The sequence below is a fragment of the Myxocyprinus asiaticus genome, chromosome 35, assembly GCF_019703515.2.
Source record: "Myxocyprinus asiaticus isolate MX2 ecotype Aquarium Trade chromosome 35, UBuf_Myxa_2, whole genome shotgun sequence".
In the NCBI taxonomy this organism is placed as follows: domain Eukaryota; kingdom Metazoa; phylum Chordata; class Actinopteri; order Cypriniformes; family Catostomidae; genus Myxocyprinus; species Myxocyprinus asiaticus.
The window spans coordinates 21,384,573-21,528,751 of NC_059378.1; the positions used below are offsets into that span (position 1 = coordinate 21,384,573).

General features: G+C 41.2%; 1 protein-coding gene across 2 annotated transcripts; it reads right to left on the reverse strand.

Moving 5' to 3' along the window:
• Positions 1–6,325: 6,325 nt before the first annotated feature.
• LOC127426330 (protein FAM107B-like) lies at positions 6,326–96,180 on the reverse strand. 2 transcript variants are annotated; one of them, XM_051673078.1, is made up of 5 exons: positions 96,044–96,180; positions 69,058–69,115; positions 46,102–46,333; positions 17,667–17,823; positions 6,326–12,289 (listed from the first exon to the last, which is right to left on the reverse strand). In XM_051673078.1, the coding sequence occupies exons 1-5, from the start codon at positions 96,065–96,067 to the stop codon at positions 12,173–12,175; spliced, it is 588 nt and encodes a 195-aa protein (XP_051529038.1). In that variant the 5' UTR covers positions 96,068–96,180; the 3' UTR covers positions 6,326–12,172. The 2 variants fall into 2 exon arrangements, with proteins under 2 accessions (XP_051529038.1, XP_051529039.1); XM_051673079.1 differs by lacking the exons at positions 69,058–69,115; positions 96,044–96,180 and adding an exon at positions 65,984–66,128.
• Positions 96,181–144,179: the final 47,999 nt, after the last annotated feature.

Below are 144,179 nucleotides of genomic sequence, written 5' to 3' on the forward strand. Positions count from 1 at the left end.
ACCATGTTCACCCCAGCTTGAGATCCACCATTAAAGAACATCTTTGAGTTCTCTTGCTCCTGATGAGTGACAAAGACATTACATCATGTTTAATCTGCTGATCAGTTCCATAATATGTCTTATATATATATATATGACAATAAAACAACACAATTTACCTCTTCAATTTTTCTGCATGTCTTACTGCATCAAGTCACTAAACTTCTTAGATTATGTTACTAAAAGACATGGAAACTGAGCTGATATTCAATGTAAACCGATCAACTCACATATTCTGAACTGGCCTCCATTTGCTCTTCTGCCTCACTGTCTTCAGAGCTGCAGCCTCCGTGTTGACATCTCACCATACGCCTCTCTCGTCTAAACCTCAGAAAGTCCACTGCGGAAGACTTCCGGAGCAGTGCTGTAATAAAAAACACTCAATGAAATCACATTTTAGGAATCTTTTACAATCTAGAAGCGACAAACTATACATAGGCTATACCCAATATTTTGAGTTTATATACAAGATATGATAATTCTTATCTTTCATTTTCAACATTTCAAAGTGTATGTCCTTATTCCCCAGTATTAATAAATGTAAATACATCAGCAAATAATACAATTAATACCGTATAAATGTTTGGACATGTCTACTCATTTGATATTATTACTACATTCTATACTTTATATATATATATAAACACAGTACTAATATATATATATATATATATATATATATATATATATATATATATATATATATATATAAGTATATATCAGTGATAAAGCAGCAAACTACCAACTCTAAATTATCAACTCATTATTAGAAAAGAGTGAGTGCCTTAAGCCTCCCATACCTGCTTCACAAATGTAGGTCACAAACACGAGGATGAGTAGCATTAGTATGACCCGTCTGTACGGCCCCATTTCTCATCTAAGCTCTGAGCACAGAGTGTGACTCCTGCTGCTTTGTACCTGACCTGAGAGTCAGGCCCCTCCCATAGCAGCATCAACAACTACAGCACCCTTTCACAGGGCCTTTAGCATCTACATCAAACACATGGAACTGGACCAAGACAGGAATTTACCGGAACATAAACCTGAGCACAGTTTACCCAACACTGGGAAAACTACTGCACTGCTTAAGGTGATATCATAAACCGTGAGAAGTAAACACTGGTCACAGGGCAGATTATATCAAGACACAAGAAGCAGAGTGTATTATTAACAATCACATTATTAAATGAAGTCTTATAGTACATGTTTACAGTACAGTTTGAACATTTATTTGAGATATTATGCACATTATGCCAACATAAAAAATGGCAACAGTGTGCCACATTGTGGCAATACACAATACCCTGGGTTTGCTCATATGAATCTAACACACATGATAAGAGAGTGTTTTACAACATGAAATGTTTAGTGCTAAAAACAAGGCAAGTTCACTGTGAATGAGCTTCTCTCATAGTACGCATTAACTTGCATGCATAGACGTCAAGATTTTCGCTGAAAAATGATTATTTATTTTTTTATCTTTAAAGTGAGTCACTTTACACTGCCATTATATAAAAAAAGAAAAAAAAAAAAAAGACGGAGGGGCTCTTTTTTAAAACATCCTTTGAGTTCTACATAAAAAAGGATATCATACGGGTTGTCAATGACATGAGGATGAGTAAATTATGACCGAAAATCAAAATGTGAGCTTGTTTTGATAACATTTTAAAAACTGGTTCACCTCTCTGCTATGCACTTAAAAAAGTGTCATACAAACATTACATCTTAGTTAGTAATTGCTAAATATTTGCGCTAATCATCTTCACATGAATTTCACTGCCGGGTTCAAGACAAAGCGTATCTTTTAATGAAAAGAATTAAATAATTGAAAATTAAAATGAATTAAATCAATGATTCATGTCAAATACATTGTGCTGTGGTCTGGTCTGCATTTGTACCTGTAGCATCCCCCTGAAACAATCCTTGTTTTTCACTGTGTTCATGTTCAGGCCATTGTGTTGCCTGTAGTTAAGGTGTGCCATCACTCAGTTCAAGTTCATAGCCGCCTCACGTCAAACAATTTAGCCCTTGTTTACTAGAGCATAACAAATCGGATCCTGAAGATTCTTTGGGATTAAACAGATTAGAGGTGGATAGCATGTTTTGTGGACAAAGGGTCTTGTGATTCAGGATATAGCATTACCCGTCCCTCTAATTAAGAAGCCATCGAGAAGCTGGATGGAGGGCACACATGGAGACTTTCCATCAGTAGAAAAACTCCACCGAGGACCCATTAAAGTGAAACTGAGCATGATAACCCTGAAGCAGGCTCCATGACCTTCTGCAGCATCACGCCACTTCGCTTTAGGGTATCTACTTAAAATTCACGACACATTATTCTGTACTGTTTCAATTTAGAGGTTTGTGAACCTGGCCCTGCAGACATGGAGCTGGCTCTAAATACAACCAAACTGAACTTGATAGCTTATTGGTAACTTGTTGGTGCATGTAGATAGATCAAATGTTTTTCTTTGCAGGTGTATTGCAAATGTAGAATTTATTGTTTTGGCTGGAATAAATGCATTTCAATTAATCCACTATGCTTAGTACATGGAATTTTTTGTTGTTGTCATGTAACCATGTGCTTCATGTGGCAACATCTAAATTAGCTGTTTTTTTCCAAGTCAAAAATCATATATAATATGATTTTATTAATCTGACCACATTAGGTTAGACCGATGCAGGTAATTTTATGTGTAAGCCCAGGTAGAATTGCTGCTTTAGGTTAAAACCCACACATTTTCTATTTTTATAGTGTAAACAGAGGCAATCAAGTCAACGTAACATTAGTTCCCTATCTGTCACTCACTCAACGTTGTGTCAATGTAGTGACACTAGGGGATGCTCTTGGGAGCCCCAAACACCTTTGATCTTTGAGAAAAGGCCAATGGGAATTGGCGAGTGGAATTTGCATGCCACTCACCCGGACACACGGATATAAAAGAAGCTGGCTCACAACCACTCATTCAGATTTTTTCTTTGGAGCCGAGCGGTTGATTCATTGAATTCCACTGCCGTTCCATTCACCTCTGTATGCTGTTGGATTTACGGCGCATTTCAGTGGTTTCTCCCCCTCGTGCACGGATTGAGTGCAGAGAACGCCCCTGGGTGCTTCGACAGCTGAAAAAGAGAGAAAATATATTCTAAAAGAGTAATTTTCCTCTAAAAGAGAGGCACTAATGGAGAGTGTCTTTTTAAAGATGCCTTTCCGTCTGTGTATAGTTCCTGGTTGCGGTCGCTACCTCTCCGCCTCTGATGCCCACGATCGCTGTCTCACTTGCATGGGCCGCACCCACACTGAGAAAGCATTCGTGGATGGCTCATGCTCTCATTGCAAGAACATGACCATGGCAACGTTGCGGTCGCGTCTTTCCTTCATCAGAGGAAAGTGGAGATTTGGGGACCCCAATGGGTGTGGTTTCGCCGGGTAATCCCCCACGGACCTCCCATTCCCCAGTACGCTCATTTTTCCCGGTCGAGTTCTGGGATGAGACAGGGCGAGTTTAATGTCTCATTTGGGGCTCGGGAACAGGATGAGCTCTCGATTGCAACATCGGAGAGCGGGCTGATCCAGTCGGATGCGGAGGACTCAGGGGACAGACCGAAGGGGAGGACCTTGTACTGATACACCCGGCCCTCGAAGGCGAACCGCAGATAGGGTCTGTGCTGAGGTCAAACAAAGAAAATATTTGTTTAAATGAAAAATTGTTGTTTAAGGAGTTTGGTATTGAATGATTACCATATTCTTGTACCATGTTATTTACACAGTAGTCCATGGCAGTACCATGGTACCATGTCCAAAACCTATGGTAGTACTGTTACACATTCTGGTTATTTTTAGTTAGTGAAGGAACATTTTGTGAGGTTCATCCTTTATATACAGTATGTATGAAGACTAAATATGGTCCTCTAAAATGAATAATGTCAGTTTAGCACCATGACTATAGTGTCATAACAGGTAAAGACTTTCAGCAGCAGCAGCATAATAAAACACCAAGCGAGCGTGCGCAGTCAATGCTGAACTGCCTGAAGTCATTCAGAACGGTGGTCCCACTGAAACAATTTCAGAGTCTTGTTGAGCCCTTGGACGGACCTTGCATTTCTGTGGGCAGGAGTCCACTAGTGCAAGTGTCCAGGCACTTTGTTGTTACGACAAATGCCTCCAAGTTAGGCTGGGGTGCTGTGTGCAATGGGCACGCAGCCGTGGGCTCCTGGACAGGGCCACGACTGCGTTGGCATATCAACTGCCTCGAGTTGCTGGCGGTATTGCTTGCCCTGCGGAGGCTTCGGCCGTTGATCCAGGGCAAGCACGTGTTGGTCCAGACAGACCAACACAGCGACAGTAGCGTATATATACCGTCAATGTGGTTTATGCTCGTAAACTCACTCGCCTGCTTTCTCCTCCTCTGGAGTGCTTCTATAAAAATGTTGTGAGGCAAAATTACATAACAGAAAATACTTTGTAAAACAAACTCCAGCCAATAGAAGGCATAAGCACAAAGAACAAGCAGATTCATCCACAGCTGTCTCGAAGGTATGTTCCTCCACAAAACAAACTCCAGCCGCTAGGTGGAATCAGCACAAAAAGAAACAAAACAGGTGTCCCGGTTCCTCAGATGGTCCAGTGTATATTTAACGAGTCGAGTTGATTCAGAGGCTACATAAGAGACACACCATGATTTCCTCAGTCCATCAACTCTATAAAAGACATCGCATGTTGTAGGCATGTAGATATTTTGCGGTCATCCTTAACACTAGCCGGGATCTTCAATGTAAAAGCGATCTTCCGTCAATGCAAGAGTTTCTTGAAGGAGAAGTGTTATTCCACAAAACAAACTCCAGCTGCTAGGTGGAACCAACACAAAAAGAAGCAAAAATGGTGCCCAGCTTCCTCAGACAGCCAGAGTAAGTACAGCGAGTCAATCCACTCAAATAAGAAACACCAAATGGCTTACTCACTCCAATGTTTTTATGAAGGACAGTACTTGCTTGGGGCATAAAAATACTTTACGGCCATCCTTAGTATTTATACTCAGTTTGGGCGGGAACATCAGTGCAAAAGCGATCTTCCGTTGATGTAAAAGTTTCTTGCATTCCTTAAATCGATCACGTTTCTCTCGTCAAATTCGCAAAGTCTGGGAACAAGAACATTTTGTGATTCTTCCAAGAAAGCTTTCCTTTGCTCCTCGCCTCGCATAACACAAAATCTTTATTGGATGATCTCAGGAATTTGGCCAGGATTGATCGGGGCCTGTCACTCTCAGCCGATCTATGAGCCGGAACCCTGTGAGCTCACTCAATCTCCAGCTTATGGCCTGTTATGTCAAACAGACTGGGGAAGAGCTCGTCTAGGAATTTCACCATATCTCTGCCGTCCTCATGCTCAGGAATTCCAACAATTCGGATGTTATTCCTGCAGCTCCTATTCTCAAGATCTTCAAGTTTTTCAAGAAAATGTTCCAAATCAACTTTGGTCACCAGCAGATTATCAGATAATTCCCTCTCCGATGACTCCAGATAATCAACATCCGCTTCTCAACATCTGCCACTCTTGTAACTAACTCAGAGAATTTTGTTTCCATCGCCGTAATCAATCGACGTATTACAGCGAGATCTTCTAAATCAGCAACAACTTTCATCAGCATCACAAACATGTTGGACAGTTGACGCTGAATTTCCCCGGCTGCACCGTTCAAATCGAGTCCCCGGTCTGCAGGCCGTCAGAGGTATCAGCTTGAGCAGGTAAGTGTCTTTTAATATCTACAGAGCCCAAGGATTTTAATTTTTTGACGTGTTGACTTCAAAAAGCAAATATGGAGCAGGGTGTATCAAATCTCACCGGATTATAAAACAAAAATAACTAAAAACTAGCAAAGTGCGCAGAGCTCATCGCCTACACGTCCGCTCCTCATATGGCGTCACGTGACTCCAATCAGGCAGGTGGTTATAATATTGTGGCTGATTGGTTTATATGGTATTGATGACAAAGTGTAATTAGCTAGTGAAGTGGATTAACAGGTTATAGATTTGTCAAAAGCTATCATGAGGATTTTAAAGTGTTCAGGGGATGTCATAACAACTGGAAGCAAAACGGGGAGATTTTAAAACAAGATTACTTCAATCATAAATACACATGATCCTACTTTCACGCTACTGCGGTAAAGTCATTTTGTTTGGACGTTAGACATTTGGCAGGCAAATTTTTGGAGTGTCTCTAAAGTGTGAAATGGACAAATACAGGTGAAAAACAGATTACTCTGTGGCTATAAAAACACGTTTAGCTTTATCCAGATGCAATTTAATATGGTCAAACAAGTTAATCAGAAATATATGGTACAAAAAACAAACATTTAAAGCCATAAATGGCTTATTCCCTAGGATATGTAATGATGTTATAACAATGTAATGTAACTGAAATTGCATTTAACTTATAGCTAACAGAAATAGGTGCATGTCAGACCTCCTATAGCACATGTATACACAACATCTTTCCACGTTACATGACATTTATTTTGGAATCGTAACTTTATACTTTTTTTTATAATTTTTAATTTGTGAAATTTTAAAGTCTATATAACTTCCTGGTCATGTGACCTAGTAATGTCAGACCACCTGTAATGCATTCACACACACCTGACACACATCTTACATGACTTGGATTTTGGAAATATGATTTTGTGTATTGTTTATACATTTTTTAAATTTTCAAATAAATATAACTATGTGACCTGATGATGTCACACCACATCTAACACTTTTGCAAACACATCCTACCCATAATAATAATAATACAATCCCATCTTTGCTTTTTTAAATATCCTCCTGAACATTTGGACTTGGTGCATAACATTTTTTACTTTTTCTTGGCTACGTCACGCTTATTAGGCCCTTATATTAATTTAAGTAGCTGCACTTACAACACTCACAATACAGTAACAACATGTTTTTACTTTGTATAACTCATTACTTACTTGCCTATGTACTTAAACGCTATTATAAAGTCCTCACAGTTGAACTGTTACAGCTGTAATTGCAGTGCACTCAAACGCCATAGAAAAGAGGTAAAGGAAATGCATGTAATTATGCACGTCTCGGTTATGCATGTAACCTTGGTTCCCTGAGATGAAGGGAACGAAACATTGCATCGCTGACGCTATGGGAAATTCCTTTCTCAACAACATAGTTGTAGCCCTTTGTACAATAACGGCAGTTCTAAAAATGGCAATGGTGTTTCAGCCCAACCCCTTTGCGAAGTTGGCCTATTTAAGCGGGTGCGAAACCATAATTTCCTTAAAAAATTTTGACTGAGGGACAAGGAGCACAACGCTCACACCTCAAAGCTCTGGGTCAGCAGTGCGGCCAGTATAAGTACTTGACAACCAGGGTTGGGGAGGAAGAGTTTAATATGAAGCGCTCTTAATTTTGACAGTGGCCTACATACCGGCAGCTGTGTCAAAATTATAGCTGATAACCCGCTCGTATAAATGAGCCTGGGCTCATCTGCTGAGTGTTGGTACAATTAGCTCTCTTAGACAGTGTGGCCTGTGAAGAGAGGCCACATCTAGGTTATATAACCTGGCAAATGTGCTTTGTGAAGAACAACCTGCTGCTAAACATATGTCCTGCAAGGACACACCGTTTACCCATACCCATGAAGTGGACATGCCTCTAGTCGAATGCGCTTTCACACCGATGAGGCATCACACACCCTGTGACTCATGAAAGTCTTTGTTTGGAGACAGACATGCCTTTTGTGCATCCTCCAAAGCAAACAAAGAGCTGATATGACAGTCTGAACTGACAGGTACGAGCCACAAAAATATGTAATGCCCACACTTGGCATTACAAGTGCAGAATCTGCTCCTCATCCGAATTAAATTGCGAGGAGGAAGAAAGCTTAAAGGCGGACAACCTGGGCCCTGATGGCCGTGGATAAAATCTTAGTCATGTAGACTTTTCTGGGTTGGAGAATGGCCTTCGAAAGACCTGGCCTGAACTCCAGACATGAGCTGCCTACCGACAGAGCTTCCATATCACCACATGTTTAACTGAGGCTACAGCCAGCAGGAGTGCGGTCTTTATAGAGAGCACACGTAACTCAGATTCCAAGGGGCTCGTGAGTGCCTTCAGCACCAGGTTCAGGTCTAAGTTTGGAACTGTAGCAGGGTGAGGGGGGTTTAGGTGCCTCGCTCCTTTGAGGAACTTTATAAATATAGATCATGTCTGCCTATAGAGGATCCAGCCTCTGGGGCGTGGTATGCAGAGATAGTCGCTACATAGACCTTAAGCTTCGATGAGGTGAGACCTGCATCCATCCACTTCTAGAGGAACGTGAGGATCTCAGCTATGGAACAATTCACTAGGTCTTTGTCATGTGAAGAGAACCAATTTACAAACACACGCCATTTTAGCGCGTAGAGGCGTCTTGTGGATGGCAGTCTAGCCTGCTGGATGGTGTTCATAACCAATCGACCTAATCCTGGCACGTTTGAGGGGCTCCGTTCAGGGGCCAAATATGCAGGTTCCAGAGCTCCAGCTGGGGAGGTCAGATTGTGCCCTGTGCTTGAGAGAGGAGATCCCTCCTCACCGGTATTTCCCAAGGGGGGCCAACCAGTAGCTCCACCATCTCCGGAAACAGTGACCGATTGGGCCATTTTGGTGCAACCAGTAGAACCGCTTCCCTGCCCTCACGAATTTTGCAGATGACATAATGGAGGAGGCATACAGAAGGAAACGCATAGTTGCATTTTGTGGGCCATTTGTGAGCCATGGCATCCACCCCTGGAGGGGCTTGGGACATGGAGTACCGGAGGGGACAGTGGGTTGCAAACAGGTCCACTTCCGGTTTGCAGAATATGTCCTAAATCCTCAGGTCTGTCTGAGAATGAAGTCTCCATTCCCGGGCATAGCTCCCTGATGGGACATTAGATCCACGCCGCAGTTTAAGTGGCCTGGGATGTTTGTCGCACATAAGGAAAGGAGGTGGTACTTGCTCGAAAGGAGGAGGCGCCGTGTCAGGCTCAACATTGGGAGCGTTCGGATTCCACCCTGGTGATTTATGTAAGTTACTACTGTTATGTTGTCCAACCGAACAACATGAAAGAAGCAGCCCCTCCGACCTGAGTGCGGTGATCAGGAAGTTATATGGATTTGAAAAATCAAACAATTCATACAAAATACACAAAAATGTACTTCCAAAATCCAAGTCATGTAAGATGTGTTATAGGTGTTTGTAAATATATAACAGGTGGTGTGACATCATCAGGCCACATGACTAGGAAGTTATATGGATTTCAAAATTCCAAAAATTAATAACCAATACACAAAATCATTTATTACAGGTGGTGTGACATCATCAGGTCAAATGAACATGAAGTTAAATGGATTTAATATTTGAAAAATTCCCAAAAAATACACAAAAAACATATTTTCACAAACAAAGCTGTGCAAGATATGAAGCAGGTGTGTATAAATAGTACATTGCAGGTGATGTGAGATCTTTAGGTAAAAAAGCCAGGAAGTTAAATAGATTTAGTTAAATAGTTATAAGAGGGAAATAAATCATAAGAAAATCTAAAATTATTTAAATTTAACTTAATTTGTTTACGAACATAAACATTACACATGTGAAAAGAACCACTTCTTAATGTAGCCATGGAATAATATATCTATTAACTGATATTTGCGCATTTTTCACTTTTGATCCTTAAAACAATTACATTTATCGAATAACATCATAATTACTTTTGCTATTATGATTTACAGTGTTATCTGAACGAGACACAGCATGAACCGCCACTATTTTGTGATTACATAACAATTAATGTTAAAGGAAGGATCGAATGTCCAATATAAAAACAACTTTACCACAGTCTTCAAGCTGTGGACGTACTGATAGCCTCCGTGCTTAATGAAAGTCCAAGAGACAACACAAATTAAAAATATCTCTGTAAGAGGCATCTGGCCATCTTCTCGTGTCATTCACCCATCGTGTTATAGTTAAAGTTAGTAGATTTTTTGAGTGTTAAACCCGGGAGGTAAGAAGGGGTGCAACTATATTCACACACACACACACACACACACACACACACACACACACACACACACACACACACACACACACACACACACACACACACGTGAAAGTACGTTCTGTTTACAACAATTTTAATCACATTTAAGCCTCTTAATAATGTAGGGTGACAAATTAATTAAAAAAAATACAATTGTAATTTTCTTTAATGTTATGAACTTGCATGTGAAATAATGCGAGGTCTCACTGTTGGAAATGTCATGTCAACTACACATTTTAACACAAATTATTAACAAGTTGAAACCTAAAAATTAAACAGAATTACACGTATAACAATTAAACACTTGTATCGTTAAAAAGTGCAGTGTGTTTCATAGCTGTCTGAATGTGATCTGCCAGGTCCAATTTATCTCTGTGGGTGTCAGAAAAAACAAACATTTAGAGTGACAGCAGAACACCTCATGAGCATTTTCACGTAGTAAAGGGGTGGTGTTGTAGTCACACCATCAACTCTTGGGGAAAAACACTTTCTGTGCTCCCACACGTAATAATCGACTCTTCTCAGTAGCTTAAATGCAAACAGGAAGTTAGATGACAAAATGTGGAAGAGCGGAGCATGGAAAATGGGCAGGGCTGAATAAGGTGAATAACAATCCAAATGTCATGGCTAAAGCTACTGAAAATATGAGTAGCCTGTACTTTGCCATATTTGGTCAGTTATCAACAGTAACAACATCAAAATTAAATTAACATTAAATTAAACCAAAGCAGAAAATATCATAACAGGTATGTGTACAGAACCATGTAATACATTGAAATTTGTATTATCCATTGGCTTTGGGAGCCAAAAAAGGCAAGAATTACATAATGGTTTGTGCTTTAAAAACCCAAACACTGTAAAAGAGATAGAAAAGAGTGGATAAAACATGATGTATGTTAGAAAAAAGGAAAATAAATCATTGTCCGAGAGTGAATGTTCTGAGCCAAGCACTTATCCTTGCTCTCAGTTCATTTCATAATGCCCTGTTTTGTTTTTCTTAATAAGTGGTCAAGCAGTCATAAATTAAAGCAGTCCTTCGATCTTTTGAAAGGAAACCCCATTCTTTTTCTTTCAGACACAAACATATGCACAGCCATATGCTTTAATTAGGGTACATTTCATAAAGATGAAATTACAAACAAAAACTACGCAACATTGATTGAACCGGTAACAGTCAACAATTCTATTATTTTAACAAAGGCACTGGAATAAGCACAAACATTTCCAAACCAGACATCTTCCCTCTTTTTTACACAGGTCTAACTATCTTTTGAGTCAAATTAGATTGTTAACTTTGTGTCAAGGTGTATTTGTGAACATTCACAAAGTCATCATTTTATGTTTCTTATTTACTGGTTATGCCATTTCTGAGCTGTAGAATAATGATTTCTCGCTCAGTTGCGTGGTCTCAGAGTTATGCTTCAAATAAAAACAGCTGAAAAGCAGAAAATAATCTTACTCATTAGATACTCTTTTAAAAGTGACAAGTGCTGATTGTTAAGTATTAAAGATAAAGTTCAAATTTAGGCAATGAACATTTGGCGGTTTGATAAGCAATCATTTGTTTTGTAATACTGACATATTCCTTATAAATGTTCTGCTTCTGTTTAGAGGGCAATACATGTTAGAATTGATTTACTCTGAAAGAATCCCTTACACCTTGTTTTGACTTTTTCACCTAGTTTGAATGAACCAGAACATAGCCATCCATCTATTTAAACACACAAACTCATAATAAGCACCTTAGACAGTTCATCTTTAACTCTTCAGATCCAATCTGGAGCAGATAAAATGAACAAATCTAAACCAAACACTTGACTTCTCCTTGCGGTCTCTCAAAACCCCTTGAGCCTCAACTTCCTTGTTATGTGGAGATGTAAGAAAGTCTCTTGGACTCTGCTCTCTCCAACCTGCTACACAGAGGTGAGGGTGTTGTTGATGTGAGACAAGAAATAGAGAAGCACTGCCGTGTGGGTGGTGTATAGGAGCTGCAGCAGGTCTCTGTGTTACTGGCTGTGCACAAACACATACACATATGGATCCAGTCTGTGTCTACACCCTTAAACCTCCTTCTCTCCAGAACTTGTAAATGATGTTCGTCTCAGCTTCTCCTTCACTTTGATGAACTCTGGAGCGTTGCAATTACTGTCCTCAAGTCTTGCTTGCTCTTTCTCCAACTAAAACACAAAGAAAGTCAGAATACTTTCCAATGGAGGTGAAATGTTCAGTAAATATTAGAATAAACTTCTGCAGATATTTGGTTGCTCTTTTGCTAGTTTGTTTATTACAGGGGTCTTTACACGTTTTAACACACAAAAATGAAACTTCTCTCATCATTTACTCACCCTCATGCCAGCCCAGAAGTGTATGACTTTCTTTCTTCTGCCGAACGCAAACGAAGATTTTTAGAAGAATTTCTAAGCTCTGTTGGTCCTTACAATGCAAGTGAATGGTGACCAGACCTTTGAAGCTCCAAAAATCACATTGAGAAGTCTTTCAGTACATGTGGTTCAACGCCATGTTATTGGGACTAGATGCCGTGCCCTGTGTGATATAGGCTACTTGCGCTGCTGTGTGATAACAACATGTCTGGATTTTACTCCATGTAACTCATTTTGGATATTACTGTTCCTACCATGCGGATTTCCTTGCTATCCATTGTCATTGTCATTTTAACTTTGACTGGGCTTCGCGGAGAGCGGGTCCTTCAACATTTGGATTTCATCATGATAAGGTACTCTTTTTTTTTTTTGAACTTCTATCATTGGGACATCATCTACCCCCTGACATTTGTGTTCAAAGAACCTTACGGTTGTTTCAGCTTTTATGTAGGCCAAAATATTTACACAGAGGATCGTGGCACAACTTTCAAACTACTGGGATTGGCATAAAAGTTTTATGTTCTCGCTCTATGGACTCAGAAACACACAATCGTTCTTTACGTGGTGTTTGCCTTTTGAACTTACATTATCCACAAGTGACTTCTAAGATAGTTCGACTCGAATCTGCAAGATTTGCACATCTAAATGTTCGCTCACTGAACAATAAGACTGCTTTACTCTATGATATTATATTGAACAATACACTCAATTTTTTCTGTATCTGTGAAACATTGGCATTAGCCGAATGACTTCATAAATCTAAATATGAGTATTCCACCGGGTTATACATACATTGATAGGCACGTTTAAGTGGTAAATGTGGCGGTCTTGCCATTATCTACAGAGCTGATATATCGATCACTGAAATTTCCATTCCCTGTGTATCATCATTTGAGTGTGTAGCTTTCAAAATGAATGGTACCTCCCCTGTTCTTGTTTTATTCATCTATCGTCCTCCAAATCCTAATCCTCTGTTTTTTGCTGAAATCACAGAACTACTTACATTTGTTAGTTCTGTTTGTCCATCAATGATTCTCACTGGAGATATTAATATTCATGTAGATAATTCTAATAGTAACCAAACAGTTGATCTTATGGAAACATTAGATTGTTTTAATTTGATCCAACATGTACATTTTCCAACTCATAACAAAGGCCATACACTTGACTTGGTGTGTTCTGTTGGGGTGGATATTGACCAGCTTGACAGCAGTGACTAATGTATTAGTGATCATAAGCTTCTCACTTTTAAGCTACTTGTTCCTTCTCCAAGATATGCTCAAAAAAGGGTCATTAGTTTTAGAAATGTCAAGAATATTAATTTTTATAGTTTTTCATGCTGGATCTCAGAGCACCCAACAGTTGGAACTGTTGATCACTATAATTCTGTTTTATCATCTGCTTTGGACGTGTTCGCCCCTAGGAGAGAATGTATTGTTTCATTTATGAAATCATGCCCTTGGTACACTACTGAGCTCAGAGCACTTAAGGTTAAAAGTAGGCAGCTTGAATGCCAGTACAAGAAATCAGGCTTGACTGTCCATAAGCTCATCTATGATGAACATTTGAGTCAATACACTGAAGCACTTAAAGCGGCGAGAATAAAGCACTATACAGCCGTTATTAGTGGTGGTGCTGCAAACCCCAACATGATTTTTAAAACAATTGTTTTAAAACAATTAACAAAATTCTTACACCTATTAAGCCACCGATTTGTTCCTCTGTACAAAGTTTCTCAATTTCTTCATGGAAAAAATTTAGAACATTCATAAGTCTATTAGTTTGACACCCTGTTCTGCAATTCCTGTGACTTATCCACCTAGTTCCTCTGAAATTACATTCTTTAATTTTGAAACAGTTACTATTGATTGCATTCTGAAGTGATAGTAATGAATACAACTACATGTACTCTTGACCCTATCCCAACAGTTGTTCTTAAGGAATGTCTGCCATCAGTAAGTCCCCTCATTCTGAACATTGTGAACACCTCGCTTACTACTGGTATTGTTCCAGAAGCTTTTAAGGTTGCAGCTATTACCAGTTCTTAAAAATCCTGGATGTGATGTGTCTGATCTATCAAATTACAGGCCTATCTCAAATCTTCCCTTTCTTGCTAAGGTTTTGGAACGTGTCGTTGCGACACAACTATACTTACACTTGTCACTCAACAAGTTTTTGAGCCTTTCCAATATGGATTTAGAAAGGGACACAGTACAGAGACTGCCTTGGTTCGAGTCATGAATGACCTGCTTGTATCAGCTGACTCTGGAGCCTCTACCATCTTGGTGTTGTTAGATCTAAGTGCAGCATTTGACATGGTCTGCCACTCCATTCTGCTTAATAGACTTGAGAGTTGGCTTGGTATCTCTGGTACTGTGCTTAAATGGTTTAAATCTTACCTTACTGATCGTTCCCAGTTTGTTGTTTTGGGAAACAACAAATCTGATATTGGACAGGTCTGTCATGGTGTTCCTCAGGGATCTGTCTTGGGTCCTATATTGCTTAGCATTTATATATTTCCTCTGGGGCAAATTATTAGGAATTATGGCTTAGGGTACCACTTTTATGCTGATGATACTCAGATCTATATCAGCTCTAAGTCTGATATTAATGTTACCTCTAAGAAATTTTCTGAGTGTGTGCAGGAAATAAAAATGTGGATGCACCATAATTGTTTTAAATTGAATTGTTCAAAGACAGAGGTTCTTCTCATTGGCACATCAGCAGCTATTCACAAAGGTAGCAATTTCAATTTGATTATGGATGATAGTATCGTAGTTCCATCTACTCATGCTCATAAACTTGGTGTAATTTTTTATGCTCATTTGACATTAGATTCACACATTAAGAGTATCACAAAATCTGCATTCCATCACCTTAGAAACATTGCTAGAATTAGGCCTTTCCTTACATTGCCTTGCCTGATGCTGAAAGGCTTATTCACGCATTTGTTACTTCCAGGATTGATTATTGTAACGCACTATTTGTTGGTCTACCTGCTAAATCTATCAAACGGTTACAGTATATTCAGAATTCAGCAGCACATGTTCTCACTTCTACTCCACGTCGGCACATCACAGGCGTGCTTTATAGTTTGCATTGGCTTCCTGTTCAGTTGCGTATTGATTTTAAAACTCTCACTCTAACTTACAATGCTGTGCATGGAACGGCCCCTTCTTATATCTGTGACTTAGTTACCCTTTACATGCCCTCTCATTCTCTTCGTTCTGCTGATTCTTTTACTCTTCAGCAGCCTCTTTGTAGACTAAAATCTATGGGTGAGAGAGCTTTTTCAGTTGCTGCACCTAGATTATGGAATGCACTTACTCTTGCTGTTAGAGATGCTCCCACATTAGACAGTTTTAAGAAGTTGTTAAAAACCCATCTTTTCAAAATTGCTTATATAGACTGAGATCACCAGTAATTTATTGTATTGATTAGTTCTATTGTATTGTTTAGAATGATTTATTGTTTTGTACTGTATTACAGAACTTTTGAATTTTATTTGTCTTATTTGCATCTGTTTGTAGTGCTTTGGGTACTAGAAAAGCACATTATAATTAAAATGTATTATTATTATTATTATTATTTATGGTAAAAAAACGTTTTGATCTTTTTGATCTGTTTCTCACCCACACCAATCATATTGCTTCTGAAGAAGACAGTCTTTCACATATTGAAAGTGAAAGTGGAGATTTATGGTAAAAACAGACTTAAATATTGATATGTCTCTCACCCACACCTATCACATCACTTCTGGATATATAGGTTAAACCACCGTCATATGGATTACTTTTATGTAGCCTTCATGTGATTTTTGGAGCTTCAAAATGTTGATCACCATTTAATTGCATTGTAAGGACCAACAGAGCTTAGATATTTTTCTAAATATCTTTTTTTGCATTCTGCAGAAGAAAGAAAGTCATACACATCTGGGATGGCATGAGGGTGAGTTAATGATGAGAGAATTTTCATTTTTGGGTGAACTGTCATTTAAGGCAAAGGACCCATCGGTGGATAGAGTAATTACATATTGTATAAAATGAGAGTTGCATTTTAATTCTGGCCTATAATATCATGTGCACAGTAGCCTACCATTTTAATTTATTCACAAACTTTGTTGTGACTCTTACATTGAAAAGCCATTAAAATAATCATTATTGATTTACAGATTCATATACTTGTATATTAAAGGAATATTTCAGGTTCAATACACGTTAAGCTGAATCGACAGCATTTGTGGAATAATGTTGATTACCACACAAATTAATTTAGACCTTTTTTCTTTATACAAAGTACAAATGTGAGGCTCTAACAATGGAAGTGAATGGGGCCAATCCGTAAACGTTAAAATAATCACTGTTTTAAAAGTATAGCCACAAGACAAACAATATTTGTGTTGATGTGATTTTTTGTGTAAAGCTATATCCAATTTTGCAACTTTGTTGCCATGATGACATAACACCATAAACCCTAAAACGACTGTAAAAACAACAAAACAACTTTACAGCTCAAATAATACACGATTTTCAACAGAAGAATTATTGTGTTTTTATAAAATTACAAGCTTTACATTTCTGCCTTTAAACCCTCCAAAACCTGGCCCCATTCACTTCCATTATAAGTGCCTCGTTGTAACCTAGATTTACTTTATTTATTTATTTTTTTAAGAAAAAGGAGGGACAAGTTTAATGTTTATTTTTTTTGGTAATCAACATTATGCCTTAAATGCTATCGACTGAGCTTAACTTGTATTGAACCTGGAATATTCCTTTAAATTGTCATTTTACTTATTAACTTTTAACTAGAGAGGGACAATGAAACATTTAGCTGAACTTTAGCTTAACGTTTAGCATTGGTTAAACTTAACTAGTATTGTATTTTTGGTTAACGCATATTTACATTTTTCATAAAAATTAGTTTGAGATTAAACAATAATTGGCAGACCCCCTGCAGTACTGCAGTGGGCCCCCTGTTAAAGACCCCTATTTAATTTGAACATGGTTGGTACATATTGCACTAACAATAATACAAAGATACACAGGTGGCATATGTAAACCCCAGACACAGTTTAGTATTGTAAGATCCCTGAGATATTGGATAAACTGAAATGTAACATAGACCCTCATTAGCTCAGGTCAATATTGCACAAGTGTGGATGAATGGTTCCAACCTCCTCCAGTTTCTGGTGTCTCTTGAGGAGCTCCTGTTCCAGTGGAGAGATTTTCCTCCTGGCCTCCTCCTCCTGCTTTTTCTGTCTTATCATCTGCTCTCTATTCCTTTGCTCCAAGACTCGCTGCAGTTCTGGCTTGTTCTCCACACCAACACCTCTGAGAAAGAGAGGGAAAGCAGAACATGACATAGCAGAACAGAAACTAAACTAGACAAGAGACAAGAGAACAGAACCGAACGAACGCCATTGTCCAGTGTAGTCCATTAGCCATCCAGCAGGTGGCAGTATTGTCATGTTTTATAAGATTTACTTTCTTACAGTAAGATGAAAATGTGTGCATACATGAAAAATGTATGAATCATGTCAGGAAATCTGAGTCTGGTAATCTGTTTGTGTCTGTAAATCTCTAATTTAGCCTGTGAAAATGTGTAAAGGACAAACAGCACACCTGGGGTTTGGATTCCCATTATCTCTGAGGCAGAGCATCCATTAATTTTCCGCTGTTCAAAAACCCTCTGTTTTGAGTCTCACCAGTCAGATCCTGGCTAATTTAATTAGGTTGGCTTGAAAAAGCCAACCTACTGTTCTACCATTTAAACTTATTAGTGGTGCTTTCATAGCAAGGCATCACTCTTATTATCATCTCACATACATATTATTATTCTTCCAGGCAAAATTTGGCACCTAACTTGTCCTGCACTGTTTGTCGTACACCCTTCAATGAGGTGTCAAATCAACCGGCTTATTGAGGAGAGGTGTGCTATGACTTTTCTAAGCGATCAGGGGTATGATGTACCCCTGGGGGGCAAAAAACTGCCCCAAGAAATCCCATTGACTTAACACTGGCAAGAAATGTGTCGGATCATATCTCTGGATCAAAAAATCGTAGAGACTTCAGGGATGGCTTGTTTTACTTGGGTTAGGAAGCAGTCTTTGAATATCAGAAACTACTTAGCCACACCCGAGCAACCATTTAGAGCACCCTAGCAACAAACCCCTTTGACTTCCATTCAAAATAGCTTAGAGGGATATCTTTTGATCAGAATGTCATCGAGACATGAGAGTTGGCTTATTTTACATGGGTTAGCAAGCAGTCTTCGAGTATCCCCTTGAAAACTACTTAGCCATAACCTAGCAACCATTTATAGCACCCTAGCAACCAACACCATTGACTTCCATTCAAAATTATTTAGAGGGATATCTTTGGATCTGTATGTCATAGAGGCTTCATTGTTGGCTCATCTGACTCAGACCAGCAAGCAGCCTTGTTAGTATCACCCTGGCAACTGCCTAGAAACCAAATGAACTCACCCTAACAACCAAGTAGCAAAAGACATATATCTGCACCAGAACATCGTAGACACTTCCTGGTTGGCTCATTTGACTCAGGCTAGCAAGTAGACTTTTGAGTGTCACCCTAATAACTGGTCAGCAACCAAATGAGCTCACCCTAGCAACCAAGTAGCAAAATGTATCTCTTCACCAGAACATCGTATAGACTTCCAGATTGGCTCATTTGACTCAGGCTAGCAAGGAGCCATTTGATTATCACCCTGGCAACTGCCTAGCAACCAAATGGGGTCACCCAAGCAACTGAATAACAAAACACATATCTCTGCACCAGAACATCGTAGAGACTTCAGGGTTGGCTCACTCGGGATAGAAAGCAGCCTTTTTATTATTACCCTAGCAACCAGATGGAACACCCTAGAAACCTTGGAACAACACCAATATCTCTGCACCAGAACATCCTACAGTTGTGGAGATGGCCTCTTTCAACTTGGGGCAGCTGGTGGGATATTGTGCTCATGAACTTTGCCACGGCAAGCACCACTCACATTTTCTTAATGAAATGTACCTATCTAGATCTTATTATTATTCTTCTGAGACCCAAAATTTTAGACACTAACTCATCCTAGAGCTTTCCAGATACAGACTCCAAACTTGGAACATACCTTTAGGCTGGTCTGACTCGGGTTGCTCTATCTCTTCTAACTGATCGGAATTACGGAATTCCCATAGCGGACTTCCGAACAGGCCCAAATTCTCACTGACTTCCATTCAAGTGTGAAAACTATTTCCTGTAATACCTCTTTAAGAGGATTCAAGATACATCCACCAATTTCATCACATACCTTCAGGCTGTTCTGACTTATGCTGTACAGCAACGTGCTAGCAACGTGCTAGCAACATGCTAAAACATGATAGCAACATGCTAGCTTAATGCTAACACATGCTAGCAATATCTAGCTAAGTGCTAAATGATGCTAGCAGTGCCTAGCTAAGTGCTAAAACATGCTAGCAACATCTAGTTATGTGTTAAAACACACTAGCAACACCTAGCTACATGCTAGCAACATCTGGCAACTAAAACATAATTTACTAGATTTACTAGATCTGAACTTTTAAACTCGATTAAACTTTCAGTTTGTTCACAAACTTTATTTGTGTAGTTATATTATTATTCTTAGACTAAATTTGTGACTCTAACTCCTCCTAAAGCATTTAAGCTACATGCACCAAACTTTGACCAGACCTTCAAACTGATCTTGAATAGTGTGCTATATCTTTTCTAATTGATCGGACTTACGGTTTTCCCACAGCTGACGATAAAATGTCTGAAAAATCCCATTGACTTTCATTGACGGAATGTTCAGATGAACCAAGACTATTCAAACTCCAACTGTCAAAATTCAAATGAGCCACAAGACCTTTAATTTGCCTTTAGCTGCTCTATCGAATCTCTATTTCTTTCAATTCACTTTTTCAGCTCAATTTAGTGTAGGGCTTTACTGGTTGTTTAGATCAGTGTTACTATCAGAAATAATTGGTAATTATTTCTTTAGTTATTAAATAATATTTAAATTAATTAATTGAATCTAACTCATTAAAACCTCATATGGGGCTCCAGTAAATGTAGTGCACTACATTTAGGAGCGGGTTTGGTTATTAGCAATAATTAATAATTATCAAAGATAATTATTAATTATTAAAATCAATAGAACATTGATGAGAATCAATGTTAGCTTTTTTTAATCCTTTAAATCAACAATTTAATTAAAAAAAAGATAATCGTTAATTGTTAACATCGATGAAACATTAATTAAAATTAACACTAGCTTATTGATCATTCAAATTCAACAATCATCAAAGATAATTATCAATTATCAAAAATCAATAGAATATTAATAAGGATTAACATTGATGGGGCACCACCCTGGAATCAGGGACTAATAAGCAGATAGTATAACAGTCTCAATATTAGATTGTTTTCTTAGGAAAATCGACATCCGAAGAATATCGATTTTCGGGAAAAAAACAATGAATGAAGGCTTGAATCCGAGCACTGACATCCCGTCAGCATGACACAGGTGTATGCAAAACAAACCAAAACACTTCTCTTTGTAATATAAACAAAGTTTATTTATGGAGTAATATCAATTAATAATTAATACAATGCAGTCAATAAACTTCCGACTTACAACTACAAACTAAACAGTGATATGATTAGATATGGAAATCAAAATAATCCTAAAACACATGAGGGTGTGTGTGTGTGTGTGTAAGGAGGGACGAGCACAAAATGGCGGACGTGACTCTCGTGGAGAGTATGTCACGCGAGACTTCTGGCCAGGGAATATGGCCGCAAATATGGGCAGAGAGAAACCAGTCAATGGCGTCTACCAGTTAACGCGTGTATCCTCTTGTATGATAGCTTAGGGACAAAGCTGAGCTTTATCACGAAGCTATCTACGAGCCAAAAATGTGTGCCAGAATGTTTGTGAGGGGTCGCATGTGTGTGTGTGTGGTTAGTATGAGAGAGAGAGAGAGAGAGAGAGAGAAAATTAAGTGGCGGCCCCAAAGCCGATTTCGCGATCATGGGAGAGAAAGCAGCTATTAGTTTATCACTCAGAGACGCGGTGGACGGCTCATAAACAGTCCCGCGTTCTTTGATTCTTTAATGGATAAACTCAGTTTGCCGGTCTCACCCGCAATGGCGAAAATGCACAACAGTCTAATTCGGTTGGACCACAATACAGCAAATCAAATTCGTGATAATTAATTATTTTTTTTTTTTTCTTTTTCTCCCAATTTGGAATGCCCAATTCCCAATGCGCTCTAAGTCCTCGTGGTCGCATAGTGATTCGCCTCAGTCCGGGTGGCGGAGGACGAATCCCAGTTGCCTCCGTGTCTGAGACAGTCAACCCACGCATCTTATCATGTGGCTTGTTGAGCGCGTTGCCACGGAGACATAGCGCGTGTGGAGGCTTCACGCCATCCACCGCGGCAACCACGCTCAATTCACCATGCACCCCACCGAGAACAAACCACATTATAGTGACCACGAGGAGGTTACCCCATGTGACTCTACCCTCCCTAGCAACCGGGCCAATTTGGTTGTTTAGGAGACCTGGCTGGAGTCACTCAGCATGCCCTGGGATTCGAACTAGCGAACTCCAGGGGTGGTAGCCAGCGTATTTTACCACTGAGCTATCCAGGCCCCCAAATTCGTAATAATTAATTCGTGATAAAAAAACCTTGAAACACAAGAATAATCCACTATAATATTCTATCTCTGCCCAGACGTAAACCTCTTACTTGAATCGCATGAGGATGCAGAATGTGTGTTCATCTGTCCTTTAACTCAGACTCGGTTCCTTGAGGCTCGGGTGATGACGGGAGGCCGTTTCCTCGCTCTGTCGGCAGTCGGTACGGCTGCTGATTCTCAGCGGGCTGGTGGAGAAATCAGAAACGTTGGCTTAATTGAAGATGGAAGAGAAATATTTAATCTCTTCACTTCTGCAGGCAAACGGATGAAGATGCGGATTGCTCGGCGGTCTCCTTCGGATCCGTTAGAGTGTTCGGTTGAACACAGAGTAATCTCAACTCGTCCAGCGAGATGGAGATTGTATGGCCACAGTTTCAAGTTGGACGTTACTTCCTTGTGCCACGAGACAGCACCTGAGAGCAGCGATGAGCTGTGTCTACGCATAGTGAGCAAAGTTGCTGGAAGCAAATCCCGGAAGCATTTCAGAGGTATTTCTACTCCTGATGATGTCATGGTTGAGGTGCTTTCTGTTGTGTGCCTCATCCAATAGGAGTTGAGAGTTCGATCCTTTAGTGAGCAAGTCTTCATGGGATTTGTAGTCTATTTTGGACTCCCTTTGTTTGATTTTGGCGCGATTTTTATCAGTATAATTTATGACCTGGTATGTGGGGGCCTGAGTTAGGTTTTACGACTGTGTTAGGCCTGCCTTTGTCTTCTATCTGAATACATGAGGCCCAACATTAGCTTTATTGGCATGACAGTTTTATAACAGTATTGCCAAAGCATTACAAAGTTGTTTCTATATAGATTTTAAATAAATAAATATAAAAATATACTAAAATATATTTGGTTTGTATCACACTGTCTACATATCCTCTGCTCTCTCGGTAACCAGGACCTGTGATGTCTTCCTCGCTCTAACTCTAGATCATGGTCACTTAGTCTACATTTAGACAGAATCTTTTATTTTTTACATTGTGATAATTAATTTGCGAATTTGGTAGTTCTGTTTAGGGCCGAATAGCACTGAAGTTTATTGTGGAGTTCAAGTTTTTAATGTTTCATCGCGATCATGTTTTATGTGTTTGTCAATTTCTTTAACAATATGTTTAGATTTGCAATTGGAGTGGATATCAAATTTGCTTTCATTAACAAGTTTCAGAGCGAGAATATTCAGAGGGTGTGATACAGCAGGGGTTTCATTGCGAGGAGGGCTTTATATTCGATAAATTCTAGATCAGACTATTTGAGGTGATGCCAAAATTGTATGACTCTTTTCTGAATTTCAATGCTTAAGGGGTATAGACCTAAAGTTTTATCCCAATGGTGAAAATCTGTCATGGGTTCCCATATTTCACATCCATATAGTAGTATTTGTTTTATTATAGAATTAAATAATTTTGTCCTAATTGTAATTGATAATTTTATTTGGCCGAATTGTGATTTGATGGCATAAAATGCCCTCCAAGCCTTTTCACCCAATGTTTTTACAGCCAGGTTAAATCCTCCAGATGCACTTATTTCAACGCCCAGATAACTGTAGGTGGAGCTGTATTGTAATACCTCTCCTCTGTAAGTGAACTGGAATCTGTTTCCCTGAGATCTGGCCTTCTTCTGGAGCAACATGACTCTGGTTTTATCCAGGTTGACTGAGAGTGCCCAGTCATGACAATATTATTGCAGCAGAGTGAGGCTCTGCTGAAGCCCCTCTGCTGTAGGTGACAGCAGCAGAAGATCATCTGCATACAGCAGACACTTCAATTCAGTGTCATGTAGAATAGAGTTGAATAATAAAGGATGCCACAGTGCTGTTTAGAATGGTGAGGGGGGTCAATGTTGGGGTGTTCCTAAAGTCCATAATCATCTCCACCGTTTTGAACGTGTTCAGCTCCAGGTTGTTTTGACTACACCAGTGAGCCAGCCGTTCAACCTTCCTTCTGTATACAGACTCATCGTCATCTTGGATGAGGCCGATGACAGTAGTATCGTCTGCAAACTTCAGGAGCTTGACAGAGGGGTCCTTGGTGGTGCAGTCATTTGTATACAGGGAGAAGAGTAGTGAGGAGAGCACACATCCCTGGGGGGCACCAGTGCTGATTGTACATGTGCTGGAAGTGAATTTCTCACTAGCTGCTGCATGTCTGTCAGAAAGCTGGTCTGTCATAAATCATTATGATTTAAAAAGGAGCCAAACAACTATGTGATAATAAATGGCTTCATATGATCACTATCCTTAAAAGAGTTTTTTTTTTTTTTTTTTTTTTTTTTTTTGCATGATCAGTCATATTTTCAAAATCAATGCCAAAATTTCACAATTTCTGCCAGGGTATGCAAACTTTTGAGCACAACTTTATGTACATCTATCTATAATGTACAGATTTTGCTGTTTTAGAAGGAAATTGATACTTTAATTCACCAAAGTGGCATTCAGCTGATCAGAAGGTATAGTCAGGACATTACTGATGTAAAAAAACAACACCATTACTATTTAAAAAATAAATTTTTGATCAAATCTAGACAGGCCCCATTTCCAGCAGCCATCACTCTAACACCTTATCCTTGAGTAATCATGCTAAATTGCTAATTTGGTACAAGAAAATCACTTGCCATTATATCAAACACAGTTGAAAGCTATTTGGTTCGTTAAATGAAGCTTAACATTGTTTTTGTGTTTGTTTTTGAGTTGCCATAGTATGCAATATATTGGCATGTCAATATTAGGTAAAACAATGGCAAAAAACAAACCGCTTTCTATAGAACCTCGTCAGTTAATCATTGCTTTGTGGAATGAAGGCTATACAATGCTCTAGCAATGCCCTAGCAATAGGGGTGTGACGATACACTTAGCTCACGAGACGATACATGATACTGGGTTCACGAGAATGAGACGATATTTTAACACTATATACACTACCGGTCAAAAGTTTTGAAACCCTTACTCATCCTTTATTATAATTTTTTTTTCTTCACATTTTAGAATAATAGTAAGTCATCAAAACTATGGAATAACATAAATGGAACTATGAGAATTATGTTGTGACTAAACAAAATCCAAAATAAATAAAAACTGTTATATTTTAGCATCTTCAAAGTAGTCACCCTTTGCCTAGAATTTGCAGACATGTACTCTTGACATTTTCTCAACGAAGTATCACCCTGGGATGCTTTTTAAACAGTATTGAAGGAGTTCCCATCTATGTTGGGCACTTATTGGCTGCTTTTCTTTATTATTTGGTCCAGGTCATCAATTTCAAAAATTAATACATTTTAGCTTTGTAATGAAATAAATTAATATGGTGGCACAATTATATTTTTGTCTACAAAACTAATTTCAAACTGTAACACAATGTAAAGGAGGAGGCGAGAACCGGCTTGATAATATAAATAATAGTTTAATAATGAACTGAACCAAAAAGACAAAGACACACAGGTGTCGGACAGCTGTCTGTAACTCTCTCTCTCTGTCACACTGCCGTCTCCAGTCGGCCTTTATCCCTCTCGGGCTAATCAGCCTGATTAGGAGCCGGGTGTGTAGAATCACGAACTGGCCCTGCCCTCCGCCCAGCCACATTCCTCCCCCATTCTCTCAGGCTGGGGAGCCCCCGGCATGACGTACATCCCTTTCCCTGGCGGGGCGTGCCTTCCGCCCCGTCTGCCGGCAGGTCATCCCCGTCTACCCGGATCAGGGGTGGGGACAAGGGGAGGGAAACAAAAAAAAAAATGTGGCACCTACACGTCGTAACGGCGATCGTGCCAAATGAACAAAAACATTTAAAAAGAGAGGGAAAAAGGCCAACACAGAGCGGCAGCGGGAGAGAGAGAGAGAGAGAAAGAGAGAGAGAGAGAAAAAAGTTCATTTGCTGGTTCTCTGATACGCCATAGCCTGGTCCTCGGCCACTCCTCCACCCTGTGGTGGATGACAGCCGTGCCTCCCCTGGCGGATCGGAGGCAGTCCTCCAGCCCCTGGCGGACGGAACACCCCGCCGCGTTTTCGGTGGACGGAAGGGTCTCCCCCACCCCTGGCAGCGGTTCTCCCGCTCGGCCAGGAGCCCCTCCCCGCTCACGGTCGGCGGTCTCAGACCTCGCCACATTTCAGAGGCTGGTAGGGGTCTCCTCCGCCCCTGGCAGTGGCACTGATCGCTCCAGGCGGTCGGTTAGGAGCCCCTCCTACCCTCGCAGTCGGTGGCCGTTCCTCTGCTTCCAGGCGGCTGGGCTCCTCCGTCCCCCGGCGGATGGCCGCGGCTGCTCCGTTGGGGTGGATGGTAGTGGCGAGGACTCTACTACGGTGCATCTCTCCTCCTTCCAGGGTCTTGGCACCAGTGTAACACATCAATGGAAAGGAGGAGGCAAGAACCGGCTTGATAATATAAATAATAGTTTAATTATTAACTGAACCAAAAAGACAAACACACACAGGTGTTGGACAGCTGTCCGTAACTCTCTCTCTGTCGCACTGCTGTCTCCAGTTGGCCTTTATCCCTCTCAGGCTAATCAGCCTGATTAGGAGCCGGGTGTGTAGAATCACGACCCGCCCCGCCCACCGCCCACCGCCCTGCCACACAAACATTTAAGCATACGCCTTCAGATCAAAAGATTAAGATCATGAGAAACATTTCAGGCAAGTGTTTCAAAACTTTTGACCAGTAGTGTATTTGACTGGAAAAATAGTCTTTTATTCGACAGAAAGTCACAAAATGCAAAACAATGCAGGTGCATTTTGAAATGATTGAACTAATCATCTTGTAATGAATGTCACTTCAGTTCTACTTTCTGAGTATGAATTATCATATGCAGTATAATACCAATATGCAAGCACTGCAAAAGGTTTTGCCACAAACTCAACTGACTGGCTTCTCTCATGAGTCTCTTCAGACCTGGTTGACTTTAGTTGAGAGCTGCGGTGGTTCTGTCTTTGCATAGTGCTTGTGTTAGCCACGGTGTACGGCACTATTTTCTTACAGTGCTTACATATTGGCTGTGTCTCTTTTGGAAGGCTGCATCCTCCGCTGGTCGCATTTGTCAGGCATTCGTTATCGAGGCTGTCTCGTTTAATTTATTTATTTATTTATTTATTTATTTTATTTTTTATTGGTAATGCAAAAAAGGTTAACAATTATATAAATGTAAGTGCATATACATAAAAGGCATTGACAATAGATAAAAAAGAAAAAAAAAGAAAAAGAGAGGCAAAAAAATAAAATAAAAAATTAAACGAGACCGCCTCGATGACCTATGTGGCCGATAAATGCGACTTCCGGAGGACGCAGCCTTCCGAATGAGACACAGCCTTTGTTCGTGTCTTGTCTGTCACCGTTTATTGTTTCCATCGAGTACCTAAAATGTTGCCACACAAATGATTTAAAAGTGGCGGAGGCATATTTTCTATGCTAATTTCACCCTCACACTCCATCATGCTGATATCGTGAGACAGCTTTTCACCTCAACGAGAAATAAAGTCACGTTTTAATATCGCGAGATCTCGTGGCACGAGATCTCGTCACACCCCAACCTAGCGACCACCCAGAACACCTTAGCAACTGCCAAGCAATGACTTAGCAATGCCCTAGCAACCACCCAGAACACCCTAGCAACACACTTGCGATCACGCAAAACAACCTAGCAACCACATATCTGTCTGTCTGTCTATCTATCCATCTTAAACTTTCAGACCAGGCTTTTTCAAGCCAACCTAAAGTTTGTAATCTAGTTGATAATGGAATTGTTTTGACAGCTTTGACGTCTGAATTGTGTACTTGATTCTTTGACTGCAGTATGGCGGTATAAATATAGAGTAGTCTATACATTTATATCTTTGCATACATTCTGACTAATGCTGCATAAACACTCATGACTGATTCTCAAGGTGCCAAGCTACTGTTAACATGAGATAATTATTAACTTTAGTGCCAAGATAGACATACTGTATGTGTGCACACAGACTGCTAATTAAATTAGGTGTGAGCTTGTTCTCTCCACAGGGAGGTGGCGTCAAGGGTACTGAGAGGAGGGAAAGGAAGTGTGTGTATGCAAGTTGAGCACATGTGGGTGTTCCAATTAGCATCCCTGGTAATTTAGATGGTGTCCTTCAAACTGAGGAGACAGCCAGACAGCAACAAACAAGTACAAGGGGCAATTCATGAAGATAACAAGAGAGACATCCGGGCTCTGGAGTGTCCTCATAATAATAACAGGCTGGTTTGTACTCTTGTTTCAGCTTTCTGCTATAAATAGCAATTTACTGAACCTTGCCTGGATCATTGACATCGACCTGTTCCTGAAATGATCCATAGATGGTGTCTATTTTCCTGTCATGGCCGAGAACATGGATAACAGTGACATCTGAGCCGTATTTGTCTCTCTTTCCTCAGTGTCTTCTTGTAGCATCTATTCTTTTGACTGAAGTCCGAGTTTAGCACTAATTCTTGAGACATAAGACAAAACATGTCCCACAACTTAATCTGCCCTTAGTTTTAAAAATAGCAACATTTTTAATCCAGAATTAAAAATTACAACATTATATCTCACTTCCCTTAAAACCGTCCACACAATTAACTCAATACTTACAATACAGATTAAAATACATATTACACACAAAAATATTTTGATGGAGATACAGTATGTGTTTTTTTTTTGTTTTTTGTTTTTCATAAAATGCAAGTCAATAGGGTCCAACACTTTATGTTCCATAAAGGAAAGGCATAAAGGTAATCTATACAACTAGAGTGGTTTAATCCATATCTTCTGAAGCGACATGTTCGGTTTTTGGTGAAAAACAGACCAAAATGTAACTCCTTTTTCACTGTAAATCTTGAAATCTGCAATCTCCATGGCACGATCATGATTTAAAGCTTGATTACACTTCCTTCGCATGCATCAAGCGCAAGGAAGTGTCTGCAGGCTTTATTTCTTTTTGGGAGCTTGAAAGTGTTGGACCTAATTGACTGGCATTTAATGGAGAAAACACCTTATATCTACATCAGAATATCTTTGTGTTCTGCAAAAGAAAGAAAGTCATACGAGTCTGAGACAACAAAGGTGAGTAAATAGAGAATTGTCATTTTTGGGTGAACTATTCCTTTAAAGTACTGTGTGTGTGTGTGTGTGTGTGTGTGTGTGTGTGTGTGTGTGTGTGTGTGTGTGTGTGTGTGTGTTCAAATGTTTGCATACCCTGGCACAAATTGTGAAATTTTGGCATTGATTTTGAACATATGACTGATCATGAAAAGAAAAAAACATAAAAAATAAAAAAAAACTGTATTTTATTTAAGGGTAGTGATCATATGAAGCCATTTATTACCTTGACACGCCTCACAGCTTCTGGCACACTGTAATTTGGAGGGACGAGACCAAAATAGAGCTTTATGGTCCCAACCATAAGCGCTATGTTTAGAGAGGGGTCAACAAGGCCTATAGTGAAAAGAATACCATCCCCACTGTGAAGCATGGTGGTGGCTCACTGATGTTTTGGGGGTGTGTGAGCTCTAAAGGCACGGGGAATCTTGTGAAAATTGATGGCAAGATGAATGCAGCATGTTAACAGAAAATACTGGCAGACAATTTGCATTCTTCTGCACGAAAGCTGCGCATGGGACGCTTATGGACTTTCCAGCATGACAATGACCCTAAGCACAAGGCCAAGTTGAACCTCCAGTGGTTACAGCAGAAAAAAGTGAAGGTTCTGGAGTGGCCATCACAGTCTCCTGACCTTAATATCATCGAGCCACTCTGGGGAGATCTCAAATGTGCGGTTCATGCAAGATGACCAAAGACTTTGCATGACCTGGAGGAATTTTGCCAAGACAAATGGGCAGCTATACCACCTGCAAGAACTTGGGGCCTCATAGACAACTATTACAAAAGACTGTACGCTGTCATTGATGCTAAAGGGGGTAATACACAGTATTAAGAACTAAGGATATGCAGACTTTTGAACAGGGGTCATTTCATTTTTTTCTTTGTTGCCATGATTTGTTTTATGATTATACCATTCTGTTATAACCTACAGTTGAATATGAATCCCATAAGAAATAAAATAAATGTGTTTTGCCTGCTCACTCATGTTTTCTTTAAAAATGGTACATGTATTACCAATTCTCCAAGGGTATGCAAACTTTTGAGCACATGTGTATATATATTAGGGATGGGCACGAATACTCGAACGTGACAGCGACAATCAATCATAAAAACAATGATCGTTTGAGTTTAAAAAAAGACATATTTTTCTTTTTTTCTGATTGGTTATAGCAGAATTTTGAGCAGAACCTTGAGCTCTGATTGGTTAGCATTGCCAGAGCATGCGGTCCAAAGTCCAGACTGAAGAACAGAGAGAAACATGGCTTCAAAGTTTCGTAGTGATGTCTGGCTTCACTTCGACAAAAGATGAAAATACAGTTCAATGCAGGATGTTCAGCGCCAAGCTGTCACACAAATCTACCACAAGTCCAATGCGTTATCATCTAGTATTTGTAAATAAAATGTCTTGCGATACCAGAGAGGCAACTCAGATGAGCATCGCATCTTTTACAGTCAGACAGAAATGCAACGCAGCCAGAGCTGAAAAGATTACACAACTAATCACCGAAATGGTAGTGAAAGATTTGCTGCCCATTAATTTCGAAGGAGAAGGGTTTAAAGTTCCCTATCTGTCACTCACTCGACATTGTGTCGATGTAGTGACACTAGGGGTCACTCTTGGGAGCCAGAAACACCTCTGGTCTTTGATAAAAGGCCAATGAAAATCGGCGAGTGGTATTTGCATGCCACTCCCCCGGACATACGGGTATAAAACGAGGTGGTATGCAACCACTCTTTCAGATTTTCTCTTCGGAGCCGAACGGTCATGCTCACTGAGCAGAATTCCCACGACTGTTCATTCACCTCTGCTGGATCTGACGATGCATTTCAGCGGCTTCTCCCTCCTCTGCACTGGTGCACTGCAGAGAATGTCCCTGGGCGCTTCGGCAGAAATAAGAGTATATTTCTCTAAAAGAGCGGCACACACGGAACGTCTTTTTAAAGACGCGTCTTTTTAAAGATGCCTTTCCTTTGTGTGTTATTCCTGGTTGCGCTCGTTATCTCTCGCCTTCTGACAGTCATGATCACTGTCTTTCGTGTCTGGGCACTACTCACACGGAGACAGTGTTCGTGGGTGGTCATGTACTCATTTCGAGGATGCGGTCGCGGCTTGCCTTCGTAAGAAAGCAAGCCACCCCAGAGGCTCCCCGCCTCGGTCCTTTTACCCACGGGTATGAGGCTAGCGCGGCTAGCACTGGGGGCGATTTGGGGACCCCAATGGGACCGCCTCCACTGGGTATCCCCCCCGTGGACCTCCCAGTCCCCAGCACCCTTGATGGTGGGGCGGCCAAGGGCTTTTCGGCAATCCCCCGGTGGATAAAGGTGCTCGCGGTGCACCTATGCCCGCAGAGCGCCATCACCTGGCGCGGGTGCCCAAAGCTCCCGGCCAAGGCCTGCAAGTCCGCCAAGGCGCTAAAGAAACTGCACGAGGGTAGTTCTGTCCCGGGATTGATGCAGGAACTGCACTCAGCAACAGTCACGGCGTGGTCTCTTGGGCGGACAATGTCCACATTAGTGGTCCAGGAGCACCACCTTTGGCTCAGCCTGGTCGAGATGGGTGAGGCCGACAGGACACGGTTCCTTGCTGCCCCCATCTCCCATGCTGGCCTATTCGGCGACACCGTCAAGGACTTTGCCCAGCAGTTCTTGACGGTGGAGCAGCAGACGGAGGCTATCCGGCATATCCTGCCCCGGTTCGGCTCAAGATCCCGCACCCTGTCTGCTCGTCGCCAAGGGCGTCCCCCTGCAGTGACTGCACCGGCTTCGCCGCAGCCCGCCCCTTCGGCCCGGCCCCGGCATGGAGCCCACCGCAGGAAACAGACGCCACTCATCTTGCGGCCTCCAAGAACCCGTGAAAGGCTTCAAAGCACCCTTGGGACGGGCGACCCAGGGACAACGAAACCCGCTGCTCTGGAGCTGGTAAGCAGACTTCTCCATCCCCCGGTCGAAGGCCGGGAGGAGAATCTTTTTGTTACCTTTGCATTTCATTGCGCTGCATGCCCAAGTGGCTGCAGTACCCAAGAGTTCAGCAAGAGCGGTTTCCTTGTTCCCTGGGTCATGTATCCGGTGTGCACGGCCATCATCACGACCACCGTCCACCACTCTATTTAGCAGGTTTGGTGCTCCAGTGGCGGTCTTCCGCCCCTGAGCGCCCAGCTGTGGCACAAATCCACCCCCCGATGTGACAGTTTCCACAGGTCACGATGACAGGCCTCTTCCTCCCCTGTCCCAGGCTGTTCCGGGGGTGGTCACAAGGAGCCAGGTAAGTGCTCGATGTCCCTAGACTCAGCACGGCCACGACATGGTGTGGCACCTTGAGCTCCGCCCTGCTGCGAGGCCCCACCTGCCGGTACGTCCGACGACGTTGTCCCTTTGATCCCCCTTGTTCAGAACTTGGACGCATGGCTTGCGCTTTCCAATCTGTAGCGATGGCTGGTCCGGACCGTCCGACTCAGCTACGCGATTCAGTTCGCCAGGCGTCTGCCCAGGTTCAGCGGTATCCACTTCACCTTGGTGAAGGGCGAAAATGCTGCTACCTTGCACGTGGAAATAGAACCTGTCCCTCTGGCCGAGATGAAGAAGGGGTTTTACAGCCCCTACTTCATCGTACCGAAAAAAGGCGGTGGGTTGCGGCCAATCTTGGACCTGCAAGTATTGAACCGGGCTTTACACAGACTCCCGTTCAAGATGCTGACGCAAAAACGCATTCTGGTGAGTGTCCGGCATCAAAATTGGTTTGCGGAATAAGACCTGAAGGACGCGTACTTCCACGTCTCGATTCTACCTCAACACAGACCCTTCCTGCGGTTTGCATTCGAGGGTCAGGCTTATCAGTACAAGGTCTTCCCTTTCGGCCTGTCCTTGTCTCCTCGCATCCTCATGAAAGTCGCAGAGGCAGCCCTTGCCCCGTTAAGGGAAGTGGTCATTTGCATTCTCAACTGTCTGAACGATTGGCTAATCCTAGCTCACTCTCGGGACATGTTGTGTGGACACAGGGCCTTGGTGCTCTCACACCTCAGCCGACTAGGGCTTTGGGTCAACTGGGAAAAGAGCAAGCTCCTTCCAGTTCAGAGCATCTCTTTCCTTGGTTTGGAGTTGGACTCTGTCTCTTTGACAGGGTGCCTCATGAATGAGTGCGCACAGTCAGTGCTGGCCTGTTTGAAGGTATTCAAACAGAAAACAGCGGTTCCACTGAAACTCTTTCAGAGGCTCCTGGGGCATAAGGCATCCTCAGCGGTAGCCACCCCGCTCGGGTTGATACATATGAGACTGCTTCAGCACTGGCTTCAGACTCATGTCCCGAGATTGGCATGGCACCGTGGGACACATCGTGTGGTCATCACGCCGGTCTGTCACCATCTTTTCAGCCCTTGGACCGACCTCTCGTTTCTATGGGCAGGTGTTCCCCTAGAACTGGTCTCCAGGCACGTCGTGCTCACGACAGATGCCTCCAAAATGGGCTGGGGTGCTGTTTGCAATGGGCACGCAGCCGCCGGCTTGTGGACGGGCCCGCGACTGCATTGGCACATCAACTGCCTCGAGTTGTTGGCAATTCTGCTCGCCCTGCAGAGGTTTCAGCCATTGATCCAGGGCAAGCACGTGTTAGTTCGGACAGACAACATGGCAACGGTAGCACGTCAACCGCCAAGGCGGTCTTCGCTCTCGTTGTATGTCACAACTTGCCCGCCGTCTCCTCCTCTGGAGTCAGCAGCACTTCATGTCGCTGGGAGCCACTCACATCCCGGACAACCTCAACACTACAGTGGACACGCTGTCATGGCATGTTAACCTCAGGGGAGAGTGGAGACTCCACCCTGTTCACCTCCCAAGAATCCTCCCAATGCCCACTCTGGTATGCCCTGACCAAGGCCCCCCACGGCATAGATGTGCTGGCACACAGCTGGCCCCCTGGCCTGCGCAAATATGCATTTCCCCCATTGAGCCTACTTGCACAGATCCTGTGCAAGGTCAGGGAGGACGAGGAGCAGGTCGTCCTGGTAACACCCTACTGGCCCACCCAGATGTGGTTCTCTGACCTCACGCTCCTCGCGACGGCCCCCCCCCCCGGCGAATTCCCCTGAGTAAGGACCTTCTTTCTCAGGAATGGGGCGCCATCTGGCACCCGCACCCAGACCTCTGGAATCTCCATGTCTGGCCCCTGGACCTGTGGTGGCAGACATGATCACTCAGGCTAGGGCCCCCTCTATGAGGTGCCTGTACGCCTTTAAGTGGCATCTGTTTGCTAAGTGGTGTTCTTCTCTACTCTCTACTCTTCTTCTACTCTCTTTGGAGATTGCCCTCCTGACTGCGCTCACTTCCATCAAGAGGGTAGGAGACCTGCAAGCGTTCTCTGTCAGCAAAACATGCCTGGAGTTTGGTCCGGGCTACTCTCATGTGATCCTGAGACCCTGACTGGGCTATGTGCCCAAGGTTCCCACGACCCCTTTTAGGGATCAGGTGGTGAACCTGCGAGCACTGCCCCAGGAGGAGGCAGACCCAGCCCTGTCGTTGCTGTGTCCGGTGCACGCTTTACGCATCTATTTGGATCGCACGCAGAGCTTTAGAATCTCTGAGCAGCTCTTTGTCTGCTTTGGTGCACAGCGGAAAGGAAGCGCTGTCTCCAAGCAGAGGATCGCCCACTGGCTCATTGATGCCATAGCTATGGCATATCACGCCCAGGACGTGCCGCCCTCGGTAGGGCTACGAGCCAATTCTACCAGGGGTATAGCGGCCTCCTGAGCCCTGGCCAGGGGTGCCTCTCTAACAGACATTTGCAGAGCAGCAGGCTGGGCAACACCCAACACCTTCTACAACCTCTGGGTGGAACCGGTTTCGTCCCAGGTAGTGGCATGCAATGCAAGCGGATAAGCCCGGGATAGCCGGCCAGGTGTATCGCTTGCACATTGCGCCTTCCACTTCTTTTGAGCTGAAGACGTGCGCCATTAATTGCCAGAAGTGTCCACAAACTACATTCCCTGGTTGACTTTCTCCGAGCCCTGTGGCAGTCGAGTTTTCGGAGAGACTCGCACGTGCTAACTAAGAACCCGGTTCTGGGGTAGGTACTCCGCATGTGGCGGTTCCCTGTAAGGTAAACCCCATGCGATGTATATCTTCTGCTAATTCGTTTCCTTGTTGGCAAACTGCATCTTCCTTGGGCAGAGCCCCTCTGCCATATTCTCCATGTTTGTAGTAACTCCTCCCCCATTGGGTAGGATCTACCTTGAGACTCTCCACATGGTCGGCAAGATCTTTTTTTAGGGAGTGGAAAAAAAGAAGGGGAAAAGAGGCCACGACTGGGTTAGCCTGTCTCTATCTTTTGGGTAGTCGACTTGTCCCCAAATACATGTTGACCTGGTGTGCTGGCTACGAGGCACACAGTGGTCTGCCCATCACACACCACCAGTTCACATAACACAGTTCAGCCAGTTGTGGCGTTTCGTATAGGGACCCCTAGTGTCACTACATCGACACAACGTCAAGCGAGTGACAGATAGGGAACGTCATGGTTACTTGTGTAACCTCTGTTCCCTGATGGAGGGAATGAGACGTTGTGTCCCTCCTGCCACAACGCTGAACTATCTGCTGAAATGGCCGGACCTTGTCTCGGCTCCTCAGCATAAAACCTGAATGAGTGGTTGCATACTAGCTCCTTTTATACCCGTATGTCCGGGGTAGTGGCATGCAAATACCACTCGCCAATTTTTATTGGCCTTTTATCAAAGACCAGAGGTGTTTTGGGCTCCCAAGAGTGACCCCTAATGTTACTATATCGACACAACATCTCGTTCCCTCCATCATGGAACGGAGGTTACACAAGTAACCATGACGATTTGATGCATTACGTTGAGCCCCATATAACGTCCCATCGCACAAAACAGTCACGGGAAGAATAGATGCTCTATATGAAAAATCTGCTTCTTCACTTTAAGACAGACTGTCAAAGACAGCGAAGATAGCTATCACTACGGACTCATGGACCTCGCTGACCACTGAATCCTATATAACACTAATTTGCCATTACATTTCTGAATGGAAAATACATAGTTCAGTGTTAGAGACGCGCAGTTTTGACGAATGACACAACACTGTGAACGTAGCCAACTACCTAAAAGATGCAACAGAACAGTGGCTGTCAAGCTCGGAGAAAGTAACTGCGTGTGTTCATGATAACGCTAATAACATGGTTTTGGTGAATCGAGGTCTTTGGGAATCAGTGCCCTGCTTCGCACACACCCTGCAGCTAGACAACAACGAAGGCTTCAGCGTTGCTTCTGTAAAAAGCATGATAGTTGCCAGCAGCCAGTTGGTGGCACATTTTCACCACAGCACAGTGGCTATAGCGGCACTTCGCCAGAAACAACAACAGCAGAAAGTACCCGAACACAAACTTATCCAGCACTGTCGCATGCGGTGGAATTCTGTGTGCGATATGTTCAAACGTCTTTTGGAACAGAGATGGACTGTGTGTGCTGTTCTGTCAGATCGCAATATTACAAAACTTGCAGATGCGAAGACACTTGATTTGAAAGATGAGCACTGGCAGATTGTAGAAAAACTGATACCCGTTCTCCAGTCTCTGAAGTGCGCCACAACAACAATGTGCAGTGAGACGCATGTTTTCATTTGGATGGTCTATCAGATCACACATAGCCTCATCACTAAACACCTAAACACACAGACCAGTGAGTCTCCAAGAGTGTCGGAGTTCAAGACAGCCGTGGCAGAATCTCTGAAACGGCGCATAGTCACTGTTGCTGAGGATCCTGAGAAAGTGGCTCTACCTCTGATTGCAGCAACATTGGATCCAAGACACAAACATCTGAAGTTTCTTGAGACAGAGCTTCGAAAGCAAGTAAAGGAGAATCTGAAACAGCTTTACGACACCGTTACAAATTCTGTCACACCCATACAAAGTGACTCTCCTCCAGATCGAGCAGCAATTACAGCGCTCAACATTCTTGTTGGTGAGGATTACGGTGCGAGTGATTTTTGTTAGCGTGACACCGAAATCGAAAGTTACTTCAGTGAGCCATGCATCTCCGTAAACCAGGATCCTTTACTGTGGTGGAAGGTAAATGAGAATCAGTTTACAAAGCTAAGCATCCTTGCCCAGTGGTACTTAGCTGTTCCTGCAACAGCTGTTCCAGCGGAGTGTGTTTTTTCCACCACCGGCCTAATTGTGAATCGACTCCGCACATGCCTCTCACCTGTGCATGTAGACCGACTCCTCTTTTTGAAAAAAAATATGTAGGCTGTGGCCTATATTTAAGTTTCATCAGTCATGGTAAATATACAGCATGTTTTTGTAAATGAGTTTTATAAATCATTCCATCTCTGTTTTATTTACCATTAGCAGTCGTTTGGTTAAACTTGTTAAACTTTTTTCTTTAGCTTTGAAAATAAAAACTAAGCTGTTCGTTTTTGTTGTTGTTTCAATATTTCACAGTTGAAATATGCTGCTAAAGTAATACTGAAGACAACGTTTTATTTAAAAATTACAGTTGAATAAAGTAGCCTAAAAGCAAAGTATCCTGTATGTTCATTTTTAAATCACATTTGATAATAAAAACACAGAGACAAGTAATATTAAATAAATTAGAAGCCTATATAAAATAATATATAATAAAACATGCATCGGCTCTACTTTTACTTACCTTAATTCTGCATTCGTTATTGTAAGTATTTCAGAAATAGCCTATATTCGGAGAGACGATGAAAATCAACACTTTTTTTTTTTTTGTCATAGTTTTTATCTTGTGATGAAAATATCCTTTAAATTTTATTCATAATTCATCAATAATCATAATGTGTAGTTCAGTAATTTAAGTAGGTTTTACTCTGACTAAAATGTCGTAATTTTAGCCAATATATAGGCGATGTCAGCAATCACTTGATAAAGTAGATGAAAATACTGTAATGTAATCTGCCATATACATAACATTATGAGAACACTATAGAATGTTGTGAATTCTTTTTGCTTTACTTGCCCGTGTTTCAGCGCGCTGTTAGAAGAGCGCATCCACAACGGGAGTTACACTCTCTGGCTATTGCACGTAATTGCATTTGCATCCTTTTGTGCAGATACAAGTTGTAATGTTATGTTAATGTTGTGTATCTAGGATATCTGATTAATCTCATAGGATGTGTCATAGAAGGGGCTTCAGTTTACTGGAGTTCATTTACTCTTCAGCTTCAGCTCATGCAGCTATTCTATTTCAGATGTTTCTTTTTCGATAACATTGATGCAGCATAAGCAGTGTTATTTTTTTCTAGTCATACGTTCATGTTTTCATAGACATGTTTTCATGTCATTTTTATTTGTCAACATTAATTTTCGTAACAATCTTAAACTATTTTCATTATCTCCATGACGGACACGCCCCCGCACACGCCCCGCCCCCGAGCACTCAAGTACTCATTTTTTGAGACCTATCAATGATCGAAATAAGAAATTGACAAAAATGCCCATCCCTTATATATATATATATATATATATATATATATATATATATATATATATATATATATATATATATATATATATATATATATATATAATATATTTATTATTATTATACATACAGTAGACAAATGCAGGTACTGTATCTTTAAATAAAGAATTAATAGTATGTCCTGTTAAACAATATAAATCTTTGAAGCTTAACAGCTCTGTTCCTACTTTTTGTCAACATTGTCAGAATTCACGAAAAAAAAAAAAAGTATAAAATAGGACCATATTAAAGTTAGCCTTTCTCCTGAAGGTCCTCTTTCACCTGCTATGAGGTTAACAAGGTCACACAGGCACGGGTGAGTTTATAGTGTAAATATACAGTTAATTCAGAAAGTATTCAGACCCCTTTGTTATGTTGCAGCCTTATGCTAAAATGCTTTAAATTATTATTTTTTTTTTTTTTTCACATCAATCTACACTCCATACCCCATAATGACAAAGCAAAACCAGATTTTTGATTTGAGTCCACCTGTGGCAAATTAAATTGATTGGACGTGATTTGGAAAGGCACACTCCTGTCTATATAAGGTCTTACAGCTGAAAATGCATATCAGAGCAAAAAAACAAGCCATGAGGAAAAAGGAACCACCTGCAGAGGATTGTGTCAAGGCACAGATCTGGGGAAGAATACAAAAACATTTTGGCTGCTTAGAAGGTTCCCAAGAGCACAGTGGCCACCATAATTCTAAAGAAGTTTGGAACAACCAGGACTCTTCCTAGAGCTCGCCACCTGGCCAAACTGAGCAATCGGGGGAAAAGGGCCTTGGTAAGAGATGACCAAGAACCCGATGGTCACTCTGGTTGAGCTCCAGAGATCATGTGTGGAGATGGGAGAAACTTGCAGAAGGACAACCATTCACCAAACGTAATGTGAATACCCCTGAATATTTTTAAGGACCCCTTGAAATCAAAATCAAAGTTTTGTAGCTCTAGTTCATGTCTTTTAGCTTTGAAGCCAACTACCGTGTATACTAATTTACCAAAACACTGACAAAAATCACTTTTAGCAGATACATGTATTTAAAATTTACAGTCTCCCTCTATCTGGAATACAGACCTAAAATATTGATGACTCACATCGTACTTAGTTATTGTGTCCAGTCAGATGCTCTCTAGAACAAGAATGTCCCTCCCCCTAATACCACCTGCCTCTGAATAGTGATAGCAAGTAGCAAATCATGTTCATGACTGTGATGTAAAGTAAAGACTATTGACTATTTAAAGCTAGAGTATGCAATTTATACCAGAAGCATTTTTTGTTATACTGGTCTCTTTGCATCCTGACAGCAATCAAAAAAATCAAGTGCTCTGATACACACACACACACAAAAAAATTATCTGTGGCAGTCACAGGTTTGTAAAATGCCTGTCCAATCATTTAGTTCAGCCCGAATGCAATGGTTGAATTCAGGGGCAGACTTTCTGGCCCAGAGCAGCCCACCAAATCCGGCCAGCAACATACCACTAAATATTTAAGTGTTGCAGCATTAAACTTAGGTAGGACGTAACCCTACGTATGAACTAAATATTTACGGAAGACTCTGACCAGGAGTAACTGTTGGAATAAATAAGCACACTGATATTTTATGTCATCAGTGAGCTAATGTTTTGCGTGACAGGCATCAATCATTTCGACATACAGTATGATGTTGACATTTACACTTTTGCATTCACGAGAGAGAGAAAAAAACATGCTTTTAAGTGGCTTTTCAGCATGAATCCATTCAAACGGTGCCGTTTTTAGGGTGCGTTGCCCGGTGTCAAGTTTCAACACATTCAAAATACATATAGGATATTAAAATGAATAAATATCTACTTTTCCAGCCTGTTCTATTTTTATCACCCCTTATTTATTTTAGATACAGTTCCTATATATTGTTATTTACACAGGGCAAATATACTATTTATCAAATCTATTTTTATTACGTATTGTATTTTAATGGGGATATAATTTATTACATCTGACAGTTACGTGAGCAAACAAGGTTTGAACATCAACCGTAACATGATCAAATTGAAGTTCACGGCATTTTAACACTTCTGTGTGCAAATTTGAAGGCTGTTTATTGGATCAATGCAGGTAAACGTCATATTATGCGACTATGCATTACTTTACGGAAAGCTTACGACCTACTAGTCAAGTCTTGCCTTAAGAACAGGTGGTGCAACCAAATTAAGCTCTGGCTTAGTTACAAACTAACTAGTAGTTACTAAGCCCTTAGTGTGAACTTTATGTCCTAACTTATGTGAGACCTTACGCACAGCTGGTGCAACCCTAACCAGGGCGGCTGCCTATATCACCTGTAAGGCGGGCCGGTACTTGCGCAGCAGCGGGAAGGCCCAAATTACCCAGCGGCCCACCGGGAACAGCCCGGTGCTCCCTATGGGCAGTCTGCCCCTGATTAGATGGCCTACCTGCCTGTCTACCTCCGCACACTCTGACCGTGCACTCAATGGTGTGAGTTGGGGGCAGAACTATTTGACTGTCTGAACAACTGTAGGCAAGGGGCGTATTCAGAGCTGTTTTTAAAACAACGTTTATTTTTGCAATTCCATTGGGTGGCACTAGTGTTGCAGAAATTACATACTCAAGCTTTAATGTAAACAAGGGATCAGCCCTTTGATATGTCCTGCCCCAACTCCCTGTTAAACACAGGAAAAACAACTCCACTCGTCAAGCCAGTTCATGCAGATTTAACAGATTAGTCTAAAATAATTCCTTGATAGATTAACTTTAATTATATCAGTTCTGTTGCCTGTTTCGTCTCAGCAAAGTGCTTTTCAAGGCAAGTCAGTCCACTCGGCCGCCATCTTTGGAACGCTTCTGGGCAGTTTATTTTTTATGGATACAGACAGGATATAAGTACACCTATCTACTTGAATGGGGAAGGATTTCAATTAAATAACATATTTCAAATCAGCAGTAAAATCTGACAATATTTGTATCATAAATTGTGCTTCTTTAGCTCAGATCACACTAAAAAAACACTATTTTTCAGGCTGGTCGAGCATGCGCATTAACAAGTTGACTAAGAGATTTACACTGGCAGCCAAAAGTTTGGAATAATGTACAGATTTTGCTCTTATGGAAAGAAATTGGTACTTTTATTCCCCAAAGTGGCATTCAACTGATCAATTTCAAGCACTGTATAGCCTTCATTCCTCAAAACAAGGATTGACTGAGTTTCTAGAGAAAGCTGTTTCTTTTTTTTGCCATTTTTGACCTAATATTGACCTTAAGACATGCCAGTCTATTGCATAATATGGCAACTCAAAAACAAACACAAAAACAATGTTAAGCTTCATTTAATGAACCAAACAGCTTCCAGCAGTGTTTGATATAATGGCAAGTGATTTTCTAGTACCAAATTAGCAATTTAGCATGATTAAAATAGTGATGGTGCTGTTTTTTACATCAGCAATGTCCTGACTATACTTTGTGATCAGTTGAATGCCACTTTGGTGAAATAAAGTACCAATTTCCTTCTGAAACAGCAAAATTATTAATTATTCCAAACGTTTGGCCGCCAGAGTATGTATATAAAAGGCTCTTTTACCAGTAAGGCAGGACTTGTTTTTCTACATCTGCCATATTGGGAGTTCCCATTTCTCCCATTCATTTTAATACAAGTAATCCATCTTGGACTAAATAGAGTACCTTAGAATCACAGTTAGTATCTAGTCGTAGAAAGCTCTTCAAGATCAGTGTTGCAAAATGGCACATAAAACATCTTATCTTAAGAAGGCTTGAGAAAAGAGAAAGTTCAGAGAGTGACTTATGACCTCTGCCACCCTTACACCCACTGTGCCACCTTGATACCCACTGTTATCGGTCCTCAAGTGAGAGGGCTCTATCCCTTTCTCTCTCTTTAATGTCCTGCACAGATTGACTGTCTTTTGCTGGGTCTCCCATCACCAAAGATGCACAAGTGCCAACAATGACAGTGAATGGTCAACATGGCACTGTACCAGCAAGCTCATAGTCTCTTGTAGCAGTACACACACAAACATTGCCTTCCTCTCTGTATTGAAAACCTCTAATAAACACACCCAATACTGCACTTATTAGTCTCAGTACAGGATATATCTGCATTAACTGGCATTCTTTTGAAATTGTTACTTCATGTTGGTCTCAGTAGCTATGTTTATATATGCAGCCGGATAATCCAATAATAAATAGTCCACGGGTCCGGTTTGGGTCCGGGTAGTACATTTCTGGATCTCTTTGGGTTCGGGCACAAATTTTTGGACCTGTGAAAACCCCTAATACAAACACCAGATTTTTTTTCAGCACACACACAGAACAGATAGCTAGGGGACCGTGAAGAGATATTTGTGGAATTTGACAAAAAGTGTATTGGATTAAAATGACTTACTCCAACTTTAAACCCCCTAAAGTTTCTCAAAAAGCGAGGAAAAAAGGGAGGGAGAGGGATAAAGGGTCTTCTGTTGCCCACTCTGTTGCTTTAGACCCCTATTCTCAGACAGAGAGAGAGTGTTCACCCTGTTAAGATCACCCTGTCCCCTCATTTACTGGTATCTTAGAGGTGGTGGGCATTGTAGTGTGCTGTTACCAAGCAACTGTGCAATGCTAATCGGTACACTAACACAGAGAATATCTGATGAGAATCTGAATAACCTCTGATTTCAGCTTGATCTAATAAAATAGTGACTGTGGTAACAATAACATCACGTGATTACACAAATCACGGCAGTTCTGAGGCTAAATGTCCACAGTGTGGTGCTAAAAGTGAGTTAAATGTGTATTGTACTTTACTGTTACTGTAGACTGCGTAAACTGCGTATAGACAGCGGTGGAACTGCAACTCTGTACATATCGTAAATGGGTCATTCTTATTATTCAGTGACATTCCGGTCTATGATTGATATCTAGGAAACATATTTGTAAACTAATATTTATGATTTTATTTCTGTTAGCATAAATACTGTATATTGAAATGTTTAATTATATTAATTTCCCATATATCTTCCCATAACAGGGTGGACATGTTATGCTTGAGCATATGACTAACACCACAAAATAAAAGGAAACATAAAACAATTGAGTTATAAACTTCAAATAATTCATTTCAAATAATTTTTCAGAATGGGTGATGTACACCTCCAGTGTGTGTGATGTAATTTCCTAACATACAGTATATCTTCAGTGAAAGGTCATAGTATCATGACATATCAGGGTGCGCAATAAATCAAGGGACACACAAAAAAACTTCCACTATCGGTGTTAAAATTACACATTTACCACAAATGAATACATGTTAGTGAGAGAATGTAACACTAAACTCTTAACTGTATGAGCATTTATATTTGTCAAAGATAATTGGTGTGCAGTTTTGGGACATTATATAATGACACAGTGCAATAGAAAAGGGTTTCAATTATTTAAAATGTAACTTCTAAGCTCACAGAAGTATGTAACATTATAATTTTTTTTTAATTCTTTTTAACAAGGCTATCAAAATTTTAATCGGGTGAAATTAAACAATATAAATACCACACACACTTGTAATGGGGACTTAAATGACACAGAATTGTAAGAATGACTCGTTTACAGCCGTTCCTGTGCGAGACGCTGCTTTACATTTGAAAAACAGCTCAGACAGACGCAAAAACGCGTTCAGTGTGAACATCCCCTACTAAACTTAAAATACAACGCTTTAATACAACGACCAGGAAGAAGAGAGAAAGGGAGAGAAAAAGGCTTAACATGAAAATAGTGTATTTCTCCTTGGATTAGTGTTGTTGTTTTGGCAGTAAATGGTGTTTATCATAAGGAAAATGTAAGAAAATCATGTTGTTTTAACTACACCTGTACTGCTGTACTTTTTTTTTTTTTTTAATTAATGCAGTAATCCAGTTTTTCTTACCCCTCTCTCTCTCTCTCTCTCTAGCAGAACGAGCTCTGACATATGCAATAAAATGTAATGGCATGTCATGAATAGGTGCGTTTACTGGTGTTTTAAAATCCCAATGGTGGAAAACAATTAACATGCACTCGAATGCTATATGATTTTGACAAAATCTTCTTGCTTCTGACAGAAAACACGCGCTGATTGTCACTGATCGTCCGTGATCGCCGATATCTCACACATCTCACATGAAAGGTGTCTGTGTTTCAGGTCAGTTTCGCTCGATTTGTGAAACATTCTCAGTAGTTTGGGTGTGTGACGCTAAAATACGGGACAAACGGCATCGTGTATAGATTTCATACAGAACGCAATCACGGGATAATTTCTTATTTTACAGGACATTTGGCATATTTTGTTAATTCATTTTTCCTGATACTGCTTCAGCGTGAGGATGACTCTCTCTCTTTCTCTCTCTCTCTCTCTCCACTCACTGTCATAAATTCCCTCCGTCGTTGATGGCGACGACAATTGTTGTCAGAGGCGGAGAATGGCAGAATTCAAGTGATAATGCACCAATTACAACAAAGAATCTCCAGTTTCACAAAACAGCATCCAATACAGTTAAAGGGAAACTAACGACAGTAGATTATGGACTCCTGAAGCAGCAAAATAAGTGGTTATACCGAGGGTATAAGCAAATATTGATCCTTAGAAGTCATTATACTCAAACAGCCCTGGGAAAAAAGTAAGCATACGGCGTATACGTGCGTATGGCCCCGACTACACCACTGGCTTACAGCACCTTTAAAGTATGTGTCATATAGTTCTGACAGGAATGACAACGAGGCTGTGAGGGATAGAAGTACAGTCTCTTCAATGGATTAAACAATTGTACAAAGTGTTTTTGGATGGTTCTGCTGACGAAACATTGAAAAATATTTTTCCAAGAAATTTCAGTAGACAAAAACTCCAGACAAGTTCAGTTGTGAAAAATGTAATGGGATCTAGGAGCTTTATACAGCTTTAAATAGTGCATGTCATTAAAGAGATGGTAAGTATATCCCTTACAGCCTCATTTTCATTTAAAAAAATCAGAGATGGCACTAATGTGAATATTGCCTATTAAAGCCTACATTAGAAAGAAACGTGATTAGGTTAAACGTAAAGAAAGTTTTAAGTTAAATGCATCCATGCAATAACCAAATCCTACAAAACTTCTCTATATGTTTGAACAGTGACTCCCTGCAGATAATCTAATCAGCTCTACAGTGCACACAGGAAAACTCCAATCAAGAAAGTATGTTTTTGGCTCATTGTCAGAGTGCTGAGTATGATCACAGAATCTTTCATGAAGCACTGGACAGTCTACACTAAGTGTATCATCCTTGCATCAGTGTGTTTGTGTGTGCATGTGTACGTGTGTACACATACCGTTTATGGTTCATGAGCAACTCCCGGTGAAGTTCCTGGTGGCTTTTAGAGGTTTTCACTGGATTAACCAGCTTTTTGGGCTTGATGAGTTCATTGTCCCCTGTCATGTAATCAGGCTGAGGAGCATAACTGGCTACCGGAGGGATCTCACGATGAGGATAACTAAATGGATCCCTGTCTGGAATTCTCGGCTGGTGAGGCTGTTCCCATTGGATATCAGCATAGGCTGAGGCTGAGAGAGAGAAAATAATGTGAGAGGAAAGAGTGAGAATAATGCAAAAGAGAACATAACAACAGGAAGTAACATGGTGTTCTATAAACAAACCAAGTTAGTTCCACATTTTTTGCCACCCAATGTGTTCAATTCCAGACAAGCATCAATATGCTGCAAATGTTCATATTTGCAAAGCAGCGAGAAAAAAAAAAAAAAAGCTTTTGTTTTTGTATTAGAATTGAAATGTTTTGGTTTCAGTACTGTTATGTTTAGGGTTTGGGCTATTAATGTACTACTCAAATGTTTCTGAAAACCAGACTTTCAAGTCACAACAATTTAAATAATATGTTTGTTTGTTTTTGGGGTTTTTTCTTGCACAGTGCACAGTTCCAGATTCAGCCACTGGGAAGAGCAGTCAGGACATTCAGAAAGCATACACCGATCTTTGCAAACAAAACATTCAACCTCCTGTTGCTGATTTTTCATGAGATCAGTCTACCACAGAGACCTTTTACTATTCACCATGTAACGAATGCCATTTACTTTACTCTATGGATTGAAGCTCTGACCCCATAATGCAGCCCATCCCCAGTGCATCATTGGTAGAGCCACTCCTTTCTGGACAGAACAGATTAAAAGTGTAGTGATCCATGCTAAATTGACAGCAGATCAGGTGTCATATGCATTGATGCTTGCTCTGAACAATGCTTTGCTTGGAGGAGGAACCAGAGACATTCTCCGCCATTCAATATTAAAAAAGCTGAGCTCAGTTCTTAGCACTTCTCAATCAGAGTCTATGAGAAGAGGAGATGATAATGATGATGACAGTAAGATGATATAAAGAGAATCCATGCATGTAAAAGTGTTTTGGCCCCAGTATTTGGTATCAGAGATGAACAAGTGCTTTTCTGAGTTTTCAATGACTGCAATACATTCTTGAGAGTACGGTAATATGAATTTTAAGGATGTGCTTAATTGGCATAAAAATAATGCAGGAAAAAAAATATATCTATCTATCTATCTATATATATATATATCCTAAAAATAGGTCTTAATAGAAAATATAATTTCTTTTTTTTCTTTTGATTTTGGGGTGGAATGTGACCCAGACACGTTTTCATGAGATAATTTTTTTTTTTTACCTATACGCTACATATTTTAACTCCAAAACCAAAAGCTCTTTTTGCGCACAATACATTTCAAAATATTGTTTATAAAATACCTGTAACAAGTTCAAAGGAATGAGAAAGCCGGAGATGGTGATTCCAACTTAGGAATGTCACTTTTATTGACAAAATAATGCATTTGCTTCAATACGTAACAATATAGCTTCATAAACTTAAATTTTCACAATGGCATCGGCCAGCACACACAAACAGCTTGTCAGCTGGGCTCTTTCTCTCTCACACTCTGTAACATCTGAGCGGTCTCCTGCCCACCAGAGGGAGCCCTCACCTGAATTCTGAACTGTCACTTCCTGTTTCCTGCTACATCAGTTCCTGTATTGTCATTTCCTGTTTGCATCATATAAATAGCCATGCTTGTCCATAGTTACTTTGCGAAGTATTGCCTTATTGCCTAGTGTTTTGACTACTTTTTTGGATCTTCCCTTTTGTCTGTTTGCCTGGTTGGACTGCTTTACTGTGTTTTGACCTCACTGCCTGTTTTCCTGACACTGTGTTTGGATTTCGATGGACTGTTTGAATAAACAACCGCATATGGATTCTTCCTCGGCTTCCGCCTCTCCATCATTACAGATTACTCGCCAACTATGAATCCAGCGGAAGTTTCTCAGCTCCAAGTGGCGTTCGCTTATCAGAGCGAGATGCTGAAGAACTACCAAGAGCAGCTCAACAAGTTGCAGTCGGCAAACGATCATTTGACCCACTATATTCGATCACTTCCTTCAGCTACACCACCAACGGTAAGACTGGCATTGCCAGACAAGTTTGTTGGCTCTGCAGGACATTGTCGTGGTTTTATCAGACAAGCACGCATTTATGTAGAAAGCCAGAGAGATCAGTTTCATGATGAAGCAAGTAAATGCACTTTTCTGATGTCATTGTTATCTGGTAAAGCGATTGATTGGGCTGCAGCGGTTTGGGAGACAGATTCACAGTTTCGTTCCTCCTCTGCATACTTCTTACAACTACTCAGAGATGTGTTTGAATATCCTGAGGGGGGACAGGATATTTCCACTCGATTGTTACACATGTCTCAAGGCAACTGTACCGCTGCAGACTTCGCTATTGAATTTAGAACCCTTGCCGCTCAATGTGGATGGAATGATGTGTCTCTAAGGGCTGTGTTCAAACAAAGTTTAAACCTTGAGCTTCAGACGGAACTGGCTTGCAAGGGTGAGGGTTTTACGTTCTCTGAGTTTGTTGCTATGGCTATCAAGATAGATAACCTGTTGAGAAACACTCCTAAGAGGAAATCTGCTCATCTGCCTCACACACATTTCCTCACTACACCAACCGTCAACCAAGAACCCATGCAACTAGGCTATGCACATCTATCTGATGAAGAGAGAACTCGACGCCGTCAACATGATCTGTGTTTTTACTGCGGTGAAGCAGGCCACCGTAGCTTAGAGTGCCCACACAAAGTCGGGAGAGCCACCACTACTACCAGACAGGTGAGTGTTAATCAATGCTCTCTTCAGATTTCAAATTCGTTGTTGATTCCTGTTCAGCTGACTACTAAAGATGGTCCCATTACCTTGACTGCGTTGATTGACTCTGGTGTTGCTCTGAATTTGATTAACAAAGATATTGTCAAGAAATACAGTCTACCTATGTTACCCTGTGTTCCCACAATCTGCATCACTAATGTCAACAATAAACCCATTGAGGGAGGTATCACCCATCAAACTGCACCTGCACAGCTACAGATTGGTCTGTTCCATAGTGAAAACATATCACTCTACATCATTGACTCACCCAGGTATGAAATCATCCTTGGACATCCATGGTTAGCTGTTCACGATCCTGTATTATCATGGTATCATGGAGAACTGTCTCACTGGTCCAAATTCTGCCTAACCCATTGCATGAACATCAATATGCCAAGACCATGTCTCTCCACGAGTGTTGAGAGTCCGCTCACTGCCCCTAGTCCCAAAATTCCTGCTTGCTATCACGACTACTTAGAGGTGTTCAGCAAAGTCAAAGCTACACAGCTACCACCACACCGCCCCTGGGATTGCACCATCGACCTTCTGCCCAATGCCATGCCACCTAAGAGTAAAGTCTACTCACTATCGTGTCAAGAATCTCAAGCCATGGAAGATTACATCGAAGAGGCTATTAACTCTGGATTCATTCGACCTTCAACCTCACCAGCAGCAGCAGGTTTCTTCTTCATTGAGAAGAAGGACGGAGGTCTACGACCATGCATTGATTATCGTGGACTTAACAACGTGATGGTGAAATTCCGCTATCCGCTCCCTCTTGTTCCTGCTGCCCTAGAACAACTTCGTGAAGCAAAGATATACACCAAGTTAGATTTAAGAAGCGCTTATAATCTCATCCGGATTAAGGAAGGTGATGAGTGGAAGACTGCATTTCTCACCACCAGAGGTCACTATGAGTACTTGGTGATGCTGTTTTGGCTAGCCAATGTGCCAGCTGTGTTTCAGTCATTTATTAACGATATCTTCAGAGACATCTTGAACCAGTATGTGATTGCCTACATTGACGATATCCTGATTTACTCCAAGTCGGAAGCTGAATACATTGAACATGTCCGAAACATCCTCTCTCGTCTTCTTAAGCATCAACTCTATGTAAAAGTTGAGAAATGTGAGTTCCATGTTCAGAAAACAACATTCTTGGGATATCACATAAGTCATCAGGGAGTGGAGATGGACAGTCACTGAATGGCCCCAACCCTCCACAATCAAGGAACTTCAAAGATTTCTAGGTTTTGCCAACTTCTACCGCCGTTTCATCAGGAATTACAGCATGATCGCCTCTCCTTTGACGTCTCTTATGAGAGGGAAACCATCCAAGTTAAAGTGGACAAACGAAGCCACCATCGCCTTCACAAAACTCAAGTCAAGTTTTACTTTGGCACCTATCCTGAAACACCCTGACACTAACCTCCCATTTGTAGTGGAGGTGGATGCATCTGACTGCGGAATTGGAGCAGTACTGTCACAGCGTCAGGGTCAACCAGTTGTACCCATGTGCATTTTTTTGTAGCAAACTCACTTCTGCTGAAAGAAACTATGATGTTGGTAATAAGGAGCTACTGTCCATGAAAGCTGCGATAGAGGAGTGGAGACACTCTGGGTCTGGGTCTCCAAAGTCAGGGAGGATGGGCAGCAAGTCCTATTCATTGTGCTGTACTGGCCCAACCGGACTTGGTTCTCAGATCTGTTGCTCCTGGCAGTAACCCCTCTCTGGCACATTCCCCTGAGGCAGGACCTTCTCACTCAGGGGCAGGGCATGCTCAGGCAACGGTGGCCAGACCTCTGGAACCTCCACGTCTGGCTCCTGGATGGGACGCAGAAGACCTAGTGGATCTTCTACCAGTGGTGGTAAATTCAATCACTCAGGCCAGAGCCCCCTCCACGAGGCGGCCGTATGCCTTGAACTGGCGTTTCTTCATGAACTGGTGTTCTTCCCGTGGGGAAGACCCACAGAGGTGTGCGGTCTGGTCTGTGCTGTCTTTCCTACAGGAAGGGCTGGAGAGAAGGCGGTCTCCCTCTACCCTGAAGGTGTACATGGCTTCTATAGCAGCGTATCACGATACACTGGATGGGAGATCCTCACGACAGCACGACCTGATCACCAGGTTCCTCAAAGGTACGAGGAGGTTGAATCATCCTGATTCCCTCTTGGGATCTCTCTGTGGTGCTACCTGCCCTACAGAGAGCCCCCTTTGAGCCCCTGGAGCAGGCCGAGCTCAGCACCTTGTCACTGAAGACAGCCCTCCTGGTGGCTCTCACTTCCATCAAGAGGGTGGTGGACCTCCAGGCGCTCTCTGTCACCAGAAAATGCCTGGAGTGCGGACCGGCACACTCTCACGTGATCCTGAGACCCCAGCCGGGTTATGTGCCCTAAGTTCCCACCACTCCCTTTCAGGACCAGGTGGTGAACCTGCAAGCACTCCCTTCAGAGGAGGAAGACCCAGCCTTGTTGTTGTTATGTCCAGTTTGCACCCTGCACATTTATCTGGACCGCACGCAGAGCTTCAGATGCTCGGAGCAGCTCTTTGTCTTTGTCTGGAAGGCAGCAGAAGGGGAAAGCTGTCTCCTAACAGAGTCTGGCCCATTGCACTGTGGATGCCATTTCCTTGGCTTACCAATCACAAGATCTTCCGTGCCCCTTGGGAGTCCAGGCACACTCCACTAAAGGTGTTGCGTCCTCCTGGGCTCCTGGGCACTGGTCCTCTCTAGCAGACATATGCAGAGCTGCGGGTTGGGCTACACCCAATACCTTTGCGAAGTTTTACAACCAATGCATAGAACCGGTTTCGTCCCGAGTGTTACGGGGTAACAGCAGGTAGGCCGGGCAGCCGGTTGGGTGTACCGCTTGCATTTATGCCTTTCCCCTTTTTCAAGGTGATAATGTGCGCTATTTTGTCCACAACAGTTCCCCGTAACTGGTGAACCCTGGACGCCTCTTAAGTCTTAAGCACTGTTTGGTGACGAACTCGGCAGATGAGTGAAGCCGCCAGGCCCAGTACTCGTGGTATGCCCCTTTTCAGGTGAGCCCGTGTACTCTGGCTCAGTGCTCCATACATGGTGATTTCCCCCCCCGGTAATCCCATATGACGCATTTCCACTGTTCGGTTTCCCCTCAGGTGAATCCTGTGTTTCCCCTCATCAGAGCTTAGCTCTGCTTCGGCCACTGTTGCTGTGTACCCTCTCCGTAGATAGGGACCTCCCAGTGGTATCATTCCATATGCGAACTTCCCCATTGGTAAGTCCATGTGAGGTATTCTCCACATGTTAACCTCCCTCCGGTAGGATGTGGTCTCCGTAGTGCCCTCCCTCCTGGAGAAGGAAGAGCACATCCCAGCGCTATTCTAGAAGGTGCTTGGCGGGAAATTGCTTATTGCTTTTGGTCTAATATTTAATAACTTAAAAAATATTTAATAAAAATGTGGCACATTTTTGTAGCTTATGAGAATCCCTGAAATTATTACATATAGTTTTAGACAAAATACTTTATTTGTCATTTTCAGTTTTGGTCAAGGTGATTTAAACCAAAAGTTTTTCAATAACTGTTTAATACAGTAAGTGAAAGGATGATATTTGGGGTAAAAAGCCCCCTTGGCTAAAGGCCCTATAAAACACATTGCTTTTTTAAGTGGGGGGGAAATATGTTTTATGTATAATGTTTAAAATGGACTAACATGACTGATCCAATCACAATAGAGATTCATTTGTTTGTAGAATAAACTGGAAAAAAAATTAGTTGGTCTAACATAATTCAATTGTAGACATTGGTTCCACACAATGAAAATGAGTTTCTTTGATATGACAAATACTCAGATACTTTGTGTAATGAGAACCTAAATGAATTGAGTCAACCTAACTTAAATTTGATCTCTTCAAATTACTCTATTGAACTTTGAAGCTTGATGTTAGCTAGTACCAATAAACACATTTGAATTTTGTATATATATATATATATATATATGTATTGTATAACAAGTATGGTGCTGCCATACTTGTTATCTGTCATTATACTGATGATCCCTCAGTATTTGCTTTATGATAAAAGCAATACACACCAATTTGTCAGTAGTAATGTACCCAACCTCGACCTAACCATTATCTCCACTCTTCTCCGCAATGGTAACATCCCAAAAAAAACAAACAAATTCAACATGATAGAAACCCCCCTAAATAAAACATAACAGAACACTAACAAGTCTCCTACTTGTTTCATTTAGAAATACACTCCCAATCCAGTCCCATGCAAAGCATGCTGGGAACTGGAAATTGCAACAAATATTATTCACATAGTCCTAACACAATTGGCTTAAGTGAACATAGATGGATTGGACACAATGAAATTAAGTTGAGACCAAATGCTAAAGAATTGTTGCATTAGCTTATTTTAAATAAGTTAATTGAGCAAGCAGTAAAAATCATGTTGAGTGAACACCATATATTAGAAGTCTGAATCCATTTGAAACCTTTATTGCAATGTGATCATAAAACTTTTTGATGTATTGAATAACACTTGGACATTACGCAATATAATTATGTTCTCATCTCAAACATAAATATAGTATGTTGATTTCAGGTCTACTGGTTTATTATTTTCAGTAAAGCTGCTTTCCCTTTTGCAGTGTACTTGAGATCTTATGAAATTCCAAATGTGATTGAAATTAACAGGAAATGGCACCCTTCTCTGAAGTGGTTATTTTGAATCAGCATTATCTAAATTTGTTACTCAAAAAGCATCTTGATGTCTCTAAATTATTTGCATTAGCTGACTTATACCCCATGTGTGGGGTAAAAGGCCCCCTCGCCCCTTAAAAAAAATAAAAAATAAATAAATATTTAATCAAAAAAGGTTAACAGTGTACAGATGTAATTAAATGCAGGCACTATAAATGTAAACAACACATTTGTACATAATACGTACATTGTATCAAACGCTTAAGTACACTAGTTAAAGACACCTACTATAAAGTGGGTCAAAACAACCTTCCGTTATTTATTTTCACACAAATCATGTTGCTCCATCAATATTCAGTAAAAAGAATGTGTTTTTTCAATCTTCATACACGTTGAAAGCAGAAAAAGGCACATTTTACTTAAGGGGTGGTTTTAGCCCCATTCCCTACATTTAAGGAGGGACAAAGTCATATCTAGGAACTAATATCATTGAGACTTGGGGTGGGCTCTTTGGGCAAAGAACCAACCACCTAGCAACCATGTTCTTTCTGCACTTAAAAGCTGAAATTTTACAGATAAAACAGATTTTTTTTTCCCCATAAAGTCACATGCCATGCAAATATCATATTCATTAGGAACATAAAGCTCAAAGTAAAGCTGTCATAGACCATATGACTAACATTACTGATATGAATCTCATTCTGTTTGTATTACTACTTTCACAATGAACACCACTAATCTATTAAAAGAGAGAGCTGTTTCATTTTGATAAGGATTATGAAGCCAGGATCCGTGATTTGAACAGTGACTGTGTTGATTAGAGATTTTCATATGTGTGATGCCAAGTCAGCCAAGCATATTTAAAGTGATGTTTGAGTGGACTCCACGGTAAATGTTAGTAATGTCACTGGTTTTGCTACAGCACCCAGATATTACATTGGACCCAACACAGTGGCAAATTTGTTTATCATAGAAAAGTAAACAGAAATGTCTTTAAAATTGAACATGGAGAATTTATTAATAATACCATGAACTCCATAGGCCCCAAAATATGCAAAATATTAACATAACATGACAACATGCCGAATATGAAAACTGACAAATTTGTTTTCTAAACGTCTCTTGAATTTTAATATTTTTATGCTGACAACCAATAATTGCTCAGCAACTTTAATTCATCAACAAAACACATTGTGGTGGGTACCATTATTGTATATCCTTGCTGCAAGTGAACATGTATTTAATGTAGTCAGGGAATTTTTATTTATTTTTTTAACCTAACAGATTTTTGTTACAGTTTCTGAAGATGAGTGCATGTTATGAAATCTGTCCATGTTGGTACTGTATCTGCCAAATTTGGTTAGCTTCTACCAAGTTTCAGAAGAATGTGCACCAATATACTTAACCCGTTCTCATTACAGAGGTGTCAAATACTACCACTTGCGCAAAAGCCTCGTATGCCATCATGTTGACGCCTAAAGCACCCTCTAGCATTTGTTTCCAATGTGTAGGGCTTTACTGGTTGTTTAGATCAGTGTTACTATCAGAAATAATTAATAATTATTTCTGTAGTTATTAATTAATATTTAAATTAATCAATTGAATCTAACTCATTAAAACCTCATATGAGGCTCCAGTAAATGTAGTGTGCTACATTTAGGAGCAAGTTTGGTTATTAGCAATAATTAATAATTATCAAAGATAATTATTCATTATTAAAATCAATAGAACATTGAGAATCAATGTTAGCTTTTTAAAATCCTTTAAATCAACAATTATCAAAGATAACTGTTAATTGTTAACATCGATGAAACATTAATTAAAATTAACACTAGCTTATTGATCATTCAAATTCAATCATCAAAGATAATTATCAATTATCAAAAATCAATAGAATATTAATAAGGATTAACATTGACGGGGCACCACCCTGGAATTAGGGACTAATAACCAAATAGTAAAACGGTCTCAATATTAGATTGTTTTCTTAGGAAAATCGACATCCGAAGAATATAGATTTTCTGGAAAAAAAACAATGAATGAAGGTTTGAATCCGAGCACTGACATCCCGTCAGCATGACACAGGCGTATGCAAAACAAACCAAAACACTTCTCTTTGTAATATAAACAAAGTTTATTTATGCAGTAATATCAATTAATAATTAATACAATGCAGTCAATAAACTTCCGACTTACAACTACAAACTAAACAGTGATATGATTAGATATGGAAATAAAATAATCCTATAACACACAAGGTGTGTGTGTGTGTGTGTGGGGGTGTGTGGTTAGTACGAGAGAGAGAGAGATGAGTAAGTGACAGCCCTAAAGCCAATTTCGCGATAGTGGGAGAGAAAACAGCTGTCAGTTTATCACTCAGAGACGTGGTGGATGGCTCGTAAAAGTCCCGCGTTATTTGACTCTTTAATGGATGAACTCAGTTGCTGTCTCACCCGCGATGGCGAAATTGCACAACAATCCAATTTGATTGGACCACAATACAGCAAAACAAATTTGTGATAATTAATACCCTGAGTATTAATAATGAGCGGACATGGCGGTCCGTAAACTGTACAAGGAAAAACCTTGAAACACAAGAATAACACACTGTAATATTCTGTCTCTGCCCAGACGTAAACCTCTTACTTGAATCGCATGAGGACACAGGTAGAATGTGTTTTCCTCCGTCCTTTAACTCTGACCCGGTTCCTTGAGGCTCGGGTGATGACGGGAGGCCGTTTCCTCGCTCTGTCGGCGGGCGGTACGGCTGTTGATTCTCGGCGGGCTGGCGGAGAACTCAGAAATGTCGACTTGATTAAAGATTTCTCTTCCATCTTCAATCTCTTCACTTCTGTATGCAAACGGATGAAGATGCGAATTGCTCGGCGGTCTCCTTCGGATCCGTTAGAGTGTTCGGTTGAACACAGAGTAATCTCAACTCATCCAGCGAGATGGAGATTGTATGGCCACAGTTTCAAGTCGGACGTTACTTCCTTGTGCCACGAGGTTGCACCGGAGAGCAGCGAAGAGCTGCCTCCACACGCTGCAAACAAAGTCACTGGAAGCAACTCATGAAAGCATTTCAGAGGTATTTCAACTCCTGATGATGTCATGGTTTGAGGTGACGTTCTGTTGTGTGCCTCATCCAATAGGAGTTGAGAGTTCGATCCTTTAGTGAGCAAGGCTTCATGGATTTGTAGTCTGTTTTGGACTCCCTTTGTTTGATTTTGGCGCGATTTTTATCAGTAAGATTTACGACTTGGAAGGTGGGGGCTTGAGTTAAGTTTTTACGACTGTGTTAGGCCTGCCTTTGTCTTCTATCTGAATACATGAGGCCCAACAGATGCATCCAGCAAGTGCATTGCTTTCAATGAGAATCCTTTGCCATCAATAGACTGAGGAGCATCAGAATTTTATCATCGTGAAATTATATGTTGGGGTACAGTTTTGTCATTGTCACATTATATGTTTGGGTATGACTTTCATTTCATTTGAAATGAGCAACATTTATCACAGTGGTTAATGTTTAATCTGATATTTTTTGTACACTGTCGTGGAAATTCTGAAATAATAGACTCAGAAGCAGAGGACTGTCTTTCTGTAAGTTTAATTTTCCTTTCCCTCAAATATGCTTCTGTCAGCCAGTCTGTATATGTTTTCCAGTCTGCTGAAAAATTACATGCTTCTTGTTTCCTTTTTGACATAGTGTTATGTTTCTCCCTACTTCTTTTTTCCTTTTCTTCTAGCAAAAAAGTTGTTTGAACTGCCACATACTGAAACTCCCTATTTTAGGAAACCCACACTCCACTACCCAGACTCGCAGCTGATCACAACATCCATTGCCATAATTAGTTATGTACTGACAAATCGGGTTCATCTACAATCGAATTTTCCCCATTTTTGCTTTTGTTCGAACCCATACCATCTAACTAGCGGTGGCACTGCAACAGCCCTATTTATAAAATGTACAACTAGCGGAGCGTCCCGGCCCTAGTGACTGGAGTACTCGAGTGATTCTCTAGCAGTCTCCCTTGACCTGCCCTAGTGACCCGTTTGCCAAAATAATTCCCTGAATTATTTAGATCACTGCCCTTTACCCAAAATGTCTTAAGACATTTCCTCTTACCAGAAAGAGAAGTCCTGCTTGAGTCAATATTAGTAAACCACCTCGGTTCTTTGGGCCATGCGGTGATCCAACCCCGTTCCCAGCCGTCCGGCAGCCGCATCTCACCCACTTTTTCCAGGGAGGTTCGGCCACAGGGGACTCCGACTCCTGCCTGTACACAGTTTTTTCCTTCAGCACTGAGTTCGTTGGTCGGATCAGCCGACGGCCCACCCAGTGATGCCAAAATTGTTGTGGAAATTCTGAAATAATAGACTGTCTTTCTGTAAGTTTAATTTCTTGCAAGAAATGTTTCACAGTCACCATTTGCAATGCCAAAGCTTCCTTTTGGTGAGGGAACCCAGAACCTTCTGTTATCTGGTTATTTATCAGTATCTATGGAGTGCAGCCTCCACCTTCGCAAACACAGCTGCTTCTGCTTTCATCTCTGAGAGTTTCGGCAGTTAATTTTCTCAAGTTGTTAACCTTGCTGTTATCTCAATACCCACACTAGAGTAAAAAAAAAAAACATCTTCAACACACACACACACACACATACACACACACACACAGAACATTAGTTCAAACAGAGGACTGCATTAAAAGCAGTGAGTAACACAGAATAAACTGTAAAATTATAAGACATATTTGGAATGAGCATAAATTCCCATAACAACACATTCTTCTCTACTGAAGTGAACTGTTTCATTCCAGACTGATGTCATAGTGAAATCAGAAACAGTATGTTAACTTTTTTAAACTAAAATTCGTCTGTGCTTACCGAATTGCAAAACACTGGCCAAAGTGGTAAGTGTTGTTTGGCGTAGGGGAACATTTTACGGGTGTGATTTCCACAGAGGGGCGCCAAAAGCAAGTTGTAAACTGTGTTGTTTTCAGCTGGACAGGCTGTAATACCGTGAAGAGGAATGCATATTTTATAAACTGTACCCCTACCCCCAACCAATTTAAAACAATTTAATAAAAGAGTGAAAAATGGAACCTCTGAATCACACTTGTCACTGATTATGTGACTGCGATTTCTTCCTGGTTTCAACACGGGATCTTAACCTGGGTCTCCCATGCTGCAGACGCAACTCACATCTGGTTGCTCTACATGAAAAGGCAAACATGATGGAGCCAGTGCAAAAATGTCTAATGGGAGATGGCACCTGTAGGTGAGTCAGCATAATCCGGAAGATCCTAGGGTACTGGAACTCTTGGAAACAACATATCGACTTTGCGTTTGATCATGTAGCTTGTTCCGGGTGTATTCCATGTCTTATGACCGCTTTGTGAAAAGAATGGACCCAAATGTAGGTTTTTATTCAATGATCATGGTCCCCTGGTATCCGCCATAACACATCCTGCTCTCAACTTGTTCTAACACATTCAAAAATTGCTACATCAAGAAGCATTACCCTTACAAAAAATCTAGAGTTCTGGCAAACTTGCCACAAATTGGCAACAAATTTGCCACTCATTATTTTCACATGCAAATGAGCTTGTGTTTTGCCACAAATGTTTGCCAGAAGTTTGCAGTTCTTCACCGTTAGTGGTGAACCTGCTGCAAATATTTGGCAACAATTTGCCACAAAGCTTATTTGCATTTGAAAATAATCAGTGTAACTAAGTTTGCTGCAAATTTGCCATGAACTCTCGATTTTTGTAAGGGTAATTTACGACACAGGTTTTAGGTCAGTGATGTCAAACGCCATTGGCTGCCATGTCTCATGAGGTGTAGAGCTCCTAGCTAGGATCAGGATGTCATGTTTTCCAGCAATTAAATTTGATCTGATCCTCACACAGTGTTGTCTTATGGTTTGGAATACTATACTATACTATACTATACTATACTATACTAGTATAATGGCCATGAAGATTTTCTGTAGTCTGACTGGGGGTACGCGAGGCGACGGGAATAGTCTTCTGTGACTGTTGGGTCTATCAATAACATTTAACGTGTGAGGAAGGGTAGTCGGGGGACTTTTTGTGACCCCCTAGGGTAAGATGGTGCCCCCTTAGGGGGTTGGTGCCCAACTCAGACTGCATTTATGGCCTTGCATATGTTTCTTCCATTCTTTTGCCAATTAACTACATCCTAGTCACTTCATTAACATACAAAAACAACCACTTCATTAACATACAGAACAAAACTCCCACAGTTTGTGTGTATGTCACAGATAGCATAAGCAGTCCCATTCACCTTTAGAATTAATGCTCTCACAACAATTGGTTAAACACACAGTCATTGCATATAGCACTGCATCTAGAGCGCTCACAGACATTTAATGACAAATTAATACATTTCAATGGCTGCTTGCAGTGCATGGTCTATTCATTGTGTGAGCGTACTGTACAGTATGTGTATGTGTTCCACATAAGTATTAATGTACAGGGAGTATATTGCGTCATGGTTATAAAATACAAGTGGTTTTGGTGTATTACAAATAGAAGTCTTCATGGGATAAAGTGCATGCACATACACAAACATAGAGAGAGACAAGGCTACAAGAAATTCAGTTCTCCCACATAATCTGCTGCTGTGGAAGACTGTCCTTGTTTTCACTGATTAGGGATCTGTAACATGGTGAAGAGCAGCAGAGGCAGTACTGTGTCTGCTTTGAAAGTTAATATCCTTCTATTATGAGCATAATGTATTTATCAACATCCCCCACAGGCCCACAAGTCATGCAGACAGGGAACTCATTGCCACTGATCAAATCTGAGTCCATTTCCAAGAATTGCAGATGAAACATTGTGGGGTCAATTTGATTTCTATGGTGTCTGTTGATGGGGCTGCAACAGGCAATGTGCTTTTCTCATCTATGCAGCTTAATTAAAAAAACAATTTGGTACAATTCATGGTTCAGTAATGGTATCAGATGGTAATACCATCCATAGGCGTCATTTACGGGTGGAACATGTCCCTACCACTTTTTGCCTGTGCCAATTTTGTCCCCACAGCTTCTTGAAATAGTTTTCGTTATGTAAGTGTCTAATGGATAAGAAACATCTCTAGTTCTTGAGCAGGAGTTTCTATTTCCATTTTAATTTATTCTTTGTTATAATGAGTGTTCATTGCAGATATTATCAGTGGTGTTGAGTGACAGCGGCCGCCGATGTTTTATCGTCCGCAACATTCTTTTCCATTGTTGCTCAAGTAAAAAAGACCATCTCTAAGTCTCTATGATATCCCGATCCCTAGATATGTGTGGGGAACTTTTCAATGTCTATGGGATTATTTTCACATATTTTCACCACCACTGACATATAGGTAGTGCTTTTTGCAGATGAAATCCTACTTACTATAAAAGCATGAGTTTAGTGTTTCAAACAAGCCAATTTCAATGTTCATGTTTATAATCAAAGGGGTGGTGTGCTGTATATCGTCTGTACTCTGCCTGGTCTTTTTTGACCCGAACAGAACGGTTGCACTGAATTTTCTCACAAAAGGGTTAATATACCATGGTATTTAAATGGTATTGTAAGGCACTTTAACCTTAAAACAGGCAAGAGTGGAAAATGATTAGCAAAAAATCATTTCATGTCACTTGTTATATCATTTGGACTTAAGTAAACATACCCAAAGGAATTTTGGATGTATCTGATATATTTTGGATTTTATGAGTTGTATGTCCCAGGATACGTTGCCCTATAAAGGTACAAAAAGTCAAAGTCATCAATATTACTGTTTTATTTGATGCAAAAAATTATGAGTTTCTGACTTTAAAACATATCATATGTGTGTGTGTGTGTGTGTGTGTGTGTGTGTGAGTGTGAGAGAGAGAGTGTGTGTATGTTTGTTTGTATTGTTACTTTTGGATTACTTCCAACCTAATTCTATTTCATTTGACGTCACAGGCATTTGAGTAGGATAGCCTTGTATCATTTTAACATAAATGTACAATAAGAAAGAAAATGTATTCCATTCTTTATTACAAAGAAAAATAGCTTCTTATGACATTTTTAAAAAGTGCATTAAACATTACATGAATGAACATACAATAAACATTAAATCTAACAGCAATGACAGTACATGGCCAAAGTTATAATTCAAAACACTGAGACATCAAGTTCATTTTAAGTACATAAAACAATAGAAACATTACGAACATTAATTGGTCATAAAATCAACATAAAATTATTATAAATTGAACAAAAATTAATGACCATAAAATCAACAGCAATGGCATTGCTAGGTATATCAGCAGTATACTGATTTAGAATGAAACATGCAAAAGATTGAAAAAAAGAGTGATTAGGGTAATCAATAAATTATTAACAATTAACTGCCGTTGATTTCTTAATATGCAATTATGTAATCCATAAAAAGTAACTGTAGTCAGATTACGAATATTTTAAAATGTAATTTAATCCAATTACAAGTACTTGATTTTTGTAATCTGATTACTTAATCCATATTACATGTAATCCATTACTACCCAGCACTGTGTAACAAAACTGAGAAAAGTTTAGTTTTAAGGTTGCATGTATGACATGTGTAAGTATAATAAATGTGTATGTGTAATATTGTGGATTAACCCTTTTTCTTCCCTTAATCTGACAACGTATCTCAGGGGATACGCACTCTTCAAAATATGCTAAATAAAAGAATGAACAACATATGACTTAATTTTCTTCTTCCGCATCTTAAGACAACGTTCACAATTAATATTAGCAGTTTTGTTTTACTGAAGAAAAGTATGATTAATATATAAATAATTATCACAAAGACAGCATGTCCTGCACCATGGGCAGCCATGTTGGTTTTAGGTCAGGCTGACTTAACGATCACAGAAAATTTGAACCAAGTCATTTGACTCACATACTCAAAACAGACCCCACTATGATAAATGATATGAAGATTGGGTGAGAAACTCTTTCTCCCTATAAGAAACTAAAAAGAATGTATCTTGTGATGGAAGTTGCCTGTTTTAGGGCTAAAGAATATCATTGTTAGTGTCCAACATGGTACAGTATTATCATTGTTTTTTCCTTGGTATATGTTTATGGTAATACCATGTCTTTTTTTTTTTTTTTTTTTTTGTAGGGAAATTAAAGCATATGGACTTTGTTAATGTAGCACAGTTTAGATTTCTCTGCATCACTGAATGTACTGTCCCTTTGACCACCAGGCATTTAGCATTAAAAAGACCATTTTTGTTAACATAAAACAAAATGATCTGTTATGTAAGAAGTTTGTTCCCACACTGGATTGTATACAAACAGAATGCTGAGAGTTGCCATGGCGACATCAGCAATCTCAGAGGATGCCCGGGGATCCCATTCTCCCATGGGTGTGTGTATATGTGTTTGTGTGGAAGTGCAGTGTTATTTCCCATAATCCCTTCTGAATACTGGTCCTTGGCAAGCCATAAAATTAAGGCAGAGCTCTCAGACAGGGAATTAGCATTATAAAGGTCCTCAGGAAGAAGTAAAGTGGCATTCTCTATGGACAATAAAACACAATAACCTATTTCAAGCATATAAATGTAGACTGGAAGAGTAAAGTAAAAGGTTTTTCTTTTTTTTACAAATCTGTTTTTCCTGCAGATTGTGTCACTTTGATCATTTCTTATTTATGGGCCATTTTTGTCCAGTTTACTGACATAAAGGTGCAATATGTAAACATTTTTCATTTCACCTTTTTTTTTTTTGCCAATGTTTGAACGGCTTGTAACTCAACTTAAAAAATGAGCCCTTCCCGGACTTCCTAGGTTGCCTATTAAAGCCTGTAGACTGATTTTCTTGGGAAGGGAGCGGGTCGCTTTTGCCGGGAAAATTCAAAGGATGTGATGTATATGCGCGCTCCCGAGAGCCTTGCCTCAGACAGTAGCTTTTCTTCCACTATTCAACAGAGTCAACAGATAGTCTGCAACACTAGGTAATGTTATCTTAGAGATGGAATCCAGAAAATGTCTGGCTCCCAGCACAACACCGACTCTTACACAAACTCAGAGTAAGCCAAAAAAAAATACAAAAATAAAAAATACATTTATCTACTGAATCCCATCTGTCTAAGCGGGAACGTGATCGTGGTCGAGCGAAAACTAGAGTGAACATCGGCAGGGCATTTGACTCCTGGAGGGACCTTCGTTCAGTTTTGGGGATTAAAACTGACCCTGCATTGGCGTTCTTCTTATTGGACAGGTAAGCTTACATAACTTCAAAGCATGTGAAATATAGTGCCATAAGGACTGATCTGTGTAATTTTAACTAACTTGATCTTGCCTGCTAACACTGACGAATTGCAAGCTACCTTGCTTCATAATTTTCAAATAATTTCAACGATCTTCTCTTTATACTAAAAGTCAGGTATGCTGATTCACAGTAACTGACAATGTTAATCTGTAATTACTCAGCAAGCTAAACTACAATAACACATGAAATGAATGCTAGACAATGTTCAAGATAATGCAAAAATCTCCATTCATTAGTGTAACATAACTTGGTTATACAGAAAATATATACATTATATTATTATAAAACAATAGCGCATCGACATATCAAAATGACAGTTGTGATGGATTCACATCAATACTGAATTGTGTCAACATATTTATAATGTACAGTCTATTTTATAAACAGCTACTGTCATCATCCACCAAATTTAGCTAACAGCTATTGATAAAGCTGGCTAGCTAGCTAACGCTGACATAGGCTATCGTATAAATGCAGTCAATGCATCATGCAAAGAAAAGTGATTACTTCAAACTACAGTCTCGCATAGTCAGACCTATATCCACACTTTGTTTTAGCCCTGTTCCAGCACTGGAGAGTCAAATCTAATATACAGTCTCAAAGTTTGTAGAAAACAATCATAATGGTGTAATTTTAATTATGCTACATCTGTCAGCATGATGTCAGTGAATCACGTTCAGTCTCTTTGAATGTTACGTCATTGTTTTGGTCGATGCTCGTGTCCCTGTGGAGTTTGTGCACAAGCACAAGCAACAGGTACACTTACAGTATGTTGCAGCTGAAGATATGGATATAACCACTGGAGTCTTATGGATTATGTTTTAAGTGGCCTTTATGTGATTTTTGTAGCTTCAAATGTCTGGTCACTATTCACTTGCAGAGATATTTTTCTTACAATCTTCATTTGTGCTCAGCAGAAGAAAGAAAGTCATGCACATCTGGGCTGGCATGAGGGTAAGTAAATGATGAGAGAATTTTCATTTTGGGTGAACTATGCCTATGGTTTAATTCACATTGCCCCTAGTGGGCAAAGTCTTTAATAAATTAATAGACATCAAGGATATGTTGGAAAAAGCGTTTTTGGTATTCCTATGGAGCAGGATGATTTAAGATAACTGTTCAAATACACACAGCAGGGTTTACTAGTGTCGATTATGGTTGGGCAGAAATGCAGTGTGGACCTTGTGCTTTTCAGCTAAAACAAACATAAAGCCAGTAAAACATTAAATCAACAAAATTGTGAAAGACTGTCAGCAGTATGCAGGGATATTAATTTATGTTAGTGATCTATCATCAGTCTACGAAAACTACACTCAAAAGAATGCCAAAATCAAAACTGCTATGAATCGACATAAAGACTTGTAGAGTAGGACTCTGCCTTCAGGTATGTTTCTTTAATTCCATTCAAAGGAGCTATTTTCTTATTTGAATAGCAAATAGTGAATTTCTATTGGTCAGTGAATTCTGTAGCCTCACTTTGCACCATGAGTAACAAGTTGAGCACTATGCCCAGAGCAAGAAATTTTCCTGATTTCTTCAAGTGTGTTTTATGTGCTTAATTTTCCTTTTCATTCTTAGTTTGTCTTTTAGAGGACGTCCGTAGTTTGCTCGCAATAACATTCTTTATTTCTTTAACTCTACCAGGAGTTTTCGGAATTCCAAGTTTTTATGGTGGGAAGCAAGCAGAAATCTGAGCGTTTTTGAAAAGCATGTATAGATAATATGTTGTAAATCTATTTATTATATGACATTCTATCCGTAAACTCTAAATTGCGATTGGAATGTTACAATTCAACTGTTAAAAATCAGTTGTTACAACAAGTTTTAAATGACACTGAATTTTGGCTATAATATCTATGAATTTAATCCACAGTTTATCATAAAAATGGAAAGCATTTTGATTGTTGGTATTCTAGATGCTTGGTTAAAGTTTTATGTCTTTAAACTCAGCATCATTAGAACAGCATCCTCTAATCTCAGACATAGTCTCTATCTCTCTTACCTGACTTAACAAGAACATCTCTGGGTCTGCTGGGCTGGCCCTCAGGGGGGTACAAACTGTGTGCAACTCTCTGGTCCATCCCGGTGCTTCCTTTTTGTGCATATGCATGTATGAGTTCCTATATGTTCATGTGAGGGCCGTTTCTCCTGAGATTCTTCTGTTCTCTCACATACTTGCCTCCTCTCAGAGTGTAAACAGTCACATGACCACTGGCCATTCTTAAGCCACACCCCTCCTTTTACTCCCAACACTTTTTTTTTTTAAATTCTCTCTCTCTCTCTCTCTCTCTCTCTCTCTCTCTGTCTCTCTGTCTTAGAAGTCTGGAACTGATAGAATTAGTGATGGGCTTAATCTCTCTCTCTCTCTCTCGAACTGCTAAATCTCAGGCTCTGCACATTTATTTATTTTTTTTCCACTGGACATAGTCCTTCTATGGCCATTTTTTAGTTATATAAAATGAGAATTATAAATTATGCTTGCCAATATGATGATATTAGAGGTCAGCAGTATGATTCAAATCATACATCACAGTATAAGTAATTATTTTTAACAGTTACCGTGTATACACTCACTAAGCACTTTATTAGGAACACCATGGTCCTAATAAAGTGCCTAATGTTGTCTTCTGCTGTTGTAGCCCATCCACCTCAAAGTTTGATGTGTTTTGCATTCTGAGATGCTATTCTGGTCACTACAATTGTACAGAGTGGTTATCTGAGTTACTAGCCTTTCTGTCAGCTCGAACCAGTCTGGCCATTCTCTGTTGACCTCTCATCAAAAAGGCATTTCTGTCCACAGAACTGCTGCTCACTGGATGTTTTTTGCTTTTGGCACCATTCTAAGTAAGCTCTTGAGAATGTTGTGCGTAAAAATACCAGGAGATCAGCAGTTACAGAAATACTCAAACCAGCCAGTCTGGCACCAACAATCATGCCACAGTCAAAACATTGAGATCAAAATATTTCCCCATTCTGATGGTTAATGTGAACATTAACTGAAGCTCCTGACCCATATCTGCATGATTTTATGCACTTCACTGCTGCCACACACTCGGCTAAATAGATAATCACATGAATAAGTAGGGGTATAGGTGTTCTTAATAAAGTGCTCAGTGAGCGTATATATCAATAAAGTGTTTTTTGCTTGAAATTAAATTAACCATGTGGTAATGCCTATTTTTGGATAATTGAGTAAATTAAATACTTTACAATTAAAATGTTCTTCATCTTATTTGATTATTTTCTCTTTTTATTTGGAACTTGATGGATCAAAACCAAACAACTTGATTATTCATTACCAATTAATAAGTCTGGCACCAGAGCAAAAACAGCAACTTCACATTATGTAACACTTGAGTTAAAAACAGAGGACTCAAAACAGTACAACTAATATTATACAACAGATAATTCTGAGTCTAAATTTGGATTGGATGAGCCATATATGAAGCTGCTGTAAAAGAGATGATATGAAAAAGTTGACTGCATATCAGTTTAATTCTATATTAATAATATTATAATATATTTTTTGCACACTATGTTTCTTTGTTGTTTCTTAAGTGTAAATAATGTAAAGCAGCCCTGTCCACTGAGAGGACAGAATTTCAACTGGTTGACACTTTTATACCATTGCATGGCATATACAGTTGAAGTCAGAAATTTACATACACTTAGGTTGAAGTCATTAAAACAAATTTTTTTAACCACTCCACAGATTTCATATTAGCAAACTATAGTTTTGGAAAGTCGTTTAGGACATCTACTTTGTGCACGAGTAATTTTTCCAACAGTTGTTTATAGACAGATTGTTTCAATTTTAAATGACTATATCACAATTCCAGTGGGTCAGACGTTTACATACACTAAGTTAACTGTGCCTTTAAGCAGCTTGGAAAATTCCAGAAAATTATGTCAAGCCTTTAGACAATTAGCCATTTAGCTTCTGATAAGAGGTGTACTGAATTGGAGGTGTACCTGTGGATGTATTTTAAGGCCTACCTTCAAACTCAGTACCTCTTTGCTTGACATCTTGGGAAAATCAAAAGAAATCAGCCAAGACCTCAGAAAAAAACTGTGGACCTCCACAAGTCTGGTTCATCCTAGGGAGTGATTTCCAAATGCCTGAAGGTACCATGTTCATCTACACAAACAATAGTATGCAAGTATAAACACCATAGGACCACGCAGCCATCATACCACTCAGGAAGGAGACGCATTCTGTTTCCTAGAGATGAAAAAGTGCAAATCAATCCCAGAACAACAGCAAAGGGCCTTGTGAAGATGCTGGAGGAAACAGGTAGACAAGTATCTATATCTACAGTAAAACAAGTCCTATATCAACATAACCTGAAAGGCTGCTCAGCAAGGTAGAAGCCAGTGCTCCAAAACTGCCATAAAAAAGCCAGACTACAGTTTGCTAGTGCACATGGGGACAAATATCTTACTTTTTGGAGACATTTCCTCTGGTCTGATGAAACAAAACTGAACTTTTTGACCATAATGACCATCGTTATGTTTGGAGGAAAAAGGGTGAGGCTTGCAAGCCAGAGAACACCATCCCAACCGTGAAGCATGGGGGTGGCAGCATCATGTTGTGGAGGTGCTTTGCTGCAGGAAGGACTGGCGCACTTCACAGAATAGATGGCATCATGAGGAATGAAAATTATGTGGATATATTGAAGTAACATCTCAAGACATTAGCCATGAAGTTAAAGCTCGGTCGCAAATGGGTCTTCCAAATGGACAATGACCCCAAGCATACCTCCAAATTTGTGGCAAAATGGCTTAAGGACAACAAAGTCAAGGAACTGGAGTGGCCATCAAAAAGCCCTGATCTCAACTTCAAAAAATTTGTGGGCAGAACTGAAAAAGCATGTGCGAGCAAGGAGGCCTACAAACCTGACTCAGTTACAGCAGTTCTGTCTTGAGGAATGGGCCAAAATTCCAGCAACTTATTGTGAGAAGCTTGTGGAAGGCTAACCAAAACAGGAGCAGGAGCTGTGGTAACACTGCGTTGTTCCTTTGCAGGGCTGTGCGGCGGCTTTCATTGTTCTTGAGGACATGTAAGTGTAAACTTACCCACTCCATTCAGGTGTTTTCCGTTTTTCACACTCTGCTGCTCAATGTTGTATGCTTTCTGTGAGAGAGAGAGGGGGGGGGGGGTTATCAGCTTACAAATATTCACATCAGTGTCATCAATCACTGCATTACTGACTCTGTGTCTGCTAGCCCATCCTGCAATTGATTTATATATATTATGAGAGACATCAGTGGTCATGGACTCAGGAATAGGTGGACGCCGTTTGTCTGCACATTAACTAAGCTTCTATCTTTGTAACATAAGACCAACTGTTCCATTCCTTTTTTCTTGCTGAAGAGTGCTAGCAAGCCTTTACCTCTACACTCTTAAAAATAAAGATTCTTTTTGGTTCTTTGCAGTACCTTAGGTTCAGTTCTTCATCTTAGAACCATTTTTGACTAATAAGGTTCTTGAGTTGGCAGTTCTTTTTAGATTGAAGGAATAGTCCAAAAATGAAAATTCTGCCATTCTTTACTCATTCATGCTGTCCGAAACCCATATGTCTTTTTACTTACATGGAACACAAAAGGAGATGTGTAGCAGAATGTTCACACTGCTCTATTGCACATAGTGACCAATGGCTGTCAAGCTCCAAAAAGGACAAAGAAGCACCATAAAAGTATGACTTATGCACTATGGCTTTATTCCAAGCTTTGTGTGATGAATAGACAGACAAAGAAAAATCTTTCACTTAAAATGTCATCCTCTGGCATAGCCCTCAAATATCATTCACGCTTCCTAATTCCAATTTGAAGCGTTGTGATCGGTTACGAGACACGTGAGAACCAATGGTGTTCAAGCGGAATGTTTTTTTTGCATGCGCACCAAACGTTTTGTAAAGGTGTAAATCAAGTCACAAACGTACGATTTTTTTGTTTGTTTGTTTTTTTGCAGTATTTAAATGCTATGCACACAGTAAGTGTAAATCATGTGTTGCGAATCTGTTACCTCATATTCACATTAAATAAATTAGATCTGTATTCTTCTGACTTCCTGTTTTTTCGCACTTACAATGTTGGCTCTGTTCTTTGCCTAAATATGGCCAAAAACATTGCAAACCTGCAATCAGCGATATGCAAGTGAAGTAAGGGTGTCATGAACAGCAAAACGGATTGACCACGTCCAACCTCAATTCCGAAAAAGTTGGGACTGTATGAAAAATGCTTATAAAAACAAAAAGGAGTGATTTGTAAATTATATTCACCCTTTGCTATATTGAAAGCACTACAACTAAGCATTATATGATGTATTACCTTGTGAATTTCATTGTTTTGTTTTTTTAAATGTACAGTAATTTAAAATCAGTTGATTGCAACACACTCCAAAAAAGTTGGGAGAGTCGAGGGCTTACCACTGTGAAACATCACCATTTCTTCTAATAACACTTATTAAGCATTTAGGCAGTGAAGACACAAGTTTGTTAAGTTTAAAAAGTGGAATTATCCCCCATTCATCCATTATGCAGGTCTTCAGCTGCACAATTGTACGGGTCTTCATTGCCGTATTGTGCGCTTCATAATGCACCACACCCTCAGTTGGAGATGGTCGGGACTACAGGTAGGCCAATATAGCACCCGCACTCTCTGCTTATTCGGCCAGTATGTGGTTTGAAGTTGACTTGCTGAAAAAGTCCAGGATGTGCCTGGAAAAGACAGTATATGCAGTATATGCTGCTCCAAAATTTGTACATACAGTATCTGTCTACATTAATGGTGTCCTCACAGATGTGCAAGTTACCAATGCCATGGGCACTGACACACTCCTGGCCCATACAGACACTGGCTTTTGGACCTGACGCTGATAACAGCTTGGATGGTCCTTTTCCTCTTTGGCCCGGAGAAAACTATTTGAAATGTGGACTCATCGGACCAAAAAACACGGTTCCACTGTTCTACTTTCCATCTAAGATGAGGCCGAGCCCAGATAAGTTGGCAGTGCTTCTGGACAGTGTTGATGTAGGGCTCTTGCTTTAAATAGTAAAGTCTTAACTTTTAATTTTAAGCGGTAATATCCGTAAAGCCGCGGGTCCAGACGGCATTCCGGGCCACGTCATCAGAGCATGCACGAACCAACTGGCTGGTGTTTTTATGGACATTTTCAACCTTTCTCTCTCTTTGTCTGTAGTCCCCACATGCTTTAAAATGTCCACCATTGTGCCTGTACCAAAGCAATCCAAAATCACTTGCTTAAATGACTGGCGTCCTGTTGCTCTGACCCCCATCATCAGCAAATGCTTTGAGAGACTAATCAGAGATTACATCTGCTCTGTGCTGCCTCCATCAATGGACCCATTGCAGTTTGCTTACCGCAACAACCGCTCCACTGATGATGCCACTGCATCTACAATACACACTGCTCTCTCCCACCTGGAAAAAAGGAACACTTACGTGAGAATGCTGTTTGTAGACTGCAGCTCAGCATTCAACACCATAGTGCCTGCAAGCTTGATGAGAAACTCAAGGCTCTGGGCTTAAACAACTTGCTGTGCAGCTGGATCCTGGACTTCCTGTCAAGCAGATGCGAGGTGGTTAGAATGGGCAGTAACATCTCCTCATCACTGACCCTCAACATTGGAGCCCCGCAGGGCTGTGTTCTTAGCCCACTCCTGTATTCCCTGTACACACATGACTGTGTGGCAACACATAGCTCCAATGCCATCATTAAGTTTGCTGATGATATGACGGTGGTAGGTCTGATCACTGACAATGATGAAACAGCCTACAGAGAGGAGGTGCACACTCTAACACGCTGGTGTCAGGAGCACAACCTCTCCCTCAACGTCAGTAAGACAAAGGAGCTTGTGGTGGACTTCAGGAGAAGAGAAAGAGAACACAGCCCCATCACCATCAATGGAGCACCAGTGGAGAGAGTCAGCAGCTTCAAGTTCCTAGGTGTCCACATCACTGAGGAACTCACATAGTCCGTCCACACTGAGGCCATTGTGAAGAAGGCTCATCAGCGCCTCTTCTTCCTGAGACGGAAGAAGGAAGAAGAAAGTTTGGAATGAACCGCCACATCCTCACACGGTTCTACACCAGCACTGTAGAGAGCATCCTGACTGGCTGCATCTCCGCCTAGTAAGGCAATAGCACTGCCCACAACCGCAAAGCCCTGCAAAGGGTGGTGCGAACTGCCAGACACATCATCGGAGGTGAGCTTCCCTCCCTCCAGGACATATACACCAGGCGGTGTGTGAAAAAAGCTCGGAGGATCATCATAGACTCCAGCCACCCGAGCCATGGGCTGCTCTCACTGCTATCATCAGGCAGGTGGTATCACAGCATCAGGACCCGCACCAGCCGACTTCATGACAGTTTCTTCCCCCAAGCAATCAGACTTTTGAACTCTTGATCTCACATGATCAATATACATCAGCACTGCACTTTATTAATCTTATTATCTCACACTGGACTGTCATAAATTATATTCTCTTAACAACACACTGGCAACTGACTATCAACCGACAGCCTGAATATCAATACAGTACAATACAACCTACTGTACATTTTATATATACTATATACTATTTTTTTAATTGTATAATGTGTATTCTATATTATGTGTATTGTATAATGTACATGATACATGTAATATTATTATTTGTATATTGTGTTGTGTGTAATTATGTGTATATTAGATTTTAAATTGTGTTGTGTAAATTTTATGTTTATTGTAGATTGGTATATGTCTCATCACTGTCACGACTGCTATGTTGCTCGGAACTGCACCCAAGAATTTCACACACTATTGCACTTGTGTATATGGTTGTGTGACAATAAAAGTGATTTGATTTGATATTCTTCTTTGGGGAAACAATCATCAATGCAAATAGCTGGTGGTTGATGGGGCTCTAGGCTTTCTGCTATTAATGTTCTCAATTATCAATGCATCATATGCCTTATACTGCATCAATATAGCTTTTGTCAATATCAACTATAGTACTCGGTTCTCACCTATCATGTTAGGTGACTGTGCGTTCTGCCAGTGTGGCGGCCAGGTCACGTGGGTAACCGAGCCCTGAGCGTTCTCCCGTTGGAGAATCAGGCTCCAGTATTCATGCTAGTCATCATGCATAAGTACTTCAATGTATGGGGTCTGATTACATGCCTCTCGCGTTAGGTTGGCGCTCGTATTAGACATTAAATCACAGTGTTTTCTTGACTTCAATGTCTATATCCCTGATCCTCTTAAAGAGGAAGTATCATCTCTTGCTGTTAGTGTTGTCATGGTACCAAAATTTCAGTAGTCAGTACCGATACCAGTGAAATTTCACAGTTCTCGATACCAATTTCGATACCACAGCAAAAATATGCTAATGTGATAATGTGCTATTGAACACACCAGTTTAGTTATTTTTTATTATTTCATAATTATTTTAATAATTATAGTTTAATAATGATTACTATTTTCCAGAACTTTCCAGAAAAAAAAAAATCTCCCCTTTTCTCCCCAATTTGGAATGCCCAATTCCCAATGCGTTCTAAGTCCTCGTGGTGGAGTAGTGACTCGTCTCAATCCGGGTGGCGGAGGACAAATCCCAGTTGCCTCCGCGTCTGAGACAGTCAATCCGCACATCTTATCATGTGGCTTGTTGAGTGCGTTACCGCAGAGACATAGTGCGTGTGGAGGCTTCACGCTATTCTCCGCTGCATCCACGCACAACTCACCATGCGCCCCACCAAGAGCGAGAACCACATTATAACGACCACGAGGAGGTTACCCCATGTGACTCTACCCTCCCTAGCAACCAGGCCAATTTGGTTGCTTAGGAGATCTGGCAGCACACCCTGGATTTGAACTCGTGACTCCAGGGGTGGTAGTCAGCGTCTTTACTCGCGTTCCACAACATTTTTTAAAGTTTGTTTTAATTTCATCATCAAAATGGTGTCTAATCAATAAATTCTTAAAACCTTTAACAAGTGAAAACAAAAATGTTTTGCCAAACTTTTATTCAACAACTTAATTATTTTTTATTATTATGATTAATTATTATTATTATTATAACAGTGAATATTACATTTTACTATACTGCAAAGGTCTTCAACAGGGGGTCCGCGACCCTCAGGAGGTCCGCGGTGGTACCGCAGGGGGTCCGCAAATTATTGTTTGATCCACCATTGGCACTTGTAATAATCACTCACACGCGAGCGATAGCTAGAGATAGGTGTATGCATTTTAATCCATCAAAATGTTGAAGTTCCTCACATCTGCATGCCAAATCTTCCTCTTTCTTTTTAATCCTTGTTAATTTTTGCGTGTACTGTTGTATTTAGTTATGAACTGATTGGAACGCTAAACACTATTAAAGTGTGACGAAACTGAGCTAGTCAACAGAAGTGCGCAGTGCGGAAAAACCATTCAAGCACCCACGCTCATCATGAGCCACTCAAAGCGTGACACACATCAGGTTCAGCAGCGCTACAGTAGAGGGTCGCGTGAGTAAACGTGTCTGTTTTGCGTCGGTCGTGCTGTGCAGTTGAGCAGATGACAGCCTACAGTTTCTTTTATTATCAGTTGCGTTTTGCTTTCAGAACAATAGCCTAATTGCCTGGTGTAAATAAATAGTTACCGCTGAGATTATCAAGCTGGCATACATGGTCCTTAACGTTCCACACACACAAGATGGTGACTCTCAAAACAGCATAATTAAAGGTGCACTCAGTCATTGTTTTCCTCATTGCAAATTTTGACTCCTAATGAAATTTTATTTAAAGAGGCCCTTTTATGCTTTTGGGGATTTTACCTTTCCTTTAGTGTGTAATATAGCTGTTTGTGCATGTAAAAGATCTGCAAAGTTACAAAGCACAAAGTCCATGCCAAAGGGAGTTATTCTCTCCCACAGAAAATACTGCTCCTGAACTGCCTGAAGCGCCTGGTTTGCAGTCCAGCCATTACTCCCGTGACATAGCTACATCACTATGTAATACATTCGCATAATGCCCGCCTCAGGAATGTGCTGCTCAGGAAGCTCGGGAGCTGAAACTCAGTTATGGTAAGGGGCGTTACATTTCCAACACACACTCTAAATGATTGACCAATCACAACAGACTGGGCCAGCTGACCAATCAGAGCAGACTGGGCTTTTCGGAAAGGAGGGCTTTAAAGAGACAGGAGCTACAACAGAGTGTTTCAGACAGAGGGTGAAAAGAGGTGCTGCAGCAATGTACAGTATGTACCCAATTTGGAATGCCCAATTCCCAATGTGCTTTTTAAGTCGTCGAGGTTGCGTATTCACCTCAGTCCGAGTGGTGGAGGATGAATCCCAGTTGCCTCTGCTTCTGAGACTGTCAACCCATGCATCTTATCATGTGGCTTGTTGAGCATGTTGCCATAGAGACAGTGTGTGTGTGGAGGCTTCACGACATCCACCACAGCAACCACGCTCAACTCACCACATGCCCCACTGAGAATGAACCACATTATAGTGACCACAAGGAGTTTACCCCATGTGACTCTACCCTCCCAAGCAACTGGGCCAATTTGGTTGCTTAGGAGACCTAGCTGGAGTCACTCAGCACGCCCTGGGATTTGAACTAGTGAGCTAGCGAACTCCAGGGGTGGTAGCCAGCGTATTTTACCACTGAGCTACCCAGGCTCCCCAAATAATGTTTTTTTTTAACATTAAAGAATGTAAACCTATTCTAGTAGACCCCCAAAATAAAACTGTGAACGTGTAAATGAGCATAATATGGGCTCTTTAAAAATATCTGTATAAAACTGATCACATGAGATGAAGACTCCATTTTAGTAACCTTATAAAAAATAAAAAAAATTATTCTGCTTGGACAGGGTCTATCTGTCTGTCTGTCTGTCTGCCTGCCTATCTATGTCTATCTGCCTATCTGTCTTTTTCTTTTTATTAAGGAGGGGTATGGAACTGTGATTGACAAGGAAAGTGAAAAATGTCGCTTCATGTCAGAAAGGTTTCAGACCCCTGCTGTACATTATTTAATGATTATTTCAATAGCCTTCCAATATAAACATCATAAAGTATGTACATACGATAATATGGTAGCCTACCATACACGTTTTAATTGGCATAAAGCGCAACACTCAATTTTATACAACATGTAATGGGTCCCGACTCCGTCTCTCCACCTAGGGGTCTTTGGTCCGAAAATTGTTGAAGACCCCTGCTATACAGTTGTAATATATTTTTATTAAATTTCTTAAATTTCAGGCATTTAAATTTTATTTTGAATCTTGCTTTTATTATGTCGTGTTCTTTGCCACAAGCTTCACTTTTCCGGATAAACAGTTGGCACACGGCCTAGTGTGATCATTGAATACTTTTAAGTCATGTCTGAAATCTCATCTCTTTACACTGGCCTTTGAGTCTGACAAATGAAATGTAGGACGCAGTTTTGAAGCATTTGTATTTTAGATTACATGTGTTTGTGTATATGGTAATTCTGAAATGTTATGTTTTAAATTGTATTACTGTGAAGCACTTTGATCAACTCTGTTGTTTTAAATGCAATATAGAGCTGAGATTAAAGCGCAAATGCTGTGATTTTAATTATATAAATTTATAGTTTACATGTGCTGTTTGGCTTACAGTAGATTAGTGCTGCTCTGTCATCTGATACAACGAGAATGATTCTCAATGTCTGTGGAGTCTCTAGTGGATGAGTGGTCAGATTTAAAGTATGCAGCTCATCCACAGTAAGACTGCAGCCTTTAGTGGTTTAATAAATTACACTAGGACGTCACGATTTTAATTTGATTAATTGTCCATTTCAGTGTAAAAGAGTAACAGAGCATGCGTTCAAAATAAGCATGTGAGCATTTTAATTAAAGCTGTTGTGTGTCAGTCATACTGTGTGTTGCTACTGGATAGAGTCAGTGCTCGGTACTGCAAAAACACTGGTATCGTTACATCTTTTTAATATCGACTTGGTACTGAAGTACCGGTATTTTTGACAACACTATCTGATGTGTGCCCTCTGACACTTAGTGGTAGGCATTGCTCATTACATTCCTTTTTCATTAACAGCACAATGCATTTGCAGCTCTAATAGAAATAATCAAATGGGTACTAATTCCTATATACAGTTATGTTACATTTTCGGTTTTATTAGAGTCACTCTGGCAACTTACAAGTCTCTTGACCTTTCAGTCATCTAAGATTTTAAATAGTAAGATACCCATTTAAAGGCATTTTCCATTCCTTATCTTTTGTTAATATTGATATGCTTTGGCCTTATTGTTTACTTTTATAATATATCGTAGTTAACTGCCTAGAATTAAAAAAAATGTCCCCCCCCTTCTTCTGGAACACTACTCTATATTACGGTTCACGTGTGTAATGTTGGGTCATGGAGGAGACGCAGGAGTAAATCCTTTAAATCTTTTAATGACAATCGCTGGAGTGGAACAATCAATAACTCTTAACATCAAAACTTAACACAATGTAACACTTCAAGGACTGACAAATGAATGGGCAAAACAAGAGGATATTTATACAAAAGGAACTAATGAGGGAATGGAATACAGGTGAGGATGATGATGAACAGATGGAATTGATGAGGGCAGTGAACTATGGGAGATGTAGTACAGGGGAAAACTTCAAAATAAGAGTCCTTGAAGAAAATGAGGGAGACAGACTGTGACAACGTGTCATTTTGGATGAAAGTAATTTGCTGGTATCATAGAACTCATCCTAGAAATCAAAATGATATAAGTAAAATCTATCTGTCTGTCTGTCTGTCAAAAACCAAAATGACACAGAAATAGAAGAAAGGGTAAAAAAATCCACTGTTAACTTTTAATGTTCAGAAAGTTTAATTTTATATGGGTTACTTTTACCATTTTGTTTTCTAGCATGAGATCCATCCATCCGTCCATCCAGAAGAAACATCTGAACACCAGATTGAGATTCATATTTATATCAATGAATAATGTCAACTTAACTTTACGCACACAATAAAAGAACGTGTATTATATTTTTGTGTTAAATATTCAAGAGAGGCGACATACCCAGAGAAACAACCCAAAGCCATGTGAAGAAGCTATTTGTTCCATTATTTAACCAATCAGTTCAGAGTAAACTGGTCAATGAAAACTTCATTTGATTGGTTACAAGAAGTAGGTAGACCCGCCTTTCCACTCACGCTTGCAAAACTCTTTTGAATAAGAAAGTCATGCCAAAAGTTTGAGCGCAGCCAAGGGAAAAACTGAACATTGCCACAAACATAAGTAATTTACACTTTTGCAATTGTTTATTTTGACACATATAGACTGATTTTACGGAGTTTATCCATTTTGCTGTCTACGACACCCTTAGTTTGCTTGCATATTGCTGATTGCAGGGTCTCCTTTTTCTATGGTCTCCTTTTTCTCTGGTGCTACTGATAGCACACTGTACGTGCAACCGCCGAGACGTGCTCTGGTCCCATGGAAACCAGGAAGTAATCAAGTTCATATATAAAATGGTGAACATGATTCAAGGTTGCATTTTTTTCTAAAATTACATTTTACTTGACTGACGGATTGGTTTAGGGTTGGGGTTTGGGCTAGGGTGTAGGTTTAATAAAGTATGCATTCATGTGGACCGTCTACAATCATTTACAACTAAAACTAATAAAACTCCAACCTGTGGACATTTCATCCGGAAACTGGAGCTCTTGCATACCCATATGTTCAACAAGACTTCCAAATTTGGCCACCTGGAAAAGTGTTTGGAATTTCGGTTGGCACACATTGGTTTCAACAGCACAAATTTTAACTTACTGTCGCCGAATTCACAGTGTGATAAGTCAAACCTTTTGTATTCCATAGAGGTTTGGAATGATGTTAGGTAGAGTAAATGACAGAATTTTCATTTTTGAGTGAACCATTCCTATAAAAAAAAGTTCTTGGTTTTACATTACAGGTTGTTAGTGTATTGCTTACTGCATAGATTGTTTTCTAAAGAACTACAGTAGGTACTAGAGAATACTTTGTTGAATGTAAAAAAATTATGGCATCTGCCTGCCCTTTTTAATTCATATTGGAACATTTTTAAGTGCCATACATTTTAAGTACAATGCATTGAATGTGGATAATTGTTGCTCTGTTGGCAACAGGGCCATAGCTAGTGGGGTGAAAGGTGGTAATGATTCTAGGGGCCCTACGGCCATGGTTAGCAATACTGGCTAAAATAACTGTTAGACTGTTCAAGTCAAGTCCACATTTTTTGCATTCAACTCTAACCTTAATACAAGTATTAATACTCAGTGTGTGAAAGAACATGGTCTTAGGTTCAAGTTTTGAGATCCAGCAGTAGAAACTGTTAAGCACACTTTCCCCACGTTTATGTGGACCCCACATGACCCAGCTTTTCTACTGCCTGCAGTTACAGACTAATGCCTGAGGGCTCAAACTCTTTTCTGAGCTACATTCAAAGCAAAGCAGCGTGAATGGATGTTGTTGCGGCAATTGTATGCAGTTGCTAGGAGAGGCCTGCTCAGGCTTAATGTATTCAAAAGAGCCTTACTGTCTAATGTTCAACAATTCTAGGGGTTGCAGCATGGAAGGAAAGACACTGAGGAAGAACATACCTCTTTCATTTCACCTCTGCCCTACCTACAAAGGCTAAATAGACCTCTTATTACTTATAAGCCAAGAGGGAAAATCTTAGTGTGTGCAATATTTTTCTGCTTAGCCATTCCTTGCACGCCCTTCACAAAGAAAACAAACAGAAGATTTTTATTCATCTGCACAAGCAGCAATGAAATGTGTTTCCCTTTGAACAAGCTCTTAGCCCTGACATAAAAAGCAAGGTTTATTGAGATGTAATTAATTTGCTCGTATTTAAAGAGGATTTGTGTCTCCTCTCATTGGGAGGATAGAGGCTTAAAGCAGAATTATAATCAACAAAGACTTTACCAAGAGGCTGAGAGATGCGAAGCCTCCTTGAGCAACAATGGAGTCAGGTTGAAATGATCTTATGTTCTTTAAGAGTCAATCCATATTTGGAGTAGAATTATTTGAATGTTGATATTTTTAAACATTAACTGCTCCTTTTTAGCAATGGAATGGCCTTCAGTCAATTTAGCTCAGGAATTGAATTTCATATGTCTTAATTCTGTGGCGATGTTATGTTTCAAAAACCAATAAATATGTGACATTAGTTGAGACTCTGCGATTATTCAAGCAAAAGCCACCTTTAAACCCCATTACCATAAAAAAAAAAAAAAAAAAAACAAGACAGCCCAACAATGTGAAACAAACAAACATTTCAGTATAGCACAGTATAGCATGGTACAATATGGCATTAAGTATAGTATGGAATAGTATTGTAGTAAGGTCTAGGTTCTTCCCAATGCTTCTTCATCTACTCTACTCAAATATCTTGGGGAGATCTCAATTGGCATTGTCACCTTTGGCTTGCTCACTGGGGGTTGTAAGGCACTTTTCTTCATAAAGTTGCATTGGAACAATATTGTGAAAAGTGTTATGCAAATAAATAATTTGAGTAGAAATTTCACAGTGTAGCATAGTATAGTATGGCACAGCCTAATATAGCCTATAAAGCATAGCATGGCATATAATCATAAATTGCATAGTTTTGGTCCTGGATTAATGAGAATTAAGACATGAGGGTGAGTAAATTATGACAAAATGTTCATTTATGGGTAAACTATTCCTTTAAGTATAGTATAGTACTGTAGTGTAATGTAGTGTAGTGTAAAATAATATTGTACTCTTTAATACAGTAGTATATTGTAAAACTACAGCAAGCTCAGTAACAGTCAGGATTGTTTATGTAGAAAACAATACCTGACCTTTTGAAATCAAAGTTGACTTCTCCTCCATCACAAGGGACTGAATATAGGCCACAGCTTAAGCAACCTGGCATCACTAAACGTTGAGGAGAGCCAAGCGTTACCACCTCTAGAAAGGACCATTGTCCTTCAAGACAGGCTGAATGCCACAGCACCCCACCTGTAGTGTCCAGTTACTGGACGAAGTGATCATTTGACCATTCTCATGTTTTATTTACATTGTTCAAAATGTATCTCTGTACCCAAGTACTGTAAAGTGATATTGCATTCTCGTGCATAAGTCACAAACAAAAAGGGTCTTTTTAATAGATTTTGGCTTTGCTTTGCCACACTAGTTTCAAGCTGAGGGTTCTCAGGTTTCCCAGACAACACAAACAGAAGCCATGGAGGGGACAGGCAGCCTGCTAATTATCCTGAGAACCTACTAGAGAACATGGGCACGGATCAACGCACAAGTCTTCTGCTGGGACCCACTATGGCAATGGGCAAAGTCTTGAACAGAATGATTTTATGTATGATAAATACATTGCTTAATAGATTATCTTTCTGTTTATTACATGTGACACAGCCTCACAGATTTCCAAGGTCTTTGTCCTCTGGCTCGTCCTTTTAAGTTTATGAAAATGTAAATGTTGTTCAAGTAATTACCGGTAAACCTTAAGCCATTAAGAGACCCCTAAAGGCTTCTTTTCTTATGTAGGTTAAACTTTTCCTATTGCCCTAATGGTCATTATGTGTTTTATGGCAGACAAAGTGTTAAATACCAGGAAAACTGCACGAGATCAGAGCCAAACTTCTGTTTGCCTGATGAGATGAAAGGAAGTAGAGATGGTGATAAATCTGAGGCTGTTTGGGGCCATGCTATTTAACAAATGAACGGGTTTGTGGTTGAGTGTGTGTGCACAGGTAGATTACAATTGCCCTTTCACCAACAAACAGACCTGCTTGGCTAAACATCAACACTGTGCTATGCCAAAATCTTGCCAGTAGCTATTACTGGCATCCAATCAGGCCAGGGATAGGTTAAAATTGTCGACTAGTTGCAGGGGCGGATCTAGAAAATGTTTTATGGGGTGGCATGCAGACTATGAGGGCTGGCATCACCAAAGCAAGTGCCCATGCGTAGTTCTTTTGGATTAAGGTACCACGCTTAATTGCAACAAGTACTAGTTCATTAACTGGAGTCACTATCAAATTACAAATATCCAAGAATTTGTGATACAACTGCACTTCCACAGAAACCACATGGATACCATTTGGCTACTGATTTGCCAACATAAATAATAATAATAATAATAATAATTGCATAAGAACAAAAATAAGTAACAACATTTCTGTCTCCAGAGCACCAAGACATTGTCTATAAAACATCAGCAAATTCTAAATGTTCCTTAGCTTGAGATAAAACTTGCAATCTGAACTAAAAGTCACCACCTTGCAGGCCAAATTGTTTTATTTTGTTTAGTGTACCCATGGATGGAGATTGCATGCATATCCCATGTTCCCTATCTGTCACTCACTCGACGTTGTGTCGATGTAGTGACACTAGGGGTCACTCTTGGGAGCCCGAGACACCTCTGGTCTTTGATAAAAGGCCAATGAAAATTGGCGAGTGGTATTTGCATGCCTTTCCCCTGGACATACGGGTATAAAAGGAGCTGGTATGCAACCACTCATTCAGATTTTCTCTTCGGAGCCGAACGGTCATGCTCACTGAGCTGAATACTACTGTTCATTCACCTCTGCTGGATCTGACGGCACATTTCAGCGGCTTCTCCCCCTCTGCACTGGTGCACTGCAGAGAATGCCCGTGGGCGCTTCAGCAGAAATAAAAGAATCTATTTCTCTAAAAGAGTATATAAGAGTAAGAGCGGCACACACGGAACGTCTTTTAAAGACGCGTCTTTTTAAAGATGCTTTTCCGATTGTGTGTTATTCCTGGTTGCGCTCGTTATCTCTCGCCTTCTGACGGTCACGATCACTGTCATTCGTGTCTGGGCACTGCTCACGTGGAGACAGCGTTCGTGGATTGTCATGTTCTCATTGCGAGAATATGTCCATGGCAACGTTGCGGTTCGTAAGAAAGCAAGCCACCCCAGAGGCTCCCGCCTTGGTCCATTTACCCACGGGTATGAGGCCAGCGTGGCTAGCACTGGGGGCGATTTGGGGACCCCAATGTGACCGCCTCCGCCGGGTATCCCCCCGCGGACCTCCCATTCCCCAGCACACTCGTCTGCCCCGATCGGGCTTCCTGATGAGTCCGCCGGCTCGTCTCACGGTGAGTTCGACCTCTTATTCAGAGCCCGCGAAAGTGATGAGCTCTCGAGCGCAGCATCGTAGAGCGGGCTCGTCCAGTTGGAAGCCTCAGCTGGGCTCCTCCCTTCGGGGTCGATTTCCCAGTCACAGGCTGACGCGGAGATGATGACATGCTTTCCCGGGCAGCCGCAAGCGTCGGCTAGAGTGGAACTCACTGCACTTCCTGAACCCTCGCGGCTCAGTGATTGGTTCCTGGGCTCGCGGCGCCGCTCAAAGCCACGCCCTGCCCCTGTTCCTTTCTTCCTGGAAGTGCATGAAGAGCTGACAAGGTCGTGGGAGGCACTTTTTACTGCCCGGTCCCGATCTTTTCAGCTTCCCCGCCCTCACTACCCTTGATGGTGGGGCGGCCAAGGGCTATTCGGCAATCCCCCGGTGGATAAAGGCACTCGCGATGCACCTATACCCACCACCTGGCGCGGGTGCCCAAAGCCCCCATCCAAGGCCTGTAGGTTTATGTAGTCTCTGACGGCCAAGGCCTACGGTGCCGCTGGACAAGCCGCCTCCGCCCTGCACGCCATGGCTCTCCTGCAAGTCCACCAAGGCGCTAAAGGAACTGCACGAGGGTAGTTCCGCCCCGGGATTGATGCAGGGACTGTGCTCGGTGACTGACCTCGCTCTCCGAGCGACGGTGGTCACAGCGTGGTCTCTCGGGTGGACGATGGCCACACTAGTGGTCCAGGAGCACCACCTTTGGCTCAACTTGGTCGAGATGGGTGAGGCCGACAAGACACGATTGCTTGCTGCCCCCATTTCCCAGGCGGGCCTATTCGGCGACACCGTCGAGGACTTTGCCCAGCAGTTTTCGATGGTAGAGCAGTAGATGGATGCTAGCCGGCATATCCTGCCCCGGCGCGGCTCAAGATCCCGCACCCCATCTACTCATCGCCAAGGGTGTCCCCCTGCGGTGACTGCACCGGCTCCACCACAGCCCACCCCTTCGGCCCGGCCCAGGCGTGGAGCCCACCGCAGGAAGCAGACGCCACCCATCTCGCGGCCGCCCAGAACCCGTGAAAGGCTTCAAAGCACCCTTGAGACGGGCGACACAGAGACAGTGAAACCCACTGCTCTGGAGCTGGTAAGCAGATCTCCATCTTTTGTTTCCTTTGCATTTAATTGCGCTGCATGCCTAAGTGGCTGCAGTACTCAAGAGCGGTTTCCTTGTTCCCTGGGTCACGTATCCGGTGTGCACGGCCGTCATCACGACCACCGTCCACCACTCTATTTGGCAGGTTTGGCGCTCCAGCGGCGGTCTCCCGCCCCGGAGCGCCCAGCTGTGGCACAAATCCACCCCCGATGTGACAGTCTCCACGGGTCACGAGGACAGGCATCTTCCTCCCCCGTCCCAGGCTGTTCCGGGGGTGGTCACAAGGAGCCAGGTAAGTGCTTCGATGCTCGGGTTGATGCATATGAGGCCGCTTCAGCACTGGCTCCAGACTCGAGTCCAGAGATGGGCATGGCGCCACGGGACATGTCGCGTGGTCATCATGCCGGTTTGTTACCATCTTTTCAGCCCTTGGACCGACCTCTCATTTCTATGGGCAGGTATTCTTCTAGAACTGGTCTCCAGGTGCGTCGTGGTCACGACAGACGCCTCCAAAATGGGCTGGGGCGCTGTTTGCAATGGGCACGCAGCCTCCGGCCTCTGGACGGGTCCGCAACTGCATTGGCACATCAACTGCCTCGAGATGTTGGCAATTCTGCTCGCCCTGCGGAGGTTTCAGCCGTTGATCCAGGGCAAGCACGTGTTAGTTCAGACAGACAACACGACAACGGTAGCATATGTCAACCGCCAAGGCCGTTTGCGCTCTCATTGTATGTCACAACTCGCCCGCCGTCTCCTCCTCTGGAGTCAGCAGCACTTCAAGTTGCTGCAAGCCACTCACATCCCGGGCAACCTCAACACTACAGCGGACGCGCTGTCATGACAGGTTACCCTCAGGGGAGAGAGGAGACTCCACCCTCAGGTGGTCCAGCTGATTTGGAGTCGATTCGACAGGCACAGGTGCACCTGTTCGCCTCCCAAGAATACTCCCCACTGCCCGCTCTGGTACGCCCTGACCGAGGCCCCCATCAGCATAGACGCACTGGCACACAGCTGGGGTGGCAATGCCTTTTCTTAGGGTGGCATTTGCCACTCGATGCCACCCTGGCAGTTCCGCCCCTGAGTTGCCCAGCAGCTGATCAGTGAAGTTGACTAGTAAGTTTATGTAGATTTTTTCTATGATTTTTTTTCTATTGATATTAAGGGACGCAATTTCTCAAATTTGTTAACGTAATGTCTTTAGGTTTTCTGAGAGCCTTTAACAATGCTGTGCTTTAGCGTGCTAACAGTAGCTACTTATGTTGAATTATCAGCACCCTAAATTTGTGTCAGTCCCCTTTCTCATCGACCAGTCAGTTGTTGAATGACTAGGTGACTAGTCAGTACTGCCACTACACCCATCAAAGCATTGCTTTTGTAACAAGTCCACCACTTTAAACAATACATTTTAAGACAATTACTTTCAGACTATTTTTTTTTATTATTATTGTTTGTCTAAATAAACATGCAGCTGGATCTTGCTTTAGCATCTCGTGCCCTTAGTGTTGCGTTTTTAAGATGATGTGCTGATTTAAAAAAGTTATTTTAAAAACTTTTAAAACACGTCTCCATTCTGTTTAATTCAGAACATGTCAGAACGATGTCTTATGGACATGACCACTAGCACATGTTCTTAGAATATCTCAGCTCTGTTGGTCCATACATTGCAAATTAATGGTGAACAAAACTTTGAAGCTCCAACAAAAACACATAAAATCATCATAAAAATAATCCATATGACTCCAGTGGTTTAATCCATGCCTTTTTAAGCAATCTAATCAATTTAGGGTGAGAACAGACCAAAATATAGCTCCTTTTTCACTGTACATTTCCCCTTTGCAGTCTCTAGGCACGATCATGATTTCAAGATTGATTACACTTCCTAGTGCTTGACACATGCGCAGAGTGCTAGATGGTGCTAGGAAGTGTAATCGAGCTTGAAATCATGATTGCCAAGGAGACTGCTGATGTCAAGATTTATACTTAAAAAGGAGTTATATTTTGGTCTGTTCTCACACAAAACTGATTGTAATGCTTCAGAAGACATGGATTAAAACACTGGATTCATATGGATTACTTTTATGCTGCATTTATTTGCTTTTTGGAGCTTCAAATTTAGGTCACTATTCACTTGCATTGTGTGGACCTACATAGCTATTCTTCTAAAAATCTTTGTTTATGTTGTGCAAAAGTAAGTCGTAAACATTTGGAATGGCATGAGAGTGAGTAGCCTAAATGTTGAGAGAATTTTCATTTTTGGGTGAACTATTCCTTTAAGTAAACTAGTTGTATAGACAACCCACCGCTAGTTGATTTTGAAAATGTTTGCACATCCCTAATCCAGGCAAAATCTCATCTTTAAACAACTGCATTAGCATATACCACTCAAGTTGAAATTCCCATGAATATTAGCATTAGCTTGCCAACATCAGTTAGCACAGCCTGCTCATCTATGGATTTAGGATTTCGATCACACAGTACAGATATTTCTCTCACCTAATAATCAGGCTCATAAAAATGAGCTAGTAGATAGAATTACAAAGCATTTATTTCCGCGTGTACTTTATTTGAAATGTGCAGCTATGACAAATAGCCTGTGTAACGGGAAGGAAGGTTTGCCCTCCAGTCCTTTGTTAAAGTAGCACAACTGCAGTAACTGCTGCAGGGGACAAGGTGCAGTTCTGTAATGGTTAGATTTTATTAGAACTTAGATTTTCATTTGTTGAAATTTTGTGCAGCAGATTTCCTTCAAGTGTTTCAGATGCCCAAAGCAATGTGAATTTGTTTGTTTTTTGTTGTTGTTGTTGCGATAGATCCTCAGTTATGTTTTATGAGTTGTTAGATATTATCTTAATATTGTTACACAATATTCTTTTATAGTTGATCACACTTTTACATTTGATTAAGAACATTTCCATGCAATTGTATGGAAAAAGTATGTTTCCAGTTGTAGGCTAGTAATAGTCACAGGCTTAAAAGACTCCAAAGGCTTTCTCAGTTGGACAAATTCTGCCACCTGGTGGGTAAAATTAAAATCAAACACTCAGTATAGTCTTAGTGTGTTGATGGACAGTTTTGTCTTCATACACCTAAAGCATAGGCTTTCATTCTGAAAACGCTTTGCTTTGTTCAGCAGGAAACTAATCATAAAATATAGAGGTGTTTTGTATTTATATTGACAATTGTGTTTTCTTAGTTGTGAAAGTTAAAATAAGCTTAAAATATTGATGTTGAGTTTACGGTTACAATTTTAATTCAGATTCTTAAACAGATTCATTCGGACTCGGACTCGACTCGGACTCTGCCTGTTATGGCCCCTTTTGAACTTGGACTTGACTTGGACTTGACTGTTTAAAGACACGGACTTAACTCGGACTCGACTAAGGTGGACTCGAACCCAACGCTACACATAAACATCTGCACTAAGCTCTCAAAGAACCACATATATTTATTTACACATCTTCTTTTGGAATTTCAGTGAGGAAAACAACCCTTAAAAAAATCCAGCACAGTTCAATCCATCTAAATCAAACAGGACACCCCTACTTCCAAACAGGACAAAGTATAACAATATATTGGATGTTTAAAGTTTAAAAAAAAAAAAAAAAAAAAAAAAAAAAAAGAAAGAAAGAAAAGAAAAGCAAAATCCTGTGAAATTAAATTCATATAGTAAACGACATTTTGGCATGAGCAACAATTTAGATTGTCAAAACTATTTTTAACATTTCATAATTAGTGGAACACTAATAATATTGTGTGAAACAGTCAGCAAAGACAAGCATTTGATCAGTCATTTTATAACCGAGTCTCAAATTAACCTCTGTTTAATCCACAATTCAACCCTCAATTGAAGAGTTAGTTTTTTCTTTAAATGGAGTGAAATGGGACCCGTACTAAAGTTAAGAGAAAGAGAGAGAGAGAGATTTCTGCTTTAAAAGTCTTCTGTGAGGTCCATTGACTCATTTGTTGTGGACAGATCCGGTTATTCATCTCTAGGGTTTGTATCCATTTAGGTGTCTGGACCCATCTTACTTTGAATCTGACCCACTTTTGCTGGTATGCATTCACTGTCAAAATCCAGCCAACAGAAGCTTCACTGTAGCTTTGCATAACCATCAAGGTTAACCATTCAGGATCCATTTAGACTATATACCTCATTTCCCCCACAATTTAAATGAGCTACCACTAACAAACTACCAAAACAGCTTTGGTTTGTCCAATGCAAACTAGGGCTGAGCGATGGGCAAAAATATTATGATATATTTTTTTCATGTTTTTCGATATTTTTCACAAATATAAATTTCATACCATTAATGGGGAAGGAAATGCATTCTGCATGTTTGTTAGACCTCAAGAATGAATGTTAACATAACTTATTTGCTTACAAGCAAACTCCACAGGGTACCTTTTAATTTAAAAGTTCAAGAAGTATCAGTTTAGGATTTAATCCTACATAAGTTTCATGATGTCTTTTTGCCACAATTTCATCGTCTTCAGCAGATGTTTGACTCTTCTCATAGTCATTCATCTTTATGTTTCCAATAATGCTCTCCTCCCTGGTTTAGGCTCGATGCATTTCAGCTACGTAACCCGTACATGTTGTAAATGTAACTGGTTTACATGACAGCAGGGCTAGGTAGCCGCTAGCCAGCTAATACTTCTTAACCAGCTGATTTCATGACTGTGATTTAGTTAGCTAGATATGTGTATAACTTTGCAGAACTGCTTGCGTATTTAGCGTCACGCACATGATAGTATAGATGTAGAACATAGGCAAAATATAGAAAATTACTCAAAAGTTATTATAGGTATTGAGGATTTTTTTTTATTTTTTTATTTTTTATCCATATTGAGATTGTTTTATCGCCCAGCACTAATGCAAACAAATTTACTTCCAAAATTAATGTTTGTAGTATAAAGGGATAGTTCACCCAAAAATGGAAATTCTCTCATCATTTACTCACCCTAATGCCATCCCAGATGTGTAGGACTTATTTTCTTCTGCTGAACACAAACGAAGATTGTTAGAAGAATATCTCAGCTCTGTAGGTCCTCAGAATTCAAATGAAATAATCCATAAGACTCCAGTGGTTAAATCCATATCTTCAGAAGCTACAGGTGCTGGTCATATAATTAGAATATCATCAAAAAGTTGATTTATTTCACTAATTCCATTCAAAAAGTGAAACTTGTATATTATATTCATTCATTACACACAGACTGATATATTTCAAATGTTTATTTCTTTTAATTTTGATGATTATAACTGACAACTAAGGAAAATCCCAAATTCAGTATCTCAGAAAATTAGAATATTGTGAAAAGGTTCAATATTGAAGACACCTGATGCCACACTCTAATCAGCTAATTAACTCAAAACACCTGCAAAGGCCTTTAAATGGTCTCTCAGTCTAGTTCTGTATGCTACACAATCATGGGGAAGACTGCTGACTTGACAGTTGTCCAAAAGACGACCATTGACACGTTGCACAAGGAGGGCAAGACAAAAAAGGTCATTGCAAAAGAGGCTGGCTGTTCACAGAGCTCTGTGTCCAAGCACATTAACAGAGAGGCGAAGGGAAGGAAAAGATGTGGTAGAAAAAAGTGTACAAGCAATAGGGATAACCGCACCCTGGAGAGGATTGTGAAACAAAACCCATTCAAAAATGTGGGGGAGAACCACTACGCACAGACGTATGCAAGACATGGGTTTCAGCTGTCGCATTCCTTGTGTCAAGCCACTCTTGAACAACAGACAGCGTCTGAAGCGTCTCGCCTGGTCTAAAGACAAAAAGGACTGGACTGCTGCTGAGTGGTCCAAAGTTATGTTCTCTGATGAAAGTAAATTTTGCATTTCCTTTGGAAATCAGGGTCCCAGAGTCTGGAGGAAGAGAGGAGAGGCACACAATCCATGTTGCTTGAGGTCCAGTGTAAAGTTTCCACAGTCAGTGATGGTTTGGGGTGCCATGTCATCTGCTGGTGTTGGTCCACTGTGTTTTCTGAGGTCCAAGGTCAACGTAGCCGTATACCAGGAAGTTTTAGAGCACTTCATGCTTCCTGCTGCTGACCAACTTTATGGAGATGCAGATTTCATTTTCCAACAGGACTTGGCACCTGCACACAGTGCCAAAGCAACCAGTATCTGGTTTAAGGACCATGGTATCCCTGTTCTTAATTGGCCAGCAAACTCGCCTGACCTTAACCCCATAGAAAATCTATGGGGTATTGTGAAGAGGAAGATGCGATATGCCAGACCCAACAATGCAGAAGAGCTGAAGGCCACTATCAGAGCAACCTGGGCTCTCATAACACCTGAGCAGTGCCACAGACTGATCGACTCCATGCCACGCCGCATTGCTGCAGTAATTCAGGCAAAAGGAGCCCCAACTAAGTATTGAGTGCTGTACATGCTCATACTTTTCATGTTCATACTTTTCAGTTGGCCAAGATTTCTAAAAATCCTTTCTTTGTATTGGTCTTAAGTAATATTCTAATTTTCTGAGATACTGAATTTGGGATTTTCCTTAGTTGTCAGTTATAATCATCAAAATTAAAAGAAATAAACATTTGAAATATATCAGTCTGTGTGTAATGAATGAATATAATATACAAGTTTCACTTTTTGAATGGAATTAGTGAAATAAATCAACTTTTTGATGATATTCTAATTATATGACCAGCACCTGTATATGATTGTGTGGGTGAGAAACAGATCAGTATTTAAGTCCTTTACTATCAATCTCCACATTCACATTCTTCTTCTTCGGTTTTTGGCTATTTGCATTCTTCATGCTTATCACGACTGCTATACACTCAGGGCGGTTTATAATACCAGTAGAGAGCAATCCATTAGCACTGCCTTTCAATGGTAGTTGCTGGGCTGATGCATGGAACCCCTGAAGTACATAAACTGCATGCTGCCATCTTTGCTCATAGGCACTCGGTTCCGGAAAACTACACTCAGTTTTTTTTCTTCAGCCAATCATCTGAGCCATAAATGTTATGTGAATATTCACTCTGGAGCTAGTGGAAAATTACATCCTGACATGCTGAAAAAGCTGACTGGCTGGCACCACAAGAAAGCACACTAGCGACTACCCTGAGCTGTGACGTAAAAGTCAGCAGACAGGGAAAAATATTTCAATTGTACGCTTTTAAGAGCCCTCCAAAATCAATTAGCCACAGGAAAAACATCTACCATATATAATGAAATATTTGTGATTTATGTTTTAAATTTTAGAGATGTTTCTATTAAATATCATTTCATCTGAATATATAGATACTTTAGAATGGCTGTAAATAAAGAAATAGACTTTTTGTGTAGCAGGAATCAACCATATAGAACACACACAATTACTTTTGAGAGGGAGTAATTATTTTTAGCTTGGCTGTTGGATCATTTAGAAAGGATTTTGTCTGAATGGCCTAATCTTTCTCAGTACATCTCTAGCACAGAAGGCATTAGCTCAACTTGACATCCCATTTAGCAATAGGGCAATCACATGCTATAGTTGTCTGCTCAGGAGTTGGCTGATGAACCTTCTAATTCTTTTTCCAGACCAGATTTTTTACCATTATTACTAACTAAAATGTAAGATTGAAAACAGAGGTGCTCGTTCAAGATTAGTTTAAGCTTTTATTGTTCCTCAACAGTTTCCATCCATAGAATGTACAGAGCCAAAAAGAGATTATGTTTGAAATAGAATAATAGCTGCTTACTGCATGCCGCACAGTATATAATGTATACTGCTTACTATTTTTTTTTTATTTATTTTTTTTATACTATGTGAAACTATGCAATATGGAACAAAAGACATTTCAAACTGTAGTATGCTATACTATTTTGCATGTTTAATTCTGTGTGGCATCCACTTATCTCAGAAATAAAATTAAAAAAGTGTATTTTTTGGAGACAAAAATGTCTTCATTTAATTTAATACATTGAAAATAAGGTGCAGTTATTCTATGCAGAAATTTGCAGAAATTTTGCATACTGTGAATAGTATACATATTCTATACTGCATAAATAGTAAAACACAGCAACTTTGCCAACACTAAAACTGAAAATCAAATCAAATGTGGATCATTAGTCACTGAGGAAACAGACATCATAGTATTTACAAATTTACCTTTAGGGTTTGCTGCATATAATATACTTTTTTAATTCCTTTTTTTCCACAGTCTTTGTGTTTTTTTGTTGTTGTTGTTTTTTTTGTTTTTTTTTTTACATAAAAATCGCTAATTGCTTTTATAATGAATAGGCTATATTAGGAACCTTGAAATATAAATTAAAGGCATCTGTGTAGCTTATCAGAAAAATTAAGTAAATATGACTTGAAATGAAGATATATATTGCCTTTATAACTTAAAACAATGGCCTGTAAATTTATAAATTTGAGTTGGCATTACTTAGGGTTGCATGTTAAAGCATGTGAAGTCTTGGTTCACAAAAGTCATGTGAAGTTGTTTAAAATACTCAAAAAACGGATGCAAATAGTTACCTCAATTTTTTTTTTGTTGAGTAAAACCAGCCCAATATTTTGTTACAATGTAGTCTTCACTCTGTCACAGGACAGATCGTAGTACAACAAACCAGATTGTCAAAATGTGTAGTTACTGCATTTTGCCTTTGCAGGGCAGTATGGTTGTATGCTATTCCAAATATGGATGAGCAGATTTGCTTATTTTGCTTCGGAATGAATCGAGCCTCCCAGTAGGCTAATTTAACACATTCGGTTTTCAGCAATTGAGTGATCTTATGCAGGTGTGTCTCATTGCACCCATGCATGAAATGCAACAAGGGAGTTTCGTGCTCCAGTGGAATGAAGCTTGTAATAGCTTGAACAATGAACAAAGTTTTAATAAAATAAATTAAGTCAACCAGACACAACAGTCAGGCAAGTTATTAATATACACACATGTTTGCGTGATAAAGTTTAGGCCTTAACTCACAGGCTATTTTGGAAAGTGAAAGGGGGGTCTTGTGATGTGAGGGTCCATAACAGCACAGCGAGGTCCATTCGAGGTATTCAGCTCATGCCAAGCAGCCCGGAAGCTGGCAGAGAGGATGAAATTACAGCTCTGACAAGCTGACATTTTCTGCTCCCTTACTGAGAGCTGCTTTCTCTCCTGCACCTTAGGCATTACTGAAGAACTTACATTCCAATCACTAATAAACTGTCAAAACAACTATCTGCTCGAGAGGCGTCAAATTCAACATTCTCATTTTATATCAAATATAAGTTTCAAGGTATATGATACACCATTCAGGCTGAGAAAAAAACAGCATAGAATGCTTAAGATGGGTTGCTGGAAAGGCTAGTCTGTTGGCTGGTTATAGAGGGGTTTTGGGCTATCTAGTCAGCCAACTTAAACCAGCTAAGACAATCTTAGACCAGCACACCAGCTTAGGCCTTTATTCAGCAGGGATGCTGGTTTAAGAGTGTGGGTGATCAGAGAACCTTAAAGTTGATGTTTTGGGAGATTACAGGATGCTGAATTGGTCTGGCATAAATGTTTATGTGGTACTCTTGTCCTGGAAATAATTAGCAAGGTCATTGCTGGACTATTATGGACTGCTTTTTGATAGCGTGTCTTGCAAGTAAATTAGCACTACTATTAGGTGGTTTTGTCCATAAAATGTCAGTGGGGTCCAACACTTTCAAGTTCCAAAACGGACATACAGTACAGTAAAGGAAGCATAAACGTAATCCATACCACTTGAGTAGTTAAAGTGAAAAAGGAGTTACTTTTTGGCCTGTTTTCAAAACAGATCGTATGGCTTCAGAAGAGGACTTTTGGGTTAACTATTCCTTTAAATATATCTAATATAGTAACAAAGTTATTATGTAATTACTATGTAATTACTTGAAGCCAAAATGTAGTGTAATGAATAACATTTTAGATTTTGATCTAAAAATTACATCACATTTACTTCTCAATTAAATTACAATTACATTATTTGGGTTACACATATTACTGAAATAATACTATTTAGACGGGATATATTTAAAACATGAGTTACATTCATATGTACATCTGTTTGCATTTCTGTGACAACTGAAGTGTGTGTATCCCTTAATGAGTCATTGTAAGGGAGAAATGTGTCGTGCTGAATATATGGCTTGTGTGTCAAAATGGACGAGGAATTACAAACATTATTTTTAACTTGTCTAGAACAAACAAAAAACTTTCTGTGGAAAGTTTTCATAGGGGGTTTGGTAAAGTAACTTAAAGGTAAAGTAATTAGTAATGTGATTACTTTCACAATAAAGTAGTGATCAATTAATCAAATAACAATATTAAATTAATTAGTAATCTGTAGTGGATTACTTTGAGTAACTTATTTAATATATCTTTTAACCTTAGCACTAGGTACTGTAGGTTTACATGTCAGGGACTACATGTGGACATATTAATTTTCTTAAAGGAATAGTCTGGATTCAATACAAATTATGCTCAATCGACAGCATTTGTAGCATAATGTTGATTACCACAAAAAAATAAAAATAAATAAATAAATAAAAAAACATTTTTTCAACTCATCCCTCCTTTTCTTTAAAAAAAGCAATAAATTGAGGTTACAGTCAGGCAATTACAATGGAAGCACTAACATGAATTCTTCTGTTGTATTATTACATTATTGTAAAAAATGTTTGTATTATTAGAGCTGTAAAGTTGTTTAACTACTTGCTTTTATGTTGTAGGCATTACAGCGTTATGTCGTCATGGCAACGAAGTTGTCAAATTGGATATAACTAAAGAAAGGTTAGTAAGGAATTTTATCACAATAAAATCATGTTAAGATGCATATTGATATCTTCTTGTGGCAATACTTTTGAAAAAGTGAGTATTTTAATGTTTACTGATCAACATTATGCACAAATGCTGTTGATTGAGCTTAACTTGTATCAAACCTGAAATATTCCTTTAATAAAATAACCTTTAAATTAAATTATTTTACATTTGTGCCAATATTTTTATGTAGTAACATAAAAGCAACAGAGCACTCAAGACAATGGTATATACAATAATCACAGTTAAATGGGTTACAGGGAGCTGCGCATTGTGTCTTACAACAGCCTTTAGCAGTGACTACATTCATAATTTAAAATGGCCTCTCATACCTTATTGCTTTATTCAAGAATATGGATCAGGATTGTTTTCATTCTGTGGTTGTGACTCTTGCTCTTGATAAATCTGACACTACTTGTACAGTCAAATGTCTCTGGCTCAGACAAAGGTAATAAGAAGATGATCCTGTATCCCATAATCCCTCTCCACAGTAGCTGTCAGCTGTCACTTGCAGGACTGAGCAATGAGTCAACTTCATTCACCACCACACCCTCCATCCACACCTTATCAGTATGCAGCCCTCCCCATAGCTCACAATTTTCAGCTTGAATACGTCTCTCACACATTCAAAAGACCAACAATATGCTCTTGGGTTAATCAGAAACTTCACAGCATACTTGGAAACTAGACTGAATTTGTTTAATAGTGTAAAAACTGCAACGTGTGATTAGGCAAACAATGGAGTGCTACAAGGTAAATGTCAAAAGCACCTAAACTTGAGGCTAAAAAGAACTGTAACATTGTAGACATTTCAAACCAGTGTTTTTTCACTCCCATAACAAAGACAAAATATGAGCACCTTAAATTCTTGGTATTGATTCTGAATTTCAAAATGTCAACAAGCCACAAGAACCTCCTAGACACATGTCAAGTGTATAAACACATTATGGCCCATGTTGTCCACTCAAAAGTTCCACAGACACATAAACTGCTTAATGCTAATTACAAAGCTAAAGGCTTACTTACTTTCTTGCCATAAGAAGCCCCCATGCTGAGACCCTGTGGGGTGTAATGAAAGTGCTGTCTGACTGCTAGATCCCAGGCTCCAAAGATTTCCTTGTGATTCCAAACTCTTCACCAAGGCTAGGCTCTCCTCGACTGGAGCTGTGTCCACTCCAGCTCCTCCAGGGAGGGAGGGGGCCCTCTCGCTGTCTCTGGCACGTCAACAACAGTAGGGTAGTCCAGCAAATGTGGCTAGTTTGGTTAGATAATTATGACAAAGTCTCTTAAAGCAGATTATTTGGAGTCATGAAGGTTTACAGCTCAGAAGCATGATATACCTTAAACTATGTTGCCATTGTGGGCTTCTTAGCACCATTCAAAGTGTTAATCAAACTGAAATGAACTGGCATAAAGCAAACTAAGTTTGTGAGTCAGAGTAAACCAGACCTTCAAAGCTACCTGTTAGTCCCCTTTCCTTACAGGATTTATCCACTGCACCAAGATTATGCTAATTGGCACTGACAGAGTAGGAAGTCTTGGGGAAAGCTCATGGTAGGCAGGCCGCTGTAACAGTCAGGATTTAGGGATAGGGGTTAGATTTTTGCTGGGATTATAGAAGCATGGGTCAACTAGGGGAGTGGTCTTCTCTGTATTTACCTTAGAAGGAAAATGTAGTGATAAGCAGACAACATGATCACATGGGAAGTCGGCATGCTGTTTCTGAGAGTTCCAATATCCTAAGATAGGCCACATTATGCCGACTCACTGACCCGTGTTGAAAAGCAGGAAGTAGTCACGTTCACAGTATCAGTGAAGAGCATGATTCAGAGATTACATTTTTCCCTCTAACATTACATTTTTACTCCACTGATGGTTAGGTTTAAGTTTGGTATTTGGGTTGGGGGGAGGTACATAACTCGCTTTTTGCGCCCATCTGTGGACATTTCACCCAAAATTGGAGCTCATAGGTGCCCATACACCCAGCAACACTTAACACTTTGGCCACTGGGGGCAGTGTTTCGAATTTCGGTAAACACAGACTGGTTTCAGCAAAAGAAAAGTCAGCCTACTGTTTCACTATGAGATCAGTCTGGAACAGATCTGGCCACAACAGGGTCAGTTGCCACCTTGCTATGTTAAGCATCATTATTCAATTTTGTCATATTTAAAGTTGGGGATTTTTCAGAAGCTCTAACACAAAGTGCTAAACTTTGGTAACTCCAACACCATTTGTGCTACAGATATGAATAATACATCAAATAAGGCTCTTCTTAATGAAAGGTGTGCTATTACTTTTTAAATGATCAGACTTAGAAAATTAGCCTGCCTATGATAAAATTGGTAAAAAAATAAATAAAAAAAATACACATACATTTACATTGAAAACATATTTAGCAATATGAATTTGACTTATGCAATGTCAAAATGTACATTATAACTTGCAGTTTATACATTAGAAGCACTCATTCACAATAAATTAGGGCCTGCCCCATCCAATGTGGTGGTGCTGTACAACTGAGTCATTTTGATTGGTTTGCACATTTTAATAGAATTAATCCAAAGCATTTCTATCTGATGCATGAGCTTTAAATGCTATTCACATTAAAATCAGCAGAGGGCATCCTTGATCAGGTAAGGGCTTTTTGGTCATTATGGCTAACCACTTCTGCAAACCCTCCAACAACTTCAACACTCCATAGTCCAACACTGACTAAAGATAAAAGATTTTTGCTTCCAACATTATCAAATATGTTAAAGTCCTCAGCATACATAAATTACATTTCACAGATGAAGCTTCTGAAAACTTTCCTTGCGTTAAAGGTCATAACACATGAGTGCTTGTAGAACATTGGCAAAACTACTCATAGCAATAATATTGTCAACAATGTTTGCTACAGCCAGTTCACGATACACAACCATTCGTGGTAGCAATTCACCTTTGAGAGCCTCATTAATTTTTTTTCTTTTCTTTCTGATAGTATTCGCCTATGCAACACTGCTTTGTTCCCTAAACAGAATAACATTAAGAGAAAAACATGTTTATTTGTTGAGGCATGTCAGGTTAGTACATGTACAGCACCCAGATTATTATTTATTTTTTTCATAGCTTAGATGTGATAGTCATTTATAGTCATATATAGCTTTGGTGTTATTGATGTTAATATAATGTAAAAAGTTAAAAAATTTTTAGAAACATCTGAACAACAGTTTTACCATATATCCTAATTTATTTCAGGTTTTTATGCATGCAGAATGTGAGACAAAAAAGAAAGAAAAAAAAAGAAAGAAAAAACAGATAAAAAAAAATTAAGTTAACTGATTTTTGACTAAAGGGACAAAACAGGTTAACCCTTAAACACATACCTCGGGTCTTTAGAGACTCAGGACCTCATTCCACCCCCTGTACCTCATCCATTTTTTGAATCCTCTTTAGTATTCCTCAGTCTATCTGGCAAAACAAATTTTTAATATATAATGGTTTAAGTACCAAAAGTGTATAAGGTCTCTAGAGACCCAAGGCATGTAAGAGTGTTTTTTTATTTTTATTTTTTATAATAATTTCATATCCATTTACGTTTACTATCACAATATATCTATTTCTTTGTGTATTACAAGAAAAATGTGTACTATATTCATACAATTAAATACTATATCACATTGCTTTTCTGTGCAACAATGAACTATCAACAAGTGTGAATTATCAGTATTTTATATGCGTATACACATACATAATATACGTTATTTCTTACTCAAGGTGGCACTGATGTTTCAGTGACTGACTTGATTTACATTTGACATTGCTATTTAACGAAGAAACAACATTTAAGTAAACTTATAGCAAGTACAACACATGGTCTTTGGTCTTGTTTTATTCTTGTTTTGGCAGGATTGTGACAGTTTCCTCTTCCCGTCTCTCAGACTGTCCCATGTGCTGTTATTTTTCTCTCTTCCTTGCGTTTCTCTCAGGTGCTGCTCAGCAGCGCAATCAGCGTTGACATATCAGCACTGACTCGCTGCTCATGATTATTGGCAGCACCTGTTTTCAATCTTCCCTTCCTCTATATATTCTCTCCTTTGTCTCATGATGTTTTCCCTGCCATATTGTTGTACTTTGTCTTTAGTTCAGTCAAGTTGCACCTGTCTCTTTCCAGTTCTATTTTTGTCTTGCAGTTTATTTTCTCTCTCGTGAGAGTTTTTGTTTGCATTTGCTTCTTTTGTTTTTTTCCAAATAAAACTACACTGCCATCCTGCACCTTGGGTCCTTCATCAAAAAACGTGACATAAGCTGTAGGTTTAGGCCCCTATGGAGCACCTTGGCATAGATCATGTGTTTAGCATATGCCATTCAGTTCTTTCATCTGTCTTTCTTCTAACATCCTTCTGTTCATCAGATGCATTTACAAAACATCTCATTTCATAGTTGGCTCTAACACTTCTTTCCACAAAAAAAAAAAAAGAAAAAAGATATATATATATATATATATATATATATATATATTATATATATATATATATATATATAAAATGCCTTTGCTTTCTCTGCCACTTCAGTTTGTTTGCCATGCTAAGAGACCTCTTTTGTTGTGTCCTGTGGGGAAGACAGATTTAAGCACAGTAGAAGTTTTATTTTTAACCGAACCAAAGTTCTTGAAATTTTTTTTTTTTTTTAATTGCATCAAGTAGAAAAAGCAAAGAATCTCTATGTCTTTGCCAGTGCAAATGACAACCAATGGATAGCACAAAAGCTATTTTGCTCCCAATGCATTCATACAAGCTGCTTCTGGGACTGAAATCAAGCTAATTTATCACTCAGGGAAAAGAAGATTACCATTTAAAAAATTGAAGCCATGTGGAAAGTCATTCATTCATCCTTAATAATTATTGAGTCCATCAGATGCATTCCTTCAGACGCATTATGCAATCTGTTTCTCAATTTAAATACGTCCGTCTTGCGTTTCTCACCTTAATAAAGAGAATTTGAATCTCATTTTACTTTCGCTGTGAAATTAATCTTTAAGTGTCAATACACAAGTACAGATCTTCAGACATCAGGAAGGCTGTGACAATGCTTTCTGATATCATCTTGCGGCTGTTGCTTTTTTCTTTCACAAGGAATGTAAAAAGGTGGCTGCTCATTACAAATAAGTTCTGCTCACTTCTCCCATCTGATCAAATACTTTTTTGATGTTGCCTTTGTCCTTGAACTAACAGAAGGACAGACTCTATTTATCTATTTGTGCAGTAATGACCATATCTTTTACACTCAGATACTGATCTAGAACAGTTACGTTAAGGGGCAATAACATACACTCACTGAGCACTTTAGGAACACCTGTACACCTACTTATTCTTGTGATTATCTAATCAGCCAATTGTGTGTCAGCAGTGCAATGCATAAAATCATTCAGATAGGGGTCAGGAGCTTCAGTTAATGTTCACATCAATCATCAGAATTGGTAGATCCGGACCTGTTTACACTGAAATGTGGAAAGATTGGGGTATACATTTTACATTTGAAACTTTACATGTACTATCCCTCCTCAGATCCAAATACATTAGCAATTCAATCTAGGTATCTAGATGTCTGCTTTAATTTGCCTAAAGAATATCTGCAGTAAATCATTTTCTCTGTTGACTTGCGGAAATACTGTATTCAGTGGTGTCAGACTTACCTGCCCATTCGAGACCATCTTAAACCTACTAGCAGGGCCATTTTTAGTACACTTGATAAATTCTCCTTCAAGGTTATAAGGAAAGACCTTGCAAACTTAATTGCCGATAGCACATTAAAACTCACTTTCACAATGTTACTTACAGTATATTTTCTGTCATTCAGAGTGCACAGATGTTACAGGATGTCACAAAACAGTGATCCCAAAAACTATTCAGACACTTAAATATATGAATGCTGTAAGCATAACATAACTACGGAAGCCAATTTTGTCCATAGTATATAATTAAAAAAAAAAAAATGTTTTGTCTTGTCTCGTGATCCCGACTTAATTTTCTCATGATCTCAACATAACAATTTATTTTTGTCATGGTCATAACATTTTCTCGAGATCACATCTAAAGTGTTAATAATAAGTTATTAATTTAATCTTAGACATTGTTTTTATTTCTTAACAGAATACAGTGACTTCTTAACTCATATGTGAAGCCTTTCAGCCTTCACATGGTTTTTACTTATTGATTTATAAACACTAAATTTAGTTAACAAAAGATGAAAACCCTTAAGTTTACTATCACAAGATATCCATTTCTTTGTGTATTACAAGAGAAATGAGTACTATATTCATACAAATAAATACTATATCACGTTGACTTTCTGTGCAACAATGAACTATCAACAATGGTGAATTATCAGTATTTTATATGCCCCACAGCCACCACCATGGTGTCCTTGAGCAAGGCACTTAACTCCAGGTTGCACCGGGGGGGATTGTCCCTGTAATAAGTACACTGTAAGTCGCTTTGGATAAAAGCGTCTGCCAAATGCATAAAATACATAATATACATGTTATTTCTTACTCAAGGTGGCACTGATATTTCAGTGGTTGACTTTATTTACATTTGACATTGCTATTTAACGAAGAAACAACATCAGAGTAAACTTATAGCAACACATGAAAAGTATGATATGACTATTCTCCAGACGCGTTTCTACATTGGGGCAAGTGGGGCTAAGCCCCACCAGAGGTGGCACTGTTGTGCAAATTGCATGGCATCATCATAGATTTATTTTAAGAAATAATATATTTTTCACAACTTAAACATGTTTTATATCCATTATACAATAAAAAAGTATATATTCTTTTGAGAAATTACATTATTATTATTAAGGTATGTTGCGTAAAAGCCATTTAATCATTCTCATTTGCTATGTGTGGGGCTAGCCCTACATCCTCAATGTTAATCAGCGGAGATCTGGAGAACATCATGCGCATGTGTAACAAGCATTCAACGATGGCCTGAGGGGCTCGTTTACCTTTGCCCCTGAACCAATCAAAAGCTTTGATCATATTTATGTCAGCTGTTGACATGAGCATTGGAAGTTACTGCTCTTGACTGCAGACCTGTGTAATGAAATTCATTTGTAAGTTTTAAAAGCTATTTTTTCTAACGTGCTGTTGGTTGGATTAGTTAAGCACCATGCATAATTTCATTGAATTGTATGCCATAACATTAAGGTGTTGTGTTGTTGATGAATTGGTTTGTATTAGATATCAATGACTGCTAAATATCGGGATTCATTAATTTTGATTAGTTTTGTTATGCTGTTCATTCAAGTTAGTGAGATAATATGCACACCCTTTGGTGATTTGTGGTTTACTTTCACGGTCACTTGAGCTTTTTGATGTGGATGTGCATGTCTTAGTTGTGTTTTGTGCTGAGATTAAATTATTAGGGATGTTTGTGTGGCATCATGTTCAGAGGTTGCACAAAAAATTATTTCTTTGTCACTCTCTGTAAAATTTCTGTCATGGTCAATTTTTATCAGTCATACTTGTTTTCATTTTATAAGTACTAGGGCATTAAGGGGCATAGCATCTATTATAATGGCACATACATGACAGGAGATAGGCTTTTGTGATAGATTTTTTGACTCCCCTTGTTTGAGTCCAGTGAAACCAATGAGTTCTTGTGTGAAACTTCTACCTGTCAATCAACTGCTGCACGGTTTTTAAACGTTGCTGGTTAAAGTGCATACATACATGCTATGCATGGCACGATGGAAGCCCGCAGGGCACAGCATCATGAGCACAGCTGCTAGCATAAACTGCAGCCGGTGTCCTCTCTTCTCAAACTTCTCCCAGACATTTTGCCCTGTCAGTATACAAGAACTTTAATACTGTGATTTTTTGCATATTTAATTTTATTCTGGAAAGGAGCCATTCATTCAGGTATGAGGGATCTGTCTGAACACGTTTAACCACTGATCAAACTTCACTTGTTTTTAAGGTAGGCAATGTTTTAACTGTGTCAGACATTAACACAATGTAGTTTGACATATATGTGGGGATATTTTGTTTACTTGCTACAATATGTCTAAAACAAACCTTTTAAATACCTTAAAAAGATACAATGCCAATAGTATCGGAAATTAATGGAGACTCGGGGCAAAAATGCCACTGAAATTGACAAAAATATCCCCAAAATTCAAAATATGGGGGCAAAAAAAAAAAAAATAAAATAAAATAAAAATGCCCACGCAACGATTTTCCATATTTTATTAATAATATCTGATATAGTTACAATTACATACATTTTGATCTTCTTTTGACTTTTCACTGGACATTATTTTTTTCCTGCCGTCCGGTTCAAGTTTTGTTAGTTCTTCATGAACTATGACAGCGAAGGATTGAAATTGCACGTGAGGAAAATTATGAGACACTGTTTTCTGAGGTGCTATGACAGATGATTGCATAATTCCAAATTTATTTCTGATTATTTCAATTTTATCAGTAAAGATATTCATGGTCATTACTCTTGTGCTGCGACTGAATATCTGTTTCTGTTGAGGCTTTTTTCCTAACCAATTTAGCCTAATATAAATGCTAATCCCAATGTGTCATTTTCATTATCTATGTGAATGTTGAAGTCACCAACAATTAAAGCTCTATCTACAGTAACTACAAGATCTGATAAATACATTTTCAAATTCACCAAGGAAATCGGAATAAGGCCCGTGTGATCTATATACTGTAGCAAGGGTAAAAGATGACAGAGTTTTTTTTATTTATATCTAACGGTGTCACATTAAGCATTATTAGTTCAAAAGACTTAAATTTATATCCTGTCCTCTGAGTAACACCAAAAACTTCACTGTAAATTGTAGCAACACCTCCTCCTTGACCCTTCAGACGAGGCTCATGTTTATAACAATAACCTGGGGGAGTAGATTCATTTAAACTAATATATTCATCCGGGTAAGCCAGGTTTCAGTCAAACAGAGCGCATCCAAACTATGATCTGTAATAATTTTATTTACAATTAGTGCTTTGGTAGAAAGAGATCTAATGTTTAGTAGCCCTATCTTTATATGATGTTTATCTTTAATTTGTTTGTTTTGTTCAAGTCTGACCTTAATCAAATTTTTTTCTAAATGATTTAGTGAGGGTTTTGTGTTTCATAGTTCGGGGAACAGACACAGTCTCTATATGATATCTAGGTGATACAGTCTCTATGTGTTGTAGTTTATGTGACCTGTGTGACATCTCAAGGCAGCTAGCAGATGTTTGGATTAACCAGTTTGTCTGCTTCCTGACCTGGGCCCCAGTTAGTCAGATACTATCATTATTAAGACTATGAGCCAAATTACTAAAGTGGAGAGTGGCACCTTCCCTGGAAGGATGGAGTCCGTCTCTCTTTAGCAGGTCAGGTCTACCCCAAAAACTCTTCCAATTTTCTATAAATCCTATTCTATTCTCCAGACACCACTCAGACATCCAGCCTTTCAGTGACACTAATCTACTATAAACTTCGTCACCACGACGAGCAGGGAGGGGGCCAGAGCATATTACAGTGTCTGACATCATTTTTGCAAATTCACACACCTCTTTACATTATCTCTAGTGATTTCCGACTGGCCAAATACATCATTAGTGCTGACATGAATAACAATTTTAGAAAATCTACGTTTAGCATTAGCCAGCAAGTGTAAATTTGATTTGATGTCAGATGCTCTGGCACACAAAATGCATTTAACAATAGTGGCTGGAGTCTCTATTTCCACGTTCCTTACAATAGAATCATCAATAACAAGGACTCTTTCAACATGATTCTCAGTAGGTGCATCACTGAGTGGGGAGAATCGATTGGAAACCCTAACAGGAACGGGAGAGTGGTGTCACTTTGCTGAATGAGTATGCCGCCGAGATGTCACCCAAATGCCCTGCTGCGGGGGCTTTACAGCAGGAACCAAGGAGTGTGTGTTGCTCTCTGTACTGCCCGCATCCGAAACAGTATCTACCGGCTTCTCTTTCTCACTGACCTCCACTAGCGTTCGGATGCGTGTGTCTAACTCATTAACTTTCTCTGTCAGCCTGACTAATTCCTTACATTTATCACATGTGAATCCCTCACTGCTGAAGGAAGAGGCTATTGTAAACATGTGACATGCAATGCAAAAAGAAATAACATGAGCGGATGCCATGACTTACCGCAATTGTTTGTTGTTGTTGGTTGTTCTGAGCGGTCAGGGTTTGAGATCGATGTGAATCCCTCATGCAATTGTTTGTTGTTGTTGGTTGTTCTTGATAAGCAGTGTTTTGAGATCGATGCAATAATCCGTGTAACACAGAGGAGAAAAACGGGTGCGTGCTGTAAAATGCACGCAGTTTAATCGCGATAAAAATAGAAAGCGGATGCACGTGGAAAATGGCAGATGTTAAGGATTAAAGGCTGAAAACAGATAGATAAGCGATGCTAAAAAAGCTAGCAGGCTACAAACACAGACTCGATCTAGGTGCCAGCAGCAACAGGTAAAATACACACAGATGAAACAGAAGAAAACCCCAAACACGGTAAAATGACAAAGGATAAAAAGATGAACGTATGAGAATAAGAATAAGCAATGCTTAGCAGGCTACAAACACTTGTGCAGCGTGCCGTCAGCAACAGGAACAGCTGTTTCGCTGCCACTTCAGCTTGTTTACCATGCTAAGAGACCTCTTTTGTAGTGTCCTGTGGGGAAGACAGATTTAAGCACAGAAGTAGTTTTATTTTTAACCAAACCAAAGTTCTTGAAAAAAATAAAACATTTTTTTATTTTTTTTGTTTTTTTTATTTCATCAAGTAGAAAAAGAAAAGCAAATTCACACACACGGAATCTCTGTGTCTTTGCCAGTGCAAATGACAACCAATGGATAGCACAAAAGCTATTTTGCTCCCAATGCATTCATACAAGCTGCTTCTGGGACTGAAATCAAGTTAATTTATCACTCAAGGAAAAGAAAAAGAACATGAACATTTAAAAAATTGAAGCCATGTGGAAAGTCATTCATTCATCCTTAATAATTATGAGTCCATCAGATGCATTCCATCAGACACATTATGCAATCTGTCTCTCAATTTAAATACATCCGTCTGGTAATTCTCACCTTAATAAAGAGAATTTGAATCTCATTTTGCTTTCGCTGTGAAATTAATCTTTAAGTGTCAATACACAAGTACAGATCTTCAGACATCAGGAAGGCTGTGATAATGCTTTCTGATATCATCTTGTGGCTGTTGCTTTTTTCTTTCACAAGGAATGTAAAAAGGTGGCTGCTCATTACATATAAATTCTGCTCACTTCTCCCATCTGATCAAATTATTTTTTGATGTTGCCTTTGTCCTTGAACTAACAGAAGGACAGACTCTATTTATCTGTTTGTGCAGTAATTACCATATCTTTTACACTCAGATCCTGATCTAGAACAGTTACATTAAGGGGCAATAACATACACTAACTGAGCACTTTATTAGGAGACCGTATATTTTCTGTCATTCAGACAAATGTGCAAGTGCACAGATGTTACAGGATGTCACAAAACAGTGAACCCAAAAACTATTTATACACTTAAATATATTAATGCTATAAGCATAACATAACTACGGAAGCCCGTTTTATCCATAGTTTATCTTGTTTTTTTTGTTTTTTTTGTTGTCTCATGATCACGACTTAATTTTCTCATGATCTCAACATAGCAAAATCTTGTTTTCTCATGATCATAAAATTTATTTCTCGAGATCACAACTAAAGTGTTAATAATAAATACTCTTAGACATTGTTTTTTCTTTTCTTTACAGAATACAGTGACTTCTTAACTCATATGTGAAGCCTTTCAGTTATTACTTAATTATTTAAAAACACTTAATTTAGTTAACAAAAGATGAAAACGACATAATGGCGTTAACAGTGGCGTGCACAGACCTTTGCAGGGACTGGTGAATTATTATTATTTATTTTTTAATGAGTAGTAATTATATATACTTTTCACTTTCATCTCTGCTCCCTCACTTTATCCTCTCCTCTCTGCTGCTTTCACTCTGACCTCATCATCCTCTTTATTCAACGGACAGTTCTTATATTACTTTCTTTTCATCTTCATATAATGTTATTTTACTGTATTCGGACAATAATATTTAGGATCTTACTGCAGTTATATAGCGAAACCATGGTACAATGATGGTGTCAAAATATGGTACTATGATTTTGTATGGTTATCTTGGTAGCCAACATGTCCAAAAATGGTAATACCATGGTACTTTTCTGAAAGGGATTAGTCTAATGCAGTGGTTCCTAACCTTGTTCCTGGAGGCCCCCCAGCACTACACATTTTGGATATCTCCCTAATAAAACACACCTGATTCAACTCATCAGCTCGTTAGTGGAGACTCCAATACCTGAATTGGGTGTGTCAGAAAAGGGAGGTATACAAAATTTGCTGTGTTGGGGGACCTCAAAGAACAGGGTTGGGAACCACTGGTCTAATGGCTTATTACTTTAAACAAAAACCAAACTGGGACATAAGATAATCAACAGTATGCCACAAATGCTGTCGACTGAGCTTAACTTAAATTTATTGGTGGTTTATTATTTATTACTCTGGGCAGTCACATGACGGTTCAACGCTGACTCGTCTCGCTTAGAGCTGGAGAACAGAGTATAGGTAAGTGTTGCAAGTCATGTTTAGCTTTTTTCTTCACTTTAAAACCTTCCTCGTTGGTTTAAAACATGTATAAACTATAATAAATGTTTTAACCAATGGTTTATATTGACATTTATTTCTTTTATTTTCTCGGGCTTTGAATTTCGCTCACACGTGCAACTTTTCTGCCAACGCATTACAGGATTGCTACTGGTGAGTACATTTTAAGTCTTTTTCTATTGAGAATTGTTGAAAATTGTTTGCAAACATGTGTAGACCATGATAAATGCATGAATAATATGTTTATGATCTGTATTTATCATACTTTGATGTAGTTTACGTAATGGCTTGTGCTATTCACTGCTTGTGTAATGTTGTGGGCATATTGCACATACCTAATGTTTTATCATGTTCACTTTGATCAAATGCTATTGTGTGAGGTATAGCCTATATTCTAATGCTAATATTAGGAATGGGTTGCAATTGAAAGTAGCATGATATGTAATTCATCAGCAATAAACTCTAATGCAAAGGCAAAATACACATTTTACAAAATTGAGTTATGACTGAAATCGGGTCTCTTGGATTATGATCTGTCTCGTGTCAGATGGGTTTCGCTCAACTATGCTCATATTCCAACAAACAGAGTATGACAATTGGCTGGACAATTAAAATAAAGTTTGAAGCCATTTTTGTTTTTGTTTCTGTGTTGGCATAGTTACTATTTTTGACTTTTGTAATGCAGTATAGTCACACCGTTTCCTTCCATTACCATTAGATGCTCAAATGTGTTACTAGAGTATATAGGGAATATAGAGAAATAGCCACATGATGTCAAAAAACATGTATCTTTGCTCTGTGAGAGACAAGAGATAAGTTCCGTATTACCATTATTCTTAAAATGAGATTTTATTTAATTTTATCTATTGATCTATGCTTTTTATATGCATTTGTTTATAGATAATAAAAACAATTTTTTTTATAAATATCAATATAATGAATAACAATATAAATATTTTAACAAATAAAAGCAACATAACCATAACAGTTACTAAATAGCATTCATAACATTCAATTACATTGCATTTGTGGTAAACATAAGCCCACAATGCACACATTTCATAGATTATAAACCAATTACAAGGACAAAATACACAATTTACAATACATAACAATTGAAATATAAGACTACAGTGTGCCTTATAGCCAGCACACCAGGTCAACACGTAACCTCCCCCAACATAGTTATGAGTGTCGAACGGCCCTTTTTGGGGACGAGTCAACTACCCAAAAGATAGAGACAGGTTTAACCCAGTCGTGGCCTCTTTTCCCCTTCTTTTTTTCCACTCCCTAAAAAAGAAGGGGGATTATCCGACTGGGCCGCCAGGTCTAGTCGGGGGGTGTCCCTCCCAAGGGGAAGACACAGCGGAGACCACACCTCGCCCAAAGAGGGGGGGGGTATTTAAGTGGAAGAATATGTCACATGGTCTTTCCAACCATGTGGAGAGTCTTCAAGGTAGATCCTGCCCAATGGGGGAGGAGTTACTACAAACATGGAGACTGGGGCAGAGGGGCTCTGCCCAAGGAAGACGCAATTTGCCAACAGGGAAACGAATTAGCGGAAGATATATAATCGCATGGGGTTAGCCTTACAGGGAACCGCCACATGCGGAGCACCTACCCCAGAACAGGGCTCTTAGTTAGCGCGTGTACTGGGCCGGCAGCAAACCTCTCCGAAAACTCGACTGCCACAGGGCTCGGAGGAAGTCAACCAGGGAACAAAGTTTGTGAACACTACTGGGAATTAATGGCGCATGTCTTCAGTTCCAAGGGAGGTGGAAGGCGTTATGTGCAAGCGATACACCCGGCCAGCTATCCCGGGCTTATCCGCTTGTGTTGCATGCCACTACCTGGGACGAAACCGGTTCCACCCGGAGGTTGTAGAACCTTGCACAGGTGTTGGGTGTTGCCCAGCCCAAGTTGTGACATACAATGAGAGTGAAGACCGCCTGGGCAGTTGACATATGCTACCGTTGTCGTGTTGTCTGTCTGAACTAACACGTGCTTGCCCTGGATCAACGGCCGAAACCTCCGCAGGGCGAGCAGAATTACCAACAACTCGAGGCAGTTGATGTGCCAATGCAGTCGCGGACCCGTCCAGAGGCCGGCGGCTGCGTGTCCATTGCAAACAGCGCCCCAGCCCGTTTTGGAGGCATCTGTCATGACCACTAGGCGCCTGGAGACCAGTTCTAGAGGAAAGCCTGCCCGTAGAAACGAGAGGTCGGTCCAAGGGCTGAAAAGACGGTGACAGACTGGCGTGATGACCATGTGACATGTCCCGTGTTGCCATGCCCATCTCGGGACTCGAGTCTGGAGCCAGTGCTGAAGCGGCCTCATATGCATCAACCCGAGCGGGGTGGCCACAGCCGAGGATGCCATATGCCCCAGGAGCCTCTATAAAAGTTTCAGTGGAACCGCTGTTTTCTGTTTGAACGTCTTCAACAGGCCAGTACCGACTGGGCGCACTCGTTCGTAAGGCGCGCTGTCAAGGAGACTGAATCCAACTCCAAACCGAGAAAAGAGATGCTCTGAACCGGGAGGAGCTTGCTATTTTCCCAGTTGACCCGAAGCCCTAGTCGGCTGAGGTGTGAGAGCACCAGGTCCCTGTGTGCGCACAACATGTCTCGAGAATGAGCTAGGATTAGCCAGTCATCGAGATAGTTGAGAATGCGAAGGCCCACCTCCCTTAACGGGGCAAGGGCAGCCTCTGCGACCTTCGTAAAGACGCAAGGAGACAGGGACAGGCCGAAAGGGAGGACTTTGTACTGATACGCCTGACTCTCGGACGCAAACCACAGGAAGAGTCTGTGTCGAGGAAGGATCGAGATGTGGAAGTATGCATCCTTCAGGTCTACCGCCGCAAACCAATCTTGATGCCGGACGCTCGCCAGAATGCATTTTTGCGTCAGCATCTTGAACGGGAGTCTGTGTAAAGCCTAGTTCAGTACTCACAGGTCCAAGATTGGCTGCAACCCACCGCCTTTTTTCGGTACGATGAAGTAGGGGCTGAAAAACCCCTTCATCTCGGCTGGAGGGACAGGTTCTATCGCACGCTTCCGTAGGAGGGTAGCGATCTCCGCGCAAGGTAGCAGCGTTTTCGTGCTTCACCAAGGTGAAGTGGACACCGCTGAACCTGGGCGGACGCCCGGCGAACTAGTGTGGCCATCGTCTGCCCGAGAGACTGCGCCGTGAACTCCGTCTCTCGGAGAGTGAGTTCGGTCGCCAAGTGCAGTTCCTGCATTAATCCCGGGGCGGAACTATCCTCGTGCAGTTCCTTTAGCGCCTTGGTGGACTTGCAGGAGAGCCATGGCGTGCAGAGTGGAGGCGGCTTGTCCAGCTGCACCGTAGGCCTTGGCTGTCAGAGACGACGTAAACCTACAGGCCTTGGATGGGGGCTTTGGGCACCCGCGCCAGGTGGCGGCGCTCTGCGGGCATAGGTGCACCGCGAGCGCCTTTATCCACTGGGGGATTGCCGAATAGACCTTGGCCGCCCCACCGTCGACCTTGTCAGCTCTTCATGCACTTCCGGGAAGAAAGGAACGGGGCGGGGCATGGCTTTGAGCAGCGCCGCGAGCCCAGGAACCAATCACCAAGCCGCGAGGGTTCAGGGAAGAGCAGAGGGTTCCACTCTAGCCAACGCTCGCGGCTGCCCGGGAAAGCATGTCGTCATCTCCGCGTCAGCCTGTGACTGGGCAATCATCCCCGAAGGGAGAAGCCCAGCTGAGGCTTCTGTCTGGATGAGTCCGCTCTCCGATGCTGCGCTCGAGAGCTCATCACTTTCGCGGGCTCTGAATAAGAGGTCGAACTCGCCGTGAGACGAGCCGGCGGACACATCCGGAAGCCCGATCAGGGCAGACGAGCGTGCTGGGGAATGGGAGGTCCGCGGGGGGATACCCGGCGGAGGCGGTCCAATTGGGGTCCCCAAATCATCCCCAGTGCTAGCAGCGCTGGCCTCATACCCGTGGGTAAAAGGACCGAGGCGGGGAGCCTCTGGGATGGCTTTCTTTCTATCGAAGGCGAGCCGCGTCCGTAACATTGCCATGGACATATCCTCACAATGAGAACATGACCATCCACCAACGCCGTCTCCGCGTGAGCAGTGCCCAGACACGAAAGACAGTGATCGTGACTGTCAGAATACGAGAGATAACGAGCGCAACCAGGAATAACACACAATCGGAAAAGCATCTTTAGAAAGACGTTCCGTGTGTGCCGCTCTTTTAGAGAAATATACTCTTTTAGAGAAATATACTCTTTTATTTCTGCCAAAGCGCCCAGGGGCTTTCTCTGCAGTGCACCAGTGTAGAGGGGGGAGAAGCCGCTGAAATGCGCCGTCAGATCCAGCAGAGGTGAGTGAACAGCAGTATTCAGCTCAGTGAGCATGACCATTCAGCTCCAAAGAGAAAATTTGAATGAGTGGTTGCATACCAGCTCCTTTTATACCTGTATGTCCGGGGGAGTGGCATACAAATACCACTCACCAATTTTCATTGGCCTTTTATCAAAGACCAGAGGTGTCTCGGGCTCCCAAGAGTGACCCCTAGTGTCACTACATCGACACAACGTCGAGTGAGTGACAGATAGGAAACTAATATGCTTCCTCACATAAGGCGGCGGTAAGATCATTACATCAGACATAGAGATCCCAAGCCCCTCATAATGTTGAATGTCTGTGGTGGATCTGATATAAACAATCATGTCTTGCAAATACTCAGTGTGCATGTCACACACACAAAAAAATAATGTGAAATCGGTTTCTTTTTGCAGGTGTAAACTGATGAAATGCCAGCCTGTCCTTCCACTTTGTCACTGATTCATCCATGCAGAGGAACAAAAACATACTGAAAGGAGAATTATTCACTTGTAAGTTGTAAATGTCCTGAGTCTGCACGATGTGAAGTACTATGTTACTTGGCTCTGCTTCATCAAGAGGCATAATAAATGGCATATTGAAAAATGATGAAATGTTCGTTTTATTACAGTTATGGTTAAACAAAAGACACACATTTCATACACCATAGTATTTTAAGAACTACTTATAAATTTCATTAAAAAAACAACAAAAAAACAATATACATATAATAATATTTACTAAGCAGTATGAAATAACATAACATATTAACTATAAAGAACATTTAAACAACCTTTTATAGGTTCAATAATGTTTGAGTGTGTGGTACTCCTCAAAGCATGGAGTAACACACAAAGTGCCTCTTCTTTGTCTTCAGTGTGCTGGAGCCGGACCTTGCAGTGCCAACTAGTCCTGCTACCCTGGGATGTAGTTTGAGGAACTTCAGAGGGGAAATGCCTGGCTGTCTGAGGCAGGACGGCCCCTGAACTGTGCTCCTCAAGCAGCCCTCTCATCAGGCTGATCCTGAATTGCAGGGAATCAGTGGAGTGCCCTATCAATAGTAAGGGGCCAGTAAGGATATGACGACGGACCCAGAGATCCCAAGTCCCTCGTTCTTATTATTATCATTATTCCTGTAGCTCTAAATTGCCCAATAATTCAAGATCTTCTTGGTAAAATGTTTTTAAATTTGGCACATTGATATTACAGGCCACGAGTAACTACCACACCAAAAATGGCCCACGTGAGCCTATAGGTGGCGCTACAGGCCATGCCCCAATTTGTCCATTTTCAAAGTGATGCCATTTCCACACCATAAGTCCAACATTTCTGAAACCTGGTATATGTGCCTCATTGCTCATGAGGAACAAAAAAGCCTCTAGAACCCATAAAGATTTTCCAACTGACTTGAAACTCGGTATGTATGTGTAGGATACATGTCTTTCAAATTGTTATTTAGCAAAAATGAATACAATACAAAATGGCTGAAAGGTGCGCATTTATGTAAATGTCCACATTGTCTCAATATCCATATGTCCAAAAAATCTAATGCCATTTTTACTAATGTTTTTTCCAACCTAACAGGCTTCAAGATGACATCACTCTGAAGTACTGTGCAAAATTTCACCTTGATATGTCACAAGATGACAGAATTACAGTTTACTATTATTTATCGCTAACGCTAAAATAATGCTTTACAAATTCGCTAGTCATAAAACCTATACTTTGATTCAATCACCAGTTCATATGAAGACTCTTGCAATGTTTAATAACAAATTAATGAAATGTTGTGTACATGTGTGAAGTACATGTCTCTACCATGTCCATTTTTACATAATTTGCAGTTTTGAAGAGGAATCCACATCGCTGCTTGCAGCTTTAATTTATTATTATTATTTATTTATTTATTTATTTATTTGTTTGTTTACAAATTATACAAATATTTAAGTTGAGTGGGTTCCAAAAAATAACTGTTAATGAAAAGTGGACTGATATCTTACAGCTAAACTGAAAATAAAAGAGAGATCTGAATCCTCCAGATACAAGTTGAAAAATGTTTGCAAAGAAAGCTGGCTTCTTTTCTACTGTAGACTTATTCTGGAATTACTGTTAATTTTTGCTGCAACATTATCAAAAAGACTACTTCACAATAAAACAATTCTTAATAGGCTAAACATCTACACTGAAATAATGTGTAGTTAAGGGTTGTGTTTCTTTATATATAAACGTGTACCCCAAATTAGTTCCACACAGTGAGGTAAAGATATTCTAAACTGATTATGCAAAAACAATAACACTGGTATCGGTTCAGGATTGGTATCACTATTGGCCGATAAGTGGTATCGGAGCATCCCTAGTTTGAAATGTCTTGAGGTTAAGTGATGACAGAATTTTTATATTTGGGTGAACTAACTCGTTATGTTTTCTTGTCTGTACTGACAGACTAAAACAGAGAAATGTGATGGTTTCAATCCCTTGTCTTTGCTCAAAGCAAGGCAATATAATAAAACAGAGACTGTTCTTTACTTTAGGACTAGGCTTTCATAGAATCTTCTAAGAACATGCCAACTAGCAAATATGAATTTTTACTGTGATATGACTCCTACTGTGTACTGTGGCTGCAGTAAGTCATGTAAAACTAGTTGTATAGGGGACAAAGATCTCTAAAGGGCTTGCATACATGCTTTTAATCAAAGTAGTGTGTGTGTATTTAGCTGCAGTACTCTTTTAAGTCATACTTGGATGCTTAGAACAAGATTCTTTCATCCCACCTTTGAAATCATTGAAAATATTTAGATATAATCAATAGTTCCCTATCTGTCACTCACTCGACGCTGTGTCGATGTAGTGACACTAGGGGTCACTCTTGGGAGCCTGAAACACCTCTGGTCTTTGATAAAAGGCCAGTGAAAATTGGCGAGTGGTATTTGCATGCCACTCCCCCGGACATACGGGTATAAAAGGAGCTGGTATGCAACCACTCATTCAGATTTGCTCTTCGGAGCTGAACTGTCATACTCACTGAGCTGAATTCCCATGACTGTTCATTCACCTCTGCTGGATCTGACGGCGCATTTCAGCGGCTTCTCCTTCCTCTGCACTGGTGTACTGCAGATAATGCCCCTGGGCACTTCGGCAGAAATAAGAGTATATTTCTCTAAAAGAGCATATTTCTCTAAAAGAGCGGCACACATGGAATGTCTTTTTAAAGACGCGTCTTTTTAAAGATGCCTTTCCTTTGTGTGTTATTCCTGGTTGCGCTCGTTATCTCTCACCTTCTGATGGTCATGATCACTGTCTTTCATGTCTGGGCACTGCTCACGTGGAGACAGCATTGGTGGGTGGTCATGTACTCATTGCGAGGACATGTCCATGGCAACGATGCGGTCACGGCTTGCCTTCGTAAGAGGCTCCCCGCCTCGGTCCTTTTACCCACGGGTATGAGGCCAGCGCGGCTAGCACTGGGGGTGATTTGGGGACCCCAATGGGACCGCCTCCGCCAGGTATCCCCCCGCGAGTTCAACCTCTTCTTCGGAGCCCGCAAAAGTGATGAGCTCTCGAGCGCAGCATCAGAGAGCGGGCTCGTCCAGTCGGTCGTGGAAGCCTCAGCTGTGCTCCTCCCTTCGGGTGCGGTAGCCCGGTCACAGGCTGATGCGGAGATGACGACATGCTTTGCTCAGCAGTTCTCGACGTTGGAGCAGCAGACGGAGGCTATCCAGCATATTCTGCCCCGGTGCGGCTCAAGATCCCGCACCCAGTCTGCTCGTCGCCAAGGGCGTCCCCCTGCAGTGACTGCACCGGCTCCGCCGCAGCCCGCCCCTTTGGCCCAGCCCTGGCGTAGAGCCCACCGCAGGAAGCAGACGCCACCCGTCTCGCGGCCACCAAGAACTCGTGAAAGGCTTCAAAGTGCCCTTGAGATGGGCGACCCAGGGATGACAAAACCCGCTGCTCTGGAGCTGGTAAGCAGACCTCTCCATCCCCCGGTTCTCAGGGACGGGGCACCATCTGGCACCCGCGCCCAGACCTCTGGAATCTCCATGTCTGGCCCCTGGACGGGACGCAGAAGACTTAAGCGGTCTAACACCTGCGGTGGTAGACACGATCACTCAGGCTAGGGCCCCCTCTACGAGGCGCCTGTATGCCTTTAAGTGGCGTCTGTTCGCTAAGTGGTGTTCTTCCCGACGGGAAGACCCCCAGAGATGCGCAGTCGGATCAGTGCTTTCCTTCCTGCAGGAGAGGTTGGAATGGCGGCTGTCCCCTTCCACCTTGAGGTGTACGTTGCCGCCATAGCAGCACACCTCGATGCATCCCTATTTCAAACCCATATGATTTTCTTCTCTAGAACACAAAAGGAGATGTAAGGCAGAATATCAAAACAGCTCTTTTCAATTGTGTGTTTATCTTTTGTGTTATTTATATGTTTATTACATTTCCTTGCTTTTTATTTTTATTCTTGTGTAAATTATCTTCCAGATTATTTTAATTCTACAGCACTTTGGTATGATCTGTTGTTTTTAAAGTACTTTGTAAATAAATTGAATTTGAATTTTCCATACAATGTAAGTTAATGGGGACTGTCGAGTTCCAAAAATGACAAAAGTAGTCTATATGATCTGTGTTCTACATTCCAAGTCTTTTGAAGCAATATGATAGTATTTTGTGAGGAACTGACGGAAATCTATATCATTATCGCTGACAGTTGTCTCCTCCTCTTCTGTAGCTTTCATATCTCATTTGCACTTTCATACATTCAAAAATGGTGCAAGACACATTGTGCCAAGTTTGACGTCAATAACTATCGCATGCAAGAACCTGTGAACAAACTTGCATCAAACCTGGCATGCCTTGATATACCAAATTTCATTGTACATGAACATGAATGAGAAGATCGTAGAGGTTTGGAATAACATGAGGCTGGTGAGCAAATGATGACAGAATTAGAATTTTGGGGCGAACTATCCCTTTAAAGCAGTCTCAGCTAGCATGTTTGTTGGCTTTTTCTCTTTGCTCACTTTATCACCCTCCTCCCCAACAACACCCTCAATACACCCCACCAAATCCAAATAATCCTGTTTGCAGAGAATAGGGATCAGTGTAAGTGAAAAGTTGGGATTACTGACATGAGGGTAGGAGGGGTTTCAGAGTAGAACAAGGCATAAATAGCCTGACAAACAAGAATGTTTGGATGGATGCACTGCAGATGTAATGGAAAACATCCAATCCAGGGAGGAAATACAGCTATGAGACCCACCTAATTCAATTCAACTAACTAAGATCCTTTTCCACAGCTAATATGAGACAGAAATGATGCACAAGAGAACAAAGAAAATTCCACATATTTCCTGAACTATCCTTTTGTGACATTATGGAGAGTTACAAGGAAAAATAAATCAGGTTGGGGTTACCGGGTTAACATGTGTAATCCGATGAAAATGTAAATGGAAAATTTAAGGCAAATAACCCTTCTGCGCCGAGCATTGTGTGCTGAATGAATTATCAGCTGGCTTGAAATTTTTGACTGAAAATGATTCTCTGTGGTGTTTTGCTCAGAGCTGGACACAGGCCCAATTTAATCTTGCGTACCCACCGTAATTACGTGAAGATCCTCTTAGGACTCTATGTGTGTGCTGGTATAATGGATGGACCCTCATCACAGAGGCAATGTGGGTAAATTAGACCATTCTCCTCTCCGCTCTCATTTTCTCTACTGTTGTACAAAGGGGCTACACACAGCAGCAGAATATGGTTGTCAATCCTGTTTTAGTTCTAAATATGGTTATGTTCACACAAAGATCATTTTATTTTTGGTCTATTTTTGATGCATGAACGTGTGCCTTGTTTGGACTTGTTCATTAAATAACATCTTGTGAGTTATGCTGTTATAGAGGACACCATCTTTAATATTTGCTTAAGTCTTTATAGTATATTAAACTTTACTCTACTGGGAATGCACAGCATTGGTCTACTCCTGAACTGGCTCTTTAAAATGCAGAAAGTGTGCTTGTTTACACCATGTGCTTGGATAAATGGCCAGTTAGATCTCTATTTTCCATCATTTGATCATAATTTAAGGAATTTATTCTGTCATGAAATAAAAAATAAAAAAATTACGCAAACTCATCTCATTATAAAATTCAGCTCCATTTAATGTTTATTGCGGCAAGCAAATAGGTTTGTGAATAAGGCACATTCTATAATGAGCCTTATTTATAAAGGAATCTTGTTTGTGATGAAAACATGACCATTACTTAATTTAAATGCTCACAGTGCACTCAGTATTTTTGCTGCTTGTTCAATTTTATTAATTAAAATGAACCAAATCAACACAATTCTAGAACATTTTGTCACAATTTGATTATATTGCGTTAAATTCATTTAAATGTATAAAATGGAAGTTTACTTAATCCAGTTGAGTTGGGACTACATGAATACTTTCTGTGGTGTTAATGTAGCATTGATGAAATTGGGCAGGGGATTTCCATGCTTTCCATGGGATTTGATAGGAAGAGTAAATGTTAAAATGAAGTGTTTTTTATGTGTTTTTGAGCAAGATGAATATAAAGGAGGATACTTGTTTGTATTTAATGTTTTGTTATGTTGAGATTTAGAAGAGTTTCTCTTATGTTGGAGTTTTGAGGATGGACATTATGCTGAAGAGTGGAGCTTGAGCGAACGATGATGACAGGTAAATGATTGCTTGCTTCGTTGAGCAAATGCTGTGCTAACCATAGCATACATACTAAACTACACTCTATAGTGCTTCCATCCAGCATGTATTTAGCATGCTAACATTCACTTTCACTTGTTAGTAGATAAAGAAATAATGGAGATTTATTTGAGTTACACTGACATGTCTAATTTTGTTAGGTTTACCCAATTCAACTAGGTTCTTTCTACACAAAGAGTTTGTGTTTAGATTACATAATACATTTAAGTAAAGAATACTCATTTCAAACATGTGGAACTACTGTCCACGATTTAAATCAAGTTCAGCTAAAAAGCTATTTTGGCACATTTACCTGGATTGCTGTGGTACAGTAAGTGAATAAGATGCTGATTTTTGCACTGAAATACTGCACACAAAAGATGAGTTTTTAAAAATGTTTAGGAAATTCATCCCCGATTGTGTAAACGTAGCCAGGAGAAAAAAACAAACAAACAAAACAAAAAAAAAAAAACATTTTGTCAGTGTTTGCTAAATGTGCATTATAGTTCCCTAGAACAGGAACATTATGGCAAGTCCTCTGCCTTGCTGTGCAGATCTCACTGAATCAATACTCATTTTCAAAAGGCAAGGTCAAGAACCTGTGTGACATTAACCTAAAGTGACAGGAAACTGAGATGAGGACAGCACACTCTCAAGGTCATTATGTTACCACTTTCTCCATCTTCAGAGAGCAAGCATATGTTTTGAGGTCAGCCTCTTAGAAAGAAAAATTGCAAGTGAGAGCTGATACACTCTCACTCGATTTGACACGAATGCAAAACATCTCACATACTTTTTGCAGTGTGGACAAAAATCATGACAGACAATTGCACATTCAATCTGATTAATGCTTAACCATAACAGTTCTGTATTTTGCAGAAGCATATTTCTCATTATAATTTGTCAGCATTCTTTTCCTAAATAAACAAAGTAATAATTGTTCTCTTTAATTGTTATTAACAAATGTTGATTTATGTACATTAATTACATTTATTTTGCTGCAGTGCTAAACAACGCAATGTGCAACGGACATCAAGATTTTCACTGAATAATGACTTTGAATAATAATAGTTTGTAAAAGTATGTGTCACTAGCATCACTAAATGGATCTGCAAAAATAAACTTTGTTTTCAAGCAGACAAACCTGTGCCTGTGTTGCTATGTTGGGCTGCCCAGGCCGCTAAAACAAAGAGAGCAATGTTTGAAAGCCCCACAAGGGCACAAAGTTTAAATTTTTCAGGGAAATCAGCTAGCAAATGATTTACATATACTGTAGTTGTCTCAGCATATTAAGCTTGGATAGGATAACGTCCTGGTTACTTGCATAACCTTCGTTCCCTGATGGAGGGAACGAGAAGTTGTGTCGATGTAGTGACACATGGGGTCACTCTTGGGAGCCCGAGACACCTCTGGTCTTTGATAAAAGGCCAGTGAAAATTGGCGAGTGGTATTTGCATGCCACTCCCCCAGACATATGGGTATAAAAGGAGCTGGTATGCAACCACTCATTCAGGTTTTATGCTGAGGAGCTGAGACAAGGTCCGGCCATTTCAGCGGGTAGTTCAGCATTGTGGCAGGAGGGACATAAAGTCTCGTTCCCTCCATCAGGGAACGGAGGTTACGCAAGTAACCAGGACAACTGTGTGCCTCATAGCCAGCGCATTAATGGCGCATGTCTTCAGCTCAGAGGAGGTGAAAGGCGCTATGTGCAAGCGATACACCCGGCCGGCTATTCCGGGCTTATCCGCATGTATTGCGTGCCACTACCTGGGACGAAACCAGTTCCACCCGGAGGTTGTAGAACCTTGCAAAGGTGTTGGGTGTTGCCCAGCCCGCTGCTCTGCAAATGTCTGTTAGAGAGGCACCTCTGGCCAGGGTCCAGGAGGCCGCTACACCCCTGGTAGAATGGGCTCGTAGCCCTACCGGGGGCGGCACGTCCTGGGCGTGATATGCCATAGCTATGGCGTCAATGAGCCAGTGGGCGATCCTCTGCTTGGAGACAGTGCTTCCTTTCCGCTGTGCACCAAAGCAGACAAAGAGCTGCTCAGAGATCCTAAAGTTCTGCATGCGATCCAAATAGATGCGTAAAGCACGCAACGGACACAGCAACGACAGGGCTGGGTCTGCCTCCTCCTGGGGCAGCACTCGCAGGTTCACCACCTGGTTCCTGAAAGGGGTCGTGGGAACCTTGGGCACGTAGCCTGGTCGGGGTCTCAAGATCATGTGAGAGTAGCCCGGATCGAACTCCAGGCACGTTTCGCTGACAGAGAACGCTTTCAGGTCTCCTACTCTCTTGATGGAAGTGAGCGCAGTCAGGAGGGCAGTCTTCAAGGAGAGTGCCTTAAGCTCAGCTGACTGCAAAGGCTCAAAGGGGGCTCTCTGTAGACCCTGAAGAACTACAGAGTGGTCCCATGAGGGAACGAGTCACGGTCTGGAGGGGTTCAGCCTCCTGGCACCTCTCAGGAACCTGATGATCAGGTTGTGCTTCCCTAAGGACTTAGCGTCGACTGCATCGTGGTGTGCTGCTATGGCGGCAACGTACACCTTCAAGGTGGAAGGGGACAGCCTCCCTTCCAACCTCTCCTGCAGGAAGGAAAGCACCGATCCGACTGCGCATCTCTGGGGGTCTTCCCGTCGGGAAGAACACCACTTAGCAAACAGACGCCACTTAAAGGCATACAGGCGCCTCGTAGAGGGGGCCCTAGCCTGAGTGATCGTGTCTACCTCCGCGGGTGGTAGACCGTTTAGGTGACTTGAAGTGCTGCTGACTCCAGAGGAGGAGACGGCGGGCGAGTTGTGACATACAATGAGAGCACAGACCGCCTTGGCAGCTGACATATGCTACCAGGTGGGGCCTTGAGGCGGGGCGGAGCTCGAGGTGCCACACTGTGTCGTGGCCGTGCTGAGTCTAGGGACATTGAAGCACTTACTTGGCTCCTTGTGACCACCCCCGGAACAGCCTGGGACAGGGGAGGAAGAGGCCTGTCCTCGCAACCCGTGGAGACTGTCACATAGGGGGCTGATGTGTGCCACAGCTGGACGCGCAGGGGCAGGGAGACCGCTGCTGGAGCGCCAATCCTGCAAGGGAAAAAAGGTGGACGGTGGTCGTGATGACGACCGTGCACACTGGGTATGTGACCCAGGGAAGGAGGAAACCACTCTTTTGCTGAACTGTTGGGTACCGCAGCCCCTTGGGCATGTGGCGAAATCAAATGAAAAGGCAACAAAAGATTCTTCACCTGGCCCTCCGGGGGATGGAGTGGTCTTACTACCAGCTCCAATGCAATGGGTTTCGTCGACTCTGGGTCGCCCATCTCAGGGGCGCTTTGATGACCTTCGTGAGTTCTTGGCAGCCGGGTGTGAGATGGGTGGTGTCTGCTTCCTGCGGTGGGCTCCACACCGGGCCGGGCCAAAGGAGCGGGCTGTGGCGGAGCCAGTGCCGGTGCAGTCACCGCAGGGGGACACCCTTGGTGACGAGCAGATGGGGTGCGGGATCTTGAGCCACGCCGGGGCAGGATATGCCGGATAGCCTCCGTCTGCTGCTTCACCATCGAGAACTGCTGGGCAAAGTCCTCGACGGTGTCGCCGAATAGCCCAGTCTGGGAGATTGGGGCAGCAAGGAACCATGTCTTGTCGGCCTCACCCATCTCGACCAGGTTGAGCCAAAGGTGGCACTCCTGGACCACTAATGTGGACATTGTCCACCCGAGAGACCTCGCTGTGACCTTCGTCACTCGGAGAGCGCAGTTCCTGCATCAGATCTGGGGCGGGAACTACCCTCATACAGTTCTTTTAGCGCCTTGGCTTGGTGGACCTGCAGGAGAGCCATGGCGTGCAGGGCAGAGGTGGCTTGTCCAGCAGCACTGTAGGCTTTGGCCGTCAGGGATGACGTGAACCTACAGGGCTTGGACGGGAGCTTTGGGCGTCCGCGCCAGGTGGTGGCACTCTGCGGGCATAGGTGCACCGCGAGCGCCTTATCCACCGGGGGAATCGCCATATAGGTCTTGGCCACCCTGCCATCGAGGGTAGTGAGGGCGGGGGAACTGAGAAATCGGGACCGGGCAGTAAAAGGTGCCTCCCACGATTTTGTCAGCTCCTCGTGCACTTCCGGGAAGAAAAGCACTGGAGCGGGGCATGGCTGCTTTGAGCGGTGCCACGAGCCCAGGAACCAATCATCGAGCCACGAGGGTTCAGGGTAGAGCAGAGGGTTCCACTCTAGCCCGACGCTCGTGGCCACCCGGGAAAGCATGTCCGTCATGTCTGCATCAGCCTGTGACTGGGCAATCGTCCCCGAAGGGGGGAGCCCAGCTGAGGCTTCTGCGTCCAACTGGACAAGCCCGCTCTCTGATGCTGCGCTCGAGAGCTCATCAGTTTCGTGGGCTCTGAACAAGGGGTCGAACTCGCCGTGAGACGAGCCGGCAGACTCATCCGGAAGCCCAATCGGGGCAGACGAGCATGCTGGGGAATGGGAGGTCCGCGGGGGGATACCCGGCGGAGGCGGTCCCATTGGGGTCCCCAAATCGCCCCCAGTGCTAGCCGCGCTGGCCTCAAACCCATAGGGAGAAAGACCGAGGCGGGGAGCCGCTGGGGTGGCTTGCTTTCTTACAAAAGCAAGCCACGACCGCAACATTGCCATGGTCATTTTCTCGCAGTGAGAACATGAACCATCCACGAATGCTGCCTCCGTGTGGGTCGCGCCCAGACACGAAAGACAGCGATCGTGACCATCTGAAGTTGAGAGGTAACGACCGCAACCAGGAATAACACACAATTGGAAAGGCATCTTTAAAAAGACGCGTCTTTAAAAAGACATACCGTGTGTGCCACTTTTTTAGAGAAATATACTCTTTCAGGAAAATATACTCTCTTTTTTCTGCCGAAGCGCCCAAGGGCGTTCTCTGCAGTGCGCCAGTGCAGAGGAGGGAGAAGCCGCTAAAATGCGCCGTCAGATCCAGCAGAGGTGAATGAACAGTCGTGAGAATTCAGCTCAATGAGCATGACTGTTCGGCTCCGAAGAGAAAATCTGAATGAGTGGTTGCATATCAGCTCCTTTTATACCCGTATGTCCAGGGGAGTGGCATGCAAATACCACTCGCCAATTTTCATTGGCCTTTTATCAAAGACCAGAGGTGTCTCGGGCTCCCAAGTGTGACCCCTAGTGTCACTACATCAACACAACGTCAAGTGAGTGACAGATAGGTAAATATTTTAACACTCAAAAAATAAAAACACACATTAGCTTTAAAAAATACAAAATGGTGAAAATAAAGTCTCTTTTTCAATTAAATGCACTGTATAAAGCTATTAAAAGGCTAGACCACATCTAATTTTCCATAACTCATGTTGTCTAGAGATTTTTTTCTACTGAAATATATATATTTTTTTTTAATATTTCATCACCGAAATGATCCAAAAACACTTTAAACATTTGTACACTGAAGACTGTACGTCTATCCCCCACAGTCTGGTTGTCATTTCCTTCAAAAATCAAAGATGGTGGCGCTGCTGTGAATAAGGTCTTTATAAGGAATCTATATGGCCAAAGAATTTTGTCACTTCTGGTTCATGAAATATGGCCTCAAACATGTCATGTCAAATTAAGTCATTTTTTATATCCATGACAATCCTACCTATTTTGTGCAGTGTGAACAAAAACCATGACAGATCATTGGGTAGAAAAGGAAAGATTCAATCTATCATGAATTCAAAGCATTCTTTCAAGAGTTTTATCTGTTTTATTTGAGAAGCTGGAGAAGTTTAGTATTTCCTTCAAAGATGAATACGGATAATAGAGTGAAATAAAACTGCAAAATACTGTAGAATAGAAACATGTCCATTGAAATATAGTGAATAAACACGGATTGCTCCTGGTTTGATTCTATGGAAGTCCAGGAGTGCAATTTAAAAAAGAATGAAGGAATAAATTATCAATCTATTAATTTGAAAATAAAAATGTGAATAAATAAACCAGTTTATACATGGTCAAATAAATAGACACATTTAAGTGTGTTTATTTAATTCATGTTTTAAAATGTACTTATTAATGTGCTGTTTTATTGCTAAATATAAGTAATTTTTATATGCACCATTTTAATTGCATTTTGAAAAGCATATGGCAATTGCTTTTCTTCATTCATTCGCCAACTGCTTTTCTTTATTGTTTGACTTTTCTTTTTCCATTTGTCAATCCATACCTGCTGAAGCCCAGGAGTGCCAATTAAAAAAGAATGAAGGAATACATTTTCAATCTATTAATTTGAATAAATAAGTCAATTTATAAATGGACAAATAAAAAGACACATTTAAATGTGTTTATTTAATTCATGTTTAAAAATGTCAGTGTAAGCGCAGCGTAGTTCTAGCGGGAAGACTAGCAGCTGTACATCATCGCACCATTAGCTAGGTAACTCCTAGCCAATCACATGTAAGCCAATGCTGTATTAGTCTGCTCACAATCTATCACATTGCTGTTTCAGTGTGCTAACACGGCAACATCATTCTATTGCACTGTCTGACGTCGAGTCCATTTCACTCACCGACTAGCTAACATCCAGCTATGGACAAGGACTTATTCACTGCTCCTTACCTTTTATCCAGAATCAGCAGTCCTCGCGCAACACACGTCTGCAAATTTCTGGATTCTCAGTGGGATCGCGCCCTCTCGGAATCATAATAGACATGTTCCGACCTCTTCAGGGCACAGGCGATCTAGTGCACAGAACATCTCTGGAAGCCCACCTTCCCTTCCCAACGTCGCTGTCTCTTCATCTCAACTTCTGCCCGCATCAAACCCATTGAGAGTAAACAATCAGCAAACCCGGATCTTCAGCTGTATCTCATTCATTTAGGAGATTTCCCTCAGTCGAGCCACCGCATCATCAATCCCCGGTGCGGAAGGAGTCAGCTGATTTTCATCAGAAATAAGCTAAGTTCTTATCATATCCGTCTAGGCATTCTGTTGCCTATGCTATCTGTTCATCATAACACATCTGCATCAATATCAAAAGGCAATATTTCATGCCAACAGCGCATTCGCTCTCATAGTAACGGCGGGCAACCACGCGTTCACAGCGTGATCACATGAGGGTAACTCGGTCAGGTTCACTCGCATGTCATTCACCTTGTTGCATGCCCGAGTGTTTCCCATCAGGGAATTAAGATCATCATTCAGGCAGAACTCTTCATGTGGGCACTCTGAGGGAGCATGGCATCACAGTTTAATATAGCCTTCACCAAAGTCTTGTGAAAGGGTCCTTATTGAAATAATTAACTCATTTCGTTCGGTTCAACATCTCGAGAGTGTTCCCTACCCGAGCGCCCTCAAGGGAGCATTAATGCCGCTTCGGAAAACGCAGTGTTTTTTTACTCTATACATACTTCCACGTTCCCATCGGAAGCACCACTGTTGTGGCGCGCCTCTGACACCTAGCGGTAGGCTCCGCACTGCATTCCCAATTCATCAGATAATTTCATTACCAGCGTGATGCATTTTGCTCCTCATATGATCAGGTCATCAGGGGGCAATTCCTATTTCATGGCATATTTATTTTTTATTTTTTTACTCATTCAGGCACCATTGAAGTGCAGAAATTGGTATCGTATGTCTTCATAATTCATTCACTTTCATCTCTGTTTGGACCATGTTTCAATCTGTGTTAAAAGTCTGCAAGTCTTCCTGATAGAATTATATTTAACAATAAATTTGTGCATTAATAAATCATTTATTTCATGTTTAAAATTTCATTAAATGTAGCAATTAATGAGTCTTTTAAATTGCATTTTAAAAAGGTATTTGGCAATTTGCTTTTCTTAATTAATTTGCCAGTTGTCTTTCCTCATCCATTTGCCAATGGCTTTTCTTTTTCATTTTGCTTTTTTTTTTCTTTTTCCTTTTCTTTCCCCAATTGAGAATCGAGTTAAAAAAAAATGCCATTGGACTGTTGACTTGTGGGAGCAACCAATGAACTTTTGACTCACTTATAAGACACATCCTCTCTCCCACGTGCCATTCGAAGAGGATGTAAGACGGCCTGTCCCTGGACGATGGTACGAGCAGTTTACGTGATATTATTGGATCTGTGAATCCCGCACATAAGAAACAGATGCAAAGCATAAAAGAAGTTAATGGTGGCTTGTCCACTGTTGCTGTGAAATGCAGAGCGCGGCCCTACCTGAGCGTGCACAGTGATGCGTGTCCAGGATTGGAGCTGGTAATCGTAATGCTGTCAACAAAACCAGCCTCCTGACCCACGCCCCGAACTGAAAGCATACGACAGAGGTGAGCAAGGGCAGCAGCTCGAGTCGCTGAAGAAAGCCGATGGACATTCTAGTACTTATACTGAAGAAAACGCACATCCCCTTTCAGTTATATCACATTCATTTTAAAAACACTGTATGCTCATCTTTAAATATTTTATTTTATTAAAATATTTGCCTGTGTATGATCGAGAAAAGGCGGACTCTCAGAATGACGGTCAGCTGGGGATACAGAGAAGGCAAGCTAGCACACATTTGTGGAACAAATTGTAGTGTTTAAACTAATTTTGTGTATTTATGTGTATTACGGAAGTGTCTTTTTCAAATGAAAAAATATATATATATATATAATATATTGAAAAACATAAAGGGCAAGGAGGAGGCGGGAACCGGCTGAACAGTAAACATAAAGTTTAAAGGTAAACTTAAAACCAACATAAACAAATGTGCAGTGTGTCTCTCTCTCTCAAACCGGCACCTCCGGCCACCTCTTATCTCGCTCTCCTGCTGATCAGCTGATTCAGCACTGGCTGTGCTCCATCACGGCCCAGCCACGCTCTCCTCCTCGTCACATATACAGTATATTTTCCACACTAACCTGCTGTGTATATCTGTTTATAATGTCACAAATAAAGTTTGTGCTTAATTTTTTCTTGTGCTCATCTTCATCAAGATGTATATTGACTGACAGTAGCTATACACACAGTAAATACACAATGTAAACATTATTTTATCACATTCCTCTTTTACAATTGTAGTCTGCGTCTTATGGATTTAACATAATTCAAAATTCAAATTCAATTACACTTTAATTGTACCTGAATCTATTATGCTATAGGCTAAATTTAATTGACACAGATAATGGCAATTAATTTGTCAAAGATGTTTGAGGTAAAATGCCCAAGATTTAGGCCAGACATTTTGTGAGAGAAAAAAAACAAAAACAAAAACAAAAAAACAGTAACAAGTGTTTTACCCCTTCACTGCTAGAATTGTGTGAAATGAAACCATGTCACTTAACATAACTTTTACTGGAAGAAAAAAAAAAGATCTTCTGGTTGTGTAAATGAAAAGTAACAATTTAGCAAAGTTACATCGTGCTCCAGTGCTTATGGTCGATGATTTCACAGTGCAGTGCACAGAAGGTAGAGTATATGGGCTTTGTTCACAAATATGGCAGAGAGAGCGTTCATACAGTAATGAAACAGGTGAACAGCTGTAAGGTCAGGCAGTGCAGAGAAGCAGTTGCTTTAGTACAGGATCTGGCGGTATTCTTCATTGGCTCGGTACCTCAAACGGTGAAGTAGGGTGAGGCAAATGATGGTTGCTGCACGTGTTTCAGTTTGGGGTGCGGGTCGGGAGGCTGGTTCTGTTGACAGCATCATGATTACCAGCTCCCTTCCTGGACACGTATCACTGTGCACGCTCAGGTAGGGCCGTATTCAGCATTTCACAGCAAGAGTGAAGAACCATTAACTTCTGATATGTTTCACATCCGTTTCTTATGCACGGGATTCGCAGATCCAATAATATCACGTAAACTGCTTGCACCGTTGTTCAATGATAGGCCGTCTTACATCCTCTTCGAGTGGCACCTGGGAGAGAGGGTGTGTCTTATAACTGAGTCAAAAGTTCATTGGTTGCTTCCAAAAGTCAACAGTCCAATGGCATTTTTTTTTAAACTCGATTCTCAATTGGAGAAAGAAAAGGAAAACGAAAAAGAAAAGCAATTGGCAAATGAATTAAGAAAAGCAATTGGCAAATACCTTTTTAAAAGTGCATTTAAAAGACTCATTAATGTAATCATTTATTGCTACATTTAATGACATTTTAAACATGAAATAAATATGATTTATTAATGCACAATTGTATTGTTAAATATGACACTTTTAAACATGAATAAACATGAACATGAATTAAATAAACACATTTAAATGTGTCTTTTTATTTGTCCATTTATAAATGGACTTATTTATTCATGTTTTTATTTTCATATTAATAGAGTGATAATTTATTCCTTCATCCTTTTTAAATGGCACTCCTGGGCTTCCATATGATTCCACATACTTAGTGCAGTGCAGACAAAAATCACGACTGATTATTGAGCAGAATTCAATGAATTAAATGCATTCTTTCAGGCAAAAATAAGCCAGAACTGTGTTGTGTTTTGTACAAGCTGTTTTATTGGAGGTTCAGTTATACCTTCAAAAACTGAATCCAGATAATAACCATAGAGTGAAATAATAAATAAATAACCACAAGTAGAATAGACACTTAAACTGTAGAAACAGACTTTTTTTTTTGGTAGGGTTTTCTTTCTTTTTATAAAATAATTAAAAACAAGTAAATAATAATAAAAAAACATTTACCAAAATTGTTATTCTCTGAAAATATTCTCCTCTGCCGTAGCTCTCAAAACTCATTGTGTATATTGAAATATGACACATAAAGACACATCGCTCCAGGTTTGACCTCTAGACAATCCCAGTTACTTTGCATTGTGAACCCCCCCAAAAAAAGAAAAAAAAGAAACACACATTATTGATCAGGTCAGTAAAGATTCAATCTATTAAGAATTGAATGCATTCTTTCAGGATAAAATAAGCTAGAGCTGTGCTGGGCTGGGCTTTGCAGAGTTGTTTTATCAGATTTATTGAAGAAGTTTAGTCTTACCTTCACAAGATGAATCAGGACAATATCTATTGAGTGATATAACTACAAATAGAATAGAAGTGTACGCTGTAGAGACTTTCATTTTTCCCATCTTGTTGAATCATGGCCCTTTGTTGGTGCTGAAAGATGTTCTAGCGGGGTTTGTCATAAAAAAAATAAAATAATAATTGACTCGAAGATACATCTTTAGATAGACCTTCAGATAAAGACAGAAAGAACTAACCTTTTGTTTTCAAAAGCGTATTGTGTGGGAAGCTCAGCTCAAGTGCTGTGTAATTGCACTTATTTTTCTGTTTTCTGAAGTTGGCTGAAGTTCACTTGCTTTCAGAGAAAGCAGTGATTATCAGATATTTCTCATGTGCCTGGAGCTCAGCTCATCGGCTCATAGCAATATCCTACGTGCTTTTCTGAGAAGGTTGCTCGCTTTCCTTACAACTCCTCAGTATGCACTTCAGTCCCTGTTTCCAATATTTGGACACATGTTATATACGCATATGCCTATGGGCTTTAAAGCACTTAGATTAGTCTCACAACTGTAATGAAATATGTAATTAAAATAAAAATCAATAAGATAAATTCTCATTTTCACCTCCTTCTGTAATATAATGGGATGAGGAGGTATTTATAGAGATATAGTTGCAAAAATTATATTTTCGAATCTTCTAAAGCCAGTGCCTTTCTGTGAGTAAAACTGAGAGAGTGCTGGTTCTTTGATATGCCTCAGCATTTCTAAAATATCCCTTGCTTGAACGGCAAACACATTTCTCCTGGCAAACATCACTTTGATGATGTGTAATCTCTAATGTCTCCTCCCCGTCATGTACTCTGTCAAAGAGAATCCTTCACACAGTCAGATGGTGAAAGTCCTCAAATGAAGGTTTGCCTCGCCGTTCAATATTTACATTACACAGGGAATGTTGTGAGAAACCTTTCAGTGTACCCTAAGCTTGTCCTTTGAGATGTGCATAGAAATGTTAAAATGTAGAAATATAATTTGAAGCCAAGTGGGAAATTCTATATTGTGTATTGGAAGTTGAAATATGAAACATGAAATTGTTTTTGGAAAGCCCTGCGGTGTGACATCCTATACTCCATTCAAAGTTTAAACAGCATTATGTAATTTTTTTATAATTATTACACATGCTTTATGGCCTCATATTAATCAAAAGACTACATAAAATATTTATACTTTTAAAAGTGTATTTGTCACACCGCAAGACCCTTTTAAATAAACCAACAAAGGATAAAAGGTGAATCAAATGCCTCTCGTATCACTCTTGAATCTTTTCTTGGGAAAGAGTAAACAATAGAAAAGACCTGACAGAAATATTTGGCCTTATTTTAACAAAGAGCAAATCACTGCCTTGTCTTTATTCAGATTTTTCAAAAATGTATTTATTCAGTAGGGGGAGCCAATGAGCTGTGATCCTCAATCTGCAGCTGGAAGGAGGACAAGCCTTGGCACAATACAAAATGATGCTTTTTGTTTTAGTCGCACCGCTGTGCTGCTCTCTCTCTCTCTCTCTGGTCATTTATTGAAAGCAAGGACATTAAGATGCAAAGAGAGCTTTCACAACTCGACGGCCCTTGTGGAGACACCCACACTGCTGTTCCTGCACAAACACTACAGCAAACAACAATAGGCTGAAATAAGTGAGAATGTATAGCAATAAGAGAAAACATTCAGAGTGTTTTTTTTTTTTTGTTTTTTTTTTTTTGTTTGTTTGTTTTTTTCAGGCCTGTCCTCTGCGACAAGCATGGGAAGCTTATGGTATTGGGTCTGCCATGGTAGACTTTAAAGTAAAAGTGGTAGGAGTTAAACAGATCTCTGATGGTAAAATGAGTAAAAACATATGCTAACTAGGGAGAGGTGGTCAAAAAGTATGACATATTGTGTGTAAAGCATGCAGACATGCCATTTTGAGTTGTTCTCCAAATAAATAAAAAAATATTTAGCCCTCAAAGTGATGAAGTAGGCTAATCAGTACCTCCGCTCCCTATACTTATGTAGCGGAGTGGGGGTAGAGGATAGAGCTGTAGCACCAGCAGAGGGGGGAGAATGCTGCTGATGCTAATATTTCAGGGAAAAACAACAGAAAAGCTGACTACGCCACCCTGTAATTAACAGAGAAATACTAACCCAATCAACAATAGAAAGGGCACACAGGTTTGTGGTTCCAAAACAAAAGGGCAAGAGACGTGGATACCACAGTACAAAAATAATTCTTTATTTTAAGATACATGTATCATAAGGGCACTGGACACTCAATCATTTAAAACTGTATTACAATTATGAGCACAGGCAATCTGCTGCATGGTCCGCAATAGGCTTTACACTCAAAAGAAAGACAAAACAAGCATATCTTTGCATGTGCAACACAAAGGGCTGAGACTTACCAGAAGCAGGTAGGCTAGCCAAGTGCAGTGATCCCCCTATAAAAAGACACTTCATCCACAGGTGTACTCACACAAAGCACACAGGTGAATCAGTTGTGAATACACGGCACTCAGCACGTGACAGGGGCACCACCACCATTTAGCGGGGAACTGCTAGGCCCCTACACTGGGGTCCTCAGCTCCTGAGAAAAGACAAGAGAAACGTAACAAAATAAAAGGATCATAATAAACTAACAAAACCAAGACAAAAACTCTGGACTCAAACAAGGGTTTTAACCCACACAAAACAAAAAGTGTGAAGAGCAGGGGAGAGAGAGGCTGATAACAAATCACCCTGCTATGATCAACTTCAAACAAATAATAACAAAAATGAAAATGGTTTCAATCAGAACAAAATAACAGTTTCCAAACTCATGACAATCTTATTGGCTCAAGACGTACAGACACTTGTCTCTGTGAGTCCCAAAACAGTGCTTTCAGAGCCAGCGACTGAGTTTTAAATGGAAACATACAAAAACAGAACAAAAACAAGACAAAACAAAACAGCAGTGCCTTCTGCTGAGCAGATTATTTTTTTACCTAAAAAGGACAGATAATTACAAAAAGCTAAAAAATAAATACATTTAAAAAAAAAAAAACATTAAACCCACACATTTTAAAATTGCCATTGTATATAACGATTTCAGCCATAAACATGACCGCGAACACACACACACCAAAGGCAAAAACAGACTGGAGGAAGGCAGAAGTCTGCCAGTGAATCTTGGTATGACCCTCGCACAAACAACCGCTATCACATAAAGAAAAACTAACATTAGCATTGGGTACCAGAGCCAAGTGGTTAGCCTAACATCTAACATAAACAACACATACCTTTGGAGTGGAAGCGTCCGATACCAGAAAGGAGGTGGCCATTAGACCGTGACGCGCATCTAGGCAGCATGTAGCTGCCCTAATGTACCCCAGGACTGCACACTGATAGGCTATCAAAACCCATCTAATACTGAGGGCCGTGATACAATAAAACAGACAGATGTGCTTTTCTTATACACACTGTATAATGCAGGTCGCATTAAAGTTAAAATATATTATGCATAAAAGGTAAAGTCACCATTATACACAACATAACTGAAATGAAAAAACCAGGGGAATTATAAAAGACAGCAGTCTATCTCACTACAATTACATTACGCAGTCTGTGTAGGGCACCAACTCCCTAGGGAGGCACCATCTTACCCTAGGGGGCCACTAGAAACTCCACTGGCAGCCCTTATTCAAATGTTGTACGCTATTCAAGGACCCGATAGCGGTCGCAGAACACAGATGATCACCTTGCACCTCACAGCTCGTCTCCCCTTAGCTATGGCTCTTATTCGTCTCAATAGTACCAGTGGTTTTAGACTTTATTCTGACACATACAATATCATCATGGATGCACAAAGTTTCTTTAATAACTGCTGCCGCTTCACACCAAGGTGTTTGTTTATGTTCTGTTTTTTATGTGTTTTTCTCCATCTCATACTACACAGATCTGTATAATGGACGTTATAGGATTAAATGTAAAAAAAAAATGTTGTGCAATGTTGCGCACTGGACTGTGACAGGACTGCCACGACTTGCAAGCTCTCTGGCTTCTGAGACTGTCATGTGTTCTCGCTTGGTGCTTGATGGTGATCCGTGATCTGGGCCGTTAGAGTTGCAGGTCATAGTAGTTTGTTTCATCACTCCAGCAGGGACATTTTTTTTTTTTTATCAGGGACATTTTATCTTTCCACTTGCACTCATTCTGTTTGGACTGTCTGTTGGGTCACACTCCTACTGATCAATTCCCTCACTCTGCACTCATTGTGGTCTGTAGTAGGTATATTGTGGTTGTTGTTATATTGTTTGGTTTGCTTGTTTTGTTTACATGTACTTTTATTTTTCAGTATTGGCTGAATTGATTTACATAAACATATTATTATAGATAGTTTTATTGTCATTATTAGTGTTAGTAACTCGTTCAGTTGCATGACACAGATTCCCATGCAATGTCAACATGGCAGCTCCCATCATGGGGCAACCCGCTCCATGTAAAATTAAACAGCTTTTATTGAGCTACTGATATGACTGGAGTCTTCATCTAATGTGAGTGTACATCACAATGTATTTCTAAAAAGTCTTTATGAGTAAAACTTTTTTAATCAGCAAAAACTTACTGATTGCACCTTTAAAAGAAGTTAAACTTTTTTTAAAAAATTCTCAAGACCCCTGAGTTTAACTTGCCTGCTACACACCCCCACGCAAAAGCAGCAAAAGCAGCACTTCTGCAATGCAACAGCACTTGAAAAGATGACATTCAGGTTTCACAGACCCACAGGACACAGCGGGGTAAATTCCCCAGGTAGATTGCTAGTGATAACGTGGGTCTACCTGCATCCCAGAGAGAGAAGTTAAAGCCTTTGTTGTTGCGTGGGACACACCGAACAGTGTAAAAAGCAGTCTATACCTATTTGTTAACACAATTTCTTGCAATATAGGCGTTAATAAAGCAACATAAAATAATGTAGTGAAAAGATGTCTGTTGGACTTGATACAAGTTCCACACGCAGTGACATACTCACAAACACTTTCTATTCACTAAATCTGACTGAATCGAGATGATTTAAGAAGGTTATTGTGAGGATGGGGCGTGGTCGTGTGTCTGTTTGCAGGAGTAGTGTGGTTTGTCAAACTGGTTGGTGTTATTTCTAACAGCTGTTTCTTGTTACAGTGATAGCGAAGGGAGACCTTAAAAGCAGCCCAAAATGACAGAGAAGGGGGAGAGCGACACGAGAGTGCGGTGTTTTGCGTGTTCAAAGAGTTTATTATTGAGAGTTTATGTTATTGTGAGTTTATGTTTTGAGAGTTTATGTTATTTGAGTGAAAGCCCACAGACAAAGTCTGTGCAGCGTGCATCAGGGCAGAAAAAATTAAAGACTTGCCTGAACTGCTTCATTGTTTCCCAACTCCTCCTGTGTCCAAACTTTCAATCGTATGACACTGGTGCCGACACCTGGGAGGATCTTGGAAGGAGATATGTTGTCATGGAGTCTTCACCACTGGGCGAAGTAATCAATACCCTCGCCAGCATCCAATAGAACCAGCATCAAGCCCTCGTTGAGCTGCGACTGGAGCAGGAACAGCATTTTCAAACTCCTGCTCCAGGTCCAAGTGGAAGACTGGCAGGAGTTCCGCAGCCTTATCACCCACAAGGGGGCTGCTGCTGCGACCCCGGAGCCAACCACGACCATCCCACTGGTTGCCCTAATAAAAATGGATCCTGCCGACAACCCTGAAGACTACCTTGACCTTTTCGAGAATACGGCCGAGGTGTGGGGATGGCTGCCTGACCAGTGGGCAGCCCGGTTTCTGCCACTGCTCTCCAGGGTAGCACAACTAGCAGCCCAACAACTCCCGCAACTAACCTCCTCGTGTACAATGACCTGAAATGAGCAATCGTGCAATGGGTAGGTTGTAGCCCAGAGCAGATTGGGAAGGCACAGCCGCCCATTTGCCTTCGCACAGCTGCTCCGAGATGCTTGCCGGAAATGGTTTCTGGCTGAGGGGGCCTGCAGTGCTCAGGACATCGTAGACCTGGTGGCACTAGAACAGTTCATCTCCCAGCTTCCTCACTGTCCGGCATCGCTGCAGGATGCAGTCCAGCTGGCAGAAGACTACATGATGGCATTTCCAGGAAGCCACAAACCGGAGTCTCTCTCTCTCTTCTCTCTCCTACCCCCAAACCCCACCCCTCCCATCCTCTTTCCATCCCATCCCTGCCCCCAGGAAACAGGGCGGTCCCATGTCCAAATCTCTTCCCCAGTTAGGGGGGTCTTCCCCCTTGCCTGTGTCCCCTGCTAACCCTGTCTCTTTCCGCTATCCCTCCCAGGTTGGCGAACACAGCCCCACAGGTGTGGTAGCAAAGCCTGGGCCGGTCTGTTGGAGCTGCGGGGAGCCAGGACGTTTCCAGTACCGGTGTCAAGTGATGGAGGTGGGCACCCTGGTCCGGGTCCCCGACATTCCACAGGCCCCCCAATCAAGCTGGGGCCTGTCAGATACTGGTGAGTATCCAAGGGGATACATATCAAGCTTTAAGTGGATTCTGGCTGTTCCCAAACCTCTATTCATCAATGCTTGGTACAAGAAGGGGCATTGGGCACAAATAGATGGGTGAAGGTGCAGTGTGTGCATGGGGATATTCACACTTATCTGGTGGTTAACACTGAGATACTATTCAGGAAGAGAAAGCATAGAGTAGAGGCTGCAGTTAGTTCTTGCTTCACCCATCCACTGATTTTGGGTGATTTTAAGAATCTATTAAGGGAAATATGTGTGGATGGATATTGTGAAATAATGGCTTGGTGTGTGACATGAGACGCTATGGTGGGAGAGGCGGTGCCAGGGCTGTCTACGTCTGCTCTGTGTCAAAATGACGCAAGGGAGGGAGTACCCACCCTGAAGGAGTTCCCTGAAGGGGATTTCCATCTAGAGCAGTCACGTGATGAGTCCCTCAAACAAACAAAAGAGAATACAACCCAGTTATTAGTGCCAAAGAGCCATCAGGAAACTCTCTTCCAGGCGGCTCACCATAATCCGATGGCTGGCCATTTAGGACAAGAAAAAACACTTAACCGTATAATGGCCCGTTTTGTTTTGGGCGGGCATTCACGGAGACTTTCACAGGTGGTGTGCGGCATGCCAATTATGTCAGTTGGTGAATCCACCAGCTACCCCAAAAGCGCCATTGCGCCCTCTACCGCTAATCGAGGTACACTTCGAAAGAATTGGCAAGGACCTCGTTAGGCCATTAGAGTGGTCAGTATGTGGATATCACTTTGTATTAGTCCTGGTGGATTATGCAACGCAATATCCGGAAGCGGTGCCCCTACGCAACATCTCAGCACGTGGTGTTGCGGAGGCACTCTTCAAAATCATCTCCCGGGTGGGGATTCTGAAAGAAATCCTCACAGATCAAGGCACTACTTTTATGGCATGTACACAATGCAAACTGTATGAATTATTGGACATTAAATCGATTCGGACAAGCATGTACCACCCGCAAACGGACGGCTTGATCAAACGGTGTAATAAAACCCTGAAAATCATGATTTGTAAGTTTGTGCATGAGGGTGCAAGGGATTGGGATAAGTGGTTGGAACCCCTATTATTTGCCGTCCGGGAGGTCTTGCAAGCCTCCACTGGGTTTTCCCCCTTCGAGCTCCTGTATGGGTGTAGGCCACGTGGCCTGCTTGACATCATACGGGAGATTTGGGAGGAGATGCCTTCACAGAGCAAAAATGAAATTCAGTATTTTCTTCACCTTAGAGCAAAACTACACACATTGGGACAGTTAACACAAAATAATTTGCTCCAAGCTCAAGAACAACAAATATGTGACTCTATAATAGGGGAACACGATTATGAGAATTTGCACCAGGAGATAAAGTCCTTGTATTACTGCCCACCTCAAGCTCTAAATTACTCGCCATGTGGCAAGGGCCCTATGAGGTCACAAGGTGAGTCGGAGATCTCGATTATGAGGTTAAACAAACGGATAGAGGCAGGGCATGTCAAATTTACCACCTCAACCTCCTAACGTCTTGGAGGGAGGTGGTCCCTGTGGCCTTGGCGATGGCAGTCCCATAGAAGACGGAGCTCGGGCCGCAGGTTACTCTCAAACCCAATCAGTTCACCCCGGTCCTGTGTGGAGACCACCTCTCACCTTCGCAGCTCACGGAGGTGGCCAAGTTGCAAGCGGAATTCATAGACATGTTCTTACCTCTCTGTGTCGTACAAACCTCATCGAGCACCATATCGAGACCATCCTGGGGGTGGTGGTTCGTAGACACCCCTACTGCCTTCCTGATCAGAAAAAAAGGAAGATCAGGAATAATTTGAGGTGATACTCGAGATGGGCGTAACAGAAGTGTCGTACAGCGATTGAGCCAGCCCAGTGGTTCTGGTACCTAAGAGCGATGGGACGGTCTGATTCTGTGTGGACTATCAAAAAGTTAATGTTGGGCCTCATGTATTCAGATAGAAGACAAAGGCAGGCCTAACACAGTCGTAAAACCTAACTCAGGCCCCCACATACCAAGTCATAAATTATACTGATAAAAATCGTGCCAAAATCAAACAAAGGGAGTCCAAAACAGACTACAAATCCCATGAAGCCTTGCTCACAAAAGGATCGAACTCTCAACTCCTATTGGATGAGGCACACGACAGAACGCACTTAAACCATGACATCATCAGGAGTAGAAATACCTCTGAAATGCTTCCTGGATTTGCTTCCAGCAACTTTGCTCGCCGTGTGTAGACGCAGCTCATTGCAGCTCTCAGGTGCAGCCTCGTGGCACAAGGAAGTAACGTCCGACTTGAAACTGTGGCCATACAATCTCCATCTCGCTGGACGAGTTGAGATTACTCTGTGTTCCACCGAACACTCTAACGGATCCGAAGGAGACCGCCGAGAAATCCGCATCTTCATCCGTTTGCCTGCAGAAGTGAAGAGAAAAGATTTCTCTTCTCTCTTCAATCAAGTCAACGTCGCTGATTTCTCCGCCAGCCCGCCAAGAATCAGCAGCCGTACCGCCTGCTGACAGAGCGAGGAAACGGCCTCCCGTCATCACCCAAGCCTCGAGGAACCAAGTCTGAGTTAAAGGACGGATGAACACACATTCTGCATCCTCGTGCGATTCAAGTAAGAGGTTTGCGTCTGGGCAGAGATAGAATATTATAGTGTGTTATTCTTGTGTACCAAGGTTATTGCTTGTACAGTTTACGGACCGCCATGTCCGCTCATTATTAATACTCAGGGTATTAATTATCATGAATTTGATTTGCTGTATTGTGGTTCAACCACACTGGACAGTTGTGCATTTCCGCCATCGCGGGTCAGACCGGCAAACTGAGTTTATCCATTCAAAATCAAAGACCGGGACGGTTTACGAGCCGTCCACCGCGTCTCTGAGTGATAAACTAACAGCTGCTTCCTCTCCCATGATCGCGAAACCGGCTTTGAGGCCGTCACTTTATTCTCTCTCTCTCGTACTAACCACATACACACACACGCGCGCATGCGCGATCCCTCACAAACATTCTCGGACACATTTTTGGCTAGTGGATAGCTTCGTGATAAAGCTCAGCTTTGTCCCTAAGCTATCGTTCAAGCGGATACATGCGGTAACTGGTAGACGCCATTGACTGGTTTCTCTCCGCCCACATTCGCGGCCATATTCTCTGGCCAGAAGTCTCGCATGACACACTCTCCACGAGAGTCACGTCCGCGATTTTGTGCGCGTCCCTCCTTACACACACACACACACACACACCCTCATGTGTTATAGGATTATTTTGATTTCCATATCTAATCATATCACTGTTTAGTTTGTAGTTGTAAGTCGGAAGTTTATTGACTGCATTGTATTAATTATTAATTGATATTACTGCATAAATAAACTTTGTTATATTACAAAGAGAGGTGTTTTGGTTTGTTTTGCATACACCTGTGTCACGCTGACGGGATGTCAGTGCTTGGATTCAAGCCTTCATTCATTGTTTTTTTCCGAAAATCTATATTCTTCGGATGTCGATTTGCCTAAGAAAACAATCTAATATTGAGACTGTTATACTATCTGGTTATTACTCCCTGATTCCATGGTGGTGCCCCGTCAATGTTAATCCTTATTAATATTAAACTGATTTTTGATAATTGATAATTATCTTTGATGATTGTTGAATTTGAATGATCAATAAGCTAGTGTTAATTTTAATTAATGTTTCATCAATGTTAACAATCAATGATTATCTTTGATAATTGTTGATTTAAAGGATTAGAAAAAGCTAACATTGATTCTCATCAATGTTCTACTGATTTTATAATTAATAATTGTCTTATTGCTAATAAACAAACCCGCTCCTAAACGTAGTGCACTACATTTGCTGGAGCCCAATATGAGGTTTAAATGAGTTAGATTCAATTAATTAATTTAAATATTAATTAACATCTAAGAAATAATTATTAATTATTTCTGATAGTAACACTGATCTAAACAACCAGTAAAGCCCTACATTATCGCGGTGTCCAAATTTGATGTGTACCCAATGCCCCAGATTGACGAATTGCTCGATTGTTTGGGCGCTGCTCAATTTTATTCAACACTGGATTTAACAAATGGTTATTGGCAGATCCCCTTAGCTCCAATCTCCCGAGAAAAACTGCTTTTCCACATCGTTCGGCTTACACCAATTTGTGACTCTTCCGTTCGGTTTGTTCGGGGCCGCTGCCATGTTCCAGTGCATCATGGACAAAATTATCAGGCCACATAGGGCATATGCAGCCGCTTACTTGGACGATGTCATCATTTATATTAATGATTGGCAGCGGCACATGCAACATCTGAGAGCTGTCCTGAGATCACTGCGTCGGGCGGGGCTCATGGCCAACCCAAAGAAGTGCACAATTGGGTGGGTGAAAGTTTGGTATCTGTGGTTCCACTTGGGTCATGGGCAGGTGCAACCCCAAATTAACAAAACCGCAAAAATTGCGGCCTGCCCAAAGCCCAAGACCAAAAAAGAGATGAGACAGTTCCTGTGGCTAGCTGGCTACTACCAAACGTTTGTGCCTAGTTACTCTGACGTCACCAGCCCACTGACTGATCTCACTAGAAAGTGGGCTCCCGATCCGGTCCAGTTAACTTCAAATCTGAGGTAATCCACAGACCGGGGGCGCAGATGGCTGTGGCTGACTTTCTCTCTGGGGCCGGATGTTGCCCCGGCCTGAGTCAGGTGGTGGGGGTATGTGGGGATGGGGCGTGGTCGTGTGTCTGTTTGCGGGAGAGAGAGAGAGAGAGAGAGTGGTGTGGTTCATCAAATTGAGGACACGAACACCCACTTCCCTTAGCGACGCAAGGGATGCCTCTGCGACTTTCGTAAAGATGCGAGGAGACAGAGACAGACCGAAGGGAAGGAACTTGTACTGATACACCCGGCCCTTGAAGGCTAACCGCAGAAAGGGTCTGTGCCGAGGTAAAACCGAGACGTGGAAGTACGTGTCCTTCAGGTCTACTGCCGCGAACCAATCTTGATGCTGGACACAAGACAGAATGCACTTCTGCATCAGAATCTAGAACGGGAGTCTGTCCAAAGCCCAGTTCAGCACTCCAGGTCCAAGATTGGCCGCAACCCACTGCCTTTCTTTGGCACGATGAAGTAGGGGCTGTAGAACCCCTCCATCTCGGCTGGAGGGACAGGCTCTATCACGTCCTTCTGCAGAAGGATCGTGATCTCCGCACGCAGGGCAGTGGCATTCTCGCCCCTCACCGAGATGAAGCGGACACTGAACCCGATGTGGGCGTGTTTGTGCCACAGCTGGGCACACAGGAGCGGGGGGTGCTCGTGGAGTGGTCTGTTTACCATCTCTAGGCCTGCTGCAGGTCTCCACATGCCTGGGTGGCCCGTCTCAGGGGCGCTTCGAAGCCTTCCTCGGGTTCTTGGCAGCCGGCTGTGAGACGGGAGGCGTCTGCATCCTGCGGGTGACTCCACGCCAGGGCCGGGCCATGGGGGCAGGCTGTGGCAGAGCCGGTGTTGTTGTGGCAGGAGGATGCCCTTGGCGACGAGCAGACAAGGTGCGAGATCTTGAACTGTGCCGATGCAGGATGTGCTGAATAGCCTCCGTCTACTGTTTCACCACCGAGAACTGCTGGCCAAAGTCCTCGACGGTGTTGCCGAACAGGCTGACCTGGGAGACGGGGGCGTCAAGGAACCGTACCTTGTCAGCTTCCCACATCTCGACCAAGTTGAGCCATAGGTGGTGCTCCTGGACCACCAGGGTGGACATCGCCTGCCCGAGAGTCTGCGCCATGACCTTCGTCGCCCGGAGAGCGAGGTCAGTCGCCGAGCACAGCTCCTGCATCAATCCCTGGTCAGAACTACCCTCGTGCAGTTCTCTTAGCACCTTGGCTTGGTGCACTTGCAGGAAGAGCCATGGCATGCAGGGCGGAGGCAGCCTGTCCAGCAGCACCGCAGGCCTCAGTCGCCAGAGACGATGTAACCCTACAGGTACTGGCGGCCCCGCCAGGTGGCGGTGTTTAGTGGGCACAGGTGCACCGCAACCGCCTTATCCACCTGGGGAATCGCTGAGTACCCCCTGGCAGCCCCACCATCGAGGGTAGTGAGAGCGGAGGAGTTCAGAGACTGGGTCCGAGCAGTGAAAGGTGCCCACCACGACCTCATGGGCTCCTTATGCACCTCCGGGAAGAAAGGGACCGGGGCGGGGCGCGGCCGTGAGCGGCGCTCCGGGCCCAGGAACCAATTGTCAGGCTGCGAGGGTTCAGGGGGGGTGGAGGGTTCCACTCCAGCCCGACACACGCAGCTGCCCGGGCAAGCATGGCTGCCAGCTGCGCATCAGGCTGCAACTGGGCGACTGCACTCGAGTCCTCAGCGTCAGACTGGACAGCCCGCTCTCCGATGCTACAATCGAGAGCTCATCCACTTCACGAGCGCCGAAATGAGATCGCGAACTCTCCCTGAGACGAGCCGGCAGTCTCATTCCAGCGGGGCAAACGAGCGTACTGGGGAATGGGAGGTCCGTGGGGAGTTACCCAGTGGAGTGGCTCCCATTGGGGTCCCCAAATCACCCCCAGTGCTAACTGACACAGCCCCAAACCCGTAGGTAGAAGGACCGAGGCGGGGAGCTGCTTGGGGTGGTCTTTCCCTCTAACGAAGGAAAAAACGCGACCACAACGTTGCCATGGTCACGCTCTCGCAGTGAGAACATGACCCGTCTACGAACGCTGTCTCTGCGTGGGCAGCACCCAAGCACATAAGACCGCGATCATGGCCATCGGAAGTGGAGCGGTAATGACCGCAACCAGGAAATACACAAAAACGTAGAGGCATCTTTAAAAAGACGCTCTCCGCCAATGCCACTCTTTTAGAAGGGAAAATATATTCTTTCAGTAGGAAGAATATACTCTTTTAGCTGCTGAAGCGCCCAAGGGCGTTCTCTGCACTTCACCAGTGCAAGAGGGGGAGAAGCCACTGTAATGTGCTATAAATCCAACAGCTTTTCGAGGTGAATGGATTGGCAGAGTAATTCAGCTCGCTGAACACAACCGCTCGGCTCTGAAGAGAAAATCTGAATGAGTAGTTGCATATCAGCTCCTTTTATACCCGTATGTCCGGGGGAGTGGCATGCAAATTCCACTCGCCAATTCCCAGGTGTTTGGGGCTCCCAAGAGTGACACCCTGTGTCACTACATCGACACAACATCGAGTGAGTGACAGATAGGGAATCATATTTACTATATGTTATTGATCTGAACCAGCATGGGAATTTATGTTTTTCTAAACTGGGCTATTGGGCAGGGTAGTGATAACTATAGCAATGTTTTGGTGTCTCACTATGTAAACCAGAAAATTGGATGCAAACAGTTTAACCAATTTAGTGTAACTACGGCAAACAGAGACAGTTTGGTTCTGAACATACTACACAGATTTAAAGAAGTTACATACATAAGTTCAGGGGGAGCTTATTCATTTAGGCCTGCCAATCATATCTCAAGAATATATAAGCAGCTGCCTCCATCGCACCAGTAACGATTCTTGTGGCATCCCTCTACCTTTATATTTCATAATGCCTATACCATGTCTTTCTATTTCTTGCGTTAATCACATAGTACAAGGGGGATCTAAGAGTTCAAGCCCAGTTCTGTGCTCAAAACCCTCTGTTATAGGCAGCACGCCAAATATGTTTACCTTCATTTATAAACTCCACAGCTATATAAACCAGTGAACATGTGAAATGAAAATTTGGTTGTTATCTAAATTGTTTGGGAGTGAATTTGGTTGTAGATTGCAGTTGAAACTCCCATAAATATGTGGGAACAGAACCGGATTATGCACTCATAAGTTCAGTGATAACCATATTTAGCTGCAGTGTGTGGCCTGTTAGTGTTACTGTGAATACATTCTATTTTTGTTTTAAATGGCATTTTATAGCCATGCTGATTAGGGATCATAAAAGCTGACACTTTGACTTATCTAATATTGAAAACA

Bases quoted from the DNA above. Each gene is read 5' to 3' on its own strand.
- LOC127426330 (XM_051673078.1), bottom strand. From the start codon at position 96,067: ATGGGGGCTTCTTATGGCAAGAAA. The intron at 17,824-46,101 runs GTATGTGTACAC...TCTCTTTCTCAG, and splicing joins TTGCTCATGAACCATAAACG to AGGTGTTGGTGTGGAGAACA. The intron at 12,290-17,666 runs GTTGGAACCATT...TTTGTGTTTTAG, and splicing joins GACACCAGAAACTGGAGGAG to TTGGAGAAAGAGCAAGCAAG.